General features: G+C 39.7%; 1 long non-coding RNA gene across 1 annotated transcript; it reads right to left on the bottom strand.

The window, feature by feature from the left end:
- Window positions 1-12,288: 12,288 nt before the first annotated feature.
- On the bottom strand, window positions 12,289-78,441 carry LOC140685781 (uncharacterized). The gene is made up of 3 exons (XR_012059210.1): window positions 78,113-78,441; window positions 22,242-22,444; window positions 12,289-14,808 (listed from the first exon to the last, which is right to left on the bottom strand). It is a non-coding gene; the product is annotated as an uncharacterized lncRNA (long non-coding RNA).
- Between the last annotated feature and the right edge of the window lie 65,738 nt (window positions 78,442-144,179).

Consider the following 144,179-nt stretch of genomic DNA (forward strand, 5'->3'; position numbering starts at 1 on the left):
TCCCTGAGACAGCAGGTATGAAGTGCCCCTCCTGGTGCTGGAAACACGGGAAGCCCTTAACAAACGGTGATTTCTTCTTTTCTGGAAATGAGGTCAGGCAGGAAAACTGCTGTGTTAACCTCAAAGGTCTCATAATTGTTGGTTGGTTCTTTCTTGGGTGCTTAGAGTTTCACTCCTTAATTAGCAGCCACTCCCTTGACTATTTGGAACAGCATTAAATCACAAAGGCTGCCTTTGATCACCCTGACGGGGTCACACCTGGGTTTTTAAATACAGTTATCATCTCCAGCTAATCATAGTGTAAATGCTGACTGCTTACTGCCTAGAGAGGGGTGAGAATGAACCGGGATCCTGACCCACCACTTCAGTTTCTCCATTCTTGGGTTAACGAGATAAGGAGTGTGAGAAAAAGCTCTGACTTTCCCCTGTGGGGAGGCTTCCTGGAAAACAAGTCATGCTGGTCTAGGAAGCTCTGCTGTCCTACGTAATCCATAGGCGGCGTTGGGGGGGAGGGTAGGCAGAGAACAGACAGTAAGAGTCAGCATGGAGTTGAAGAGCATGAGCCTTGGAATCAGACAGATGGGTCGAGTCAAGTCCAAGATTAGCCATTCCACTGCTGTAACCTAAGTGGTAGGTAATCTCCTCACGATCAGCCCATCTCCCTCGTCTATAGAAGGGGGGCTGTGCTGCCTACCCAGTGGTTGATGTGAACCAGAAAGAGATGGTGGGTGTGACGCACTTGTCACACGGCAAACGCGGAATTCATGTTAGTTTCCTTTTCAGACGTTCTGTACATGCACTGATGGCTGCTGCATCAGAGTGCTTTTCCCTCCCGTGCAGAGGCATCTGCCCCTTCCCAGTCCCAAAGTGGGAAAATGTCCGCTGAGGGGGTTTCACAGCTGCCTAAAAGGCTAACAAGAACATAGTCCTCATACACTTATTATTCATGTATTCAACCTACTGACTCCCAGCAAGGTCCTCAGGTATGAGACCCAGGTTAATCGGAAATTACATTTCACGCTGAAACACTAACCAGCCTCTTGCACTGGATTAGAAAATAATCGTTGAGGCGATACATGAAGTCAGTAGTAGAGCTTCGGAGATGTTTTGTATTTTAGAAATTATAGATCCTTCAGATGCTTTGATGAAACATGTTCGATTCACCTATATGGTCATACACCTCAGAAGTTTGTAGAACTGTTTTGTCTGAAAGCAATATATATCATATGTGTATACACGTGCCCACCTCTTCATCTGTATCTAATTTATCTGCGCCTTGTTTCTTTGTGAATAACATAGCTGTGTCGTATTTCCTTTAGACGGATCTCTGGAAATAAATGGTAGTCTGTTACCTACTAGCAAAATAATTCCAGGTGTATTTTATTTAAGGATTTCAGCTCTTCTCATCCAAAGTGAAACACAATGAACTGACCCTGGCGTTCTTTTGTTTAACAAACATTTATGACACAGGCTGCCTGATCCCCCAAGTCTGACTTCTTGGTCTCATTGAGCCTTAGGCAAAGCTAGAGGTTGAATATCAGTGTGGAGGGGATGTCATAGTCTAAATGGAGATGTTTAATCCAAAATTAATCGTTGGCCTAAGGAGGCAGCAAAGCCCCTGAATGGAATTGTGGAAAAAGAGAAAGGGAGGAGGAGGCAGCGGAATGCTTGCTTGTGCCCTCCCGGAGTCCGGTGCCGAAACCCTGAGCCCCTGGGTGGGTAATTAGATCTTGAAGGGGAGCCCTGCTGGTGACATTAGTGTCCTTATAAGAAAACAAACGAGAGTGCTTACTCACCCCCACCACCGCCATGTGAAGACAGAGCCGTGTGCAAACCAAGAAGAGAGCTCTCATCAGACCCAGCCAGGCTAGCATCCTGACTTCCAGCCTCCAGAACTGTGAGAAATTTCTGTCTGTCAGTCTGCGGTACTTTGTCACAGCAGCCTGGACTGATTGACTGACGGTGGGAGAAGTCGATGAGGGAGTAGTGTGTAAGATGGTGTAGATTAAGTGGTACAGATGGGTTCAAAGCATGAAGGGCCAATGCCTAAGACATAGTGTTTTTTAATTCCAACCACCAACTGGTCTTCACTGAGCACTACCGCATAGCAGGCTGGAGCTGCCATGTGAACACTGTCAAGGAATTCCTCGAGGAATTTTGTCCCTTGGCTGTGCCCATCCCGGCACTGTCCTGGACACAGCCCAAGGATTCTTCTTGCCTGGTGTACCAGGCTGGCCTACTTAATGCAATTTGATGCTAAGCTTTCACACTTACCTCCTCTGTTTCTGATTCTTCATGAGAAATAGTCTGGCTAAAATTTGATTTGCCACGTAATTCTTCTACAGGGATAAAAAGTATTTGTCAGAAAACACAGAACAGCTGTTCTCTTTGTTGGTTGTAATTGTCACTGTAAATTAAATGAGTGGGGGTGGGTTCAGCCTTGACAGACTCTCTCTTTGCATCTTGGGTTAAAAAAAAAAACCGGGGGCTGCCCCTAGACTGGTGAGGGAAATGCACATTATGGGCACACAAGACCAAATACTTTTAAATACCTGGGCCACTCTTCTCCGAGAAATGGGAGACTCAGGCTTGAGTGGGAGAGTGGGAGGGCCCTGGGGAGAAGGTGGGGTGAGGTCTGGTCAGGACTCAGGGGGTGTCCTAGATCACAGACTCATGGTATGATTCTTGGCATATGGCTTAAAAACACGGTGCAACTGTTTCTGATCCACTCAAAAACAATCTCTAGTCCTAGTCCCGGGTCTTAACTAAGGATATAAGACTAATTCATGTTAAGTAAAAAATAGTATGAAAATATGTAAAAAAAAGAATCACATTTGTGATCATTATCCCTCATAATGTATGTTAGAATCACCTGTTGTGAACTGTGAATTTTTAAAAAAATCACAAATAACCAGGTTCCAACTCAGACTTACTCAGTCATCTCCCCTTTGCCTTCACTCCGTCCAGCCCCCCATACCGAAAATGTGTAGAAGTGATCTGAAAAAGAGGAATGGTCAGAAGAGATCACCCTGGGTTGCACACATGAGGCACATTTTCAAGTGGAGGCTGCTAGATTGGGAGTCACTGGAAGGCGGCAAGCAGGGATCGTGCCCTGTCGTCTCCTTCTGTGCCCTTCAGCTGAAATGCTGCACTAGCCACTGTTAGACCCTGAGCGCAGGGTGATGGAGGAAGGTGCACTGACTGGAAGTAGCAAATGTGGTTGGGATTCCGGGGTTTTAGTCTCTACCACTGATAGCTATGTGACCTTGGGCAAGTCAGTTTCTCTCTCTGATCTTTGATTTCTTGGACTTGCAAAATGAGGCGATGTGATATAGTGAGCCTTAATGTTTTCCAAAGTACAGATTCTCAGGAGACAGATCTGGGCTTGAATTCTGGTGCCAGTATTTATTTATGATCTCATGCAAACTCAGTGGCACCTAGTCTGTTAACTTCCTTCTGTTTTCTTCTCCACACCTCCAAATTGTACTGTGCGTCTAACTGCAACATTTACTTCTAGTCTACCTCCTGCCTGTTTTGCTTTCAGTTAATTATCCAGAGGGATGATGAGTAAATATGTAATGAAAGGAGAGAAAACCTAGCTGTGTGATCAGATGCTTCTGGCTCTAAAAGATCTGAAAAATTCAACATCTTAAGACAGTGCCTATGAGGAGATATCGGCATGTTAACCACTCTGTCAAACTCAGTATAGTTTGCAAAGCACTTTCAGACATATGGTGTCATTTGAGCTTTGCAGCCGTCCTGAGAATCAGCCAGGCGCAAATTCATTTCCGCTTCTGCTGAGGGTGTATCTCAGGCCCAGAGACTGTAAATGACTAAGTCTTCCTTGCTTCTCGTTTATAACAACACTGACCATTACTAGTAGTACAACGCATATGATGTTCTTCAGTGTTCAGAACTCTTTCTGTAGAATGTCATAGTGTCTTTAAATAGCACATTGAAGTAAAATTCAACTTTGCCAGCCTACTCTACAGCTGAAGAAACCCCATCTCTGAGAGATCAAATCATTGGTCCAAGTTCATGAGAATAGTAACAGATTCAACAATTCAGTTCTCTGAACTCTTTCCATCAGCACATTGGAAAATGTATTGACAGTTTCTTTAATTACTTCTGTATTTTCATAGACTCATAATCTTTCCTGAGAGCATTATTTAATAGAACTGACAGAAAGCAGATGACAAAGCAGAGGGGCTATATTTACTCGTACTTACTTCACGCTTCTTGGAAATACCAAGACCTACCAAGAGAAAGATCATCTCATCAACCCAAAAGCTTCTTGTAATCAGTTCCATTCAATAACAAAGAATAGTTCCTGAACTTGGAGGTCACCAGCTGAAGTCTTTAGACGCAGGTCATTTCTGAGTTACACGTCAGTATTACCCCACGTAGAGTGTCAGATTACTTCAACCTGATATTTTGACTTGCATATGAACTCTGCATGTTGTGTAAGTTATTGATCTGAATTGTGTGATGGCTACTAAATTCCAGTGTGACTTATAAAATTAAACCAAACATGCAAATTAGAGATTTCTATCCCAGGTTCAACCACATTTTCCCCTTGTCTCTAATAGAAGTAAGCTCGTTCATTGTAACATTTTCAGTTGCTCTTTTGTTGTTTCCCAACATATGTTATGATTAAAGTTTCTAAATTAATTTGGTATAGTCTTGCATCAAAATGTGTTAATGATCTGTCATATTTGTATTATACCTTGTCATTAAACATGGCCATGTGCATTAATTTACTTAACTCCTATATATCTTGTGATATAGGGTAAAGTATAGTATGATTCTCCCTTTGCACGTGAGAAAAAGTAAATTTAATATCATTGCTAATAGTAACTTGAGAAATGATGAACTCAGTTCTAACTATAGGAATCATGCATTTTTTTTTCACTCTACATATATGATATCTACTTTAAGATACCACTTTTTGGCTGCTTTTTATAATCAGTGGCCTTATCTTCAAGCCATTTGAGAATTATTAGGCATGTAGTATTTACCCAGAATGCCCAGTGGCTTAGAATAACTAGCTTTTGGTACAACTAAAAGAAACAATGAGGATTTTTAAATGGTTTAGCAACTCTGAAAAGAAAAAATTATCTCAGTTCAACAGTGTTCCCTTGTGTTTGTGCATTTAATCCAGGTTCCTCTTTGAGTTTCTGTTGCTCAGAGAATTCTTTCTAATGCTCTTTGTCCTGCTTAAAGATGTATTTTGTTGAGTCTCCAAATAAGAAAAAAAATTTACAAAGAAGAAAAACCTATTTACATGTTATGATTTATTGTCAAAATGGTTATACTGGTGAGTAGGGATTCATTCTAGTTTATGAATAATATATTTACACTATTATGTCTCCTGGTAAATTTATAAGATTGATGTTCAAAAAAGAGACTCTAAGCATGATAAATTGCTACCACATAAAGGTAGTCAGTCTGTATCAGCTTCTGTTCAAAATGAGCTAGAATGGTTGCAGGAATGCTGTGCGAGGCTTCCACTGTGCTTTCTGCTACACTCTTTCAGATCTTTCGGGAAAGAGATATTGAGCATCAGACCCACATTTTGTGATAACTTGGGTGGGCTCAGCAGCAGCATATGCTGGGACTTAATACAGAAGGAGAGGCAAAATCTATAATTCAGTTAGAACTGGGGCTTTTGGAGAAGCTGAAGGTTTGAAATGTCAGCCCTTGAACATGCATTGGATTCAAATCAGCAGTTAATTTCATCTAGATTCAAGCTGGTGTTAGAGACATGGACGTAGGTGGAGCCAGGCAGCATCGATTTTCTGTAGAGTGATGGACAAAAGGTTTCTTTTTGTAGCTAAAAGTAGTGTAGCATTCTGGTTTCTTCATTAAGCGTATGTTCATTTAGTGCCTACAGCGAGTCAAACATTGCCATAGGCATTTGGATACATCAGAGCTCAAAATGGACGGGTCCTTGCCCCCAGGAAACTTAACATGCTTCCAGGTAAGAGACAGAAATAAATTAATAAATTAGTAAATATGTAGGGAGTCAGATGATGAAAATGACTGTGCTGAGAAGTAAAGCAGCGTCAGAGAGATGGAGAGAGAAGGTGAACAGAGAGATGATTTGCTTTTTTCATTTTAATATTTGGGAAGACCTTGCTGATAAAGGAGTTTTTGAGGAAAAACATGGAGGAAGCGAGGGAGCAAGCCAGGAGGACACCTGCTGGGGGCATCCCAGGCAATGGAACCACGATCAGAAAGGCACTGGGTAGAAGAAGTGTGCTCAGCAGGTGTCAGATGACTGGAGAGGAAGAAGCATCAGAAATGGAGGCAAAGGTGGACAGCAGTGCCTGCGTCTGCGGGGAGCTCTGGTGGATAATGGCAGGAAGGAGCTGAGGACATCTGTGCACTGAATGTCCTGGAGCCCATTCTGAAGACCTCTACTTCTGAGGCTGTGCTTCCATTTCTTTGATTAGTTGCCTGCTTCTGAGCCTGCTATTTCCAAGAATCCTTCCTGAATCTGTCCCAGCCAGCTGGGCTCCACAGGGATTCAGAGTGATCACATCCTTCTGCATCACTTAAATATTTGTCTTGCTCCTGCTCTACCTGAGCTAAATGTCTCAGAAACATCCAAGAAATCCCACCAAATGTTCATCTTCTGTGTTTCGATCCTGGGTCACGTGGCCTCACCAGCCCCCCAGCTTATCCAGGTCAGTCTTCCTCAGCCTGCCCTTCTGCTCAAAAACTGGGTAAGCCTTTGAGCCTCCGGGCAGCTGAAACAAGATCTACTGTTTTTCAGCTTCTCACTTGGTCCCAACGTCTCTCTTCTTTCCTCAGTTTGGTCAGTTGATTAAAGATTTTATGAATATCCCTTCCGCTCCACCATGTCTTCAGAGACGTCTCCTTCCCACTGCCTCCGGGGTCATCTCATGTCCTACCTCCTCCTGACCTTGCAGGTGATCACAGGGTGTGAATCACACAGAATCTCTGCCCTCAAGAATCCTTCAGAGAGAGAACACCTGCTCAACTCACTGATGTAAGTTGAGCGAGACCAAGATGCATGCTCTGCTGTTGGAGCAAATAAAGTGAGACTGGAGAAGACCTTTCTGCCACGGAAAGGTAATAGAGGCTCATGAAGACAGTGGCCTTTGGTTTGGACGTGAATGATATTTCAGTAGGCAGAAGGTTGGGAAAAGCTGGGAAAATACATTCCATGCAGAAAGAGCTGCTCGTACAGATATATTTTCATGCCTTCCAATTTCTGCCATTCCCCTTATGACACTGTGTTATGGCCAAACTTACTTATATGTCTAGTCCTGTGTGGTATTTACTGATGATTTATTAAGCACACACCAGCCTCTGCTTCTAAGGCTGTGCTTCCATTTCGTTGGTTGCTTGCTTGCTTGCTTCTGAGCCTGCTACTTGCAAGAATCCTCCCTGAATGCACCCCAGCCAGCTCTAAGCACACCTTGATGCTGTGATTTCTTCACTGTTTGGCACTGGGTGATACAGTTGCTGTAATTCTTTGCAAACCGTTCCCTCTGTGTGTGCTGCTGAGGAGAGCCAAGGGAGGTCATGGAAACCTGGATTCTGGTTCTGGTTCCTTCCTTCACTAACCTATGCTAAGTGCCGGGTTCCTCTTTGGTGAGGCAGCTCATGTGCCAAGACATGGGAGATTATGTATCCAGTGTCCCCTTCAAATCTGAAAAGCAAGAGCCAATGCTTTTGATAAACTGCAATCATTTTGGAGTCGGAGAACGAGTTCTCTATTCCTCTTGGAGTTTGTGCATTAGAGGCAAATGGTGCTCTAGTCAGAGGTTTATACAGGTTTCGGATCTACTGTTAAATTTCTACGTGACCTTGCTTAAGTCTTTTCCACTTGCCTGTCTTTGGTTTCCTCATGTACAAATTAGTGACAAGAAAAGCTACCTCATATACTGAGGGGAGGATTAAATGAGATAAAGTGTAAAGATGCAGCGCACTGTGATAACTTTAAAAAATGTTTGAGTTACAGTCACACAAAGGCTGTTCAGCACTTGTTACAACTGAGGTTTCCATCTGGTTGGATTTGACTTAATTGTAACTATCAGCTGCTTCTCCATTGTCCGAAATGAAGGGTTCTTCTGTTGCAGAGACAGATTGTAATACATTTTAACTCCGTGGCAAGGCTGCTGCTGAGCTTGCAATCAAGGACATCCTGGAGAATCCATAATTAACTCAGCATTTAGTAGAATCTCATTCATACTTAGCGATATTTAGCACAGGGACATGGAGAGCTGGACTTGCAGTTGCAACATTAAAAAAAAAAATTGACTCCATAAACATATCTAGAATCATTAGAAGAAGTTTTCAATAAATCATAATGAAATTTATTATTATTTCGCCATTAAGGCTAAATGGATTTGCAGATGGCTAAGGATCAGCTCGGCTCAACTCCTCCTGTGAAATTGTCCCTTCAGATCTGCCCACTGCGCTATACTCAGGAGTGATTTGCAGCAAATTAGGTCAAGTGACTTCACATCACAACCTTCTGCCAGAGACACTTTCCCGATGGGTCCTGTTTCTTCCTGGGTCTTCAAAGTCTTCTGTTTTTGTTCTGAATTTCAGAAGAGCTTAGGACAGTTTAGAGTAGTCCAATCAAATGTAATAAAGTTGATTAAGAAATGTAAACAAAATGAGCTTCTAGTCCAGAAAATTAAAACGCGAGTAGCTTAGCAGTGAACATGCTGAAAGACACATTCATCAACATACATTAACCTACATTTATTTACGGAGTATCTGCTCTGCCTAGGAGATCAGAATATGAGTAAAACCTGACCCTGGCCTTTAAGATATTCCTGGTCCAGCCACAGTGACAGGAGCTGGCCTTGTGCAGGGAGTGGATGTGAAGAACTTGAACCCTGGGAAGTGTATTAGGTTGCCGTGGCTGCTGTAACCAATTACTACCATTAGGGACTTAAAACCACACAGATTTACTATCATGATGGTATATAGATCAGAAGTCCAACTCGGGTCTCAACTGGGCTAAAATCAAAGTGCAGGTAGGGCTGCGTTGCTTTCTGGAGGCTCCCAGTGTCCAGAGGCTGCCCTCCTTCCTTGGCACACGGTCCCTTTCCTTCATCTTCAAAGTTCTGACCATTCTTCTACCTCTGCGTCACTCTCCCCTCCTCTCCTGCCTCCCTCTTTCACCTTTAAGAGTCTGTATTCATTTGCTGGGGTCACAGTAACAGAGTGCAAAGCTACAACCAACAGAAATTTATTGTCTTACAATCCTGGAGGCTAGAAGTGTGGGGTCAGGGTGTTGGCAGGGTTGGTTTCTTCTGAGGGCTGTGAGGGAGCATCTGTTCCAGGAGTTTTGCCTGGTTTCTGGTGGTCTGTTGGCCTTTTATAAGGGCGCCAGTTATATCTGGTTAAAGGGCCACTATATTTCAGTATGACCACATCTTAGCCTCTTCAATCACCCTACTTCCAAATAAGATCATTTTCTGAGGTCCTTGGGGTTAGGATTTCGATATACGGAACCTGAGGAACGCAATTCAGCCATCGGACCGAGGTAGCCCAGGATAATTTCCCCATCACAAGATCCTTAATTCAGTCATACCCACAAGGTAACAGGGAACATCCCTGCAGGTTCCGTGGCTCAGGATGTAGAGATTTTGGGGCGGCTGTTATTCTGTCTGCTGCAGAAAGCTTCTAGGGTCAAGGTATGATTGAAAATCAAAAAGAATGAGTGGGAATTCATGAAACAGATTTTTGGTGGAGCACACTGCAGGCAGAAAGAGCTACAGCTCCGGGATATTGTGGAAAACAATGGCGCATTCAGCAGACCACAAAGACACTTGCAGCTGGAAAGCGTTCCTGCTCAGGCTTCTTTTTACTCAGTCTGACCTGATCGACTCCTCTTTCCATCTTAAAGCGCCTTCTCCAGGTTTCTATGACACCACGGTGGCTGGTTTTCTTTCAATCACCATCGCTGTTCCTTCACATCCACTCCAGAGGTGGCAGATCACAGCTGCTGGCCAAATTCTGCTTCCTGCCTCCTTTTGTAAATCAGGTTTTCTTGGAACACAGCCATGCCCATTTGTTTTTATTTTGTCTGTGGCTGCTTTCAAAATACAATAGCAGAGCTGAAGCGGGAACAGACAAGACAGTCCAGCCTTTTTCAGAAAAAGTTTCCCAATCTCTGGTTTACTTTGCTGGATTCTTCCCCCACCCCTCGCTTTAGAGGGCCCAGAATTCAGTCACGTTCAACTTCTCTCTTCCACTCCCATTCCTGAAGCGATTGTAGTCCTTCTATCTTTACTACCTTCCTGTTGGTGACAGATTCATGTGACCAGTTCTGAGCCCTCCGCGGTGAGTTCCGTACACAAATATCAAATAGCCTTCTCAACGCTTTCACTTGGATAGTTAATGTGTATCCAAAATTTAAGGCTTCCAGAAAACCCTTGGAGTCTCCCAGACACCCTAATCTGCTCCTCCCCTAGTCACCGCAGTTCAGCACTTCAAGTCAAACAGCCTTGATTCTTCTCTTTCCTTCAACTCCACCCCCAATCCACGAGCATCCCGGTGAGCACTACGTCTAAGATGTTCCCCGAATCTGAACCCTTCTCACCACCTTACTGCGTCTGGCGCTGCCAGCCCCGCGCACATCAGCGTCCCTTACCTGTGCCACTGTGATGACACCTCCGGTTCTCCTCGCTTCTGCTCTGCAGTAAATTCACTAACCAGCAGCCTAGTGATCTTTTTTAAAGTAAATCTGTTTCTTTTTTTTTTTCTCTGCCATGGATTCCTATCTCAAAAATAAAAAAATCAAGTTTCTATGCCATGGCTGATAGGACCTACGTGGGTCTGTGGGGTTTGGTCTCAGTCTGCCTTTCCTACCTGCCCTCCCTGGCTCATTGTGTCCCTGCTCCCTTGGCCTTCATTCTGTGGCTTGAACACACCAACTGCACCTCCATCACTGGATCTTTGTGTAGGTGTCCTTCCGACTGCAGGAACTCTTTGCCCTGTATTTTCACATATCTCGCTCACTCTTATCACTGTGACCTCAACTTAAATGTCACCTCCTCAGAGAGTTCTCCCCTGACCATCCTTGCTAAACAGCACCTTCCCCGCACCCTCAAAGCCTTCTCTCTCATCTCATTTTTATAAATTTTATTCATAGAACTTTTCATTTTTCTGAATTCGTCATATTTTATTATTGCTTACCCATTCCACCAAACTCATTCCTCCCCCTCCTCTTCCCACAACACTGGGAATCAAGCTCCATGATGGCGAAGGACTTGGTCTTGATTAGCAAAGACATCTTGGAAGAGGTGACACTGGAGCCTCCCAGGGGATGTTTCCTTATTCATGCACAGATGTGCATATGAATGAATACTTTTACTTTTTTTTTTTTCACTATATGTTGTTAAGTCATCTTTTCATTCAGTGATTCAGTGTTGCTGATACTTCTGCATGTTAACAAGTATATTTTCAAATTGTATGTAATGGCCCCAGACATTTTCTGGATATACCACAATTTTCTTAACCAGTCTCCTACAGATGAACACTTACTCTTCTGGTCTTATAAACACACGTGATGATGTTCACTGAATGCATTTTCAGTGCTTGTGGTTTTTTATAGGGCCAACTTTTGGTCAGTATTCACAGTAAGACAAGGCTTGAAATAACAGAAAATTTGTACCAAATTGTACACAACTGACCAATTTGTACTACTCAGTAAGGACCAGGATGCGCCTCAAGTCTCAGCCTCCTTGGCTGTCCAGGGCTCTCTGTCAGGACCCTTCAGATCTTCCTCACAGCCCGAAACTTGCAAAGGTCCGTCCTGGACTCAGCAGGGTCCCTCCCAGTCACATGCTGTGACAGGTCACTTCCACACCATCCACTGTTGTGACAGTTCTGAATGTCTGACTATAAAACGTGTGCTACTGTGGCCTTAAAATTAGATAGAAAGCTATGCACATTACTTATTTGGATTCATACTACAGAAGTTCTTTCTAGAAAGTGTGTTTCAGTTGAGCCTTTATGAGTCCTGAGGCTGGAAAGGCTATTTAATTATAACTTCAATAACATGAGGCATTGCCAGTCTTTAATTTTTGTGAATCTTATTGGGGAAATGCAGTTAATTTTCGTTTTACTTGCATTAGTTTGGCAATTGGTCAATTGAGCATCCTTTTGTATGGTTATTGGTTATTAATACTCCTTTTTAAAGAGAAACTTTCTGCTTGTGTGATTTGCCTTCTTTGGACTTTGGAAATTTGAAATTCTTTCTCTTTTGAGTCAGGATTTTTGAGGTATAGTTATTTTAACAGCTTTATTGATATATAATTCATATACCGTACAACTCACCATTTAAAGCATGCAATTGACTTTTGTACATTCACAGATTTGTGCAATTATCACCACCAATTTAAACACATTTTCATCACTGCAAAAAGAAACTCTGTACCTGCAAGTAATCACCCCTTATTAAACTCCCCCACCCCATTTCTTGACAAGCACTAATCTGCTTTCTGTCTCTTTAAATTTGCCAACTATGAATATTTATATGAATAGAATCATAAATATGTGGTCTTTTGTGGCTGGCTACTTTAACTTAGCGTAATGTTTTCAAGGTTTATCCATGTTGTAGAGTGTATGTGTAATTCCTTTTTATTGTGGAGTAATAGTCCATTGTGTGGATATGTCATATTTTATTTATTCATTTATCAGTTGATGGACATTTGGATTGTTTCCATTTTTGGCTAATACAGATAACACTCATTTACAAGATCCAGTAATTCTACTTCTGAATTATAGACCCCAAAGAATTAAAAGCAAGGTCCCAAAGAGATATTTGTACAACCATGTTCATAGCAAAATTATTTACACTAGCTAAAATGTGGAAGCAACCCAAGTGCCTGTAGGGATGAATGGATAAGCAAAATATGGTATATACATACAATAGAACATTGCTCAGTCTTAAAAAGGAAGGAAACTCTGACATATGGTACAACATGAATCAACTTTAAAGACACTATGCTAAGTAAAATAAGCCAGTCACAAAAAGACAGATACCATATGATTCTCCTTACATGGGATGTGTACAGTAGTCAAAATCATATTTGTACCAAAAAGTAGAATGGTGGTTGCCAGGCGCTGGGGAGACGGGGAAATGGGGAGGTACTGTTTAATAGGTACAGGATTTAGTTGTACCAGATTAAAAAGAGTTCTGGAGATGGTTATGAGTGTATTTTATACTACTGAACTGTATACTTAAAAATGATTAAGATAGTAAATTTTATATTATATATATATTTTACCTCAGTAAAAGTCAGAAAACAATCATGGATAATTTTTGCACATACATACATAATTCTGTTTCTCTTGGGTCTACAACCAGGAGTGGAATATGCCAAGTCATACGAACACTCTGTGTTTAACATTCTGAGGAACTGACAAACTGTTTTTCAAAGTAGCAGTTACAGCAGTTTACATTCCTACCACCAACGTGTGAAGGCTACAATTTCTCCATCTCCTCATCAACACGTGTTATTTTCTCTTGTTTTGAGTGTAGGCATACTAGTGGGTATGGAAGTGCTGTCTCACTGTGGTTTTGATAATGTTTAATGATGGTAATCATCTTTTTATGTGCTTACTAGCCATTTGTGTCTCTTTGGAGAAATGTCCAGTCATATATGTTTTCTATGAATTTGGCTTACTTATCTTATTCAATTGTAAGCACTCTTTACCTATTCAGGATACAGTCCATGATCATCAGACAAATGATTTACAGATATTTTCTTTTATTCTGTGGCTATGTCTTCACTTTATGGGATGGTGTCATTTGCAGGACAAAAGTTTTCATTTTGATGACATTATTATCATATATTTTCTGTAAACAAAATTGTATCATCTAACAGGTATTAATTCACCTGTAGTAGAATTCACCTTTCTTCCTTAGTGTAAAGCACTGTACATTTTGACAAATACGTATCGTCACATACCCACAGCCATAATCAAGACGTAGAACCGTTTCATCACCCCAATAAATTCACTTGGGCTATCACTGATCTGTATTTTTTTCCAAGAATATTATGTAAATAAACTCATAGAAAATAGTGTCAGATGTGTTTCTGTTTTACTGAAAAGGAATTCTACTGAGTAGTTCTTTATACTCACACCTACATCTTTTTCTTTTTTTAAAACCTCTGTTTATGTTTTTAATTTCAACGTTTCTCTGTCACTTAATGTTAGGCATGACTCCTTTTTTGTACATATATAAACACATCAAAATCTTAGTATTTTAATCAGGCATGCAAATTTCCTGGCCTTAAAAGTCTTGAGTCAAGTGTGCAAAAAGGTTGTTCAAATTAGATAAAATTGATAAGGATGAAGAAATTACAAATGGGCTAGTGTGGTAGTTTTCTAAGGTTTTTTTTTAAAATAGGAGAATACTTTCTTAAAATGAAACTGCATAGAAGCTCCATATGTAAATAGATCGAAGCAGAGTTTCTCTCTTGGATTCTGAGCAGACGACCTGCCCGTTAATCCCTCTTTTCTTCGGTGTCCTCTGAGCATCAGTGGTCTCACTCATGAGTGATCCTGAGTTGACTGGTTTACTGGGCGCAGCGTTAAGCTCTTGCTCATCAGGAGCTGTCTCAGGAGGAAGAAGAGGGAGAAACTTGAGAAACAGCCTAATTACAGGGTCTTGATCTCAGGCAATGGTTTTCCTACTCTGCTTGGAGCTCCCAAGAGGAGATGAGAAGACAGGGACAATGACAACATCGGAAGGGCCGTCACGTGGAGGCTGATAAGAAGAGTCCAAAATCATTGTAGAAGACAGATCTAGAATGAGAGTGATTAAACAAATAAGAGGGGGAAACATTCTAAAAACAAGATCGACAGTAGAAGAGAATGACTTTCAAAACCATCTGAGATAGATTATCCTGCGCCATCTGAACTGGAGTAGAGAGTGCAAGAGCCCTCGTGGCACTGAATTCTGTCTATGGGAAACACAGCCCTTCTGCGAAAGATACTCAGCTTCTGTCTTTCCACTTCCCACTGTCTGTCCTAGAGGCACAGAGGGGAGCATCACCGTGGCCAGTGATGGGGATCCTTCAAGTAAATTTGTCTTTAACTGTTCAATTCCAACCTTACAAAAACTAACAGAGCCCAAGCTCAGAGATTCTACTGTACTGTACTGAAATAGCATACATTTACTCAATTCCAGCCTCTCTTCTATAGCATGAGAAATCTTTGCGAAAGAACAAAGAGGGACTCTGTAAATACTGTGATGTGTGAGTGTGTTTCTCTGTGTGCAGAGGCAGAGAGGGCCTGTCTGTGATCATTCCCCATTGTCTCTGCCTTTTTAGAAGCATTCCTGTTCTTGACTCTGCTTAGAGGTATACAGCTGCCCGGCTCTCCTGACCATCACCGTGGGATGCTGCCCACTTATCCTTGCAGTCTATGCATCCTATTGGATTCTCACGTGCCCGTTGGTTTACATACCATCCGCCTGTCAATGCGGGGCTCCTCCAGCTTGTCTTTAATAAGGCTGCACATAGTCATGCATTTGGAGACGGAATTTGGGGACTGACTCAAAATAGTAAATTTTCCAAACCTCAAGTTAAATTCAGTATGATTTTATTGAACTGGCCATTCTACGTCTAGTTTGGATTTTTTTTTTTAAACTGAAGTACAGTCAGTTACAGTGTGTCAATTTCTGGTGTACAGCACAGTGTCCCAGTCATGCTATACATGTGTATATTCACTTTCATAGCTGTCTTCAGTAAAGGTTATTACAAATATTTTTTTCTCCCTAAGGCTTATCATTCTGGTTGTTTCAATTGGATATAATTTTGTAGTTTTTCTAAACAAGGGTGATGTGGTTTGATCAGCTGATGCGACTGTGGCCATTTCTGTGGGTCAGGAGTCCAGGCACGACTTAGCTGAATCCTTGGCTCAGGTTCCTGCAAGCCTTCATTCAAGGTATGGGCTAGGCTGTGTTCTCAACTGGAGAGGAATACTTTTCGAGTTCATTTAGGTTGTTGACAGAACTGATTTCCTGGTGGCTGTATGAGTGAGGGCCTGAGCGTTTTGCTGGCTGGAGGCACCCACAGTTCCTGGTCATGTGGGCTTCCTCATGGAAGGTCAGGGGATGGTTTTATATGGGGCATGGACACTAGAGGGTGGTGATCTTTGGCAGGGGGCACCTTTGGGTCTACCCACCACAGGTGTAAACAAAATTCACAATGTGGGAGGAAGAGGAGGCTCTCACGCTGAGACAGTTGTGAGGTAAGAAGTCGAAGAGGGTGAGGTAGAAGTAGGGCCCGAAGGAGGCTCACGTCCAGTCTGGGAATGTTCCAGAATGGAGTCTGCTGAACTGAGAGTCAGAAAAGCAAGAACTGAATCTGTAGTCAAAAATCATCAGTCAAGGTGGGGGAGGGTACAGCTCAGCGGGAGAGCATGTGCTTAGCATGTATGAGGCCCTGGGTTCAATCCCCAGTACCTCCATTTAAACAAACAAACCACCTAATTCCACCCCCTCTAAAAAAAAAATCATCATTGGAGAAAGTTATAGGGTGTAAAGTCACCAGCAAGGGCATGAGCAAAAGTGCAAAAAGCTACAGTTTTTTGCTTGTTTGTTTTGAATCACCCTTGAACCTCAATTCATGGGCATGCCAGCCACTTTCAGAGCGTTTGCGTCTGCTAAAATTGTACCAAGCACTGTCCTAGTCGTCCAGACACATCCTGTCCTGTCATTGTGTTTCTGTGAGGACAAAATGAGAGAACCTATTACTGTGTAAAATGAAAAGCTCTGAGAAGTAACAAAGGTGAACTGCTCCTTTGACAGAGTCTTCAGGCAGCTTTCTTGGCTTTCTCTTGTCTTTGCCCCAGACCTTCACCTGCGACCTGTCTGTAGATCTGTCACTGCATCCCTGCTCCTAGGGCGCTGCTTACAGAACGAGGGAATTAGGTGCATTTAGGACCCAGTGGAGTTGGGCCCTAGTGCACCAGGTAAGGATGGATGCGTCCTATTGCAGGAAAGCCCTCATTTCTACACCTGAATGAATAAGTGTCAGAAGGAAGTTCGTTCATGGGAGGGTCAGGGCAGGCCAGGGCCCCGCAAGGATTAAAGACTGTAAAATAGAACTGGGGGATAATTTCATGATGCCTCCGATGACATGACTTCTGGTAGGGAAACACGTGGCATTTAAGCAGAGACGTTAGGAGAAAGTAGGTCAGAAAAGCAGAATTCTGTGGCTGCAGAGGCTTCCAGGACGGCCGGTTAACAGTACCAGCGATATCTGGCACAGGTGTGGGGGTAGCAGAGACCAAAAAAAAAGAAAAAAAATACAGCCACAGCCAGCATTTCTGAGTGCTTACTATGAGTCAGGCATTGTTCCAAATGCTTTCTACAAAGGAATTCATTTCTTGCTCATAACTGGCTTATAAATTATTTTTAAGCTCATTTTACAGATGAAAATGCCAAGCCATAGGCAGTGAATATCCCAGCCAGGTGCAGACAGGACTAAAGCCGCACATCTGTTATCTCTGTTCTTGAACAATGCACCGTGTGTCCGCTCAGCCCAGAGTCTCAGTCTCCTTGTCTACCACCTCCTCCACGAGTGACGGCACAATCCGGCACCAGAGTGGGCAGAGGTAGAGGCGGGCAGGTGACTGACAGCCAGAGGACGTGGGGAGCTAGATTCATGGGAAAAAAAAAAAAAACACAAACGCCTGTCTCTAGAAAGATCAGTTTTAGGGCTCCTTTTCCTGGCCTGGGGGCTCAGAATGGGGGAGACAGGTTACCTGCAGCGGAGAGTAGGTTGTGCATCTAGGCTGACTCGATCCTGAGCTGCAGGATTTCAGCCTTGGGACTGCTTCACTGCATCCTAAACTTAGGGGCAGGGCTGAGCCCGTGGGAACATTCCAGCTGTGAGTTCTGGAGGGCGGCGTGCCAAGCAAGGCATAGCAATTAACTAGCAAGCACTTACCTGTCATGTGTTAGGACCTGTTCGGGGTGCCAGGAATTCACAGGGGAGCAAGATTGTTCCTGCCTTGGGATTGTTCCCAAATGAGGCACTGCTTACTATTTTGTCTGCACCTGGGCTGGCACCACGCCTAATGTTGCCTCTTTTTCAATCACAAGAATAGAAATCATCATTGATATCATCATTTTCCGAGACAAACTTTCCTATGATAATTTCCATGGCAGTTTTAATAAAGCCCAAATGGAAATTCAATTTATTAAAAACACATCCTTTCTTCATTTCCTCATTTTCTATTTAATTGGAACATTAATATGAGCCTGAGAATAGAAAAAAAATTAGATTAACAGCTTAAAACAAATCTCTTCAGTGCGAGTGAAATTTGTGCGAAGAGTTAAACGCCACGTATTTCTCATCCTTGGTCCACGGAGAGCTGAATCCAGCAGCGCACGGTGCCTCCAGGGAACTCACCCAGCACCATGGGAGCCCAGCTTTCATGCTGATCAGAATCGAATTCTGGTGTATGCAGACCCCTTTAAAGGGAAATGTTTTCACAGACCCTGTGATACAGAATTAGACTATTATATCCTCATCAAGACACACAGAAAAGAACTAGGTCTAAACTCCTTATGCTTTTAATTCATACTGCTTGGAAGTCAAAACAAATTAACGAGCTAAAACCAAACAAATTACAAAAGCAACAATAATTCAAATCGCCAAGAGTAATTTTGCTGAAACTAAATTGCCACTTGCATTAGGGCTGTGGTGTGGACTGGTCCTTTCCTATTCTGTTGGACTGAAGTCAATTTTTTCACTACTTTTTGCACTGCTTCTGAACCTTCATCCTCACAGTTCACACTGATGTCATTTAGAGTTCACACGGCAGGAGCTGATCATTTGCCTACTAAATCTGCCTTTGTTCTTTTCTCAACTGCCTGGGACAGTTAAAGTAGCCCTATTTGACTGGTGACAACTCATTTGTAAATATAATTGCAAACTTGGACACTGGAACCGTGAGAAAGGATCTGAAAATAAAGCAACTGTGCCGATAACTCAGAACATGATATTTTAAATTTTTAAATGATTATCGATGATATTAAAATTTTTTCTGAAGCCTTACAGGGAACTTCAAGTCCTCTGAGAACCTTCCGCTGAACTTCTGTTCATAAAAATTAATCCTAAAATGACCACAACAGGAAGGTTTGGGACAGGACAGGTTGAAGGTCCCATCTACACTGGCACTTGATCCCACTGTTAGCCTCAAATTTGTGAGGATTTACCCCCAGTTTCTTAGCTGTCCCTTCGCAACCAGCTCTTTATAACGGTGCTTTAAGAAGGAAGTCCACTGAAGGAAAACATCACTGAACGTTATGTGATCTGCATGGAGTGCGGTAATGGCCATGTGCCTAACAATTTATGGTTTACAAAGCACATTCATGTGCGTTTCTTCTTCGTATCCACAGTTAAGACTGAGAATGCAGTATTTTAATTTGAATTTTAGGAAAGGGAGAACTGATGCAAAGAGAAGGTGATTCACCCAGTGGTAGCCACCTAGAAAGTGGCTGAGCAAGGACTCCATCGTCCGTGACACATTCCACGTACCTTCACTGTGCTGGGCTCATGTCTGGGGTGGGAACTGTGAGTCCCAGAGGACTTGGAGACTCACAGTCTTGTAGTGTCTGCTGTGAGAGTATTTTAATTTCCAAGATCTTTCTTTCTCTTCTCTCCCCTCCTCTTGTAGAGGACTGTTTTAGCTTCTGAAATAATTTAAGCCAGTTTTTGGTTTGCTATATTCAGTGAAGAAAACCAGCTGAGTTTAGATTTCTTCCTCTTTCTTGGTCACTGAACTTTTTTTCGTATAAATAAGTGTTTTATGTATTATAAGATGTATTTCATAGAAAATGCCTATCTTATACGGAAATTGAGGGTTACGGTTTTGTAGTTTGAACTTGATAATATCAGACCTGGGTTTGAGATTACACCAATTCCACGGACCTGAATTCTGGCGTATTTTCTATCACCATAACTGCATAGCTTAAAGACTTAAAAAGAGTCACTCTCTCCGGCCTCGCTTTTCTCCTCTGTAACAAACTGGATTTGAATTAGTTAATGGCCAACAGCCTTTTCAAGTCTAATAGTCTCTTTTATATTAGCCCCAAACTGCTAATCTAAAAATGTCAGGTATAAAACTTGCAAAACACAATGATTTAGTGTAAATATCTTGTATATCTTATATTTTTGTGCTTATTAAAAAGGACTACAATTTTAAATGAATTAAAGGATCCCTAACTAGGTAAATGATGGTTTGTTAGACAAGGTCATAGTTTTTCATTTAATTTTTAAAATTATAAATTACATTTGTTTAATAATGACTCGTGATTAAATATATATTATATATGGATCATACAGATGATTTATATTGCACAGGCCTTGTGTGATTTTAGGTCCATTAATTCCTTTTAAAGCCTCGTTGTGTTTTTAGATCCTTAGTTATTCCAATATCTAAGGACGCTGTACTTACTCCCAAATATAGGCCCAAGAACCTCTGAAACAGGATTCAAACCCATTCACATCTGAAAGTTTCTTCAGAAACTGTCACTTTATTTTTAGCAGATAGCTCTGTGATTCTTCAAAGCCTGTGATTCCACTCAGCCGAGGGCAGCTCAGTGGGAAGCGCTTGCTGTCTCGATGGTGGTCTCTCTCACCACACTGCCTTGAATCTGAATACCTGCATTTCATTAGAGCAATCAGCCCTGCCCTTGGGTACGCCTGGTGGTTTAGCGTGCGGAGGGTGAGATGCCTGAGCACTCAGCGAGAACTTACGATCTTGTGAGTCATGGGGGTTTCTCAGAACTTCTAATTCTCCAAAGTCCTTAATTTGAAGAGACGGTTCACTAAGGCTTTAAATAGGTTCCCATGACCTCGCCATCTGCTTGCATTAAAACAAGGCAAATCGCTCACTCTGCCTCCACTTTCTCCAAATACGCCTCCATCACCTGGAAGACACACGATTCTGACCCCCCTCCAGCTCTTCCTAAAGAATCCATCGCACACGAGGATTGATGCAGGGGGCGTGGGGCCGTACCAACTAGCTACACTGAGTTGAAAGAGGTTTCCCTGCGTGTTTGCATTTCTCCTAAAGCAGGTACCCAGCCTATGGCCAGTGAACTCAGACTTTCCATTGTTTATCCAGACATTCCTCACTGCTCAATGTGTGGATCTGTCTTATTATTAAGGTAAATATTTTTGCTGAAAATACCTGGCACGCTCGTCGGTCCTTCCAGATCATGATGTACCCAGAACTCAATGGTATTATTGTTGGTTTAATTACCTGTCTCTCCTAGAAGACGCTGATCTTTCTGAGGACAGTAGCTTTGTCATATTCATTTTTATGTCCTGCAGCTTCTAGTATAGCTCACGTGGTTGGCTGACTCACCGACTGCTCTGTTGATGAGATCCCGCGAGGGACCGTCCTTACCCTCCCATCTTACATGAGGGAGGCCAAGTGCTTTGAACCAAGGATTCTGAACTAGTAAATTGCCCCAATGGGATTAACCCCAGATATCCTGGCAACCGAGTTATTTATACTACAACATTTATTTATACTATACTATGCAATCCCGAAAAGAGAAGCATAGGTGGGAGGAAATAAACTTGAAGCTGGGACTTAACAAACTGGTAAAACTGAGAACATTTCCAGCAGCTTGGAAAGATGGAAGAAAATCCCAGAGAGTGAAAACTGTGAGGGGTAGGGAGCTGGGGTGGAACTTGGATGTGGACCGGGTACATGTAGGAGTGAATGATTCACTTTGCTTAATTGGAGTTAAAGTCTAAGCTGGGAAAGAGTGCAAATAAAAATAGTTGGGTAGATTTGGGTCTGATTTTGAAGGGTCTTGAATGCAAGCTGGTAGTGCCTAAAGTCGGTATAAAACAATTATAAATTATAATCTTTTGTGACGATCTTTTATATTTGGATTATACTCATTGACATTTAAAATGCTCTTAACAGATATTGTATGTTTTCATCTTTTTAATTACCTTAGGAGGTAGGAAAGTGCTAGATGGCTTCCTGAAGCTGGAGCCTCAATGTGATGTCAAGTTGTACCATCCTGCATGGTGCCTGTCCTTCATCTGACTAGAAGGAACTAGAATCTCTTGGAACAGGTTATGTAGTTTTGAACGTTTGACCCTAAAATTGACATACTTTTCCCAAAGTGTCCATAGAAGAAAAAGAATCTACATTAAGGGATATACTTTCAGACAATATGATAATATGTTCGTGTTTACCTTTTAGTCCCGAAGCTAATTGTTGAACATGGCTTTTTCCATTATGACTCATTCGTGACCCATGGCTGGATTTTGTGATCTTTGTCCCTTCAGGTGCCAAGTGGGGCTTTGCTGGGCTCACCTTCCTTCATGCTTGGTGGTCAGCTAGTCACTCAGTGAGCATGGAGACTGCTCAGAGTACACAGAAGCATCAGACACAGTCCCTGCAGGAAACAGACAAGTTACGAAAGGACACAGCATTTTTCTGTAGTTTCTAGAAAAACATACTAAGTTACTCAAACTAATAGTCTCGGGCAGAGAAACTGTAAACAAAAATATGAGAGTTTGTTAACTTTAGTTTTCTGCTCAAATATGTGTTCTGTGTTTTAGCATATTTCCTAGACATGTATTAGATTTGTACACACAAACACATATAAACCCACACCTCCTACACCACGTATACATGTGTTTCGAAACACAGAATAGACACGCAGAACATTCTTAAACTCAGTGAACTCCACTCTTGCCAGAGGGCAAAATGTTTGCCTTGACAACTAATACACACACACGCACTCACACATAATGCACACCCATACAGACATATGTTAACACCTGGGCTATAGAAATTCCCACCTTAAAAGATGAAACAATATTGAAATACTTAGAACTTTCTATCAACCGGGTGGATATCAGAACTATAAACAAACATCTTTACTTTTAGGAAAGTCAGAGGGAAAATAACCAGATACTTTTTTCTTCATAGCAACTCAAATAACTACTAAAATAATTAGAACGAACATTTCCTTTGTCTGACTTGCATTCGTTTGGGAGGAGTAATGTACATCCCACGCTTCCTAATCATTAGTGTTAATAAAACATGCATCTTCTACTTTGCCCCCTTGGACAAACAACTGACTGATAGCTGAAGGTTAGAAAGAGAAGTATGTGGGCTCAAATATTTAGTATCAGTCAGTGTTAACAGAACTCAGAAATCATTAATTCATCTATTCAACGAACATTTACTGAGCTCAAGTCCAGGCAAAAAGAACCAATGTTAGGGAATAAGGATAAAATACGCATGATACAAACTGCATGTTCCAAACATAGCCATGACACTCTTTCCCATCTCCAGTGCTTTTCCAGAATGTTCCCTCTCCCCTCTCAAGAGACAGAATGTACACCCTTCCTTCTTGCACTTAGGCCTTTGTGACTGAATTAACTAACAGAATGGAGCAGCTCTGACTTCTCAGACGAGGGTCATAAAAGCAACACAGCTCCCAGGTCCCTTAGGACACTTGCCTTGGGAATGCTGACCTGCCATTTAAGAAGACTGCAGCTGCCATCTTGTGAGGAAGCCCACGCTAGCTCATGGGGAGGAAACAGAGCTTCTGAGAGAACATGAAGAGAAGAGATGCCCGGTTAGTCCTCAGCTGCCTTAGCACCACTCCCAGCTCCAGCCACTGTCCACCTAGGACTACATGAAACGCCATGCCAAAACTGCCCAGCCGAGCAATCCCCAAATTCCTGAGCCCCAGAAATCATGAGAGATAAATGACTCTTGTTGTTTTAAGACATTTTGAAGGAGGGGTGGTGGTTACACAGTAGTAGATCTCCATCCAGAACAGAGCACAGAGAATACTGCCCGTAGCAACTTTTAATTTAGTGAGAAATATCGCTCAATAATTTTCATAAGTTACATAATAAATTACACAATTATACAGGAGAGAGTTATAAGGGTTAACATCAAAAACCTCACAAAGGAACTGGTGGATGGGCTTAAGGGTGAAATTTGGATATGCAGAGGTGAGAGAATTCCAGGTAAAAGGAACAAGTTACCCACACATGTGTAACTAGTTCAGGACATAAACTTGCACATTTCTCAGTTACAGTGACCAGTTCAAACTGTATGGGACAAGATTAGCATTTCTATGACATCTTTTGTCATTTCGTCTTATGGCAAAATCAACCCTGTACTTTCGCATCCAGTTTAGAATTCCTATCTGTTTGACCTGATACACATTATTTTGAGAGTTGCTGGGATTTGTGGCATTCCCTGTCGTCATCAAAACCACACAGTCAGAGCACCTTCTGTGATCCGGTCCCTCTGGCAGGCTTTGGGGGAAAAAAGAGAAATGAGACATTGTCCTAGTCCTAACACTCACAGTGGCAGTGTAGGGTATGGGGCATCATAAGAAAGGTGAGTTGAGAGACAACTCAGGGCGTGACTCGGGGGAGTTGGCAACCGTGCCTGAGGGCATCGGGGGGAAGGCTTGCAGAGAAAGCAATGTTTTTAACTAAAACATTAAGGATTCATTTGTGCCAGGCAGAAAGAAAGAAAGAATTCCAGGCACAGGAGACAAAGAAAAATGGCCCCCAAACATGAAACATGGTGTGTTTAGGGGAACTGCAAAGAGTTCTGTATGCCCAGAGTGCATTGTTGTAAGTGGGGAGACTGAGAGATAAGACTGGAGAAGGAGGCTGGAGCCAGCTTGCTGTGGAGTTTGGACTCCATCCCAAAGGTGACAGGGAGAATCTTTGAAAGGTCACACGTTATTGAGTCTACATGTTCAATTTGTAATTATTCCTCACACAGCCTTTTTCTCTGTGTTTGGTTTCTGGGGCTAGAATACACTCTTTGATGAAACACCATCTCACTTTTTCCTACTTTAAAATTGTCATCCATCTCTCCAGTGGCTAGTGTTGACCCTAATGTTTGTAGCCTGAAAGGAAGGCCATCTTACAGGAATCAAAGGCAATCTACCCCAAAGTGTTTTCCACTCCCTGTTCTTCCTGGAAATGTGGTTTCTCGTGCCATGAAACTTGCATTATGCCATAAAGACACTAATTGTAGTCATTTATGGACTGTGGCTCTGTCAGACCCATTCGATCTCCTAGAGATGGATTAATTACAACTTGAGGACCCCCCAACCCCCATATTAAGACCACATTATTAACCTATTCCCACTGTCTGGAAATCTAGTAGTAAATAATTCAAAATAAATACGATCCCAGCGGGGAACTGGCAAGTGTCTACATTTCATGACCCGTGACATCCCTTGTGACAGATGAGGCTGTGCCGTTGAAACCATGGGTTCCTTAATGAGCCCTCACATTGGCATTGCCCCCTCTGGTTCAGCTTATCTGATCTGCCGGAAGCCTTGTCATTCATCATCCTCGTGATGAAGGACAATTCCTCCAGAAAACCCATTCCCATATTTCTTTACTTCTGTAAGGCAGACGGTACTCTAAATGCTTCATGATTTTTTTTTTCCATTTAGGTCTTTTAGAGTTCCCAGAAGACACTTTAAATTTAGCCATCATTGTTGAGTGAAGATTTTTGGTTTTCGGTTTTATTCAGTTAGAAAAAGATCTTTCCTGGGTAGTTAATAATTCTGGCTATCTATTGTACAGTGAACAGTGAAGCTATGGCTGTGGTCTCAAGGAATTTATAGTATTGCTCTGAAAAGAGCAACATTAAAAATTACTTATAAAGTAGATAAGTAAGTTCATAACTGTACAGAACAGGGAACTATATTCAATATCACATAGTCACTTATGGTGAAAAAGAAGATGAAAATGAACATGTCATGGCTTCATGTATGACTGAAGCCTTATGCTATACACCAGAAATCGACATATTGTAAACTGACTATACTTCAATAAAAAAAAAATACACACAAAGGTTACAGTATTTTTTTCATTTAAGTATAGTCAGTTATAATGTGTTAATCTCTGGTGTACGGCATAATGTCCCAGTTGTGCATATACATACATATATTCATTTCCATATTCTAAAAATTACAGTATGGTAGCACTGACAACACGTTTTCCCACACATGTCCTTTGAACACTTTTGGATGAAAGTGTTACTTGGACACACCAGCTGGCTTGGGGTATATTCTGTTCTGAGGGCTGATGGTTTGGTTTTCCCAAATTTCTGCACCAGACTTTGCCCCGATGCCTTTCTCCAGGGCGAGTACCTTCAATATATTTGGTTCTCTGTGAAGTACTGGTAACCTGATTTCACCAATGAAAAAATTGAAGTTTAGAGACATCTGGTGACTTGCCCCCAGGTGACAGGTCTGGCCGGTGGAACTGCTCAGCCCACAATCCTGGGCTGTCTGACTTGAAAGCTCTGTCTCTTATTCACTTATTTCTCTTGTTCACTGCTCTAAGTTACCTTAGCTACCTGCTTAAAATAATTTCTGCAAGTTTCCTTCTGCTTAGGATCTTAACAATATGACAAACGGATTGCTTGGCGCTTACAAAGTTATATCATGTAGTTCAGTTATTTCAGTGTAAGTAGAACAGAGGACTGATGATAGCTACAGTCATCTGTCCTTTGAGACCCTGATAACATTGATCCAATTTTCTGCTTGCACTCATCTCTCATGTCCCATGTCTGCTTTCTCCCTACCCATCCAGGGGTGGAATTCTCTTAGAGATGGTTGTGTGTATAAAACAGACTATAAACATAAAAATTTGGGGGGCAGTGATTGGGTTCGAATTTGTAGCAGTGCAGACAACATAAAAAAATGCATACCATAAAATTAAATATATAAATTTCATTACAGGAAGAATATAGTAGCTAGAGTTCATCATTAACAATACAGAAGGAGACTAAAGCTCAGAGTTGCCTTTCACTCTGTATCATGTACTTTACCTTTAATATGGCCTCTGTCAGATGCCTGTCTTTCTGACATCTTGGCACTTGAAGATACTTTCTCTTTCTGCCTCTCTCAGAGCACAAGGGCCCAGCCATTCTCAGGCCCACTACTCCTCTTGTAGCTCAGTCCCCCTCATTTTGTTCCGAGGACTTGGTTTTCCATTTCCTCTAAGTGGCTCACGCATGTTCTCCAAAGCCAAAGGCCACCTGCCTCTTTACTCCTCTTTCGGCAGCCTGGCGAACCCGCAAGTACTTAAGTTTTATCTTTTCTTCCCCTCGGAATCCTCATCAGTATAAAGATAGAAAATTGGCCATTTTCTTTCCTTGCTGTTCATACGCTGACCCCGAAAACATTCAAAAGGGGAAGCTTCTACAGCTGGATCTGGGTTCATACATCTACTTGAAATGTTCTTCCCACCACACACTCGCATAGTACACAGACCCACAACATCCATCTGTTTTCAAATAGCTCCTCACTAAGGAGTGGAGGGGAACACGAAGAACCCTTTTTCACTTCCTCTCGGTCACTGTCCAACTCCACTGACTCTCTTCCATACTGCCCCTGCTCTGCGTTGGCTTGTGTACACTTATTTTCACTTTTTTTTGGATCATCTGAAGAAAATTTTTAGTCTTTTTAGCTTAGTCGAGGGTGTGACTGAGGTTCTGCATCACAGGGTTGGGTGAGCATCAGACTCTGGACGGGGCTGGACAGCTGAGCGCCAGCTTGACTCATGTTAAGTGCAACTCTGGATGAGCATGTACTCTACACTTCAATTTTCTCATGGTAAAACAGGGAAACAAGCAATAATTACTGTGAAGACGGGAACTGAAATTCTTCTAAGAGAAGACTTGAACATGGTGCCTGGCACGTGGAAAGCTCTCAATGTATGCAAGTCCCTAATCTCATTACTATTTCTGTTCTTTCCAAAAAGAATTGTGAATATTGGTTTCTGATTATTTTTTTAACTGAAATACAGTCAGTTGCGACATGTCGGTTTCTGGTGTACAGAATAATGTCTCTAATTTTTCTTACTTTAGGAGTCAAGTCTCCGCTTTGGAAAGACCCATACATAGCGCCGTTTCTTCTTTGCAAGTTCTGTGCTCCAACCTGCTGCTTGCATGTTCTGTGCTGAAAGAGGGATTTATTCTCCTTTAGACAGAAGTGAACTCTCTTTGGGCATAAAATGGATGCCCTGGCCCTTCTTGTACAATAATAGTTAAATCAAACATTCTCTTCCAAACTTCACCTGCCCAGTGTTGTAGCTTTAGGTTTAATCTCAGGTTAATTATTTTTGCCTGGCATTGTGTTTGCCACCTTAGTTCGTATGACCCTGTTGTATAGAGGATGAACTGAAGACTGGAGAGGCTGAGTCGCATGTGTGGTGCAGCCGTGTAACTAATAAATACCTCCCTAGAGTTTGAGCCACAGAAGGGTCCAAGACACGCTTGTTCCTTGAATAAGTCACTCAGCAATACTCACTGTGCAACGAGATAGTGATTAAATAAATGCACGTTCAAAGAAGTTTTTAAATGGTAGGTCAGCACCATTATTAGGCTGAAGACTAAACCTTGTCCTTTTGTTTCCAGTAAAATCTTTATCCACCTGCAAAGCACTGTCCAGCCATTAGCAAGGAAGCATGAAAATGTACTTAAGTTGATCTCTGTGTGCCTTCGCCACCCCTCCTCCTGACAGGGAGGTCCAAGGATGTTTTTCCCCCTGAACAGACAGGTGAAAACACAATGAATCATGTGCAACCCAAGGGAGAGAATGAGAACACTGCCAAGAGTTTCCAATATGGACTTGACGTAAAAACCAAAAACAACTCTTACTGATTTCAACTGGAAAACAGATTCTTCTTCCAGAAAGGCTGAGGGCTACTGCATGCAAAGGCTGTGCCAGGCTCTAAATTACCCCTCTTCAGAGCAGCTTTGGCACTTCAAAGCAATTCAGTTCGGGTCTCAGAGAAAAGGGCACCTGTGCGGTCACCTCAGTGTGCCTCACCACAAGTACCAAACTGCTCAAAGGAGCTGCCACTCACTGAGGGACAAGAGCCGCCCAACTGTCCCAGGAGGAGGGCAGCTTGATTCAGCAGCTGAGATTCTAAAGTTCCATGAATGGTCCCTTCTATCCATCACTACTAACTGATTTTACTCGAGCCTCAATTTTTCTTTTTAATATTTCTTCTTTCTGCTCTTGCATCAGGCGAACAAGTCTCAGTCTGGGGTCTAGCCCTCATTCCATCACAACTGCCCAGCATTCTTGGTAACTATACATCTGGTCATGTTAATTCTCTGCTCAGAATCCTTCAACTCATTGTATGGCATTCAAAGACCTCAATGTTTTTGGTCTCTTGTCTCCCTTTCCTATTGCATTGTCTTTCTCACGTTTTGTTTTCCATCAGTAGTGGCATATCTGTGCCTTTACACGTGCTGTTTTCTGTTTGGCACCCTTGTCCTCCCTCCTCCTGGTTGTTTAGTCATCAGCTCTTCCCAAATAAATACCTCTCCCCCTCTGCTGGGCTAAGGGTTGTTTTTCCCTGGTGAACACCCTATGCTTACCTTTCCAAAGGAGTGTTTTCTCCTTCTGTGAAATCATCACTGGAGGCTAAACACAGATTCTGATATGGCTTAAATAAGCTCTTTTAAATTCAGATCCTTTCAGGCTTTAATCTTCAATAGATGCCCTGTGACCCAACATGTGAGAGTTTGTATTGTGGCTTAACACATGGTGATTCTTTTTTTTTTTTAATTGAGGTACAGTTGACTTATAATATTACATTATTTTTAGTTATACAATATAGACTTGATATTTTTAAAGATTACAAACCATACAAAGTTGTTATAAAATACTGACTATATTCCTTGTGCTGTACATCACATCCCTGTGACTTATTTATTTTATAGCTGGCAGTTTGTATTTCATAATCCCTTTCCCCTATTTCGTCTCTCCTCCTACTCCTCTCCCTTCTGGCAACCACTAGTTTGTTCTATATTTGCTTCTGTTTTGTTATATTTGTTCTTTTTTTTGGATTCTGTATATAAGTGAAAACATACAGTGTTTGTCTTTCTCTGACTTTTTCATGAAGCATTATACTCTGCAAGTCTATAGGTGTTGTCACATATGGTTAAGGTTTCATTTTTTATGGCTGAGTAATATTCCACTATATATATATATATATATATATATATATATATATATATATATATATATATATATCTCCTACATCATCTTTATCCATTCATTTACTGATGGGCACTTAGGTTGCTTCCATATCTTGGCTATTGTAAATAATGCTGCAGTAAACACTGTGTTGAATATATCTTTTCAAATTAGTATTTTTATTTTCTTTACATATATACCCAGGAATGTAAATGCTGGATCACATGGTAGTTTATTTTTGATTTTTGAGGAATCTCCGTGCTGTTTTCCATAGCAGCTGCACCAATTTACATTCCCATCAACAGTGTACTAGGGTTTCCTTTTCTCCACGTCCTCCCCAACATTTGTTATTTTCTGTCTTTCTGGCTACTGTAATTCTGACAAGAGTGAGGTGTTATCTCACTGTGGTTTATATTTGAATTTCCCTGATGATTGGTAATGTTGAGGTATTTTGATAGGGCGTGCACAGAATTTGTAGATTGCTTTGGTTAGTATGGACATTGCAGTGCTATTAATTCTTGTGATCCAAGAGCATGGCATATCTTTCCACTTATTTGTGACATCTTCAGTTTCTTTTATGAGTGTCTTCTAGTTTTCAGAGTTTAAGTCTTTCACCTCCTTGATTAAATTTATTCCTCAGTATTTTATTCTTTTTGATTTGATTCTAAGTGAGGTTGTTTTCTTGATTTTGCTTTCTTATACTTCATTATTAATGTATAGAAACATGACAGATTTCTGTATATTAATTTTGTATCCTGCAAATTTACTGAATTCATTTATTCTAATAGTTTTTTGATGGAGTCTTTAGGTGGACTCTTTCTATATATAGTATAAAATCTTCAAATAGTGAAGAGGTTTACTTGTAGCCTTCCAATTTGGATGGCTTTTATTCTTTTTCGTTGTCTGACTGTTGTGGCTAGGACTTCCGATATATATTAGCTAGGAGTTTGTCACAAATGGCCTTTATTATGTTGAGATATTTTCTATCTATACTTTTAGAGTTTTATCATGGTAGGGTGCTGAATTTTGTCAGATGCTTTTTCTGCATCTATTGAGAGGATCACTTTCATTTTTATCTTTTGTTTAATGTAGCATGTTGATTGATTTGTAGATATTGAACCATCCCTTCATCCCTGAGATAAATCCCACTTAATCATGATGTATGAGCTTTTTAATGTATCGTTGAATTCAGTTTGCTAATATTTGTTAAGGATTTTAGCATTTATGTTCATCATCTGTGTCACCTGTAATTTTCATTTTTTTATGGTGTCTTTTCTGGCTTTGGTATTAGGGTAATGCTGGCCTTGCAGGATGAGTTTTAAAGTGTTGCCTCTTCATTTTTTGGAATAGTTTGAGGAGGATAGGTATTGACTCAAGTGTTTTGTAGAATTTTCTTGTGAAGCTGTCTGGTCCTGGGCTATTGCTTGTTGGGAGTTTTATGTTTAGTGATTAAATATCATTACTAGTAACTGGTCTGTTCATGTTTTCTACTTCTTCCTGATTCAGTCTTGGATGATCATTTCTAGTTTTTTATCCATTCCTCCTATGTTGTCCAATTTGTTGACGTATAACTGTTCATAGTATTCTCTGATCATTGTATTTCTGCCATATTGATTGTAACTTTTCCTCTTTCATTTCTCATTTTATTTATTTGGGCCCTCTCTTTTCTTGAGAAGTCTGGCTAAAGATTATCAATTTTGTTTATTCAAGAAACTAGCTCTTAGTTTCATTAATCTTTTCTAATTTTTTGTCTCTATTTTATTGATTTCTGCTCTGATCTTTATTATTTCCTTTATTAGGCTAATTTTTGCTTTTGTTCTTCTTTTTCTAATTCCTTTCGGTGGAAAGTTGTGTTTCTATTTCCACTCCTCTCAAGGTTTTTTTTTTTTTTTTAATATCCTATTTCTTCATTGACCCATAAGTTTTTTGGTAGCATGTTGTTTAGTCTCCATGTGTTTGTGGGGTTTCTTTTTTCCCCCTAGTTTTATTCCTATGATTGATTTTTGGTTTCTTACTGTTGTGGTCAGAAAATTTGCTTGATATGATTTCAGTCTTCTTAAATTCACTGAGACTTGTTCTGTGGCCTGCCATGGAATCTATCTTGGAGAAAGTTCCATGTGCACTTAAAGAGAATGTATATTCTGTTGTTTTTGAATGGATGGTCTGTATCTATTAAATCCATCTGATCTAGTGTGTCATTTGAGGTCACTATTGATTTTCTGTCTGGATGATCTATCCATTGATATCAATGGGGAGTTAAAGTTTCCTACTATTTTTGTCAATTTCTCCTTTATGTCTGTTAATACTTGTTTTATATATTTAGCTGCTCCTGTATTAGGTCATATATGTTTGCAAATGTGTGTTCTCTTCTTGAATGAACTCTTTTATCATTATATAATGTCCTTCTTGGTCTTTTGTTACAAATTTTGCTTTTAAAGTCTACTTTATCTGATATGAATACTGCTACCCCAATTTTCTTTTTATTTCTATTTGCGTGGAAAGATTTTTCCATCTCTTTACCTTTAGCTCTGAAGTGAGTCTCTTGTTGAACTATTCAGCCATCCTATATATTTTGATTGGGTCATTTAGTCCACTTACATTTGGAGTGATTGTTGATTGCTATGTACTCATTGCTATTTGTTACCTGTTTTCTGGATTTTTTTTTTTTAAGTTAGTCTCTGTTCTCTTACTCTCTTGCCTTGCGGTTTGCTGATCTTTAGTGTTAGGTTTGGAGTCCTTTCTCTTTGTTTTTGTGCAGTTATTATATGCTTTTGGTTTGTGGTCACCATGAGGTTAATTTGTATCAGTATCTCTATATATTTTTTAAAACTGATGATTGTTTAAGTTCAAATACATTCTGAAAGCCTTACATCTTTTACTTTCCCCCATGCTTTATATTTTTGATGATATGTTTTACATCTTTATGTGTATTCCTTAACTGTTTATTGTAGTTATAGTTGATATTACAACTGTCTTTTAACTTTTGTACTCATCTTTTTAAGAGGTTGACCTACTGCCTATACTAAATATTTGCTTTTATCAGAGAGATTATTTTCCCTCATATATTTTTTGATTTTGTAACTGGCCCTTTCTTTTTCATGTAACATTTTTTATAATGCTGATGAGGAACTCTTACTTTTTGCTTATCTCAGAAACTTTATCTCTCCTTCAGTTCTGAATGATAACCCTGCTGGGGAGAGTATTTTTGGTTGTATTTTTTTTCCCTTTCAGCACTTTAAATATATTATGCTACTCCCTTCTGGCCGAAGTTTCTGCTGAAAAATCTGCTAATAGTCCTATGGGAGCTCCCTAGTATGTGACTCTGTTTTGCTCTTGCTGCCTTTAAATTTTTCTCTTTTAAGCTTTACCGTTTAAATTATGATGTGTCTTGGTGTGGGGTCTCTTTGGGTTTGTCCTTTTTCAAGAATGTGATTCCTGAATATCTGTTTCCTCCTTCAGATAAGAGGATGTTTTCAGCTATTATTTCATCCAGTGCATTTTCTTCCCCTTTCTCTCTTTCTGGGAGCAAATGTTAGTATGCTTGATGTTCCATTAAATATTTTTGTTGTCGTCGTTCTGTGTGATTTGCACTATTCTGTCTTCCAGGTCACTTATGCATCCTTTTGTATCACCTAATTTGCTGTTGATTCCCTCTAATGTGTTTTTCATCTCAGTTATTATATTCTTCAGCTTTGGTTCTTTTTTCACATTTTCTAATTCCTTGTTGAAGTTCTCACTGTGTTCCTCTGTTCTTTTCTGAGTTAGGTGAGCATTCTTATGACAGTTACTCTGAACTTTTTGTCAGGTAGTTATCTCAGTTTTATTAGTTTTTTTCTTGGATTTTATATTGTTCTTTGGTTTGGAACATATTCCTCTGTCTCCTCATTTTGTTTGACTTTGTTTCTCTCTTTGAAATTAGGCAAAATTGGTCTTGGAGTGTCCTTATGTACGCGGTCCACATGTGCCTAGTGGTTTTACTGGGGGGGGCTGGATCTAACATGAGCACAGACTGGGACTTTTTCTGGGGCATGCCGGGGTGGTTGCCCTGGAGAATGTGGGTTGGATCCAGGGAAGGGTGGGGGGCTGAAAATGGAGCCCAGGTTGGACTGGGGCTTCTCCCAGGGCTTGCTGGTGGCCACTGCCTTGACAGAGGGTGGGGCTAGAGCTGCAGCCTCATGCAAGCCATGGCTCCTCCCAGGGCATGCTGGCTGCCACTGCCTTGGTGGGGTACGGGGCTGGAGCTACAGCCTGATACAGGCAGGGAGGTGCACTGGGGTGGTCTTCACAGGCCAGCCAGGACACCAGGCACTTTTCAATCTGCTGTTTCTGCACTGGGACTGCAAGAGCAGCTCTATGAGTGTCTCAGTTTCCTACAGCTCTCCAGTAAACCCCACAGGTTTTCAAAACCAGCCAAGGGATCTCTCTGGTGCTAGACCCAAGGGGTGGGGTGCCCAACAAAGGACTTGAACCCCTCACTCTTTCAAGAGGATCCCTGAGCTTATGATATCCTCTTCCTCCTCGGAGGTGCCCACTGGGGGAGTGGGTTCCAAGGTGGTCATTTCTCTTCCCCTCCTACCAGTCTCATATTTTTTTGCTTTAATGTCCTTGGTTGCAGAAGAGCTGTTCTGGTAGTCTTCAGGTCATTCTCAGAGAAAGAGTCATTCTCTGCATAGTTGGCATTAGAATTCTGGTGTGTTTGTGGGAGGAGGTGAGCTCAGGGTCTCCCTCTCTGCCATCCTGATCTCTCTCCACATGCACTGTCAAGTCAGACAAACTGGGTTCAAAGTATAATTCTGCCAATTACCACTATATGTCCTTGAACAATTTTCCTAACTGTGGAAATCATTTTTTTCTTTCTATAACAGAGATAATACTGCCAATTAGGGTTTTGGTAATAATTAAGTAAGATCAGGCATAAGTAAGAAGTATTTAGAACAGAATGGTAAATATACGTTGAGCAGTAAATACTGTAAGCGATATATCAAATTTAAAAATATTTTTTGACCTTTCTGTCACAAATTGATTTCTGTTTTTTTCATAGAATTTTCCTTTTTTCCTAGGGTCTCAGAATGTATATGTGTACAATGAACGTCCATGCTAGGGTTACAGAGATGAGGTAGGAGAGGCAAGCAGGTCCTTCTAGGCCACTTAAGGGTGTTGTCCTGAGGTTTAAATGAGTTAGTAAATGTAAAGTGACTGACACATAACTGGTGCTTAAGAAATGTTTAGATTGCCTTCTCTCCCTGTGTGTGAGGTGGGATGGCAAAATTTGGTTCTTTGAGGTTGTTTCTTTTCTTGGAAAAAGATGTAAAGACAAACTGAGTTAGGCAGAATAGTGACTATCCTAATACTTGGAACCTGTGAAATATGGAAGGTTACAAAAGGCAGGTTAAGGTACCAGGTACGATGAAAGTTGTTAACTAGCTGATCTTAAGACAGAGTGGTGCTCCTGGATTATCCAGGTGGGCTCAGCGTCATCACAAGGGTCCTGAAAAGTGGAAGAGGAGGCAGAAGAGGGTCAGAGAAAGACATGTGACAATAGAAGTAGGGCCAGAGAGAGGTAACGTGGCTAGTTTTGAGGGTGGAGGAAGGGAGCCACGAGCCAAGGGGTGTGGGTGGCTTCCAGAGACTTAAAAATTCAAGAAAATGGATTTACCCTTAGAAGGACTACAGCCCTGCAGACACCTTATGACTGAGCCACATGACAGTAAGTTTGTGTTGTTGTGAGTCACTAGTCATTTGTTACAGCAGCAATAGAAAATTAATGCATTTCTGATGGAGAGGAGTCCAGCGTTTTGGTTACAGGGCACTATGTTCGTAGTTAAAACTGCCTCTAAAGTAAGGAACTGGATTTCTTGGGGAGACCATGAAGGCTCACAGCACATAAATGTAAAAGAATGAGAAACACGTAAGCTGTGAGGATTTCTCTTATTGGCAGACCTTAGGGAAAGCCGGGGTGCATTCAGGACAATGCTAGGGGCCTCTTATGGTCTTGCTCTCCCTGTGTCTAAGGGGAGATGACTGCATGTTGGTGAGGAAGAGATGCTGGGGCAGCAGTTCTTGTACGATGCTGCACACCCATTAGTCATTTCATCCTGATAATGACAAGAACAATAAATGACCATGAACTTGTTTAGCACATTTCAGGAGCTGTACATTATTACTAATGCTCAACATAAAAAGAAAAATCATGTACCTATTATACCTATTTTTAAAATTAGGAAACGAAAATACAGAGATGCCCAATGACTCACCCAAAGGTATAAAGTGCAATCATGGTGCCTCTACCGATGCTTAGGTCTTTGTGACCCAAGTCTCTGCTTTGTACGCTGTATGGTACTGTCTCCCTAACAAGCTGCACCTCGATTTTTCATTTTGGAAGTACAAAAGCAGCTGGCATTGTGCTAAAACTTGTATCACACCTTAGTTTGTGAAATCCGCCTCCCCACCATGAAACAATCCTGTAAGCAGAGCTAGCTGATGGATTAGATATTCAGTGCTCACTATTTCTAATAGATATTGCACGTCAGTCTGCTGCTTATGATACAGAAGAGCTATTATTTTGCTACAATATCATCATATGAAATGTCATTGTATTTTCCCAGGCCCAGTGCTGTGATATGCAGTAACAATGAAATCGGAGGCTGTTAGGACATTTTCTCAGAACAAAATGTGTCCCTGAAGAAACAGTGTGATGTGGCTTATCCTGGTGTGTTATTTTCTCCAGAGCACTTGTCTCCTCCCCCTGCAAGCGCACATATTTTAAGTTGCACAAAGAACACTTTCAAGAGGACTGTGAAACGAAAGGCCCACACAGTGATGGAGGACTCCGGGGGGCATGTGTGCGTGTTTGCTTTCCTTAGGCGGATTCTGAAAAGGCACAGGATGTGGGAGGTGTTATGGTAGGTTTCATGAGGCCTGGGGAGCATGAAAGAATCCCTCCATGAACCTTATTTTTGCAGAACTTCAAAGAGAGGCCACGAAAGAACAGGTCTATGAGCAGTCAGGCTAGTAATTCACCATCTACTGTTTGTTTCAGTTGTGTTTCAAGTCCGTTGCGCAGGTGACCTCACGCGGTGGTGAGCACTCCTGCTTGTCAAGACTTGACTCAAGTGGATTGCCACCTGGGTTTTTTGGTTTTTTTTTTCCTCTCCGAGGATATGCATGCTCATCTGGAAGGCCTGATAGTGAATAAGGAACCAGCAAATTAAGACAGACACATGATGACTGACCTGTAGGTTTTATCCCCAAGAAGTTTCTTATTTATTCCTTTATATTAATGATTTTAATTACTCAAAACCCAAGTGCCAATTGTTTCCAAGAGAATACTGTTTTTATTTCTCTCTAGATGAGGCCACTTCATGCATCCTGTGGATGTGACAACGGGTATGATCCTGCCTTTGAGAAACTTGTCACCTAATTGGGGGGAAGAGACCACACATGTGGAAAAATCAGAGGTATTTAAGGCACCTACTACAGTGGGCTTTACACATTAAGGAACTGAGAATTATTTGGTTATAAAAGGGTGCTACTGCTCTGAGCCACAATTACCAACATGTTCTAGAAAGCAGTGAGTGTATAAGCTGGACTGTAAGGGAACTGGTAGAATTTGAAGGGGTAGCAGAGGAAAACGAGGGCATTCTAGGCAACAAGCTGATGCATGCCCATGTGCCTGGGTAGGTCTGCAGGAAGTTGAGGCTTCTAAGAGGAGGAATGAGAAAGGGGCTGGAAAGGCAGGTTAGGCAGGGTGTTGTGTGCTCCCGTAGATGTTTACACCTGACGCTGCAGGTAAAGGCAGCATCTGACAAACTGCCTTTTCTTTTTTAAAATCAAGGTCCTAGCAGGTTCAGAGCGCGGGCTGAGGAGCACCGGTTGTGGTGGACGTGACGTTCTGGGCCATGGAGAGACGGGATAGGTGCCCAGCAGTGAGAGCAGGGAGCATGAGGACCTTTGATGAGAAGTTTGCTAAGTGCCTTCCCCACATGACCCTGATGAGCACAAAGTCACTACATGTCCTGATTCAACCCTCACGTCACAAGTGCCCGTAACAGGGCTCACAGCCTCCTCCCAGACACACAAACACGGTGGAATCACCCACCTCCTCTCTTCCCCAAAGGCTGGGAAAGGGAATCAAAACAGAGAGGCTAATAAATTCCCTCGGGAAGAAGATTAACTGAAAAGTCATCACCTTAGTGAATTCCACCGTGGTGGTGCCATGATCTAACACACCTGTGAGCCTTTTCTCCTTTTTTGGGTGCTCTGGGGAAGATAGGCTTCATACCATTTTCCTTTTGGAGTTCTGAAAGGCAGGTTGTAATTAAATTCCTTTTTTCCCCCACCGGATGTCATCGGTTCTCACACGCACACCCGAGCTATTTGTGTCCTAGCTCCTGTACGCAGGAGTGACCGCCTTACACGGGAACCATCTTGTTTTAGGTCTTTTCTCAGTCTGGCATCGGAGAGAGGTTTGAGACCACGATGATTTTTTTTTTTAAATCTGCTATCCTAAGTTCCAGATCCTGATAAAATATCTTGATAACTGATGTATAGGTTAATAACTGACTACAGCCGAGTGCATCTATGGCACAATAAACAACTAGGCAGTTCAACAATTCCTGCAAGAAAAGGAAAGCGGTGGATTCAATTATTCACAATGATTAAACTGGACACACAGAATTAATGCAGATAATTTCCTCTTGTGAAGGCTTAGTGTTTACTTACTGTATAAGCTGAGCATCTACAAATACTAACAGGAAAGCAAGATTGCTACCAGATCTTCTCAGCCATAGGAATTTTGCTATATATTTTCTTATCTTTGCAATGAATCTTCATTATTTTAAATAAATTTATTATATATTATATATTTTTATATATTTTATCATTATTTATTTTGATTTCTTCCATGGTGATATTTTAAAAACTCCTGTTTCAACCCATCATCGTGCTGCTTAACAGAAACAAATAAGGAAACAGGTGACCTTCCTGTTCGTTCCTCCACCATAAACTGACACTGACAAGTCACTTCTCCCTCCCGTGCATCAAATTCCTCATCTGTAAAGTGACTGAGTTACTTTAAATGTTACAGTTTGACCAGCTCCCAAATTTCCAGGCAAGGGAAAGTGGGATGCTTGCATCTGAGGGTCCGTGTGTTGACCATCAACCTTGGAGGTTTTCAGAAGGCATAAACCAGCCAGGCACGTCTGACCTGATTGATAGCTCTCCTGGCCCAGAATCTCAGCTCGGCCGCCCGCTGGGCTCTTGCCCAAACTTCCTGGCAGCCCTTCTAATGTTCAAGCCTTTTGCCCAGGTGGTCTTGGCATAGGTAAATACGCTGAAATTGAAGTTTCTGGTTTCCAAATTTTCACCATTAAAAGCCTTTTCTGTTAAGCTGTTCCCCTAAGAATTTCTTTGTTTTTAAAGTTTTGCCAAGCAAACTTCATTACCTATGTGATGATTCAAATTCCTGTATTTGTGTTAGCAAAGGGACATTGCATTGCTAATCGGAGCTTCCAGTAAAACAGTGATGACCAGTGTGACCCTCCAGTGAAAAGCAACTAAACTTCCATTGTTATTTCATGTGATCTGTTTGGAGGTAACTATGATTTCCAGTTGCAACAGGACTTTACATAAGGATAAATAAAAGCGATCAGGTGCAGTATGGGGTGAGGGAAGGACGCTGACTTCATAGTCCTTTGTTGGAGCTACAGGGGAAGGGGAATTCTCAGGGCCAAGTTGTGTTTAGATCCGAGGAAACACACAGTAAATATTACATCTGTAGGAAAGCTTGTTCACCAGGAGAATGCAGATTTGAGTGAAAGAGCAGAAAGAACGGGGTTTAGGGAAGTACAGAACTGTGTAAAGAGGGAGTAGTTGATTTTAAGAACCAACAGTGTGTGGAGTAAGCTAGAATGACCGTCCTGGGGGGACAGTAATCCCAAGGTTTGAAACAACCTTTTGGTGTAAAGTTACTTTGGTATAATATTAAGTATGTGATGAGGGAATTCCACCTGTGCAGGGTTGTCTGGTCAGCTGGGGCCAAAGTTCATGCAGAGCAGACTCAGTAAACTGATATGGGTTCTGTTTTTCCCAAGGCCAGCATGAGGACAGACCTCAAGTCTTTAGAAGCTGGTCTAATAGCTATTGAGACAAAAGTTGGTTAAATTGTACTGCAAAATATCAGATTGAATAAGTGAATGAAAAAGAAGGAATGGCCAGGGGTTGAGCCACGATGGCGGAGTAGAGCGACTCCCTCTCCCACACATACACCAAGAATTACTCCAACAAACAAGGTCAGACTGTACAGGACAGGGAACTATATTCAATATCTTGTAGTAACTTATGGTGGAAAGAAATATGAAAACAAATCTATGTACGTTCCTACGTGACTGAAGCATTGTGCTATACACAAGAAATTGACACAACATTGCCTCAAATTAAAAAAATGAATGGTCAACCCTATGTTTAATGTCTGTAGTAGAATTCAGGAAAAGTCTAAACAGAGTGGATGTGGAGGCCAGCTTGTTGAAGAAATACCGCGACGCTGATATGTGGATAGAATCCTTGGTTCATAGTGACCACCAGGTAGAGCTCAGAGCTGGCCTGAGGCCAGAGAAAGACAGGACTCGGGTCCTGGTTTACTATGAGGTCCAAGGAAGGTCTCAGAACAGTGCTGCATCTGTGAGACAAGGAACCTAAGAGTCCAGATAATGTTATGGTATTTCCACCCACCCAGTAAAGTGACTCACTCACATTCACACAGACAGGAAGGAGAGTGGGGCTTGGTGCTTCTCTGACCTTCTTTCCACTGCCTCAGGCTGGCTCACCCACAAACGGACAAAGATCTCAGAAACACCCTCTGTCTGTGGCAGTCTCAAAACTTCCCACAGTGCTCTCTGCTAGACTGCCTTCTCCTGAAATACCCTCCAAATGGTACCATCACACGATGTTCTTTTCCCTCTTGAAATTGATAGGCATCTTCTGGTCACAGCTGAGAAGTGGAGCGGAACTCAGTCTTGGCAAAGGCCTTCCATTAGCCAAATACAAGAAAACCTCATTAATTTGAGCGACTCAGTGAAGGCCTAGCAAGATAAGATATTTAAGCCAAATTAAACCCTGACCCCAAATCCAGGATGGGCCTCTTTAGTGTAAAGAAGCACAAATAGCCATCTATGGAACTATATCACCAAAGTATTTTCATATATTTTAAGGGCTCAAATCCCTTGCTAAGTCCTAAATTAGTCTGCAATATTTAAATATAAATAAAATTCTTAATTTTTTTCCAATTGTATACAGTCACTAGCCTTCAGCATTCTTCCCAAATAAAGGTTCTAGCAGACCTACACCAAAGACTCAATTTGGTTGTACCTGGTAACGTTCACACTGAGAATGAATACTCCTAATTATCTCCCTTTTGTTTTCCAGTCTAAGATTCAATGAGCTTTATGCTGAGAAAATTCAACTTTAGACAATTCAGTGGCCTTTCACATCATTCCTGAAGTTCTGTTCGGCAATCACTCAACTAACTAGTTCAAATGATTTTTGAGAAAAATTATGTGAAATTTCACTTTTTATGGAAAATGAAAGGACAGGCACGAAGTTGTCTATGGAAATTCTTCTACCTCTTGGCATCGTTCTAATGATCACAGAGGTTGGCAGACTTTTTCTGTAAAGGTCAGAATAAATATTTAGGTTTTGCAGGCCTCATGTGGTCTCCGTCTCATCTCTTTTTCTTCCTTATCCTTCCCCTGACCCCTTGCTCATAACTCTTTACAAATATTTTTAAAAAATTAGTTTATGGGCCATACAAAAACAACAAGCATGGCCAGGTTTGGTCTGTGGGCAACAGATTACCCAAGTCTTATATGAATCTTTGAGTGACATGCCTGTAGATTTGATATCATATTTTGTCTTACCTTGATACATGGGTCTATAGCTAATCTACTCAAAGTAGCATAAATCTGGACTTAGAGATGGTCCCAAACACTGGTGCCTACCTTGTTGAGGAGATCACAGACACAGAAATAAAACTTGCTACACATCATAGACACTACCCATATAAATAGACTTTTGCATAAAATGCAGAAGGTTCATAGAATGTCTGGATCTGTTCACAGATCCCAGGTCAAGCAAAACATGTTCTAGATGTGAGTTTCCTACCCCCTCCTCAGGAACTTGGCAATCATTCCTACATACTGATGCACAAAGCTCTCTTAGAAGAAGATACTTGTAACATAGCCAACATCCTTAGCATATGACATTTTAGAAGTCTGGCTAATCCTTTCATGGAATGTTTGCCAATTTGTTTATTCATTTTGCTCTGTACAGGTGTGTAGCTAATTCAGAATTTTGTTGCTATTGTAAATAACATGGTGAACATCTTTGTGTGTAAAGCTTTTTGTTGGACTGTATTTTATCTCCTAAGTGGAATAACTGGATTAAAGAAAGAGTAAGAATTTTTGCTAATAGTGCTAAATGAATACTATATATATATATACATACACATATATGTTCTAAGTGCTCTATACAGGGTCTGAAGAATATGAATCCTAATCACCCTGCATCTTGAGTATCAAGAACTGTAATCTACTGTGAATGAAAAATATTGCCAGCCATATCGGTAAACAAAGGATGCTGTGGCCATCAAGTCATCAGCCACTACCTCCACCCCTGACAGGGAGTGGGGGCAACTCAGGATGCAGACAAGCAGGCATCCTGGCCTCTGCTGCCACCCACAACGGTGCCCCCTAAGGGAACTTAGGATGGGAAAGAACAGGATACTGGTCCTAGAAAGCTAAGGTGCATATCAAAGATATGATTTCACTGAGCCCAGACCTTTGTACCTTCCCGTATATAGAAAAGTGCTAAATTCCTTAACCTGAAACATCTGGCTTTCTTTAATTAACAGTACTGTCTTAATGTGCCAACTACCTGGTCTTGGTTGCCAAAAACGCCTGTATATCCTGGCTCCTTCCTTGGCTCGGCAGAAGAGCCTCCTAGAGTGTGACCTGAGAGGCTGCCTCCCAGGTTCAAGTCGTCAGAAAGTCTGCCAAGTGAAACGCAACCCTCAACGTAGAGGTCGTACATTTCATCTCAGTGGACAACGCTGAATGCTTAGCTTTGCCTCGGTGAGCAGTCACTCCTGAGAGCTTCATGGTTTGCTGTTGCTTTGATAAAAACTAAATTTCTCATAGAAATTAGACTTTGGTAGAATTTTCATTAATCTTTCCATTAGCCCGAAGATCATTTAGGACCTATTTTCGATAGCAGGGTTCTAGGCACTGAGACTACATCATTATTATTAATGGCAATAATATTAAAATAGTAGCAAATATTTTTATTATACAGTGATACTACCTGCCAGCCACTGTTTCAAGTGCTTTTGCGTATATTAACCTGTCTAATTCTACTCTGTGAGGTAGTTTTAGCATTCCATTTTACAGATGAGAAAACTGAAGACTACAGAAGTTTACGAATAAGCCCCAAATCGTCCCAGAACTAAGTATGAGAGCCAACATTTGAACTCAGGCAATCCCAACAGAGAGTTCCTGGTCTCATGACTGTGTAACGAGAGTCATCTACGTAGATGAAATTTTGTTTGGAGGAAAGAGGAACGAGATGAGAAAGATATGGTACTGAATCCTGAGTTCTTCATGGCTGAGTGTCCAAGTAAACTTCCTTCTCCCACGTCTATTAACTCTTCCCTGCACAGACGCACTCAGATGTTGTTAGCAGAAGACCTCAGGCCTCAGACTCAAGTAACATCAAATGTTTTTTTCAAAACATTCACCAATTAGGGTGCCAGGCTCCGGGCATGTTTCCCAGAGGTTCTTTTGTTTTTCTCCCCCAGCCTCCCCTGACTTGAGCTCCATTTACTGGGCTTGATACCCTCAGGGCCTTGCGCAAGTGCCCAGGTCTTAATGCAACCTCACAGAAGGATCTGAAGGGTGTGAATCTTCAGTGACTAGCACTGTTGGGAATTCTCTGTGAAAGAAACATTTTCCTTATGAAGAGAAAAATCTGTGCCCTGCCCCCAGCTTCCAGACACGACTCGAGACAGTTGTGATTCTGCTGAAGTCTGTTCTAGAAACTCACAGAGCGCAGAAGCACACATTCTCGAGTCTACAGACCTGAGTCAGACTCTCACCTTTATACCTTCCACTAACTGTGTGTCCTGGACAAGGTATTTAATCACTGGTTTCCATATCTGAAAACCACATTGAGAGATCATAGATATGAAGAATGAATAATATTTATTAGGTAATAAGTACTCAATAAATAGTAGTATTTTTCTCTTCTCCCCAGACTTTAAAAAAAGCATGCTTAGTGATTAGCTGGAAGAGAGAGCAGGAACTGTGGACTACTGAGAATTTAACTCTTTAGGAGAGATGCATTAAAATAAGATAAACAGAGTCATCAAAGGTATTTCGGGGTTGTTAAATGCAGATTTTGCTCCTAATTAGCATCAGAACATTCACAGCTCTAAATACGTCCTTCAGGCCCTGATGGTCCCTCAGTGGCTGTTCACTGCCTGCCAGGATCAAGTCCAAGCATCTTGGCCAGGCCTTTGAGACCCTACGTAACACTGAACAAAGCTAAAATAAAATTCTTGGGCCCCGCCACTTCTCCTTGTGTAATTATGGTCCAGCAAACTTGAAATAGTCATTATTCCTAGAAGATGCTCTCCTGATCCTATGCTTCTGTGCCTCTGGCGTGTTCTCTCTGTAGTTCCGCCTGGTGATTATTCCATTCTTTCAAGGCTCTCTTTAGAAGCAATTACTCTTGGCCTCCTGCAACTTCATGTTCTAACAAACACAGATTACTCCTCTTTTCACTCCTCCACGGTATTTTATGCCCCTTCTCTCAGAATGTGTTTGTATTTCACCTTGAACTTCTTTGGGGGTGTCCTCACCTGCTTCCCCTTCAGTTCACCTGCCCCAGGACAGAGTGGAGACCTTATCACCTTTAACTACTATAAAACTTGGGGCAACGCCTAGTGGCACAGTGGTCTTTTCTCAGTCATGTTTATTGAATGAATGAAATAAGCTAAACGTAAAAACTTTGGCCCTAGAGTTGCCCTGAACTAATCCTAGTTGGTGTTGATGTGATCTCGGGAAAGTCTTCTGTCTACACTAGAAAATGTGGTTAGCAGCTTTCAAACTAGGCTTCAAGGAGTCCAGTGAAGCTCACGTGAGGTCCTTCTGGCTCAAATCTGGGGAATGGGGGGATCGAATTCCAGTTTCAACTAGCAAAGCTCATCTTTCATCTCTTCATATCAGGGATGTTAAATGATATTTTATTTCAAGAAAGTATTTTGTACATTAAACAAATAAAACCGTGAGATTAGCTCATCTCTGAGGATCCATTTCTCGCTGTCTGGTTTTGTGGCGTAAATACACACTGAGACATGTTTAAAGGCTGCTCCATTATAAATAGGTCTGACTTGAAGCTTATTCAAATTTAGAAATGAAATTATTCACTACCATTTAGTGAATAATTAATATGTTTTGAGTACCTACTAAGTACTAGAAATTTTACTTAGTTTGTATCTAATTCCAAAATCTAGAACAGACATAAATTTTCCCACCTTACATGTGACAAAGAAGATAGGGTACGAATGTCTCATGTCAGCCAGCCAAGAGGAGGTCGAACCTTGACAGAAAGCAGGTGTGACCAGCCTGAAAGCTCGTGCTCTTTCTCTAGGATGACACTTAAATCAATAAAAATGGATTCTGGACGTTAAAGCGCACATACCCAAAACAATGGAGTGGCTTTGGAAAAACCCCTCTCTTCTCATCTGTAAGATGGATCTGTTATTTGGAGAGTAACGGTGACTCACACAGTCTCATTACAATTTCCCATCAGAGGGCCAGCTCAGACCAGTGAATGGAATGATTACCGAGCCTGTTCCTGTGCTGTGCAACTCACATATGCTCAACCAGGAGCAATTTTTACCAGGCTGCCTTGCCCATATTGGAATTGTGTCTGCTGCCCAGAAAACATGCAGGGAGGCTTTAGCTAGAGCACCCAGCAGGAAATAAAAGCCCAGCTTGGTTGCAGAGAGAGGGAGGTGGCAGAGCCTTAAGGGGGGAGTCTGAGAAGTTCAGTTGCTTCGTGATGGGTTGTGTGACGGCCATGCTGCATTAAATTTCTTAAGGGAACTTTGGATCCAAATTAGGAGACTGAGGCAGGGAGTAAAAGCAGGATTTTGTGGGTTTTAGTTTGAGACTATTTGGAGAATGCTATTTTAGTATCTCATCCAGAACAGAGGGCCCTGAGCAACATCCCTGAAGAAGAGAACCACAGGAATTTGGACAAGATTTAATGCTCAAGTGTCAAAATGTTTTGACTGTATCTCACTTTGATGAGAAAAACTCCCTGGACATGACTTTCACCATCCTTTTCGTTTTCCAATTTAAAAAGAACTCAGGTATATAAATGAAGTCAAAATAAAAGCAAAACTTAGAGGAATTGCTATACATTTGCTTTCGCAATAGGGTGTGGGTGAGTCGTGTATGACCTACGTGAACAATGACTTGGCCCACTTCCTCAGTGCTGTGTTCCCACCATCAGGACAGGGCTGACCCAAAACAAGTTCTCTGGAAATATTTTATGATGGACTGAACCACAATGAAAATACTGCTTTAAAATCTAGTCAATTAATCTCCCTACAAACAAAAGTCCAGGCCCAGATGCCTTCAATGGGGAATTCTACCAAACATATAAAGAATTCATACAGGTCCTTCTCGAACTCTTCAAAAAGACTGAAAAGGAGGGAGTACTCCCAAACTCATTCTATGAAGCCACTATCACCCTGATACCAAAACCAGAGACACTACCAAATAAGAAAGTTACAGGCCAATATCACATATGAACATAGATGCAAAAATCCCCAACAAAATATTAGCAAACAGAATCCAACAGCACATAAAAAGATCATACACCATCAAGCTAGATTCATCCCAGGGACACAAGGATGGTTCAACATACGCAAATCAATGTTATATACCACATCAACAAAAGAAAGGACAAAAATCACATGATCATCTCAATAGATGCAGAAAAAGCAGTTGATAAAATTCAGCACCCATTTATGATAAAAATTCTTACCAAAGTGGATATAGAGGGAACGTATCTCAACATAGTAGAAGCTATTTATGACAAACCCACAGCCAGCATCATACTAAGTGGTGAAAAACTGAAAGCCTTCCCACTAAAGTCTGGAAGAAGACAAGGATGCCTACTCTCACCACTATTCAACAGTCTTAGAAGTCCTAGCCACAGTAGTCAGGCATGAAAGAGATAAAAGGGATCTAAATGGGAAGAGAAGAGGTAAAATTGTCACTATATACAGATGACATGATACTATATATAGAAAACCCCAAAAGCTCCAGACAAAACTACTAGAGCTGATAAAAGAATTCAGCAAGGTAGCAGATACAAGATTAACATACAAAAATCAGCTGTATTTCTTTATACTAACAATGACTTAGCAGGAAAAGAAAATAAAGAAACAATCCCTTTTAAAATCACATCCAAAACAATAAAATACTTAGGAATAAATCTGACCAAGGAGGTGAAAGGCTTATACATGAAGAACTACAAAACATTGATAAAGGAAATTAAAGATGACTTAAAAGAAATGGAAAGATATCCCATGCTCTTGGATTGGAAGAATCAATATCATTAAAATGACCATACTGCCCAAAACAATCTACAGATTTAATGCGATCCCTATCAAATTATCCAGGACATTTTTCACAGAACTAGAACAAATAACCCTGAAATTTATATGGAATCACAAAGACCCAGAATTGCCAAAGCAATATTGAAGAAAAAGAAAGAAGCTGGAGGAATAACCCTCCCAGACTTCAGACAATACTACAGAGCTACAGTCATCAAAACAGCATGGTATTGGCATAAAAACAAACATATGGATCAATGGAACAGATTAGAGAGCCCAGAAATAAACCCACAGACCTATGGTCAGTTAGTATTCAACAAAGGAGGCAAGAATATACAATGGAGGAAAGACAGTCTCTTCAGCAAGTGGTATTGGGAAAACTGGACAGAAGCATGTAAATCAATGAACTTAGAACACTCCCTCACACCATACACAAAAATAAACTCAAAATGGCTTAAAGACTTAAATATAAAACAAGACATGATAAATCTCCTAGAGGAAAACATAGGCAAAACATTCTTTGACATAAATCTTAACAATGTCCTCCTAGGGCAATCTAGCCAGGCAATAGAAATAAAAGCACAAATAAACAAATGGGACCTAATTAAACATATAAGCTTTTGCACAGCAAAGGAAACCAGAAGCAAAACAAAAAGACAACTTATTGAATGGGAGAAAATATTTGTAAATGATGCGACTGACAAAGGCTTAATTTCCAGAGTATATAAACAGCTCGTACAACTTAACAAATAAACAAACAAACCAATCCAAAAATGGGCAGAAGACCTAAATAAGCAATTCTCCAATAAAGAGATACAAATAGCCAATAGGCACATGAAAAAGTGATCAATAACGCTAATTATCAGAGAAATGAAAATCCAAACTACAATGAGATATCACCTCACACCAGTCAGAATGGCCATCATTCGAAAGTCTACAAATGATAAATGTTGGAGAGGGTGTGGAGAAAAGGAAGCCCTCCTACACTGCTGATGGGAATGTAGTTTGGTGCAGCCATATGGAAAACAGTATGGAGAGTCCTCAAAATACTAAAAATAGACTTAACCATATGAGCCAGCAATCCCACTCCTGGGCATGTATCCAAAGAGAACTCTGATTTGAAAAGATACATGCATCCCAATGTTTCCAGAAACACTATATACAATAGCCAATACATGGAAACAACTTACATGTCCATTGACAGATGACTGGATAAAGAAGTTGTGGTATATTTATATAATGGACTATTACTGAGCCATAAAAAATAATAATGCCATTTGCAGCAACATGGATGGAAGTAGAGATTGTCATTCTAAGTGAGGTAAGCCAGAAAGAGAAAGAAAAATACCATATGATACCACTCATATGTAGAATCTAGAAAAAAAAAAGCACACTATGAACTTACCTAAAAAACAGTAATAGACTTGCAGACATAGTAAACAATCTTATGGTTACTGAGGAAAGGGGGTGGGAAGGGACAAATTTGGGAGTTTGAGATTTGCAAATGTTAGTTACTATCTATAAAAATAGATTAAAAAACAAAAACAAAAACAATTTTCTCCTACATAGCACAGAGAACTATATCCAATATCTTGTAATAACCTTTGGTGAAAAAGAATATGAAAATGAATATATGTATATGCCTAACTGGAACATTTTGCTGTACACTAGAAATTGACATATTGTAACTGACTCTACTTCAATTAAAAAAAATTAAAAATATATCTAGTGAATTAGACAAATGGAAACCCTTATTGTTGTTTTAAATGTGTATCTCCGTACCTTATACAGTTAATCAAATGACCTGCAACAAACATTCACAACAATAGAGGACAATAATAGCAATTTTTCATGTAAAAGCAAGAAGAGCGGTAATTGAAAAGACAACTCGTAATAGTCTTGGTTCTTTGTATCTGACCACACGTAGGGACTTCAATGATCTGGTAAGCTACAAGAACTATCCAACTCTGCCAGGCCTGGGGGCCAGATTTCTTGGTAGAATACCAAATTGACAGTCCTCATAAAACTCTTAAAGTTATTACTTTTGATATGAAAATAGCATTTCCATATTACTTGCTTAATAGATTTATACTTACTTATTTTTAAATAAAATGAATGGCCACTGATGTGGACTGTCAATTCTTCATTAAAGGGTTTATGTTTTTAGATGGGATAGCAGACCTAGGAGACTTGGCAAGGATCCTCTCAGCCACTGTTGGTGGCCTTAGAACCAAAATACGGCCATGTCCTTGTGAGGGCAGTAGTTTCAGAGAGTAACTGAGGGGAGTGGGGAGCAAGTGAGAAGCCACAAGAGAAGATCTGGATTCAGCCAAATTGCTCTAAATTAAAAACCTATTCACTAAAGATTTGTTTTGTTTTATGGTGAAATTTCTTGTGGGGGCCTATTTATAAAACAATGAGCCACGCTTTCTCAGTATGGTTTCTGGAAAAGAATGTTCACTGGTGAGAGTTTACTCTCTTAAGAAAGCAGCAGCAGGAAGGAACATTTAGATGATGCTGTGGGGAAAGTGGGTGACAGGACCCTCCCAACTCATCCTATCAATGCAGTTTTGTTTTGTTTTTCCAATAAGCAGTCATGCTTAGGGTAGACAAAGAGGTCAGAACACACAGATGAGGCTGGCACAAGTACAAGAGATCCTCAGTGTGTCCTAGAGGGGCACTGAATTGAAGATGGAAGGGTACAGCGTCCTACAGCTTTCCCAGGAAGGCACTTCCAAAGACCTGCAAGGATGTGGGATTTTCACTTAATCAGTATCCAAGCACCCAAGGTAAACCAGGTATCGTGCTAAGGTAGGTATGGAGCAGAACCTTGTGGACCCTTGGTCAGGAACCTGGATGTACTGAAGAACAATGGAAAGTCATTGGTCGAGGATGTTCTGCATGGGGATGATGGGATATATATGAAAGGTCATTCCTACAGCATATGCATATGAGAGGCAAAGCCAGGAGTCTAATTAATTTTCATACATAACTTCACATACAGATTTGAACTTCCATGTAATACCCATAACATTATATATATGAAATATTAATAGATTATCAATTATTTCTCACACACACACACACATATATGTGTATAATATTCTCCCCATAAAAGGGAGAGGGTGAGAGGGTTATTTTCTTTTTCTTTGAAGGGTAATACTAAGGGGGTTGGGGTAAGACAGTAACCCAACATACACACACACAGTATCTTGTCCATTTGGTGATCAGGAGCCTTGCAGTAGATGCCCTGAGGTGAGCAGTGACATGAAAACAAAATCTTCACACTTCGTGCCCATTCTAAGAATCCATGCGTAGGCTACATAGCACCAATAAACATCCTTCTGCACCCCTGGACATTTCATGAAACAGTAACACTATCATGCTTTCACTTAACAGCATGCAACTACCTTACAGAGTTCCTCAGAACTAGAGAAGAAAGCAAGCTATTTATTATTGCAGAATAACCCAAAAACTGACAAGAGAATTTAGAAGTATTAACTGAAGTCAAGACCAAAATTCAAAGATAAATGTCAATCCTGTATACCAACAGCAACTTAAATTGTAAGGCATATGGAAATAAACCTAACAGAATATGTATAATATCCACATTAAGAAAGTTACAAAATACAGTTAAGAGAGAGAAAAGATTTATGCAGACGAGCATACGAGCATTTACAATTTGTTTATGGATAGGAAGTCCCACTACCCTACAGTGGTCAGTTCTTCCCCCCAATAATCCACATATTCAAGCCTATTTAAATCAAACTCTCCACGTGATTTTTCATGTAACTAATTAAATTCTAAAATTCTTAGGAAAAGCAATTATCTAATATTTTCCAAAACATAAAAAATGAAAAACCAAGATAACTCGTCCTATTAGACGTAAGACTTTTGTAAAACTATGGTAATTAAAACATTAAGGCAGAAGCTTAGAAGTCAATAGATAAAAGGAATCAATTAGAGAGACAAGAAATAGATTCAGGCATATGTGGAATTTAGTACCTGGTGTGCATAGCATACAAATCCTGTGCAATGATGGACTGTTCAATAAAAGGTGTAGCAACTCAGCTTTCTTTATGGAAGATAAAATCTAAAGCACTAATTCACATCATACAAAAAAGATCTTGCAAATGCATAAAATATCCAATTTATAAAATCAAACTTGTAATACACTTAAAAGAAAATGTAGAACATCTTTGAGACCTCTAAAAATGTAAACATTTCTTATATATGACAGATTGAAAAACAGAAAAGATCAATAATTCTGATTGTATCCTGATTTTAAGTATCTGTAATATAAAGACATATACAAAACTTGAAAAGGGCCGAATTGGGAGAAGATATTTCCATTCAACATAACCAAATCAACATTTAAAAGAAAAATAATTCAATAGAAAAAGAACAAAAGAGTTATCACATTGAACAGCCAACCCCAAAGGCTGGAAATAGCCTATAAATATGAAAATACATGCAACCTTGCAGAAAATCAGCAAAGGTGGAACTGAAGCAAGGAGAGGTTTATGTCCATGAATTGGATGATTGGCAAAATGCAGTAAGTTTGACATTACAAAGTGTTAGGAAAGATGAGGGCAAACCAAAGTCTTTATACTCTCTGTAGTATGAATGTTAATTTATAAAACTAATTTAGAGAGCAATTAGAAACCTAGTGACACTGAAATGAAAATATTCTGATATACAGCAATCCTACTCCTTGGTTGACACTATAGAAAAACCTCACATGCGAAGAGTAGAACTTTAGCATTCTTGCCACCAAGAAAAAAAGGTAATTGGGTGAGATGATTGGTGTGTTAAATCAAATAATTAATTGCGGAGTGACATACACAACATGATAGCATTAAGGCAAATTAAGAGGGGAAATAAAAGCACACCTAAAAAGTGATGTGGAAAGATACACCCAAATCAAGATAGAATTTTACTTTAGAGAAAGAGACTTATAATGCAAGTGGGTAACAAAGGAATTTTTGCTGCCATGTGTTGTATGACTGGCACTTACATAAGAAAATGGTTTTTATTAATTCTGGTTGTTGGGTATTGTCATTACCTTCAGAAATTTTTTTTTAACTTTTCAAAATTAAAACACAGAGCACGTAGTCACTGCTAAAGTAAAGAATGGAAGAATAATGGATAGAATGGCTCTTGAAATGATTGGTAACAGAGAACCAAAAAAACAGGACCATTAATGGAATAAAACTTTGGGACATACACAGTCAAGGGATTTTTTTTTTTTCAGATGGGAAAGGTTATAAAGGATGTTCATGAGACAAAGGGAAAGATTCACTAGAAAAGCTAAGATTAAGGATGTAGTAGAGAGTGTAGTCAAAGACTGCTGAAAAGCAAGAGGAAAAGAGAACAATATAACTGTGGAGTCATTGAAAGGCAGAGATGCCTTCTCCACTGAAAATAGAAAGACGGAAAAGATGGAATGAATTTATCTAGGGTTGGTGGCGTGAAGAACATTAGCCTTCCCCAATCGGGGTGGCTGTTTCTCCTGGAACATTTGGGAAGTCAGCAAAGGTAGTGTCTTGTCATCACCAGTGGAAGCGAGAAGCTGCTGTCATCATGACTGAAGGCCAGTCTTGGTAGGAGAAAGGAGTCCGCAAAGATGCTAAGTTGGTGCGTAATGTATTGTAGTGGCTAGAGAAAAAAGCTTCACACAAAGCTCGTATGGACTTTAAACCACATCTTACCCCAAAGGTCAGGTTTCATACGTGCATGCAGGTGCTTTTTGGCTTCTTGTGTTGTAATTACTCCCATGTCCAAATCTGTTCCTCTGGCAAAACATTTCTAAACACAGAGGGTGGAACATTTGCAGCAACCATTGGGACACTGAAAGTTAAACTTCCTTTTCCCCCTTCTCAGAAACTTATTTCAAAAAGAATGTTGAATGGGACACACAAGCAGCTTGGAAGCAGTGAAGGGAGGCATGCCTTAGTTTAAAAATTTATGACCCTAGACAGCTACACCTGAGAGATGAATACTGGCTGTCACATAGTGTATATTAAGAGGGCACCCATGCCAAAAAAGATAAAGCAATTCACATCTGATGACTTCAATTTTCGGTTTGAAATATGAAGCTAGGTCATCAGCTGAGAGTGATGAAGGGATGGTCTGAGAAGAGAATTAGCTTGGAGACAGTCATCTTGGACCATGACAAAGAGAGATGTTAGACGCACATGGAAGGACTCATAAGCAATTCTCCTTTCAAATTAATGATTGTGTAGGGAAAACAAAACTTGTTAGCATGCTTGTGTGATTTTCCTCAGCCAGAGTCAGCTGCTCAGGTGCGGATCCCAAAATCCTGGATCATAATTTTCATCTGGGATGAGTAAAAGAGAGGAAGATAAAGCCAAAGAAAATGACAGAATTTTAAGAAATTGATAATGATGATGAATCAAACAATTCGTGACCAAACAGCTGAAAAGTGAGGGGTTCACTGGCAATGAGAAAGTGATGGGAAATTCACTTTCTCACTGGCTCGAATTCTTGACAAGGTTAAAAAAAGCACAAGAAGAAATGAGATTCATTAAAGCAAGAAAAATAGGAAATTATGGCTATAAATTAGGATGTTTATTGTTGTAACTTCAGAAGTTAGGTGATGATGAATTCTAGAAAGTAATTTCTGACTGGCTTGCAAATAAATGACTGGAGTTGAAGGGATAAAGAACTGAGAGACTGCTGGACAATTAATTCATGTGATGTTGAGGTCCCTGACAGCAGGAATTGAGATAGAAAGACTATGGTCCTAAAGGTAAAAAGTAATGAAGACAAGTTCATCATATAAGACAGTGTGACCAGAGGGAAAGAAGAGATCCCACCTTGATGATAGGAGCTTCAAAAGAGCAGATCTGTCCACACTCCCCCAGAGAACAAAGGATGTAAATGATTTAAAACTATCAAAAAGGAGCAAATGGACACCTAACCAAACTTTTGGTCCTTAAATGAAAGCAAAACAAACAAACAAACCCTACGAACAGCTTAATTTGAAAGGGCAGCAAGGGAAGTGGTATCCTCATGGACAGCCTTATTTCACTTCAGTCAAGGTAGTAAAAGGACTATTTGGAAAAAGAGGCTCAGAGTATATGAACACTGAAAGGTAACAGTCCAGAAGTTCGAGAGTTCCCAATGGACGGTTTGGAGATGGGGAAGAGTGGAAAATTATATCACATAAAGGGATGTATACAATGCATTTGGGGAGGAGAGCAAAGGTGGTAATTGCTACCTCAGGACAAGGACTTCAACGCAAACCCAATCAAAATCCCAAAGAGTTATTTTCTGGATATCGACAAATTGATTCTAAAGTCTTTACGGAGAGGCAAGAGACCCAGCATAACCAACACAAGATTGAAGGTGAAGAACAAAGTTGGAAGACTGACACGACCCAACTGCTATAGCCTTATTGTAGAGCAACAGGAATCAAGAGTGTGGTCTTGGCGAAAGAACACACAAATAGATCAATGAACAAAACAGAGAGCCCAGAAATAGATATACACGAATACAGTCAACTGATCTTTGACAGAGGAGCAAAGAGAGTCAATGGAGAAAGGACAGCCTCCAAAGTACTTTGAAAATGGACATCCACATGCAAAAAAGTGAATCTAGACACAGATCTTAGATCTTTCACAAAAATTTACTCAAACCAGAGCACAAAGTTCCATGGACAATGGAAAACTGTAAAACTCCTAGAAGATAACACAGGAGAAAAATCTAGATGACCTTGGGCTTGGCAATGACTTCTTAGGTACAAAGAAAACATGATAAATAAAAGAAAAAACTGGTAAGTTAAATTGTATAAAAATTAAAAACTGCTCTGCAAAACAAACAAACACTGTTGTTCGAATGAAAAGACAAGTTTCCTGCGGGAATAAAATTAACCTAAACTTGACTGTCAGTTGTATCCATGTGACAGATAACCACAACTGGTTACCACACTAGGTGATAATATACATACCTATGCAAAGCACCTTAAAATGTTTGGAGACTGGGGAGAAACAAGACCACCACCACCACCAAAACAGCATGCAAATGCAAACAAAGAAGGAGCAGCGGTTTCGATACTCATATTAGGAATCATAAAAAAATAAAGCTTTGCCTTATAATTATCAATGGGATAATGAACAGAGAAATTATGACTCCATGTTTGCATATGTGAAGCAATAAAGAGTATTAATACGTTAAACAGAAAATAAATATTATAAAAAGAAATGACAAAAATACAACACGAATGGGAATTTTTAACACACTTTTTCATTGTTTACAGATTAAATAGACCAATTATGCATAGATGTAGAGCTGGGGTTGACAAATATTTTCTGTAAAGGGCCAGACAGTAAACATTTTAGACTTTGCAGCTCTGTGGTCTCTACTAAAACGCTCAACTCCGCTGCTGTTGTGTGAAAGCAGCCATAAACAATGTGTAAACAAATTGGCTTGACTGTGATCTAATAAAACTTTATTTATAAGACAGTTACCAGCTGGGTTTGGCCAGCAGACAGTGCTTCGCCAAGCACTGATCTAGAGTATCTGAATAGTATCAATAAAAGTACCCAACTTAAGTATGTATATTTGTTTTCATACACATATGCACACATATAAAACTCTATACCCTTTACATGGAGATTGCATCTTCTTTTCAAACACTATGGTTCATATATTTCATTTTAAACAATGATACTTAGAAATGGAAAGGATCGGATTTGCTCAGCACAATTAATAACCATACAAAGAGCAAACGTAGAAATTTTTAAAAGCAACGAATTATTTTCTTAAAAAATAACCAGATGTAAAAGCTCTTTTTAAAAAGCTCTCTCTTTACCACCCTTGGAACACACAAGTTCAAGTATCTAGTGCAACATGTCTACTAAATGATGTCAATGGTATCACTGTAGTTCAATTTGTGTAGCTCAAACTAGCAGTGTCTAAGCTATGAGATCTAAGCTATGAGATCTCAGCTAAGAATGTTCTAAGAAAAAAAAAAACAAAGCTTAAATGGTTTCATTTTTAATAAAGAGAAAGTAAAATTGCAACAATTTTACTGGGTTAATTTCTATATACAAATAGCTCGCCTGGGCAGATTCTACCTACTAGTTGCAGAATAGGCAAGCCAAGGAAGCAGCTCTATGACCAAATTATTTTAGTTTGTATGAAGAAACCTATTTCTGCAAGAGCATGCTGTTTCTCATGACTGTGCGCTAAAAGGCAGTGCAGGACTTCACCTCATTACAACAGAACTCCCATCCTGAGACACCTGCTGAGGGGATTCAACAATGATTTATGGATGTGCTGAGAGGTACCACAGGAGCTAACTGTCAATATGATCAACGTAGATTTCTATTTGTAAAAGTGAGCAGACAAGCAAAAATCACCAGATACATGAAGAAAACAAGCAGCTCTAAAGAAGACTGCCTGAGAAGTCACAGTAAATACTGCCTAATAAAAAAGAATTTATTTGAGACATAGGGAAATCACAACAGGAAATAAATTAAATATTTGTCTATATAGATTTGAGCTGCTATCAGAGTACTAATAAAATAAGAAATGGCTTCTTTTGGCAAAAGAGAAATTAAAAATACATCAAAAATTAAAATAAAAACAATTAAGTAGTAAATATCATGGCCAGAATTGTACACTGAATTAATGAAAAGATGGTAAATTCTCCCCAAATTCAGAGAACAAGATAGAGGAATAAAAAATATGAGAGATGTGTGTAATATAACCAGGAAAATATTTAAAAACTACTCTGGATTCTGGGGGGAGAGGAGGGGAAAGAATTGTGAGTCAAAAATTTTATTGTAAACTGTATTATTATTATTATTAAGGAAAAAAGAAAAGACTTTTTAAGACATGTAAAACATCAGAAAAAATATTCATAAATCTTTCTGAAAAAAAGGTTATTTCATGTTAGTACTTGAGTAGAAAATTCAGTAACGTGTATAGTCGTAGTCCAGTTTGGCAGTCTTTGGGAAGACTGCAAGGGCAGAGGGGACAGGGAAGGTAAGGTCATGCTACCCCTCAACCTGATAGCTCCATGGGATTGAAGTCACCCTCATGGTGACTAGTTTAAGGCAGTAACTGGCAGAAGAGAAGGGTAGCACCCATGGAGCTGCAGACAGAATGAAGAAAGGTTCCAAAAATGGCAGCAAATTCAAAGAGCTCAAGAGAGAAAGCAAAATCATAACGTGTTTACTCCAGTGAAAAAGAAGCATACTTTTATGAAGAAAGGGAAAACCAGACACCTTAAAGATGATGAATGGATGAGTAGATGAGTAAGTGGGTGGATAGATAATCAAATAGGTACACATACTTGCAAACTAATAGAAAACATTCTAAATCCAACAATTAGATATGATTCAGAGATTTTATTTATTTTAGTTTTACTTTACTTCTATTGCTGTAAAGTGGTATAATAAGCATCTGTTTATTTCATTATAAGATAAAATGTCTTTATATCTTGAAAATAGAACATTAGAATACTTCCTTTATCTAAACCTGTCATATTTTAAGAATTACATTAAAAGTCCTCCTCCTCATTAACTTGATAAAGAACGTCTATGGAAAACCTTTGGTAACATCATACTTAGTGGTGAGAAACTAAGGTTTCCCACTAAGATCAATGACAAGGAAAGGATATTCCTCATGACCTCTCCTTTTCCACATCATACATTATACAGATGTCCTAGGTGATGCGATAAGACAAAAGAAAAATGAAGTGCACAAACTGGGCAGGAATAAAACTGTCTTTGTTCACGGATGACATAATTGTCTATGTAGAAAATTCAAAAGAATCAGGAAAAACACAACAACAACAAAAACAAGACCCTCCTGGACTGATAAGCAATTATAAAAAGGTTACAGGATACAAGGTTAATGTACAAAAGTCAGTTGCTTTTCTACATTCCAGCAGTGAGCAAGTGGAATTTGAAATTAAAAACGTAATAGACCATTTCCATTAGCACACCAAAAAATGAAATATTTAGGTATAAATCTAACAAAATGTGTACAAGATCTATATGAGGAAAACTGCAGATCTCTGATGAACCAACAAAGAACTGGATGAATGGAAAGAGATTCCATTTTCATAGACAGGAAGACAACAGTCTAAGATGTTATTTTTTTTTAACTTGATCTAAATTCAACACAATGCCAGTCAAAAACCTAGTAAGTTATTTTGTGGATATTGACAAACTGATTCTAAAGTTTATATGTAAAGGTAAAAACCCCAGAATAGCCAACACAATATTGAAGAACAAAGTCAGAGGACTGATACCACCGAACTTTGAGCCTTACGACAAAGGAACAGTAATCAAGAGAGTGTGGTACTGGCTAAACAATAAACAAATTAATGAAACAGAAAAAAGGGCAGAAATAGACATACAAATGCAGTTAACTGAAATTTGACAAAGGAGCAAAGGCAACACAATAGAGCAAAGATAATCTTTTCAATTAATAGTGCTGGAATAAATTGACATCAACATGCAAACAAAGAAAAAATAATCTGAATATAGACATACACCCTTCATAAAAATTAACTCAAGATGGAACACAGACCGAAACATATAGTGCAAAAATATAAAACTCCTAGAAGATATAACATAGGTAAAAACCTAGATGGCCTTGGATATGGCAATGCCTTTTTAGATACAACACAGATGGTATAACCCATGAATGAAATAACTGGTAAGATGGACTCTATTGAAATTAAAATCTTCTCAATGCAAAAGTACTATCAAAAGAATGAGAATACAAACCACAGACGGGGAGCAAATATTTCCAAAGGACAAGTGAGAAAGTACTACTATCTAAAATATACAAAGAACACTTAAAACTCAACAATATGAAAACAAACAGCCCAATTAAAAAAGCATCCAATGATCTTAAATACCTCACACACACACACACACACACACACACAAATGTAGATGACAAATAAGCATAAGAAAAGATGCCCCACATCTCTGCCATCAGAGAAATGCAGATTAAAACAAGGTACCGCTACATAATTAGAATGGCCAAAATCTGAAACACTGACAACATCAAATGTGGGCAAAGGTGTGGAGCAGGAAGTCTATCTCATTACTGGTGGGGATGCAAAATAGTACAGCCACTTTGGGAGACGGTTTTGCAATTTTTTTTTAATACAAAACCAAGCATACTCCTACCACAATCCAGCAATTGCTCTCCTTGGTATTTACTGAAATGGACTGAAAACTAAAGTCTACACAAAACTGGCACACTAAGGTTTATAGCAGCTTTGTTCATAATTGCAAAAACTTGGAAGCAACCACGATGTCTTCCAGTAGTTCAATGGATAAATAAAACTGTGGTACACCCAGACAGTGGAATATTATTCAACACTAAAAAGAAATGAGCAATCAACCTATGAAAAAACACGGAGGAAACTTAGATGCATATTACTAAGTGAAAGAAGCCAATCTGCAAAGGATCCTGTGTGATTCCAACTTTATGACAATCTGGAAAACAGAACAACAGAGACAATAAAAGGATCAGAGATTGTCAGAAGCTGGGAGGGGAGAGAGGAATGTACAGGTGGAACACAGAGGACTTTCAGGACAGTGAAACTAGTTTGTATGATATTATAATGGTAAATACATGCTGTTATGTATTTGTCCAGCCCACAGAATGTACAAAACCAATAGCGAACCCTAATGTAAACTATGGAATTTGGATGATTATGATGTGTCACGTAGTTTCATCAAATGGATCACTCTGGTGGGGATGCTGATGATGAGAGAGGCTGTGCATTTGTGGGAACAGGAGGTAAAATGAGAAATCTCTGTACCTCTACTCAATCCTGCTGTGAACTTAAAATTGTTTTAAAAAATAAAGTTTATTAAGCAAAAATCCTCCTCATCAGATAAATCAGTCATGACACAAAAAAGTTAATCACACAAAAGTACGGTTAAAAGAATAAAGTTCTTGTTTACCATCTGATTCAAAATAGTCATATGGCCAGACCAGTATGTACCAAATCCCTAAATCCAAAGCACCTGAATTGGGAAAAATCTTCTATCACTTCATGCCTATTCTCCAACTATCTCATTTGTATTTATTTATTTAATTCTTGGAGAGAACTGGCAAGCAAAACTCTCCTTACCACTTTAAAGATTTATTTAAAAGGTTTGGAGCAATTTACTCCTTGCCAACTCAAGCAAACAATTACTCTAAAATTGATAGAAAATCCATTTTTTTCTGAATGTGAAACTTTTTCTCTATTTACAAGTTCAAATATTTAGAAAAGCAATTCAGAATTGAATCGATCAAATTCAAAGTACAAAAAGCAAATTGAGTATTCTCTGATTTCAGGTTACATTTCAGGTTTTTTTTCATAGTTTTTAAATTATAAATAAAGTGCTACAATTACAAAGAGAATCAAAGGAGAATCAGTTTCAATTATAGTGCAAGGTATTATTTTTGTAATTTCTTTAATATAATAAACACCATATCGCTTAGAAAACTGTGCTCAGGAAACCCAACTGAAGGTCAGGTCAAAGTCAATGGAAATGAGTTTGGTCCTATTTTCATTTTCCCTCTTCCTAATGATAGTAACTCACATGCAGTCTTCAAAATGAACACCTGTCTCCCTCACAGCCCTCCCACCGCTGCTCTGTAGGGACACTCAGCATCTCAGGCTCTCCTATCACAGCATGAAGAACCTGGTCCATGTGCAGGGCCATGTGTAATTTTCAAAGTTTGGATGGAGAGTAAGAAATATATGTCTATACTGGAAATAAGACATCATTGAAAACAAATCTATAGGAATAGTCTAAAGCAACCAACGTAATAGTCTCCACAAACTGAGAATACAAATAAAGTCATGATACTTTTACTTTTCCCTACAAATCACTGGACCCCTAGTTCCTTATGAGCAGGAAGTCCAATAATCCCCTCTAAATATTAATACTTGTACCCTATCTCTTTCGTTGTTCAAGAACCCCAGTTTCATGCTTGATCCAAAGAGCTAACCCCTCTGCTAATGCCAAGCATGGACTAAACTGGACTCCAGCTTGTCTCTTACCGTCATAGATCCCTCTGGTCACACCGTGTCTTTACTGGAGTTTCCCCTACACAATCTGACTGGCGGTGTTCATCTACTGTGGTAATACTTCTGCTTGTGAAATCCCAGGTTCATCATGGAAGGATGACCCCATTTTTTGGAATGTGGGACCCAGCTGACAGCACTTAGCAATCTCAGCATCCATGTCCTGGAATGAAGGCAGCCCAGGAGCCTCAAATCAAGAAAAAAGAATCACCATGCCTTCTGCCTCTCTGGCTATCAACTCTCCAAAAACACTGGGTCGCCTTCTTTTCAAATTTTCTCTGAAATTGAGCCTCATTAAACCTTATTCCTGGACAATTAAAGATAATTTTCTCCATCCAACTTTGTAAGGGAGCCTACACACTCAATAATGCGAACATGACTGGCTATTCGGAGAAAGTATTCTTAGGAATTTCAGGGTGACTCTGGCTGATACCAAGAAGAAAGGCACTTTGTTGCTAAAGAAAGAAAAAGAAAATGCTGATCACCTCCAGGGAAACTCTTTGATAAAGCATTTGGTAACACTAAGAATAGAACCTGTTTTCCGTCTTCTGAAAGGATAGTAATTTATCAAAATGGTACTCTCCCCTTACTGTTTTGTGCTGTGCTCTCGCCCACCACGTAATTTATCAATCCATGATGTCACTGTATAATGGAGGGAAAACCTGATGGTTACTGATGCATTTATTTAGTGCCATTTAAAACTTGATCTCACTTGATCCTCCCTAAGAATACCGTGATGTACCTTTTTGGACAAGCGATGACTCACCAAGCCTGCTTCCAAACTCCAGCTGTATGGACTGTGGGCAGGAACCAGACCTGCTCCCTACTCGAGGCCAAGGCTCATATTCTGCCTCTTACCCTAAACTGTGTAATTACCCTCATTCAAGAGGAAAGGACAATGCATTTCAAAGATATTAAACCATATGCCTATGCTAAGATCTCACAGCCGCCAAGAATCAGACCTGAGAATCACACCCTCCAAATGCTGGGCCTGTTTTTCACAGCACTTTTCTCCTTTGTAAGAAGAACAAAGTCACACTGCATTAGTGGCCAGGTCTGGCTCTAAGACATTCCCTTTCTTTCTGTCAGCATCAGAATGGAGAGAGGCAGATGCCAGAGAAGGCCATCAGTCATCTGGAAGAAACCCTGAATGCGGCCCATTAGCCATAAAAACAGGATGTTTTGGGACACCTTTCAGAAATTCTCTTTCAGGGAACTTTTCAATACAATTATGACCCTGTCTCTGTTATCAAAGGACTGTCAGCAAGCACTTAAGGAACTCACCTGGCTGCTGAAATGCCCCAACGGCCAATGGAAAATGTCCCTCAATCAGGAGCAGAAAGTCAGACGCTCTTCCTGATTACCTCCGGATCTGGAGACAGCCTCTCCCAGTCAGCCAGGGGCCGGCTGCCTGTCCCTCTGACCTTTGCTAAGCGTGGACGTGACCAGCTGTGGATGAAGAATTTAAGAGGGCAACCTCTGAGGTCCTTCCCTCCATTGCCTCTGAGAATATTTAACATTTTCACTTCTAGTTACAAAAACAAAACAGAAGACAAGCAAACAGAAACCTCCCTTATTTTAAGAGCAAGTCGTTCCTCCAAAGGAGACGGAGATGAAGTTGAAAACCTTCAGTCAAACAACAAATGTTGGCATCTGCCATTATCAGACCTTATCCCATATGCCGCATGTAAATTACTGCATTTAAGCCTTGCAGAAAACCACAGGTGCGGATCCTGGGTTTCAGCCCGGGTACATCGTTTAAATGGCTTGTCCTGACGTCAGCAGCTAGCTGGGGGCAGAGCTCTCTTTCTGTGGTACAAAGTCCCATCCTGGAAACCACCCTATAGAGAATGTAAGAATGAATCCCAGACAAGTACCGCAGGGGACGCTAGGCAAACTGAGAAGTGTAGGACTTGCCTTCCAGTCCCTAAGGAAGTGCAGGTGTAAACTCACGCCCGCCGCAGCTGTCCTCTCCCCCTTTCTAAAACCACAGTGGACACAGGTCTGGTGAGCTGTGAGGCAGAAGGAGCTGTGAAGAGGCCTGAGCATTGGTGCCCTGGTTCAACCGAGAGCAGGCTGGTGACTCCAAGCAACTGCTCACCCTCTCTGGGCTTCAACCAACACATCCATAAGGAAGGCTTTGAACATGGTATCTGCAAGACACCTTAGTTCTCATACTCTGAGTATAATCCCCAAATACAGATGGGGCTAACAACACTGCAGGTTAACATAAAATATGAAATTGTCTGATTCCATCATCAGTGAATGGAAATGAACTGTTGTGATGTGTTATTTTCTCAAGAACCTTTGACCCAGTTCACGGAGGATGAGGGAAGTATCAAACTCAAAACACAGATTTTTACACCACAAATCGCTCCCGCTTTGGGAAGGGCAAAGGTAAATATTACCTAAATATTTTTATAGTATTTTACAGATTACACATTCCACATATATTATGTTATAAAATCTTAACAAGTCTTTGAAACAGACATAATGGGCCCAGTTCACATCATTAAGACCCAGGGAATATAAATGAGTTTACCCGGAGGGACAAGGCTAGTAGGTGGCAAAGCCAGGAGCAAAATCCTTGTCTTGATTCTAAATCTCATGTTCTTCACATATGCACATTTTTTAAGATCAACAATCAGTAAAATCCAATTTTTACCCTACAATGAATTAAAATTCAGCATTTACCCCCAAAGGCATCACTATTTGGAATATGACAACATTTCTGAATAGTTTGAGGTTAATTATTATGGAGCCCTAAAGTTGCAGCTTTTCATTTTATAAAAGCCAAGATGAGAAGGGAAAAAAAAAAATGTTGGAATAGTTCCACATTTTGCCATTGAAAAGTGAATCTTTTTTTTTTTTTTGAACTGGAGGTTCAGTGCATACTCAAATGCAGGTCTGACTCAGTTCTGAACTGTCAAAACATGTTTTCCTGCCCAGAGCTAAAACCGTTTCTAATATACCTTTCAAACGTTGCAACCAAACTGAGGAACTTTTCAAGTTCCTCTGTTGTTTGAATGAAGCAAAATTATTACTTGTTGAAAAACAAAAAAGCATTAGAATGCCTGAAGCCCATTTCTTCCCCTGAGGGAAGGAGAATTAGCCCCTGGGGAGTTTTAAATGGGTACCATTTCCTCCAGTGCAGAGAATGCTTAGCTCCAGTTTTTCCAACCTGCCCAGGTGTCCTCTGTGGGAGGGTCAGAAGTTGCAGAGACCCAGTGTGACAGTAACAGGGGCATGGGGCCTGCCTCAGGTCTTGGAGCTGACTGGAGATGCTCGCCCTGTGGACTGGCAGCCCAGAAGAAGGAGCAGACTAAAACCTGGAGTTGTGAGGGAGGCAAAGCCGAAGCAGGTGGAGACAGCCCTTTTCTACCTTGTGCTCCTAAGCTTCCCGATGTCATCCTGCAAGTTGGAGGCCACTCAAGGCTGAGAGACCTGAACCACCTTTACTGACAAGCGGGGATAAACAGGCCTCAACCCCAGTCACCAATGCAAGAGAAGAGAACCGGCTGGCTGGGTCTCCTGCAGAGGCAGAGAGGAAGCAGGACGTGAACTCGAGGCTGGGCCTTGGGAGGGCATCTACTTTGAAGCTCCTCTCGTCCCCACTGCGAACCACCTCTCCAACCACAGCCATGTCTCTGAGGATCAAGACAACCAGCTTCTAGTCCCAGCTAGTGACATTAAACTGTGACATTCAGCAAAGATTGAAAAAGCAGGGCCCTATGGGGCCCTTCTGTGTACAAAAGTTCCTCTGTGTCCCTGTTTCTTGTTTGTAGAAAACGGCTTTAGTCTCTTAGACCTTTCCTGGGTTCCAAAGAGCAAACTCCAGCAGTTACTAATTGGAGAAATGAGGGAACACAGGAACAAAGGAAAAGCAGTCAAGCAAGAAAAGAAACGACAGCTTAAACAATAATTCAGCCATAGAACAGAGCCCTAGTTCCTCCTCAGGGGCTGTGCATAACAATCTGATGTGTGTCTCTGAGCTGTTCTGCAGAAACCAAGACCCACATCCAGGTGGAGAATGATGACTACGCGTTTGACCACCAGCACCTAGACCCCAGGCTGGTTGGAACCAGAAGGCTGGTGATTCCTGAAACATCGCCCTGTTACCTCACCACCAACCAATCAGAAGAAAGTCCATGAGCTGCAGCTCTCATCTCAAATGTTGCCTTTAAAAATCCTTCCCTGAAAGCCAGCAGGGAGTTCAGGTCTTCTGAGCATGAGCTGCCCATTCTCCTTGCTTGGCGCCCTGCAATAAACACTCTACTTTCCTTCACCACAACCTGGTGTCAGTAGAGTGGCTTTGCTGCACGGTGGGTGAGGAGAGCAAGTTGGGTTGGGTAAGAGTAGCATCTCCTTCTAAGGGCCTCCAGCTCCTTAACTGTGTAATGGAGAAGAGATCATGTGCCACCTCTCCCTTTCTGAATTACTGTGGAAGTGCCCTAGAAATAAACTCTTGAAAAATGTTTGGAAAGATACAGATAAGTACAGCACCATCAGTCTGAAACTTCAAAATAAAAATACAGCATGCAGCACAAGGATGTGGTCAAAGTTTATGTAAATAAGCACACTCTTTGGCGAAAAAAAAAACCCACAGAAACTTTGAAATTAGTGCTTATTCTTCTTTCACTTGGGGATAGACTTTCAAAATGCTGGCCTGTGAACCACATCGTTATCAATTCAGAGCATAAGCAGCTTTCATAAAAGTGCCTCTTTGAGTGCAGCAGGCTCTAAAGCCCCCATGAAATGCTCTTTAAAAGTTTAACAGACTGTGAGTAGGTCCCTGGGGGAGGATTAACTGGTCCCCTCTTACAAAACAAAACAAAACAAACAGAATACAAAAAAACCCACGTGCATTTAAAATAGTCTTGTATCTAGCCCTGATCTCAAAGAACCATTTTGAAATTTCCCTGAGACAATGACCAGACGATCAATGTTTAAAAATAAAACCTTTTCCTCATGTTCTTAATTTTATTCTCCGCTATTATGTCCCCATAGTTATTGGCACTCTAACCTTCTTGTCACATTCTTCTGATGACAGAGGTCAGAGATCCTTACACCAATTGAACAAAAGTTGTCTGAAGCCCCTTCGATGTATGTACATTTTTCCCAAAAGAAGAGGAGCACATATGGGGTTGTTAAAATATTGCTCTTCTTGCATGTTGGTTAATTAACAGCAAGTGCACCGGGCTCCCAGAGCTAAAATGAGAGCCAGTGTCCAAACTAAGTACCAACAACCATGTTGAATCTCTTACTTCGCCAAAGCCCTTTTTATGTCTGAACAAGGGGAATCTCTCAAAGCAGTCTGGGTTGTATTCTTGGTGTCTGTCCCAAGCCTTCTGCAAACGAGAATGAGAAAGAGGCAGAGAGGGAGAGGGGAGAGAGAAGGTTATCGCTAATCATCTGCATTATATATAAATTTATATATTTAGTTATAAACATATGTTTATCTATATTTATGTTTCACATCCATTCCACAAAAGGCCTCAATCCAAGAGAATGAGAAGTTCATTCAGTGTTTTATAATTGACAGTATTTAAATCTGCTTTATCTCCTGTGATCCTCACAGCAATCCTTGCAGGTGACCCTCCTCTCTGCTACAGATGAAGAAGCCAGTACTCAGAGATTCAGAGAGGTAACTGATATTCACAACCTCACACACAAGTGACTCTGAGCCAGGAAACAAACTAACGCAGGAAACTCAGTGTTTCTCCAAGTGTGGCCCGTGGGCCATCTACATCAGAAGGCTCTTGGGTGCTTATTAGCATTCAGCTCCTGGGCACATTCCTCACCACCTGAGTCTGACCCTCCTTCCTGTCTCACTATTTCATCCGTAAATAAAGAAGGCAGCAATGATCATGGAGCCACTGTAAAAACGAAATGAGATCATTCACAAAGGCTCCTTGATATTAAAAAGAACCTTATCAAGTGTTTGTTGAGTTGGCTGAATATCGCATTTTCAGCCACAGGCTAACATTTAGAGAAATGCCAATCCCCTCAGCCAGGCTGTCTGGCCCATCCCGCATGCGCTGCCAAGAAATGGTTTTCACTCTTCCCCTCCTTCCCACCTCATCTTTACTCTGCTGTACTTCTTTAAGAAGCCCTCATGGCTCTTTGCATCAGGGCTGACCTATTCCTTACACACAGTGGTCCCAGTGCATAGAGTCCACAGTACATTTAGGGGCCATGAAAACGTTTTCATTTCTTTTAACATCAGAGAAGAAGTCAGTGTAATAAGCCTGGATTATAGTCATCTTTATACCATCATATATATATATACACACACACACACACACATATATATATATATATATCACATTATATGTGTGTGTGTATCTCTCACTCTCCCTCTGGGGTAAGGGGAGAGGGGGAGGAGAAAGGCTGATGGAGGAAGCTGCCTATGAAGACAAAAATGCCGAGGGCCCACAAAGTCAGCCCAGCCCCTACTTCTCCACACCTTTCCCTGGTCATCCCCAACCCATCATTTAAGACTCATCTGAGTGGTCAACTGCTACAGCTAAGACTTCTTTGAACCAGGAGAGAGAAAGCAAGAGAAACTTAGAAACGAGAGAAAGTTGTGAGAGGAAGACCGAGCTCCAGGCAGAACCACCTGCGCCGGGACCGTGAGGAGAGACTGGGGAGCTTCTGCCCTTGCAGAGCTGTCAGGCGAGAAAAATGCAAACGGAGCAAAGTTGTGCGCCCAGGCAGGAGTCAAACCCAAATTACTTTACACACATAATGAGGAATGAGAGAAATCTATAGAATCTCATTTCCTTCCCTCGGTTATAGAGAGCACTTATTTACCAATCAATTCTAATAACTGATTAGCTAATAAGAGGCTGCTTTTATAGCTGTGGGCAACGGCGGGCCCACTGCCACGAGGAAACAGCTGTTTTTGGTGGGAGAGGAAGAGGTCGGCAAGGAGTGAGGCCGCGGGAACATCCTTCCATCAGGAGACTCACTTGCCGAAACAAATTCTCCCTATTTTGCTATGAAAATGCTTTTGGCTTGTCAAGAATTCAGACTGATCTCCTTGCAACTCATCCACATTAAGAGTATTTTCCTCGAAGTGCAGAAGTAGCACTACCTTTATAAGTTCAGAATAGATTAATTACTTCTACATTCAAATTTCATTCTCTCATCGTCTTTTACTAGAAAAGAACAGAAGATATAAAGGAATACATATACATATATATATATATATACACACACACACACACACACATAATTTTTTTAAATTATCAAATCAGGTCCCTCTCTATTGAGAGTATTCATGAAATTCTTTAACTGACAATTATTCCTTGTTTTCAAAATTTACTACAGGAGCTTAGGAGCAGCTCCTACTCACTCTTCACTCTCCTATGTATTATGCTATTAATTTGTTAATAAAAACAGAATCTCCCTAAGTGTAATCTGCATGGATTTTGACTAAGTGGAGTAGAGATACAGATGGTTTCAGAGTGTTTGTGGTTACTTTTAAGGTAAACGTTCAAAGATTTCAAATGGCAATTTGCCATCACTCATAATTTTGGTAAACGGTCAGCATCCGCTGAACATCAGGACCAGCAGTGGTTTAGGAAATCTAAATGATGTAACCGTAAATAAGTAGTGAAACTATTTTAAAGAGCAAAGTTTCATTCTATTGCTATGCTTTTTTATGACTGTAAACTCAAGTAAATTGTCTATCTTTTCTAAATTCCTCTCCCCATGTTGAAAAAGAGACTCACAGCTACTCATTTAGATGGTTGTCACTAGTTGTAAAGAGGTGGTTATTATTCATTATCTCAGCAAGTGTTCATTGACTTTCTGCTATTCCAGGACCAGTTCCATATATTAAACACATATCAGTACCTGGGACATAGTAGATAATATCATTGTTACTTTTTTTTTAGTGGGATAAAGAACGTGACTACAGTCCTTTTAGGAAGAAGTCATTTTCTCCTACCTAAACCAAGAAGCTTTATAAATTTCTTTTCATCAAAAACTGGTACTGAAAGGTTGACTCTTTGCAGCAAGCACAGATCATCCACACAGAAAGAGATACATTCAGTTATTTTCCATATTTCCATCAATGTGAAGCAGGGTGAGGAAATCAACTAGTAGTCAACAGGCAGTTGAGAAAAACTATTGCATTTTTTTGGCTCTTTTTTTCCCCCCAGCTTTATTGAGATAACTGACATATAACATTGTGTAAGTTTAAGGTAACAATGTGATGACATGACACACCTATGTACTGTAGAGTTATGATCACAATGAGGTTGGTTAACACATCCATCACATGTATCTTTTTTATGTAGGGAGAACATTCAAGATCTATTCTCTAATTTTATTTCTAATCTTCAAGTATATAAGGCAGTATTGTTAACTATAGTCACCGTGCTGTACATTAGCTCCCCAGAACTTACTCATCTTATAACTGGACGTTTGTACCTTTTGACCAGTATCTCCCATGTTTCTCCTGCCTCTCAGCCCCTGACTAGTACCATTCTACGATGTTTCTATGAGCTTGGCGTTTTCAGACGCCACATACAAGCAAGATGTTATAGGAAAACTCTATTTTAAAGTCTGAGCCCGGGATAAAGGTAGTCAAAAGGTACAAACTTTTCGTTACAAGATAAATAAGTAGCGGGGCTGTAATGTACAACACGAGAAATATAATGAACACTACTGTATGTTATAAATGAAAGTTGTTAAGAGTAAGTCCTATAGAGTCTCATCCCAAGGAAAAAGATTGTTTTCCCTATTTAATTTTTGTATCTATACGAGATGATGGGTGTTCACTAAACTTACTGTGATTATCACTTCCTGACGTAAGTCAAATCATTATGCTGTACACCTCAAACATATACAGTGCTGGATGCCAATTTTATCTCATTCAAGCTGGAAGAAAAACATTCTACTAATGAAATTAAAATAAATAAAAAGCAACAAAGTCTGAGGCTTTGCACTGGAGAGACAAAAGCTTTTACAGTCCATCTTGATATCATGAACCAGGTCCAACATGGGCTAATGTAGGACATAGAAATAGACCAGTCAGCCACAAAGTCCAAATGAAAACAGAAGAAAAGTAAAACCGGAACAGAGGAAGACTCACCAACGGCTCAGCTAATGTTTCACTGAAACCCTAATTTGGAGGATGTGAAGACACGCATCAGAGATATTCTTTTGTATTTTGCGAATATCACATGTCCGTGTTAACAGACTACAGAGAGCTCATTTTCAAACATGAGGTCCTTCTACACTAATGTTTATTTGACCTTAAAGCCTTGAGCTAAAAAAAGCATCCACATACTGTAGGATCACCGGCTCTCAGTGACACCAAAATAAGTTCACCTGTAAGAAATTCCTCTTATAAAATTGGAGAATAAGGCCAATCCTTGCTCTCTTTGGAACATCCCCCAAATATATACGACATGAGTTCAAACACTGAATACTAAAGAAGGAAACCTTCAGGCATGCTCTTCTCTGTTGGTCCTTTTTTTTTTTTTTAAACATGTGACTCATTGAGGAATGCATTTTATCTAGCTGGTCTGCTTTTTTCTTTACTTTTCCTTTTGTTTTTAATAACTCTATATTATATTTATATAAACTTGTTTGGTAATTGCTTTGCTTCTTATAATTTCATTTTATAAGATCAAGTTCTATCTTGGGGAAGGGGGTGAGAAGGGATAAATTGTGAGTTCAAGATTTGCAGATACTAACCACTATACATAAAATAGATAAACAAGTTTCTTCTGTATAGCACAGGGAACTATATAAAAAGAAAAAAAAATCAAGTTCTAAAGCGCTTTTACTTGCCACCATTAAATTGGTTCAGCTTGTTTTAGAGAACATTCTGATAACCACAGCTTAATTTCTGTTGGAATTATCCATCAGATTATAGTTCAATTCATTTCATTAAAGGTTACTACTGGTTTAAACTGCTTCACTGGAGGCATGCTTTAGAAATATTTTTAAATCATCAGCACGTTTCTTAAAAATCAAGCGTTTGTGTAATTGCAAAAATCTAGGTAGGGTTGCATTTACTTTCTGTACCCAGTTCAGTTTGATCCTCATTGCTATTTCTAAAAGAAATACCATTCAACAGAGCTCTCAAATCAATGCAACCCACACCAGGAAAAGCTCTGTATTCAGGCTTTATCCCTTGCTTCTCGTGACTAAGTAAAGCTCCATATTTCTACACTAATCACACTACTGCTGAACAATTATATCAACAGTGCTATAGATATAATTGGGTAGTTTCCATTTCAAACTGAACATTACAATTTTCACTAAGAACTAATAAAGACTAAGAGAACGATTGTTCCAAAATATGAAACTATGGTGTTTTAACTAAAATAGCATCTTTTTAGTTATTACTCCCCCCCCCCCCGGGGCTGCCAAACAAGGGGAGCCCATGCCAGAGCAAGTGAGGCAGAGAAAGTCGCGATGATCTGGTGAGCAGCTCCTCCCTCCTCAGCTCCATCACTCTTGTGCAGCCTTGTGTAAAGGACAGAAGTCTCTGAGCCGCTCTGCATCATGATGGGTTGGCTCCAGGCGACGCCCCAGATTTCTGATGCGCGTAGCATTTTATGCAATTAATGCCATTCTACACTTTTTATCTTTAAAATAAAATTTAAGTCCATTTCAGGAGATTTAGATGTCCCAGGGTGAAAATACCTTAGTCACATGCATTTTCATTGCTAGGCATAAACAGTATGCCACGTTTTGCATTCTGAAGCTGTGAGTTGAGAACATGATGGAAATTTAGAATAGATTAGGAGGTTTATTAAATAAAATACATCAGCCTGTTATGGGAAGCCTGTCTCTGAAAATACTAGGGCTCCACGCAATTATTTGATGGCACACTCCCTACCCACATGCAGGATGGAGCTTCCAGAATTTCCATCTAATGCAGGGAGACCAGGGAGCTCAATTAACACAGCCCCGAGAAGGGGAAAGGTACTGGCTGCCAGTATCTTCACTCCGGGTCTGACCTCCATCAGCTGGATGCTAAAAGCTACAAGGAAAACAGTGCCCCGTTGGTAATTTAGTCTTCCCCAGGGGCAGTTCATTCCATGTGTTGGATCTTTGTCACAAGTGTTTTTCATTTGAAAATCGCATACATGTTGCCCAGCGGACTAGCAAGTCTCTAGGTCGCCTCACCCACTCCCTCAAGACCTCACTCTTGGCTGTCGCTGCTGAAAGACGCCTGCCTTGTCTTCAGCCCGCTCCTGCCACCCCGGGGGATTTTTCTGAAAGCCCCAGTCCTGACAAGGCTCATTTCCCCACTGCCAGGTCTGGGCTCCCCAGATCCTCCCTCCCCTTGCAACCCTGCACAATTTGTAAATAGTCCTCCCTTTATCTCCTTTGCCCAGAGCGGCATGTAACAGATTAAATTCCTGTAATCTCTTCTCCTGTGTCATTCCTCTAATCCTGTTATTGCTCTCCTTTGCCTTTGTGGTATTTCTTTCTACCATTAGCAACAAATGACAACAGAAGCCACATTCAGGCAGAGCAGAAGGAGCCGCACACAAAAGTGCACAGAAAGAAACGCAGAAGGAAAGTGAGGAAGCCTGGGATAAGGTCCCGGCTCCCATCAGCTTCCTGTGTGACCTTGGACAACTCGATGGGTACCATCAGCCACGGTTTCCTGTAAAACCTCTCCTTGTCTTTGGAGCAGCATGAGAGAGAACTCCCACTCACTAGAGAGTTTCACGTAACCCTGGGAGAACACAAATGCATAAAAACCAATCTTGGGGATGTATTCCAGCCGTAATCATTTATCTTCAATATTTAATTTCCTTTTCAGAAATAACCTCATCATAGACTTCTCAACCTCACAGTTTGCTTGTTTATTTAGCCTGATAATTAATGTACATTTTGGTATCATATCAGCATGTTGCTTCCTCAAGGGACTGAATCAAAGGCACCTCATTAAATACGGAATCATTCTCACCATCCTGCTCAGCCCCTTCAGACTGAAGGAGGGAAACAAAAAGCCAGTCAGCTTCAGTGTCCCAAACAAAAACAGAAAAACCTAAAGAAAAACGAGAGAGAAGGAAAGCATATGGCCTTACGGATAATTCAAGGTTGCTAACCAAAGGCTTCAGACCTGCCTCTCGTTGCTGCCTCCCCACAAGCCCTCCACATCCCGGGCGTCAGAGGAGGGCAGATTAGATCATATATTTGAAGTACTTGGTCTCCTTGGAGGAGAGGGGTCCTATAAATCCTCAGTGTTGTCACTTTCTGTTCTTCCCCTGCCTTTGACCTTAGCTCAGTGAAAGTAATTTATAACAGGTTTGTAAGGGCACCTGAGAACCGCTCCATCCACCTCACAGGTAAAGACGCCAGAGGCAGGGAGCACTTGGCAGTCACACCCACTTGACCACTTGAGTAAACGTAATTATAAAGACAACAGCAGCTGTGACACACCACTGGCCATAGCTGGTGAGTTACTGCCGGACTAAGCCGGGAGGTAAAATCAGACGGCTGCCTCCCACGTTACCAGGCACCCTCCCCTCACCGGCCCGAGGTCTCCAAGTGAAAGAAGGCAGTTTCGTTAGAGGGATGTGTGCACACTTAGAAGTTCTGCCCTGTATCTAACCAGATCGATCGGAAAGTGGATGTAATTTTTTTCCCCATTCACCGGGTTCAAGGACTTAAGGGAAAGCAGATGAGGACAATTCTCTTGAGAAGGCTGAAAAATAAATAACAATTAAGACAAATGCATCAGGTATAGCCATTCCCTGTCTTAGTCTCATCATTTTCACCCAAGCGTACGAGTCATGTATTTCCACCTTCCTTGCAACCCACATCCAGTTACCACTTTCTATCGGTTGTGTCTCCTGAATGTTCTCCAATTCACCCCCTTCATCTGTTGCCCAATGCTGCTGCCTTCATTAGAACCTCAGCAACCTGTTTCCTACAGCTCTTCAGAAAACTTCTGTGTCGTGGGGTTTCTTTCAGCGCGTCCCTCTGATCCGTCCCTCGCGCATTTCAGGAGCCAGAGAAATTCTAAACGGTGAGGTTCCAACAGAGTGGTAGGGAGGTCTGCTCACAAGTTAGGCATAGTTATGAAGAGGAGGGCAAAGTCAGAGAGCTTCCTGTTGGCACAGGCCTCTGGCCTCAGGCTGAGAAAGATGTTAAGTGTTAATCACTAACCGGACACCTGCCTAAAGGGTTTCCCTAGCCCCCAGGTGTGTCTCATACTCAGCCATAAAAGAGAATAAAATAATGCCATTTGCAGCAACTTGGATGGATCTGGACATTGTCATTCTAAGTGAAGTAAGCCAGAAAGAGAAAGAAAAATACCATATGATATCACTCATATGCAGAATCTAAAAAAAAAAACATGGAAGACACTAATCAATTGACCTACAAAACAGAAACAGATTCACAGACATAGTAAACAAACTTATGGTTACGAGGTGAGGGAAGGGGTTGGGAAGGGATAAACTGGAAGTTCAAGACTTGCAAATACTAACTACCATATGTAAAATAGATTAAAAAAAACAAATTTCTTCCGTATAGCACAGGGAACTATATTCAATATCTTGTAGTAACATGTAATGAAAAAGAATATAAAAATATATGTATGTATATGTATGACTGAAACATTATGCTGCACACCAGAAATTGACACATTATAACTGACTATACTTCAATTTAAAAAAAGACAACAGGAACACACAAAAGCTAATGCAAAATACATTTTCAGCCTCACCCTTTATTTCAACCAGTCACCCAGTGCTCTTAACAAAATTCAAAGCTTACCATCTTCAAGCCTTTTTTGCCCACATCATAATCATTCCCAGGAATACTTGTACACTCATCCAACTGGCAAATTCTACTTGGTCTTTACCATGTGATTAAAAGACAGCTTCTTCTTTTGAAGTCTTTTTTTAATCCATAAGCACCTGCCACTATACATCTTGTGCTTTTTCATCTAAATGTTTCTGTACGTGACTATATTTTAATTATTTCTTTATGTTTGTTTCCTCCACTAGACTGAGTCTTTTTTCCTCCAGAAAATCCTAGGTTTATTAATCATTTTACTCCTAGCATTCAGCACCATGCTGGAATACAGCTGCGTAAGACATACTTTTAAAGCAGATTAAACTGCATGCGATGAAGGATTAAGAAGTGGAGGCAAGTGAGAGAGAGAAAGCACGCATGAACACTTTAAGAACTAAGAATAATTTTCCCCATCATTCCATGCTGTGAGCTTATGCTGCACACTGAGAAGAGGGACACATTCTGCTGGAGGGGAGGGACACATTTGCCACCCCCAAATGTTTCTTTGGCATGCAGATTACTTTGAGCTGAAAACAGTCAAGGTCCAAAAGACCCAGGAAGAAACTCTGGCCTTCCCCCTAACTGCAGGTGGGGGATCAGTTCTGGGGGGGGGAGCCATCATCATAGATAACTATAGAGTATGAATTAGGTGTGTAGACAGGGAAAAACCTAGCAAAGCCTGTTGGTTAAAATTCCTCTCTGTGTCCCATTGTTTCTGCCTGGCCCAGTAAACAACCATTTACCAAACATTTGCTTTTCCGTCTCCGTGTCAGTTGCCTTCCGCCCTTTTCAAGTTTCAACCCACTCCCCTCAACATCCTCTTTTGTCTTTGGCTGAAGATGGTATTTAACGTGAGGGTTTCAGACATTTGGGAAAGTTACTCAGTTTTCCTGGAGTCCCTCCCATGTATATATGTTATTAAACTTGTGTTTGATTTTCTCCTGTGAATCTGTCTCATGTCAGTTTAACTCTTAGACCAGCCAGAAGAACCTAGAGGGACAGAGGAAAATTTCTTCCTCCCTGACAATATTGATGTTGTTTGGGGAAGATAAGCCTAATATAGTCAATATGCCAAATCAATACACCAAAGTCCTCATGCCCTCCCCGTGCCTTTCATTGTCCCTCACCAAAAGACGTTATTTGAGCATCCATTGATTCAAATCAGGCAATGTCAAAACAAAAGTGGTTAGGAATGCTTCATTAACAGGGGCTGGGGGCCAGGTTTATTGGATAAGTTATAGCTTAAGTAGCTGTCTTAACTGGGGACGCCTAGTTGGCTATTTGTGATTTCTTGTTCTTAAGTTTCTTTATCAGATTCAAGTGGGTGGACTCTGGCGTAGGTTTTGGCTCATTTATATAAGCGACCAAGGCATGAGAGCCACGCCAACATCATGGCCCCTCGTTTAAAGATTAACACTGCCTGCAGCCAATATTCAATCTAGAATTAGCCTTCCCTTTACCCCCATTTAATGAATTCACCGCAATAGAGTACCTTATAATTTGCCAGAATTTGAGAGATCGGGGAAATTAAAATTTCCCACAGCCAATATTTAAGCTGGATAGCTTTAGTTGGTTTTGCCACCCAATCAGATTTTTTTGAGCTTAACTCCATGATTTATAGTATCTGCAACATGTTGAAGGTATTATGGCAGTTTATATGAGATATTTAACACAAGACTTTTAAATGGTGACAGTATCAACTGTTCCATAAGAAAACCAAAGTGCAGGACGATGAAATCACTCACCCAGTTTCACACAACCAGCCAGTAGCAAAAACAAAAATTAAACTCAGATTGTTCCCAGCCCAAACCATGTGTTTTTCCCCTCGCCTTCTGCCATCTTCCTATAACCAATGTCAACACCAGCCTTTCTGTCCTCACTCTTACAAAATCACAATCACTATCATGACTCACTTCAACTTCATTGTTCTTAAAAAATGCAGTTTCCATGGAAAAACTTCTCTCCCGCCCACTCCAGGATTTATAATCCAGCTTTCAAGACCAAAGCACATTTTTCTTCTTAGGCAAATTGATTATAAGCTTTGATTAAAAGCACCTGCACATCTCCTACTCAGCTCTGCTTAGCAGGAGTTTGCTATGTGGACGACCAGACCAAGCAAATAGTACAGAGGTTTTGAGCCATTTATCCCTTCGTCGACGCCACTAAAAAGATGGTGAAATTTGGGCTTAGGCACATTTCTAAGTACTTTTCAGGTCTGAATGTATTTTATTCACTTAGCATGTATTTTGAGCGATATGAGCATATTTTCATTGACAGCGTCAGGGAAATCCCCCTTCCCCTTTCTATCTCCCGTGCTACGGACCTGGTCCAGGGCCAGCCTTTCGCAGGGGCGACCCCATTTGTCACTGGTTAACTCACGCAACACCCACAACGGAGAGCCTGCTCCGTGCGCGGCTTTTTCACGCGCGCTCTTTCATTTTGGTCCTCCGAACCGTTCTGAGAGATGCTCCCTGCTCCCGCCTCCATTTTATAAGTATATTGAAGCCAGAAAGTAACTTACCGGGTGGATGCAGCCAGGTTTGAACACGAGCGTCCTTCTGTTTTTCCTCCAAGTCCTGCAGCAGGGGGACGCCGAGCTCCTGTCCGGGAAGACCTCACGCGGGGTCCGCGCCGAGCTGCAATCAGCCGGAGGTGGGCGGAGCCTGCGGGGAGGTGGGCGGAGCCTGCGGGGAGGTGGGTGGCGCCTCCGGTGAAGGCGCTGACGCAAACCGAGAGCTTCCGCGATCGCTTGGTTTGCAAGGTGCATCGCACTGAAAACATCTTAGAACTGCGTATTCTCAGGCTCCACGGATATGCTGAGTCTGGTACTCAGCGAGCAGGCCCACTCACCTCTCTGGTCATGCCCTCAAGGTCATGTGGGTGACTGGAAGGCTGGAAAAGCACTGAACTACAAGGATCTGGAACTAGATTCTCGCAGATCTCCTTCCTCCGGCAATCAGACAATTTCCTACGCCTGTAGCTCCTTACAGAAGAAGAGCTGAGCCCGTGGCCTGACACCGCAGGAAAGGGAAGTAGAGGAAAGGAAGTGCCACTGTAACATGGAGTGTATTCAACGTTTGTGAGTTTCTGGATTTCCTCCATAACAACTGTTGTTATAGAATTCAGCCAGATTTAAGAACCTAAACGTTATTGGTAGCAGAGAATGAATTTATTCTGTACAGCCTAGGAAACAGAATGAAGGCTAGGGGAGAAAACGTAGACTCTCTGTAAGAAAGACTTTAAAAATTGAGGTGACAATGTAACAAAATCACTGAAGCTATCATTTACTGATCACGTACTATGTGCCAAACACAACTCAGATGATGCATCAAAATCAGGGCCTCGGTGGATCAGAGAAAATCGTGAATTTGCCTATTTTTAGGTAGGTTTCAGATTCTAGTATCAAATTAAAAAAAAAACCCACTGGATTTGTATGAGCAGAGAAATTTGCAAAGAATATGCACTGTATCATGTTTAGAGGGGAGAAATTTATGTGCATGTCTTCAGTCTCAGAAGAAGGTCCTATGATACTGAACCGTGGGGCTGATGTGCACCACCTCTGAGGAGAAGTGAACTGTGGAGTAGAAGTAACCCGGCCCCTTTAGCAAAGCTCAGTACCCAGAACTGAGTGCTGAGGGGAAGTAATGCTTTCAGCTCTAGAACGTATCTCATCCTGCTCCTTGGCAGAAGAGAAGGAGAGCATGGTCACTCTGAGACTAAGGAGAACTACAATTCTTGGAGCCAAAGCAAAATTCGGCATAGGACCCCCCCAAAAGACAGAACAATGGAAATGAGAAAGGGATGTTCTACCTAGAGGAGCAGCCTGGAAACATCCAGGGAGGGAAGACTTAGATTCCAACAAGTGGCAGTGATGGACAGCCGCTCGGAGGCAAAGTCCAGAACTAAAACTGGGCCAGGAGAGCCCGGGGCTGGGAGCCGTGGCCAGGAGAGGGCAGCCCCTGGGGGGTAAGTATCCGTAGTCCAGGAGCATCTTCATGGCAGAGTCAGTGGTGAGAACAGCTGCCCAAGTGACATCGGGGGTTCACATTAGAAAAGGACCACCGGGTGGGCCGGAGGCTGATTCCTGCAGCCAGCCTGATGGCATCAGTAGGGGTTTCCGCCCAAACCAAGTGACAGCAAACAGTGATGCGGCTGCTGACATTGTTAGAGAGCAGAAGCAGTATTGCAGACGTTCCCACGGTAGCCTTGGTTACATGGAAAATGGCCCCGGGGTTCCCAGAGAGACTTGAGGAGGAAGGAGGGCACCTCTGAAGGAGGAAGGGCAAGATATTTTCCCCACAACATGGAGAGGCTGGAGGATTATCTGGGCTCTGCTGACGTCTCTCTAATTCTTAAAATGCTTCCATATATTATGTGTGGTTAACCGCTTTTCTGGATTAAGAAAGAAGCCAAAGCTTAGACAGCCTTCTTACTAGCCAGACACACAGCTAATCAGCACTTCACCTCAAATTCAAGTTCAGTTTACTCAGAGTCTTCGTGCAAGTGTTTCCCAAAATGTAGCCACTTGAACACCTGCAACCGAATGACCTACAGCATCTCTAGGGCTTGAGTCCCGAAGATGGGAATTTGCAGGTCGCCCTCTGAGCAGCTCTGCATCCCGTGCAGTGAACTTCTGAGGACCGCTCATCTACTCCGTGCTGCTGCCCTAACTCAGACGACAAAACTGGGAGCCTGCAGAAGCATGTGCACCTTTGGGAAGATGCATGCCCACGCTCCTCGGATGTCAGGAGAGGTGGGGAGGAGGAGGTGCTTGATTTGATGACTTCGTAAGGCCCAAGCCACATATTTCTTTGATTTTATGAGCCAAATCTCTCAAATGTACTGGGTAGCTAATATGGGTTGAACTGGGGTGGGGGGGGTGTCCCAAAATGGTATGTTCCAAAATGGTATGTTGGATTCTAACCATCAGAACCTCAGATAGTAAGTAACCTTATTTGGAAATAAGGTCATTGAAGGAGTAATTAGTTAAGATGAAGTCACTGGAATAGAGTGGCCCTTAACCCGACCTGACCCCTGTCCTTATAGAAAGAAGGAGGATGATAGAAGACAGGCACTCAGGGACAGCATCATATGAGGACAGAAACAGAGCTCGCAGTGATGCAGCTGCAAGGCCGGGACCGCGTGGATGGCTGGCCACCCTCAGCAGCTGGGAAGAAGCCAGGAACGGTTCTAGCCAGAGTCCCCGAGGGCCAGCCAGTTTGTGGTAATATCTTAGAAGAACCCTAGGAAATGAATACAACAGCTAATGATGGAGGAATTTAGTACTTCCTCTCCTCCTTCTCTGGAGCTTAAGCTGTTCTTGTTTCTTCGTAAAGAGAGCCAGGGTTTGAAGTCCCTAGGACTGAACACATGCTATCAAGTCAAAACAGCGTCTGTCTTCACAGAATGTTGATGGAAGCTCTCTGAATCCTCCATCTTCCCCTCCTCCGCTGTCACCCTGTGGCCCTCTTTTGGGGATTATCTGTCCCTCTCCTGCTACTTTTCCTGTGAAGAGAACTTCCAAGGCACGCTCCCCGCCGCTGCAGTCCCCCTCCAAGGGTGCTGCAGCCTACGTACCAAATGGCTCCCAAACCCAGCAAGTTCTGGTGCAGGAAAGGTTATCAGTCTTCTGGGGGTGGGGTGGCAGGGACTATATCTGTGTCTCTATATGAATATAGAAATGGCATTTTAAAAACACTGCCTCTGAGTAGTTGCCGCCAGTTGGAAGGACCAAATACCCTGAAGTCTTCTGATGCTGAAACGCTGGTGTTGCCTGACAGGACCCAAACATTTGTACATCAGGGACTGATGCTAATACTGATCGCGGGAGGAAAGGCAGGGCCCAGTCCCCACTTCCGTCAGCTCAGAATAACTGTCAGCTCTTCTAAAGGCATATTTAGAGCCTGGATCCCGGGATGAATCAGACCGAGTGTTCTTATTTAGATAATAGGGAAATCAGGCCTTAGAGAATCGTTCGTCAGCAAAACTCAATCTGGGCAAGGCTGTGCCCTGGGAAAGGAAGCGAAGGACACGTGAGCCACACGCAGACCCGCCAGAGACGCCGCACAGCAAGGCGCAGAGGACAAAGAGCCACGCTGGGCTCTTCCGGACGGACGTGAAGAGGCTTCACTCGCTTTGCAAAGTTCTGTGAGCCACTTCCAACTGTAAGATCAGCATCCAAGCATAGCCCTAAAGGGGTTTCCCTCGGTCACAGTCTACTTCCACTTCCCCCTCCAGCGACCTTCCTTTTTCTCTTAGCCACAGGCCTTCCTGCAGCAAGCCGTCTGGCCCACCCGTGGGGCAGCCAGCACCTCACTCCGGGGCTCGGAAGCCGCTGCCCATCTTGTCTTGCCTAGCGTCTGGGTCCTTGGATGCAGAGGTGACTTTCCGACGGAGCCCCTGGAAGATGGAGGCTGTAACTTCTCTTCCTGAATCTTCTTCAGTATGAGGGTGGATTTAAAACAGGCTTTGGAGGAAGAGACGCCGCTGTGCATACTTGTCCTTGCCTGTTACCCAAGATGGGACAAAAGAAAGTCGTGGCAAGAGGTCAGCTCTGTTGTCTTCCTCTCTCAACATTTCTCCCAGCCCTGCCAGAGCAACGCCAGTAACGAACGACAGGCCAGAAATAGCCTGTAGACAGGAGAACTGACTTGTATTTTTAAAAGCACTTTATTTAAATTCTTTCTAGTCTTCAGATTTCCTTGGATCTGGCCTTATTTCATCTGGTGTTTTCCTTCCCTTTAAAACTCTGACAGAACTCACTAAGCAAACCACAGTGGCTCAAAATGTTTAAGAACCTCCAAACTGAAGTGCCTGCATTGTGGAAGGAGGTATCACAGCCTCATTCTTTCGAGTAATTACGGTAGGCCAGATCCTGCTTTGCTGAATAGATCTGGAACAAGATAGGAACGGTCAAAGGACTAAAGCTGCTTTCCTTCTGTGATTTTCCAGTCAGCTGTACCCTCCACTGTCTTCCTGGCACTGTGCCCAATTGTGAGACTGAAGTCATGAGGAAGACCCTGCATTTGCCCTTAATGTGCAAATCTTAGGGGAACAGAAATCCACAGAGAGGTAAGACTATTGCCCAGAGCATCGTGGTGGAAGGGAGGAGAGAGCCCAGGGGCAGGAGCTTAGAAAACTCTGCTTAAAGATTTGTAAAGCGTGGTCTTGAAGGAGGACTGAAAGTCCTCCAGGCATCGACACACAGGAGGGGGAAAGTGGAGGGGCGTGTGTGTGTTTTGGAGGTGAGGGTGGAGACCAGGAATGGCAAGGGAGAGAGGTTAGGGCCTCGGTTAAGAGAGGGAGCAAAATCTATGACAGTTTCAGAAAAGAAGAAGTTCACCAGAAATTGACACAGCTTTGTAAACTGACTATAACTTAAAAAAAAAAAAAGTTCAATGCGGATGAAGAAAGATATAAATGAGAATAAAGAGGTTAGACAAGTGCTTGGATATGAAGATGATTTTAAATTAGAAAGTTTACGTTTCACCTTGCGATGGAAAGCTGCTGACGAGCTTTACACATAAGAGTCAAGGATCTGACAATTTCTGAAAATTTCTCTGGCAGCCATGAGGGGAATGTCTTAGAGGGAACGGATGCAGGAGTGGGGTGGGGGAGCTTGTGAAATTACCTGCAGTTATAGAGGGGGCAAAGGATAAATGTCTGGGATTAGGGTAGTGTCTGAAGAGGCAGGGACATTAAACCAGGCTCTTGGCAAAAACTCTGTACAAGGCGAATTAATCTGGAATCCATTTGCTAGTTGGATAAAAAATAAAATAAAAAAGAATAACCAAAGACAAAGATGTCTCAAGAAAAATAAATGCTTCTCTCAACCCTGTCTAAGCAAGTGGCAGCAAAGAACAGAATTCTAGAATTAAAGGAAGAAATCCTAGCTAGCATCTAGACCAGTTTTCCCATTTAGAGGGAAAATAGTGCTAAATTTGAACTGATATTTTTTCCTGCTTTGTAGTTTTCTCTTACTTGCCACCATTCCACCATTAAATTCTTTGTGAAGCTGAGACTTAAGCGGCTATAAAACAGAGAGGTCACGAAAGATTCCCGTCAGGACTTCTAGTTAAATCCTTGACTTTTCTTCCTAAACAGGTCTTGAAAGCCTGTGTCACAGAGGCAGTAATTAACTCATTGTGGCCCGGTCTGTAGTAAAAAGTTCTATTCTTTCCCAGATAAATTTCCAGCTCTCTAATGACAATTCAAGCAGATCCATGACTTTACGGCTGATCTTGGTTTTAAGAGCAAGTGCTGTATAAGTAACCCAGACTCCTGTTTCGGGACTACAAATGTCCATCTGAGAATAAGTCAAAAGTTTCTTTCTTTCATCCAAATGAAAGCTGTGTTTTCTGCCCATTCCTAACCCAGCTCAGGACCTAAAGTGGGGCAAGGAAGGAACTCCTTCCTCCCCTCCTCAAGGTTCTTATGAAAGGAGGGTAGGGATACAGGAAAGGGACCGAATTTTTTCTTTGTCATTTCTTGGGTCCTGCTCTCATGGTCCTCTTTGGCTGGTACTGACTAGCCAGTGATGTCCGCCACATGGTAGATGTCACATGCGTGTTCTTCCAAGGGGCCCATTTATGGGTTTTCCAGAATTCCTCATGAGAACCTCACCACTGCACAAATTCCTACCATTGACAACTGGACCATTAGTCAGTCATTCCCTCCTCAATTTCTGCCTCTGAGAATGCATCCCACAGACTCTGCTGGCTTCCCCTTGTCCTTGAAGAACACCCTATTGGATATCTCAGAGCTGGCTCAAGTCTTGCTGCCTTTCACAGTATCCACTGGGAGCCATTCTCAAATACCCTGCTGCACCAAGCAGCGAGAGGGTGGCTGCCCTCAGCTTCCCTGTTTTCTTGCTCTGATTTCAGATGGCTCCAACCACTTCCTGCTTCTGAGCAAGCACCCGTTTCTATGGTCACCAGTCCACCTGTATTAAGCTCCACTTCAGAGCACTATATGCTGATGGGTTTCCCTGAGTGACTGGTGAATTTTGTAGCTCAGTAATAGCTACCTGGGGAGGTGGTCCCAGTCCCTTTTTTGCTGACCCCCTAAGGCTCTCTGAGCGATTCTCTTGGAGAACTCTACCTTGGGCAAGGAAAATAAAAAGTCTCAGATGTGACTACTACTGAAAATTTTTCTTGTCCTCTAACCAATTCCCTTGGAATTTCTAGTCTCCTGTTTGCATAGGTTGTTTGGGGAGGGGAGGATGGGGGATCACAAGACTGGTCTGGCAACCTCTTCCCGAGCACTGGAAGGGCTAACTGGCAATGACTCGGTGCTGTAGTTAGAATGTCACAGTACTTACTGTTCCAAGTTTGGGGCTTTAGCCCAAATTCCAAGACAATAGGAAAAGCCTCATTCAATATCTTACGTTAACATCTTTGAAAACTGAAAAGAACTTTTGTCATTGTCACTGTTGTTGAGCTCTTCAAGAGTATAAGCTCTCAGAATATAGTTTAGCTATCAGTCATGGAGTAGGGAACAGGGAATGCTGACCCCAGTGCTGTGTAGGAACTCTGCGTGGACATGGGAAGGCAAAGTTCCGTATTGGACATGGGTGATGGGGAAAGCTTAGGGACGAGATGTGTGTCTGTATGTGTGCGGGTTGGCCTAGGGGACTACTTCATTCTCTGTTTCTGGGGTCAAAACCTTGGGAGTCAAGGATGGCAAAAAAAACTCACATAACTATGAAGGATCAGAAAGCTGAGAAGGTCTATCTCAGGCTAGCACAAACCACTGAGGGGATCCCTGTGCTTTGCAAAGACCCAGAGGATGGTGCAGCAACAGCTCCAAGAAGACCCAGAGAAAGTCCCTTGGAGACTCCTGCAGCCCTGACTGTCACAGGAGAGCATTCAAAGGTGTCTGAAGTGCTAGAAGATAGAAAGAACCCTCCAAGGAGGAGACAGAATGTGTATAATTGGAGACCATGCTGAGTCAGCAAGCAGATGATACAGAGCCAGTAGGGACAGGGTTGTGACCAAGACCTGGAAGGACGAAATACACCTCAGTGGTGGCCCATTTGAACACATAATGGGCTGGGACACAACACCCACTCCCCCCATCCCCCACCCCCACCTGGGCAGGGGGCTCACGTAGACATCTGCACCCTGATGCTGCCCCAGGGTCAGAGAAGGAAAGGAGAGCGACTAGGAGAAATGGAATTGATAGAGTACTTACCTAAATGAGCTTGGATTTTAAGTGAAAATGACTGACTTACCTTAATTTGCAAGATTTAGATTTTTGCATCAGAAAAATGTAGGTGGCTCATGAGCTTAGTTGAATTCAGATACTGAGAAACATAAAGTCGTGCTTGGTGTTAAAGTTAGGTCCACTGAAAACTGGGGCAGGGGAGGCAGGAGAGGGGGACTGCCTTAGAATCCAAACAGTTTGTGCTGAAGCCGGATCCCTGTCCTGATTCTAATCATTGCCTTGCACCAAAACGGATAGTTTCCAGAACCACCAAGGGTTGATGTGGAGCATTTAAAGAAGGAAGCATTTTGCCAGCACATTTCTTTTGGATGTGATGAATCCTGCCCTGTCACAGCCAAGCCCAGCAAACAAAGCCAAAACCTAAATCTCTAAATAATGTGTTCCTTTCTTTAATCTCCATCTATTTGGACACGTATCCATGTGCATTAAAATTGGCCTCAGAATACTTGGAAGGTTTCTAACCATCATTTGTGGCAATGGAGATATACCATTTAGGTCTGGAGGCAGCATAATATGTCATTTAGCAAGAAGGCTCTCAAGTCAGCCCACTTGGGGTCAAAGCTGGAGTCTATAATTTACAAAACATGTAACCTTGAGCAAATTGCTTAAAGTTTGCATGCCTCAGTTTCTTCTCTTATAAAGTAAGGATGATTATAGTAGTTTTATCATAGTTGTCATAAATCTTAAGCCACCATATCTACAGACAGGAGAATGGGTACAGGGGTGAGTTCTCCGTCAGTGCAGACATTCAAGTTTAGGCTGGACAGCCACATGGTGGGGATGTTGCATTGGACTGAATAACTGCTGAGATCCTTTCCAACTCTGATTATCCTTTGAAAAAGAAGGCTCACAGCCAAAGAAAAAGAATCCACTTTGAGATAAACCCAATTGGCTCTCCTTTGGAAAAGGAGGCCAAATGCATACAATCTATTTAAAACTAAGATGAAATAGGCCACACCACCCTTGTTGTTGACTCAGCAGCTGGAGAGTCGTGGCCAGTGCCCTGGATGTCGAGTCAGGAGACCTGGGCTGGAATTCCAGCCCTGCTCTCAGCTGTGCGGTCTTGGGCCCCTCAAGTGCTGGATACAGTTTGCAGTTTCTTCACTGGCAAAATGGGTGTAATTTTTTTTTTCCTCAAAAGGTACTCATGAAGATTAAATGAGCCAACCTGAAACTGCTTTGAAAATGGTAAATCATAGAATGAACAGAGGTGTTATCATTTCCAGAGCTCAAATTACACTCTACGTCATTAGTTCTGAAAATAACATATGTAACCTCAGACACTGGCTGAGACTAAGCCATTATTTTAAACATCATGATAGGCGTAGAAGCTGGAAAAACTGCCATTTCAAAAGTTTTTGAATATTTTTCTACCACTCAAGAGTGGAGACTCCAATTTGCCTTTGAGGCAGGCAGTGGCTTTGTTCTGAAAAAAAGAAAATAAAAGCAAACGAAAAAACATAGCACTGGGTCATATTTGTTTATGCAAATATAAATCAGCTCTCACCTATGATTTTTAGGAACAGTGAGGTCAACCTCAACTTGAATGCTGATCACCTTAGACTCAATACTTGACTGCTTTTTTTCCCCTAAATGAGCCAGATGCATCTTCTATCAGAGCTTTTGTCTGCAAATTTTCACTCAAATATTTATTGACAGTAACTCTTTGCCAGGTGAGTTAGTGTTGACAAGTCATATATGTTCCTAACAGGGTTCATGGGCTATATAATAGGAAACAGAAAAAAAAATAAGCACAAATTACACAAATAATTTATAAAGATAAATGTCCCAAAGGCAATGAGGAATTAAAGTACTCTGACAGTCTATAGCAGAGGACCATTAAATGTGGAGTTGGCAAGGTTTTCCTAGGAAAGGAATATTGAAGCTGAACCTTCAAAGAGGAAGAGGAGCTACCCAAGTGGGAGAGGCCAGGTGAGGGCAGAAAGCTCAGGAAATGTTTCTTTGTTGTTTCCTTGAAGATAAATGGTTTTTTTTTGTTCCCCTCTCTGGGTGAGTTTAGATTACAGTGTCTATAAATAATTGCTCATTCTTAGCAACTTCTGTGTGTTCTTCTCTGGATAAATGTTATCAAGAGAAGCAAGCTGAGATGAAAAGGACTCTGTACCAGCAAGGAGATGCAGCAATTTTTACGTCTCGTCCTGGAGGAGGTGGCGTGCAGGGAACAAGACTGGGCTCAGTACTGAGCGGTTGAAACTGGACATCATGGACTGCAGTCTTGTTGGTCTGATTATCTTACTAGCTTCACTGGCGCCCAAAGGCAAGGTCACTGTCTGAGTGACACTGGATTTACACCTTATTTAAGTGGATAATCCCACTGTATCATCCCGTGCGAAGCTTAATCCTGGGACAGGAAATGAAGACTCACTTTCTGTACCTATAATTGAAGGGTACTCTTGAACCCAAACCTAAAAATAACCATGACCAGACGTGGTTGTTATGAGGTGTTCTGTGATGTGCTTTCCTTCTTTCTACCTCCATCTCTTTCTACATTTTTTAAATTGAAATACAGTTTATTTACAATGTTGTGTTGGTTTCTGGTGTACAGCATAGTGATTCAGTCATACATATTTATGTATGCATTCTTTTTCATATTCTTGTTATAGGTTATTACAAAATATTGAGTGGAGGTCCCTGTGCTATACAATAGGACCTTGCTGTTTATCTATTTTATATATAATAGTTTGTATCTGCTAATCCCAAACTTCCAATTTATCCCTCCCTACCCTTTCCCTTTTGGTAAACACAGTTTGTTTTCTATGTCTGGGAGTCTATTTCTGTTTTGTAAATAAGTTCATTTTTCTCATTATGTTAGATTCCACATATAAGTGATATGTGATATTTGTCTTTTTCTGTCTGACTTCATTTAAAAGATTATCTCTAGGTCCATCCATGGAAGTAACCTAAATGTCCACTGGCAGATGATTGGATAAAGAAGATGCGATAAACACACACACACACACACACACACACACAATGGATAATACTCAGCCATAAAAAAATAATGAAATAATGCCATTTGTGCCCCATCTTTTAATCACTTCCCACTGGAAGCCAAAGCTGATCTCAGCTGTGCTCTGCTGACTCAGCAGAACCTTCTCCTCCATACTTGGGAAGGTGTGGCCGAGAGGGGAGTCCCCTTCTGGAGTGAGAACAGTGGCACCAGCAGCATCGTGCATAGAAGACAGTTGTGTCCAGCAACATAGTGACCACACAGCGGTCAGAAATACAGTGAAAATGTTGAATTTTACCCTGGCTTTGTGACCCTGTAAAAACAGCGGTGGCTAAGAGACCTCCCACCCATTCTTTAGTGTTCTGGGAAATGGATTACTGCAAAGAAACATCCTTCCCCAAATGATGTAAGTAAGATTCACAGATACAAGACCCTTGTATCCATATGATGAACCCAGACACAAACACCTCAGTTCTCATTCTTTGACTCATGATTGGTGATGATGCTTTCCTCTGCCATCGATCAGAACAAAATGCATATTAACCCAATTTTGATTAAGTTTATTTCCGCCCCGTAAGACCCTGAATTCTGACCTCAGCCTGAGCCGGCATCCAGATACCCACTCCCTCAAAAATAGGCTGGTGGCAGCATTCTATGATCTGCTATCTGATCGAGCCATCCTTTCATGCCACCTGGTTATTTCTAGCCTTGTTTATTTCCCAAGAAAGAAAAACTCTCTTTGGCTAACCTTGATCATAAACCTTGCTGATCATATGGTCAGAGAGTCCTACTTACTGTAACAGTATAATTCTGACCATATAATCAGAGAAATAATCCTTGAATAATCCTTAAAATACTCCTTTCAAATAAAGCCTCTCTTTACTAAGCCTGGATTCATTTTTGATTTGACAGCAGCGACATGAAAATAAGTCCTGAGCAGAAACGCATGTTGGATCGCTTTCTGAACACACTTGAGTTAGAATTCTTGGGAACCCTTGGAAAGAGAAAGTAGGACAGTCCAAAAAGAAGAATTAGGTCAGAGGTTACCATGTTGTCATCATTTTGGGGTTTAATATGAAATGTGCTCTTACTTTGTGGACAATTTTGGGAACAGAGCAGTTGGGCTACATATAAAATAACTTTTAATGGGAAAAACACCACAGGTAGTAGAATCCAGCTAGTTTAGAGTAAAGAATTCTTTCTCAGATAGTGGAAATTGCTCCAGCATGTAAATCTTGCTTATCGTAAAGAATGTGCAGTTCACAAGAAAAAAAAATCCTTATCTCCACAGGCAAAGATTCTGTCTTTGGCAAAACATAGCTAAGAAAAACTCCTCTTTCCCTACTTGCGAGGAAAGACGGTCCCTAAATCTTTTCTCAAAGATGACCCCAAACATGCTTGAGACACTTAAAAACTCAACACATTCTCTCAGCACCACTTCCTATGTTCTGACATTCTCTAGACATTGAGGCTTGTCGATCTTCAATAAAAGCAGAATTATTAGCGCTTCAACTCTTATCTATACTTATCATTTAAACGTGCAATCCTTTAGAGTAAGAAATGGTCAGAATAGGGAGGAAAGGCCAGTCTTTGAAGTCAGACAAGCCTCGGTTCAAATCCAGGCTGTGTCACACAGTTGCTGTGTGATCTTAAGGGCAGGTAATTGAGCTCAGTGTGCCCATCACTCATAAAAATAACGCGAGCTGCATTAGAGTATTACTATCAGGTTAGTTAATCCCTGAAAACATCATAAGAAAGTAGTTGGTGTTGAGTAGACAGCCACTAAATATTACTTCCCTTCCCTTCACTCATGCTGAGCACATTATCAACCAGGTCTTCCATTTTCTCTGCCTCAAGTCCAGCACAATGATTAGTATCCATCACTTATTAAAGCTGATTATTTAGCCAATCTTAAAATTATTGTGGTTAGAGGCTATATAAGAAAGAACAAAATTAAGCTCAAATGATAGAGAAAATTGTCTTCTTCTTTCAATTTTACTTTCTATTACTTTAGAAATTATATGTCAGTTCCCATGCTTCCCTTCCTGTGAGTCAACCAGGGATGCCAAGCTGATGATGGAGACCAAGGGAGTGACCAGCAATGGGGAAAATCAGTATCGTGCACCTTCTGAGATGATGCACAGAGAACGATGCAACGTCATTTTTGTGGAATCCTTGCCCCAAATGTACAACTTCCATATAATTATAAGGAAATATCACACAAATACAAAGGGAGAGTTAGTCTACAAAATGATTGGTCTCTATTCTTCAAATTATCATCATGAAAGACAAGAAAAAATTGAAGAACTAACCTGGATCGAAGGAGATGAAAACTATGACAAAATGCAGCCAGTCATCCTGACTTGCATCTTGGGCTAGAGAAAAAATGAGGTTTGTTTATTTGCTAGTTTGGCTGAAAATGTCTCATTATTGGGACAATTGATAAAATTTTAATGGGGTCTGTATACTGGATAGTAATATCATACCAAATTATTGATTTAGATGGTTTTAATGTGGTTATGTAGGAATGTACCCTCATATTTTAGAAAATACACATTGAAGTAGACATACATGAAGAGAGAGGACAAATGTGGTAGAATGTTAACAATTAGAAACTGGGTAAGGGGGAGAGTACAGCTCAGTGGTAGAGTGCGTGCTTAGCATGCACAAGGTCCTGGATTCAATCCCCAGTACCTCCATTTAAATAAATAAACTGAATAAAATTACCCTCTCCTTTTCGTAAGTTATATTTATTTCAAATTTAAAAGCTTAACATCTATTAAATAGTAAGTTAGACTCATCAGAATTCCCAATTTCCAGACAGTGTATCTTTATTCACCCAACAGAAGACCATGTTAAGCAAAGATTTCTTAAATAGGACCCCAAAAGCATTAATTATAAAATGAAAAACATAAACATGACTTTTTAAAATTAAGAAATTGTCCATCAAAAGACATCAAGAAAGTGACTAGTCAGTGTGTTGATAAGGATAAGAGTCACAATATATACGCAACGCAAAACTCGTATCCAGAATATATAAAGCAGTCCTATAAAACAACAACAAAAAGAAAGACAATCCAATTTTTTTTAAAAAATTGAGAATAGTTTGAGCAAGTATTTCACAAAACAGAATATCCAAATGGCCAGAGCTCATTAGTCATCAGGGAAACATAAATTAAAAGCACAACTGCAGTACATCACTACACACCCACGAGACTGGATAAATACCAAAGACTGACAATATCAAATGCTACTGAAGGTGGAAAGCATTGGAACTTGCACACATTTCTGGTGGGAGTGTAAATTTGTCCATCTCTCTTAGAAATACTTTTGCATTGTTTAATAAAGCTATAAACACATCTCTCTCCTATGAGCTAGCAATTCTATTCTTAGGAATATACTCAGGGTGGATGGCTGCACATATCCCTATATACCACCTCAAAAGGTCATATGAATAAAATCTAGTCCCCATAAAAGGGGAAAATGCAGTCACATCTGGTTGGCACAATCTATCGTCTGTGTTGGATAATTTACATTTATATGTGTCATGTGTGACAACAAAGAAACTGAGAAAGCTAGATTATTGATAACTCTAGAGTCAGAATGTGTCTACTTAAAAAGGTAGCAGAAACAAAGATGAACTGAAACCTCATAAAGGTTGGATTTCTGTAAAAATTGATATCTCAAGAGATGGAGAATTCAAGGCACCTTTTATCTGCAAGTTCTTTCCTGCTAATATCTCTAGTCAATCCTGCCCCAAACAGGGTGTGCATTAAGAGCCTCCAGCAACATTTGGGTTAGGAGGGCATGGGGTGAAGCTTAGATGTCCCATGAACCTCCTGGTCCAGGGCACCCCACTGGAATAATCCTTCCTTCTCATCTCTGATGAGAGTCTCCTTGGTTGGATCCCTGAAACCTGACCATCATCTGCCAGTTCCTTCCCTTGGGGGGAAAAAAAATCCCTCTCCCATCTTCCTGGATACCAGTGTCATATTTTAAATTGATTTATTATTCCCTAAAATGATGACGCTTCCTCCCTGCTCACACATCTAGAAAGCCCAGTTACCTGCACTGCTGCTCTGATCACGCAATAGGTTGGAACTTCTTGGACAATAACCCTGGTCTAAAAAAACTCATGCTCCTGCATAACACATATTAGAACATGCCAGGACCTGGCTTTTGAGGATAGATTCCATAGGCAAATCATTTCTCTAAAGTCCAGTGCACTGAGACAGTTTCTTCCTATTCCTCGTCATCTTAGTGTTCCTTGCAGGTGTGTCCACCCCAGTTAACACTAATCATACTCAAAACATCAGGAAATCTCAGAAGACCATCCTTTACTGCTCAGAATCCCATGCATCTATTATTTGAATAGGTCAGATATTTAGATAAAGAAGTGCCAAAACCCTTGTTAGGATGGAAGGACTCCTAAAGGGGATGAAATGCTTATAACACCAGAATATCTACTGCCCAATAATCTGTAGCCTTAGGAACCTTAGAACAAGGTCTAGAACAGCATTCAATAGCTTCTTATGCTTGAGGTCAATGTTCTCTGACTGTTATTTATTCTGTTATAAGCCGTAGGGGGAGAGAGAGAGAGAAAGAGAAAGGGAGAAAGAAAGGAACTTGATCACCCACATATTTGCTAGTGGGAAAGAACAGCTGAGTTGTGGATGGATTTTTAAATATATTTTTATTGCAGTATAGTCAGTTTACAATGTTGTGTCAGCTTTCTGGTGTACAGCATAATGAGTCAGTCATACATGAACATACGTATATTATTTTTTACCATAAGTTACTGCAAGACATTGAATATAGTTCCCTGTGCTATACAGTATGAACTTGTTTATCTATTTTATATATATTAGTTAGTATCTGCAAATCTCTAACACCCAATTTATCCCTTCCCACCCCCTTCTTTCCTCTCCCCCTGCTGATAACCATAAGTTTGTTCTCTATGTCTGTGAGTCTGTTTCTGTTTTGTAAATAAGTTTATTTGTCTTTTTTTTTTAAGATTTCACATGTAAGTGATATCATATGGTATTTTTCTTTCTCTTTCTGGCCTACTTCACTTAGAATGACAATCTCCAGGTCTACCCATGTTGCTGCAAACGGCATTATTTTATTAGTTTTTATGGCTGAATAGAAGTTGGAAAAAGAATGAAGATGGAGGAATAACCCTCTCAGACTTCAGACACTACTACAGAGCTACAGTAATCAAAACAGCATGGTACTGGTACAAAAGTAAACGTATGGATCAATGGAACACAATAGAGAGCCCAGAAATAAGCCCACAAGCTTTTGGTCAATTAATCTTTGACAGAGAAGGCAAGAACATACAATGGAATGGATGATTACTGATGGTTGACATGTGCAGGAGTGTGAACAGGAAGGCACAGCATTGCAGAGTGGGTGGCAGTAAGGATGGCTCCATATTCAGAAAGTCCCCCTCCCATTTTGACTACGCAACTTAGATTGCCAAACTCTGGTCAAGAATTAAGTACGCATTAGAGGCATTATTACAACTAGAGTCCTTTAGAATGGGTCCAACAGGACAATGGCCCCAGAAGGTTATCAGGTCCTGAACTGGCCATCCAGCAACAAATCCTATTGTCTCTATTTCTCAGTTCCCCCCTCTCTATTCCTATTGTTTCTGTCTACTTTAGAAAAGTTATGATCTCTTACCTGGAATATTGCAACAGCCTCCTAATTTTCCCTCCTTCTAAGCTTTCTGCCCCCAATCTCATATTCAATGTGGTAGTCATGATCTGTCAAAAACTAAAATATGACCCTGTCACTCCTCCAGTTAACATCCTCCAGTGGCTTCCCATGCTCTCCAGTCATGAAAAACCCTCTATGATCTGGTTCTTCCCAGCCATAGGCCTATATGGAAACAACTCACTAATCAGAGCCTGACATTAAGTAGGTATACTCTGTTGATATTTGTTGAATGAATAACTAAAGAATAAGTAAATCTATAGACGTCATCAATGCAAGGCCAGTTGAATATCTTAGCTAAATATATTGGTGGGCGGGGCAGAGAAAGGTTTATTATAAGGCCAAACAAGGAGAACAGGTGGCTCATGCTTGAAAAACCCAACTTCTAGATATGTTTTGTGTCAATTCTAGTTTGCAGCAGAGAGTTTGGAGGAGGAGGAACCCCTCTGACTATACGTCAGTATTCACAGGGTTGGGAGCTAAAGACTCTTCTTCTGATATATAAGTTTCCATCCAGATGCTGGCTCCATAGAAGCTTTAATAATAGAAAAACCCGAGTCTAAGCCTGTTGCCTAAGTTTCCCTTTGTTCATATCTACATCTGGACAGAGATAAATATGCTTTTTATCCCATGTAGACATAAAAAATATGCCTTCTTCCTACATGGAGCAAATGTCCACCTCAATTGATTTCAAACCATCGCCATGGAGAAACTATACAGTGCTTCATTAATGTAGTTTCCATCTCTCCCTTACTCCTAATACATCTTACAGACAGTAAAATTTATCTTCCTATAACACTGATCTCCCCACCTCCTCCCTCCTCTTGCTTTAATATTCTCTCTCTCCACTGTGTGTTAGCATTTTAATAGGAAAAAGCTGGTGTGTAACAGGAACCTTTAATTTTTAGTCTACATTAGCAATGAACAATGGTGAAATTTTAGGGACTGTGGTTATAAACTTCAGTAAGAAATCACTAGAGACAAGATGGTCAGAAAAGGGAATTTTTGCCTCATATTATCTTGATCTTCATGAGTTTCTCTTAGAACAATTAGCTGTTTTTGTGCAGCCAGTGTTCTCTGAAAACTGTAGAGCAGTATGCCTTTAATGGTATGAGTGGTGTTAACTTGGGCACCCATGTACAATCGATTCTTCCCCACTAGAATATGGGCCTGGTAATAAAAATCCTATGTTCATGGCTATTCAGATTCTCTCGGAATGTTGGCATTTGTTTTGAAACCCATCGTTCTGAACGTATCCAGAGCTGCTATGTTTATGTATGACAGGAGTGAGAGAGGTGATAAAGCCAAGATCGATTGCTTAGTAATAGACAAGATTCCATAGACATTAAAGGGTATTTGTAATTTAGGCCCCATAATATGGCCTAATGCCCTATCTTATGTAGCTATTGATTTTTCAATAATAGGACAGCCCCAGAAAATCTTTCAGGACTGAGTTCTCCCTGCTACATCCAGCAAAGAAAACAGGTCTCTTTGACAGGAGCCTGGCCTGGAGAAGCATCTTCTATTCTGAAAGCTGCAAGGACTCTCTGGTTTTTGAGCTCCCTTGTTAACATGGCTTCTGCGTCCCTCCCTTTTTTCATCTCCTCAAAAATAAAAAATAAATAATAAATAACTTAAAAAAAAAAAACAATGTTAAGAGGGGTCTTACTTAGCAGCTCACCATTAACCACTGTGATTGGAAGTGACGCCTTGAAAAGACCTATCACTTAAAAAAAATTATTCCAAAGACATATATTAAGTGCCTTTAATATGCCAGGATCTATGTGAGAACGGAGATTAGAACAATGAATAAGACGCTAAAACATGGTTCTATCCCTTAGGAACTAACAGTCTAGTAGGAATAACAGGCAATTAAATAAGTACAATGTGATAATAATACAAGCGTCCAGAAGACACAGATGGAACATAGAGGTGAGGACCAATCCCCTTTAACACAAGCCTAAGATCTGGCTGGAACGGCCCAGAGACTGCCAAAACCCCAGAAAACGTGAAGACAGACTGTGGCTTTATTACAGGTTAAATGTCACCAAGGGGCAGCCTCTAAGACAAATGCATACTTCATCCACTTGGCTATTCCCAGGGAGTTCTAGGAGAGCATGCCTCGTGCTGTCATTGCAGGGTCCCAGGTCAAATCCTTCTTCTGAAAACATTTTACCTACCCCTGGAAGGCCCAGTTAGCTCTTTTCTCCTATAGCACTATATTCACACAACTCAAGCTTTTTGGCTTGCATTTTAGATTGTTTGGATAAATAATATGTTATGAGCTCAAGGTCAATGACTCTGTTAATAAGTTGCTCTTGCTGCTACATCCATGCTGGCCTTGTTCTGTGTTTCTCTAAATGTACTCTTGTTTTATTTTTGTATGACTAAACGTCTACTTTTTCCTAAGCCATACAAAAAATATAAAACACAGGGAAACATCATAAATCCACATTCTGACACTACTTCTGGTTACATTCTATGATCATGGTCCTTGGGCATGTCCTTTTAACTTTGATGAACATACTTTCCTCATCTGTAATGTATCTTTCTTTGCATAATCCAAAAGGCCAAAGCAGCGGTTCTCAAATACTTGCTTTCAGGAACCCTTTAAAATCTTAACAACTATTGGTGACCTCAGAGAACTTTTTTCCCCTCTAAATGTGGATTTTATCTATTAATGTTTAGTTAGAAGTCAAAACTGGAGAAATCAAAAAAATATATATTAATTCATTTAAAAATAAGAAGCTCTAAACATGTTAATGTAAACATTTCAATGAAAATGACTGTTTTTCAAAAAATAATGAGAAAAGTGGCATTATGTTACATCTTGTAATATCTTTTTAATGCCTGGTTTAATAAAAGACAATTAATTCTCATATCTGCTTCTACATTTGATCTTCTTCTTTGGTTGAAATATATGAAGAAAACTTGGTCTCTCCAGACACACAATTGGAAAAAACCTGAATTATTTGAACAGCCTTTTCAGATAATTATGGACATTCTGCTTTGGTACTATACTAAAACTGAAGAAATAGTAGCTTCTTAAAAATTGGTTGCAATGTGGAATCTAAAACCACGTCCATGAACTTTTTATAATCTGGTGAATTAAAATCTGCTTCCTTATTTACATCTGGAATGGATTTTTTAATTCATAAATCTTTTTGTTGTATTGGTCATTTGGAAAATACCAGTTCACTGAGTTATTCAGATTTTCAAAATATGTACATTTTAAAAGGTATTTTAAAACACAATATTAAAAAATCACATTTGTTGACATCACTACAGATCTCATTAGAGAAGTCTCTAAATATTGAAAAACTGTCCAACCCATGGTAGTCTATGCAAGTTTTAAAATTTATATTATATTATATATTAATTATATTTATCTGAAAACTTGAATGTTACCATTGGTCAAGAATGCAATCAGTTGCCGTCCTTGATGTAACAAGCTCACTTCACTCATTTTGGAGAAAACGTGTTAAATATTCAAGCCTGACAAGCTATTCTCTGCCAGCTGTTCTTTCAAGAAAAAAATGGTGCTCTGTGAAAAAAGTGTCTAGTTCAACCAGCATCTCAAGCCATTGTGCAAGTGCTCTTCTTTGAGACAAGTATTGTAGCTGGATAGTCAGCAGAAATATTTTTATGTCTGTATTTCCCAAATTGCAGGCTGAAGCACCTCTAAAACACCTCTAAAACACCACCGCTCCAAACGGTATTTAAAGTTTTAAGGGAGACACCACAACATCTGTTGGACATTGGGCAAAAATCAACCTGCAAATGGAAAGGAGAGTGGCATCCAATCTGATTCCAAGGTTTGAAAAATTGATTCAGTGACCAATAGGCACATCCCTTTGGTAAGTATTTGTCATCTATGAATGCCATAATGATATTAATGTTTATATATGTGTGTGTGTGTGTGTATAAATAAATATGTATATTACTACATATATATGTATAATTTTTCAAATGTGTACTAAATTGTTTTGGACCTACTTAAAAAGTGGAACTGGTAGTTTTCTTTTTTGTTTGCTTGTCTGTTTTGATCTAGGGGTTACCATAAAAAAAATCATCGAGGAACTAATGGGAAGCTTAGAAACCTGAGCTTTATGTGTATTTCCCATTTGATCATACAGGATATTAAACAGCTACATACTTAAAGGTTAGATATTTAATAAAAGCGATATTTTTTTTACCACTTCATCAAAGAAAGTCTTAGGTGAAATTGTCTTTTTTCTTTTTTCCTGAGAGTGCATTGTGGTAAAAACTGTAATAACTACTCGAATAGTTTGGTGCCACTGCCAAGATTCATACTAAGGTGTCAGTACTTTTACCTACAATTGCTTTTGCTCCACCAGTAAATGCCAATATGGTGAAAAAGGCAAATAATTTCTAAATGTTGTTATAAAAATAGTCTTGACCTTACATGTCCATTGAAAATGGATCCCCAGGGACCATGCTTTGAAAACCACTAAATTAAAGGAATGATCAAATGTAATCAATGTGAAGATCTTCATGTAACATAATGGCAGACACCTTCTAGTTATTCATGTCTTGCTCTCTCCTCTCTTACTGTATAATCCTTGGCCTGGAAACCAGTGGCCTCATTCTGAGTTTATTAAGCTGTTCTTTGTTCTTAAGTTCTAAGAATAAATCATCTACTCTTGAACTCTAGACCCAGGCTTTTTGCAAGCTACTGACAGTGACCCTGGTTTTCTATACATTTGTCACTCTCAAGACTTTCGCCAACCAGATCCATTGACGAGGCAGAAAACTTGGTGTCAAATAATAGAATTTGATGGCTAACAAGCAAAAAAGGAATTTACTGAAAAGAAACCAGGTGGCTCACAAAACTGACTAGAAGGCTGGTGTCTCAGTTTCAAGCTTGAAATGAGGGAGGAAAAGCAGAGCCAAGATCACGCCCCAGATCACAGCATTTGGAATGCACTCGCTGCCTCTGGATACTCACTGTCCCATCACTGAGTTCTTGACTCCACCAGAGCTGCTGAAGATAACCTCTGACAGACTCCACACCTCTGTGTCATTTTCTCAAAATTCAGCTCTTGGGTGGGAGCAAGTGATTGACTGTGGTTGAGCCATGGACCCCTGCTCTGTCAGGAAGAAGGGAGAGTAAATATCTTTCCTCTTTCAGCTTCTCACTCCCATCTATTTAGAGCTTCAACTGAGATAGGAAGGCTGTTTGACACTGAGAGGTTAAACTGACAAATGTCAATACTGTTCCCTCCTTTAGTGAAAAAGATTCAAACACATGCTTCTTTCCAATCTACAATTAAGAAAAATGCTTACCCCTGATAAAATGGCTCCACAAGGAAAGACATCTCAAAATTGACATCTGAGTTAGAACAATATCTGCAAGTTCAGCATATCCTGGCAATATCTATTTCTCCTATAGGTAGTTCTTTGTGATTTTACCACAATATCTGGTAAGTATCACCCTCATATATTTTTATCAAATAGTTAGAGGGAGGTGAACGAAAAACAAGACATCAGTTAAATTATATAGCTATGTAATTAACCCATAACAGAAGGAAATATAGATAATGCCATAGTACTTAAGTCTGCAACTGTTCACTATATTGTAATTGATATTCATGACTTTTCTCTTCATATATCTTCCTCCTGTATTTTTCAAGTTCAGCCAATACTTTGGTTCTTCAGAGACAACCTGCAGTTTAATGACTAAAATCTTTATGCCCAATGGGTCTGGAAACTTGGGGTCCTAACAAAATATGACTGAAGTTGTTTACCACTAACTCTTAATGCCAGTAATACTAGAAAGTGTTCTGTGTTCCAGGAGATTCTTTGTATATCATTCATACTCTTTGTTACCCCCATAAATTAGCAACAACTCTATTTCCCCTGGAAAGCTGGACCCAACCACCCTAGGCAATATCCTAATCCCTGTTTTAGCTTGCTTGCTTTGTCTTAGGAGGAGTCTGACATAATCAGGACCAATCAAACTGTTCCTGGATCCCCTGGTGTGTGCAACCAATCCAAAAATGGGCAGAAGACCTAAACAAGAAATTCTCCAAGGAAGAGATACAAATGGCCAATAGGCACATGAAAAAATGCTCAATATTGCTAATTACCAGAGAAATGCAAATCAAAACTACAATGAGGTATCACCTCACACCAGTCAGAATGGCAATCATTCAAGAGTCCACAAACGATAAATGCTGGAGAAGGTGTGGAGAAAAGGGAACCCTCCTAAACTGTTGGTGAGAATGTAGTTTGGTGCAACCGTTATGGAAAACAGTATGGAGATTCCTCAAAAGCCTAAAAATAGACTTATCACATAATCCAGCAATCCCACTCCTGGGCATACATCCAGAGGGAGCTCTAATTCAAAAAGATACATGCACCCAAGTGTTCATAGCAGCACTGTTTACAATAGCCAAGACATGGAAACAACCTAAATGTCCATCAACGGATGACTGGATAAAGAAGCAGTAGTATATTTATACAATGGAATACTACTCAGCCATAAAAATGAATAAAATAATGCCATTTGCCGCAACATGGATGGACCTGGAGATTGTCATTCTAAGTGAAGTAAGCCAGAAAGAGAAAGAAAAATACCATATGACATCACTCATATGTGGAATCTAAAAAAAAAGGCAAATAAACTTGTTTACAAAACAGAAATAGACTCATAGATGTAGAAAACAAACTTATGGTTACTGGTGGGGAAGGGGGTGGGAAGGAATAAATTGGGAATCTGAGATTTGCAGGTACTAACTAATATATATAAAATAGATAAGAAGTTCATACTGTATTGCACAGGGAACTATATTCAGTATCTTATAGTAACTCATGGTGGAAAAGAATATGAAAACAAATATATGTATGTTCATGTATGATGGAAGCATTGTGCTGTATACCAGAAATTGACACAATATTATAAACTGACTATACTTCAATAAAAAATATGTATATAAAAAAAATGTAGTTAGCTCCAGGCTTCTCTTCCTAAACATGAGACAAGGAGAAAAAACATTTACAGAGTTCTTAAGAAAAAAATGTTTGTACACTAAAAATTCTATAGTGAGGAAAAGAAATAGAACAAAATGCCACAGATATGGAAATGCTCAGTTATTATATCTCTAAGAATCAAGTCACAAAGTATTAAATCAAAATGAAATTAGTTAACTGGATGTTGAATAAAAAATAAATAAATAAAGAATGGAAAACCAGAGTTCAAAGACAAGAAACAAAAAAGACTGGTGGAAAGATACTACAGAAACTGACTGAGCAGAGTTAACTACAAACAATTATTGGAAATATGGTTTAAAAATATTGGTACCTAATATTAATGTTAACAATATGGGTCTCAAATCCTAGGTTATATCAACAAAATTCTGGGTAATGGTGAAAGAGTTAAAATGGGTGAAAAATGAAAGAAGTGAAAGTAAAAGTTAATTCCTCAACTAACATATGAAAACCAACTGATATTATCTCAAACTGGGTATAGAGTACAATAAGTTCGATTAAAAAACCATTTAGAACAAAAGTTAACTAGTTAATTAAAAAAGAGAATATATCCGGAGAAAAATAGAATTCGAAAAGGCACTTGCACTTCAACGTTCACAACAGCACTATTTACAATAGCCAAGACATAGAAACAACCCAAATGTCCATCAACAGGTGACTGGATAAAGAAGATGTGGTACACATATACAATGGAACACTACTTGGCCATAAAAAAGAATAAAATAATGCCATTTGCAGCAATATGGATGGACCTGAAGATTGTCATTCTAAGTGAAGTGGGCTGGAAAGAAAAAGAAAAATGCCATATGACATCATTTATATGAGGAACCTAAAAAATAATAACAATGATAATAATGACACAAATGAACTAATTATTATTTTGATTTCTTGAGTATATGTAAGCACATTTGACTGTCCTTTATGATTGGATTACTGCATTCTGTTGATTCTTATTTTGTAGTTGGCTTTATTCCCCTGATAACTATGTAAGTTTAAAAAGCTAAAGATCTAATCTGTTCTTAGAAACAATAATTAGTACATATATGTAAATTAAAAAAAAGTGCAGTATACTGTACATATGTATTGACATGCAATATAATGCATACGTAGAGTCGAACTGTAATAATTCTACCTAATAAAACTGAAAAAGGAGAAAAAACAAAACAAAACAAAAAGCAGAATAATTTGCCCAGACTAATCTGTGTGGTGAGCTTTCTATGTCGGTACATACAGAACTACTTTATTTTTCTCAACCTCTGCAGAGTAAGGATATATTACAATTAAGTTAAACAACTTCCATTGGGGGACATATGGATTGTTTCCAAAGTTTGTTATAATACATGATGCTGTAGCAAAAAACAAAATGTATGTAACAATATTTTTTAAAATACGCATTATTTTAAATTATTGTACATAACAACTGAACTTCCAAATAGGATTCACTCATTTAGATTATCACAAAAGTTTGGAAATAAATCACATTTTTCATACCTTTATCTACACTTGATTTTTTAAGCTTTTTTTCCTTAGGAATCAAGTTGACAGAATATGATATCCCATGAAATTTTCCCTGTCATTTAACTTGAATTTTTTTTTAACCACAGAAATGGACTATTTTTCATGTTTGTATTTTTGTCTTCTTAGAATTGCCTGTTCATATTTTTTGCCCATTTTTCTGTTAGTTTTAACATATCAATTTGTTTAAACTTTTTATTCCAGATATTATTTCTTTGTTAAATATTTTTGTACAATTTTTCACTTGTCTTTTAACATTTATTATCATGACTTTTGCTGTATAAAAGCTTTTATGTTTTTCTAACTTCAGGTCAGTATTTTTCTTTAGAGATAACAGACTTAGGTCCTGCATAGGAAAATCTTCCCCATTCCAAAATTATAAAAATATTATTATATATTTTCTTTTTATAATTCCAAGGGATCTGTTTTCTTATTTATTTTCACATACAGTTATTCAATCTATCTGATATTATTAATTTTTGGTATGAAGTTAGGATATATATTTATGGTATTCTAAGTGATAGCAAATATCTAGAAGTAATTTATCAAATAGATCATCTTTCCCCCTAGATTTGGAATGCCAACTTTATCTTACATATTTAATTATTTATCATCTTTCTATTCTTACATACATAATATTATATACATAAGAGAAAGAAACAGTATGTATTTTTAGTTTTAATTAGCCTAATTTTTGTTGCATTAAAATCTGAAAAGCAAATTCCTTTTATTTGTTTCTCAAAAATTTTCTTTGCATTTATGATATATTGATTTTTCAGATAATCTTTTTATCAGCTTATCAAAATTTATTAGAAAATCATTTGATTTTAATTGGGATTATATTAAGAGTTTGTAGGATAATTTGAGAACTTATTTAATATATCAAGTATTCTCATTCAGGAACATATCATGTTTCCCCTTTTACTTATTGTTCTTTGACCTCCCAAAGTAAAGATTTATAAGTAATTTAAAACCCTTCTTTATTTTTTATTAGGTTTATTCCTAGGTATTTTACAGCTTTTGCTGTTATTATGCCCATAACCATCTTTCATTTATATTTTTGAACTGGATGTTGCTGTGTTAAAGGAAGACTATTGATTTGTGTATACTGATTTGTGTCCTGTCAAACAAGTAAACCAGGTTATTAGTTTTAAAAGTTTTTGATTTTTTTGAATTTCTGGTGTAGAAAATCACATTGCCTGCAATTCACAGCAAGGTCTCAAATCCTTTCCATTATTTATAGTTCATATTTATTTTTTTTACCTGTACTTTAATTAGATCCTCCAGTGCAATACTGAGTAAATGGTAGCAAACACAGCAGTTGAGTTTTATTGTTAATTATAAATCCCTCTAGTATTATTATAGATATTCTTTACCAGGTGAGGCAGTTTCTCTTATTTTAGTTTGCCAATGGTTTTTTAAAATATTTTTTAAATCAGTGTTGAATCTTATCAGATGCCTTTTTACATATATGACTATCATTTAATTACAATTTTCAGATTTTTCAAATAGAGCATTACATCAACAGTTTTCCTGATTCGTATCCTCTTGAACAAATTGACTTAATCATGGTGCACTTTAAACATGTAATTCTTGATAATATTTTTTGGATCTTTGTATCTATATTCTTGAATAAAATTTATTTTTATTTTTCTATATGTGATTGATTTGCTTTTTTAAGAATAATGATCTTGCCAGTTTCCTAGAATAAATGAAAAATCTCCATTGAAAAATAGATTCATGTCTCCTTTGCTGGTTAACAATTAAGACAGCTTATAAGTTATCTGTTAACAAATAAATTGATAAACCTTGCTAGTGAAATAATTTGAGCCTAGTTTTCTTTTGTGTGTCAAGTCTTTGCCTGCCTTTATTTTTTCATTTTCTAAATGGTTATTGGTCTGTTTAGTTTTTTACCTCTTCTTGAATTAAATTTTATATTTTTTATGGCAATGTTACCTTTTATTATGATTTTTAAAAGTATTTATGCATATGGCACAAAATGTTCTGTCACAAATTTTTAAATACATTATATTCCTGTGATTACATTCATTATTTGTTACTAATAATTTTTACTGTTTTCCTCTTTTTTCCCTTTTATCAGACTGAAAAAGACTTGTCTATTTAATGACTCTTTGTAAATACCTAGCCCTTGATTTTTATTTATAAGCCTATATTTTACATGGAACTATAATTGTAAGAGTGTAAAAGTTAATCTTACACCAGAAAGTAAAAAGTGGACAAACATTTCATTCTATTAGCTTTCCAATCCCCCTCTTCTCCCTAGTGAAAACTATGATTAACATTTTGGATTGGAGTCTTCTGGAAGTTTCTAAACATTTAATTGCATTTTTAAAATGTGAATGGCTCCATGTTTTATTGTGACTAAATTTTTGTTTAACATAAAATCTCAACTTTCAAGGAAATACAATCATTACAATTAGCAATAATCACTATAATTAACACAACAATCAAATGAAATTTTATGGCCTTATATTAGTAATGGCTTTATCTGTGATCAACTTTATAGACTCCTTGATAATATAGAGAATAATCTATAATCTATTGAAATAAAATTCAAATACACATAGGTCAATGGTAATTTTATTCATTTACTTATGTTTGATGTATATGCAAACATTTTATAATGAAAATCTTGCTTTTGTAATTATAAAAATATACTTTTGCATTTATACTTCAGCACTTCAAATGTTATTCACTTATTAAGTTATCCAACAAATATTTATTAAGTGCTTACTTTGTTATAGGCATTATTCTAAGAACAGAAGATATATCTAAGGAAATTATAAAAAATACTACTTACATATAGCTAAATAGTCCACACTCTACACACTCTTCATTATTTTTCATATTCAAGTGAAAATGGACTTCATTATTACTAAGCCTACTCCTTTCTTACTGACCACTTCTAATAACTTTGGATGTTGCTGTTCATAAATACAATTCTCTTAATTTTTTATCTGGTTTTTCTCCTGTCTGATTGGTCTTTTGGTATTAAAATAATTATCCTGCTTTTTTCCCAAGCCTATAGCATAGCACAAATTAGGAAGGAAAATTATTTCATAACAATTGTTTAGAAGACTGCACACAAATAGAATCAATGGACATAATAAAGGACAATTATATACTCAAAGGTGTTTTAACTACCCTAAGAGTATGCTAGAGGATAAAATTCCTCAAAAAGAGAGATGAGAATTCATAAAAGATTTCACACTTTCCTATCTAGAGATCTTACAATGGGACCATTTAAAAAGTAGAACAAAATATGTCAAGTTCCCACTATCACATCAAAGGCCATTGGTTTTTTCATGTACTTTATTTAATGGGTACAAGAAATAATTGAGAATCAGACCTATTTTTAATTTTAGAAAACTGAGACTGAAGACTTGTACTCAAAAGAAGGCAAGAATGCTAAGAGGTCAACTACATCTTCTGATTCCAAAGGCAGTCCTTCCTACTTCTACTTCACCATAGTTAAACCTTCACTACTTTTGATCTTTATGGTCCTCGAATTTCAACAGGTGTTTTTTGTTTGTTTTTGTTTTCTTTTCTTGCTTTTGTGTTTCTTTGGGTTTTTTATTTTGTGGAGATGAGGTGCTGGTGGTGCTTTTAAATTAATATTTAGCTGGTATTAACATTCCAAATGACAGCAAATCATATTAAATGTTGTCATCTTCCACTTTGGCTATCATACCTGCTCAACCTTATGCAGCATTCCAAGAATTGCACTGTCTGAGAACAAACAATTCAGGAAAGGGGGAAAGAAATCTTAAGTTTTATTTAGAAAAGTAAAGGAAGGGAGAAAAAGCAAAATCAAGTTCCAGTTTGAAGCCTAGGGATTTGGAGAAATAGACCATATATACCTTCAAGCAGATTTAGGCTACTCACACAAATCCCCCATCAATATGGGCTTGCTCTGACTAATAGAATGATGAGAGCCACAGAAAATACAGGGATCACTTTCTTTGACGTAAATAATAGCCTTGGTGTTCTTTCTAAATAGGAGGATGTATCATGTAAAATATATAAAATTGAGTCCATTCAGTTATAAAATAGAGCACTGTGAACTATGAATTACTTCACTCTAAGATCCCTTGGGAAGACCACTGGAATCTAGACCAAGAAACTCACAGATTTTTACATTAGTATGGGGTTTCCCACTCGTTGAGTGGCTATGTTGAGCCTTTTGCGCCATCCTGTATACAGCAACCCAAAGGAAAGGATGAAGTCTTGCTTTCGTTAAGATCTCAGAGATATTCATGACCAGGGAAACTACAATGATGACATTTCGTAGTATAAGGAAGCCATGTAGAACAGCAATGCTTGTGGTGAAGAATGTGTGGTTCCCAAATTCCTCTTGAAAGTTTTATAAATGACTTGAGATAGCTTTTAATCATTACAAATTCATAAAGTTGCCAAGTTCCCAAAAGAAAGGATCACTTAAATTTTTAGTTATATGTATTATGGCGGGAGGGATGAGGATAATTTGGGAATTTAATTATATCATCTGAACTTAGGACAGATATTCTCAAGTCTCCATATTTTTTTTTTATTATGATTCTCCTTTCCCTGGATAGCTCTCCCTCTGTTCACCTACTTATAAAGTTCTTGCATATCTCTCAAGAGTCATATTATGTCACTTTCTCTATGATGTCTTTCCTAACCTCATTTACTTTCCCTCGCTCTCAGCTCACACCCAGGTCAAATTGATCATGCCTTTCTTCATGGCTCACTCTACCTTAGGTCTTATCTATTTTCTCCTCTGAATCCCTCTCGAACTCTTGGCTCTTTCAATAGGCAGATTATTTTACCACTCTATAATCAACTCCAGTATCTAGCACAGAGTGTTAGCCTAACAATATTTGTCAAATAAAAGAGAAGCTGATGAACTTTCAGTCTCCCCTGAGCCTGCTGCCTGATTGTTCTTGGGTTCTCATTATGTGTTCAGTTCCAAACTGACGGTGTAATCTCTTCAATTGCAAGAGCAAAAGAATCGAGCTCTGAATACCCTCTCAAATCACACTCATGCTCACTTCCATCATTAAGAACGGTATTTTGTTTTACATTGTCACGTAGGTTAAATGCACACAAGTAACATGCATGCAGGACTCTATTTGATTCATTCACTTATGGACTGCTTTGAACTTCAGGATGAGTCTACGATGCAATGAAAATGAAATGGAATATAAAAGTGATCGTTTTCTTAATTGCTTCTTCATCTTGTTGCTCAAAGTTGACATTTAAAAGGAGAATCTTAATAAAAGTGTAAAGATATTGAGAAAGATAGTTATGCGTATCTGTAAGAAGAGCTTTCCAGACAGAGAGAACAGCCAGTGCCAAGGCCTTAAAGGAGAAGGAAGCATGCTTGGTGTTCAAAGAACAGCAGAGCCCAGGAGGGCAGCAAAGAGAGTAGTGAACAACGGTGAGAGTAACAGATGAGATGAAGTTGGAAAGGGAGTTGGAAGATTATCATTTCATACAAGGTCTTGTAGATGATTTTAAGGACCTCAGCTTTTATTCTGAGAGATATAACAAACCCCTGGAGACTTTTGAATTGAAAAATGTCATATTTAAACATATATTTTTAAAAAATTTCTGTGGTGGCTAAGTTGAGAATACAGTGTAGGGCTAGATGGGTGGAAAGAGGAGACTACTATGGTTCTGCTATGTTTTCAGGTAAGAAATGATGCTGGAGGATCAGATGAGAACAGTGGGGATGGGGAGAGGTGGCTGGGTTCTGAATATGCTTTCAGGGAAGACTTTACTAAAATCATGGACTTTATTTTGGGTATGAAAGAAAGAAGAGTAAGAATTGACTGCAAGGGTTTTATCATGGCCAAACAGAAGGATGAAGTTGCCACCAGTTTAAGTGGAGAAGACTGTGAGTAGCTTTAAAGGAAGCAAAGTCAGAAGTTCAGCTTTAGGTATGTGAAGTTTCTGTACTTTATCTCTTTAGGACACCCAACTAGAGATGCCAAATGAGTAACTGGATAAACGCATAGGTAGCTCAAGAGATAGGTCTGGGCTAAAGATATGAATTTGGAAGTTGTTGTTTAGATTGTACTGAAAACCAAGACAGAGGTTAAGATCACTAATAAGAGGATATAAAAAAGAAGGGAAAAGAGTGAGAAGTTCCAAGGACTAAGCCCTTGAGGATCAAAAAGACCTAAATTTAAATCATAGACCCGTGAATCTACAGCTGCATGAAGTTTAGAAATTCATTAGTTTCTTGATCTTTAAAATATAAAGTTGTTGCAAGGATTTCTGATCATTCTCTTTAGGCACTGAGGATATCTGTCTCATGGTAAATGCCCATTAAGTCATAGCTATTTGTTTTATTATTACCATAATTATTAGTATACATTATTAACAATAACCCAAAAAGTAGTTTCCAGGGCATCGCCTGATTATTTAATTTATATTTGGAGAGGATCAGATTATAAAACCAATCTGGCAAGAGCAGTCCATCTTTAAATATTCCCACAAAGCCAGGAGAAAGAGAAACAGGAGGAGACATGAAATAATCAAGGTCTTTTTTGTTATATCTGAAGTTTCTCAATCCTGACCTTTTACCTCTTGGTGAATGTGACCCTGTTGACAACTCCCTTCTGCTGGAAACAGACCTTTCCTTAGAATTCTTCAGATCAGAGTTTTGTGAATTTCTACATTTTTGGTTTTTTTGACTATCCTTTACATTTTGGTGTTCTCAGAATTCCACTCCAAATCCTCTTCATTTCACCTTAGCTTAGATTACTCTGCAAATACGATGAACCCAGAATATTTATATGTAACCAAGATTTATCTCGTGATGTTTGGACTCATATGTTTGAGCCTCTTACTACTTACTGGACGTGCTCCTTTTCACCCAGGACCTCTGTGTGTGTTATTTCTGCCGCCCGGACCACCATTCCTTACTCTCCTTATCTGTTGAATACTACCTACCACTCAGTGTGGAAGTCATTTACTCCCCAAACCCTCTCTGAGGCCTCCGCTACACCCTCACGGGTGCACGCGCCCACCAGTACACCCTGTTCAGGACCAGGGCCCATTCCCACCTTCAGTATTCACACAGCTGACCAAGGTCTTGAATGGGGGAGAAAATGCTACTTTATGCATGTGAAGAGAAATTTTGCATTCTCTGCAATTACTACATGAGCTTTAGAGAAAGAAGAACCATTTCGTGTGGACCAGAGGGGATCTGAAACAAAAAGGAAGATGGTACGGAAACCCACAAAACCAAACAAGCAAGAAAGCAAACAAAAACAGTATCTAGGCCACAAGATTTATTAGCCCAGTTACTACTACGCATCAGAAGTACTCTGTGGAGCTGAAACTGGTAATTAAACGTTGCAGGCACATAGTCATATCTGTTTGCACCTCTAGGTGCATGTCCACACAAAAAGATAACCTAGTGAGCTATGTTTAATTTCTGCTACAGTTTGGACACTGATTTTCAAAATAAACCTTTCATTATCTTTCTAAATTCTTTAATTAAAAGAATACATCACGGTACATTTTCTAAATCCTCAAATAAAAGTATAAAAAGGCTTATGGGACCCTTATGAAATAGGGTATAGAAGCACTTACATTTAAAAGGTTCTATTCATATAGTTTTATAGATAGACATAGACATGGATGATATTAGATAGAGGGGTGTGTGTGTGTGTGTGTATGTATCACCCATTATACAATGCCAGTTCTAGGGTTATTTGGTCTTTAAGGTCAGAGGATAAAAATCTTCTGAGGTCTTGCTAAAAATGAAAGAACACTGAATTCCATTACCCTTACGGGCCACGCTGAGTACCAATGTACAAATAACTCGGTGAGTTTAACCACTATAAGAGTTCACAGAGTAATTACAGGAGTATAAGCTTTTAATCACTGCCAACTGGTGCCAACTAAGGAAATCACATTTGCCAAAGCTTGAGAGATGTCTATGGTTCTCTGTCTCCAACACCGCCTCCCTTCTCCAAGGGCAGAATGGTCCTACTGGGAACTGTCCTTTCCTCCACTATATCCAGCGTAAGCTATTGTGATGCTACGCAGCCCCATGCTAGCCACAACTGAATGATCCAAGGCTTGGCTCTTGACCCAAGATGTTCTTTCAGATGTTGTGTCCAGGACATCAAGTAGCCACTTTCAGGGCTAAAATTACGTGTTAACACTCCAAAGCAATTGGTGACCAGCTGAACACAACAGAAACCTAAATTTATTTGACCTTGTATACTTTATAATTTCTATCTAGGCTTTGATTTTCCAGTCAAAATAAATTAGGAGTTGGGGAAGGCAACATCTAAGATCCTTTCAGACTTAATATTCTATGAGACAAGGGCACTCATACCACTAATTTTATTTTATTTTATTTTTTATTGAAGTATAGTTGATTTACAATGTTGTGTTAGTTTCAGGTGTATAGCAAAGTGATCCTTTTCAGATACTTTTCCATTATAGGCTATTACAAGATATTGAATATAGTTCCCTGTGCTATACAGTAGGACCTTGTTGTTTATCTATTTTATATATAATACTGTGTATCTGCTAATCCCAAACTCCTAATTTATTCCTCCCCCTCTTCCCCTTTGGTAATTATAAGTTTGTTTTTTATTATCTGTGAGTCTATTTCTGTTTTGTAACCAAGTTCGTTTGTATCCTTTTTTAGATTTCATTCCACTAATTTAAATTTTTCTCTAGAAAATGTCCACTCTGGGCTCTACTTTTATGTACACCATGTTCACTGACGGCAATAATCACATGGAACTAAAAAGAATAAACACCTACTTCTAACCTAAAAATCCTTTGAGATATACCCCATTGAGCATCAGACAGATTCATAAGCTTTTAAATCAGAAAATAAAGTAGGAACAATTCTGAGGAACACAGAAAGGAATGAGGCAGCTTTTATGACACTTCTCAGTCAGAGTTCTAAGGATCTAAAAATTTCAAGCCTACTCAAAATGCCAAATATTTAATCACCAGTGATTTAAATACATTGGGGTACAGCTGACTCCTGAAACACAGGGGTTTGAGCTTCGTGGGTCAACTTGTAGGTGAATTTCTTAACAATAGTAATAATATGGTACTACATGATCCACAGTCAGTTGAATCCATGGATGTGGACCTGCAGATACAGAGAGCTGACTACAAGTTATACTTGGATTTTCAGCTGGATGGAAGGTCAGAGCCCAGAATCCCTGTGCAGTTCAAGGGTCAGCTGTATATGCTTCTTTTCTGAGAATCTACGTGAGGATTTCTCCTAATTATTATACAATTACCTATACACTTATTTGTATAATATCCACCAGTCATGATCTCAAAGAATATAGTCTAATAATAAGTGTGAGACAATTGTTTTTAAAGAAAAAAGGAAAGGAAAGGAGAATGGAAAAGAGGTAAAGAAGGAAAAAAGAAAGAAATGAGAAGAAAAAGAAGACGTATATCACAGAATAGAACTGGAAATTCAAAATTCTGTGGGATAGAAGCTGTGAAAACTGAAAATAAGGCAGTACAGAAATAAACAAAGATGAGATGCAATGTGAAAACAGCTGTGATTTCCTGAGCAGTGTTGCCTCGGTTCCAGTTTCACTGGGCAGTGTTACAATTTACTCAGAGTCTGTAACGTGCTATTCATTTAGCTTATATTTTCAGTTTCTGAGATCCTCATAATGTACCCAATTAGGTAGGTTTACTGATTCGGTTTTTAAAAGAAGAGGATTCTAAAGTTTAGTGAGTTTTGACCAAGACCATGAATAATGAGAGGGACAGAATTTCAAGTCACTTCTGCTTATGTTCTTTGAACTATTGTTTTTACAAATGTATGTAATGGTCCAAAAGCATACAAATAACTCCATCATTTCTGAAAGGAAAGAATGCGGTCAGCCAGGACCTGTGGCCCTTCTGGATGGAAGATCTTCTAGAACAGTGGTTCTCAAAATGTGGTTGGGGGTCCAGGACCATCAACATCAGGTGGGAACTTGCTAGAAATGCTAATGCACATCCCCTACCCACAAATCTACTAAACCCAAAAATAGGGGATGGACTCCAGCAAATCTGTTTTAATAAGACCTGAATGTAATTCTGATGTATGCTCAAGTCTGAATACCAATACCAAAACCTTATATTTCAACTTTTTTTTTTTTTTTTGCCATTTAGGGTATGGCTTACAACCATTCTTCCAATTCTCCTCCAAACTATGAAACGTGTGATACTTTACACAGGACCATTTTGATAATCTTTAAAAGTCCAGTGCTAAGTATTGTGAGAGATTCCAACAGATGCAAAAGTAATTAAGTCTCTGGTTTTTAACAACTTAAAATCTAGTGAAGGAAAACAAACACATAATTAACTTTAAGACAAGATAAACTGTGATAAATACCCAAACAGGAAAACATAATGGATTCAAAATACAGGGCACAGGAAATAGTTCTAAGTAGGGGCAACGTGGAATGTCTTTCCAACAAAGGTGCAAGTTTAGCATGGTCTTTAAATAATCAACAGGATCTGAGCATAACCATAGTGAGGGGAGCCAGGTTGGTAATAAGTAGGGAACAAAGGTGATTAGCATGGAAGAAATGATGTTAGAGGGTGTCCACCCAATCTCCATACATTCTACTCTGTGTTCTCTTCCCTCCACGCCTCCCCTAACTTTGTCGCCCGTTCTGGGCAGCTACTCTGGCTGTTCAACAGGAAATAGATTCCCCATCTAATTTCACTTTCTGCAACCTCAACTTCCCCTTCACTACATTGATTACAATTGAAATCGCTCTACTTAAAAATCTCTTCCCATGTCCTTCCATGATACTGTAAATTCATTAGGACAAGGACCACCAAGTCTATCTTGTCTACCCATACGTATCTATCACTGAGTGCAGTACCTATTCCATAGCACGCATACAATGAATATTTGCTTATGAAAACTACTAGATATCAATGTGGGTTGAATTATTATCATGAAGGGGAAAAAGATGGTCTTTGGAATCAGACAGACCTAGGTTCAAATTCCGGATCTTGTCTCTCTTAAGCTGAGTGATGTTTGGTAATCTTCTTAACTCCTCTGTTCTCAAGGTTTTTCATTTTAAAATAGAGGTAAACTGACTTTACTGGAATGTTATGAGAAAATTTATTGAAACTACTTGGCACATCAACAACATTTTGTAAAATGATAACAATATTTAATGCCATATACAGGCATTATCTAGAAGACAGATAAGATCTAATAAAGGTTATTGAACATGGAGAGGAAAAAAAGACACTTAGGGGAATGAAGATGCTATAAAGCCTTTACTGGCTCTATCCAAATGACTATCATGACCCTTCAGTGATAGCTCAGTGAGGGAGGGAGTAAAGGACCCATGTGGAGAAGCAAAGGGATGAGGAAGAGATGCAGAAAGAGAGAGAGGAGACATTGAGAGAGAAAAACAAGAGCGGGAGAGCAAGGGATCCTCCTCCGTGGCCTCTGCCCCCAGGTTAGTGGGGGGTTTCTCATTGTCTCACGATACGTAGAATCATCCCCATAAAGCACTGGACACCTCTGTTCCTACCTGTTCTTTGTTCACCCACTTGTACTCTGCCCATCTGTAAGTAGCAGACATCTAGTTCCAGATAAGTGACTAAAGGTAGATGCTTACATTGACACACAAAATTTAAAAGGAAAAAAAGCCACTAACAACAGAAGTAACAGAGTGTATGTAAGAAATGGAAGATAATTTTTCTTGGAAATTTAAAGTAGCATCTCACTTTTTAAAGTATAAAAAATATTAACTAATTAGCAAAAGAGTCATGGCAAGATATTGAATTTCTGAGTTATAAAATCCCCCATAAAGACAAAAATAAATGATAAGAGAAAAAAAAATATATAAAGGCCATAAAAGAAAAATCCAGGGATTTCAATAACTATCTAAAAGAAAATTTTAAAGAAGAAAGACTGGAAGGGATTAATTAAATAAATTGTAAAAGAGTTACATGATCAGATTGAAAAGTTCTAACTTGTTCCAAGTGGGAATAATAAAAATGTAACCACAGTTAAGACACATGCTAATCTACTTTTTGAAATCTAAGGATAAGTCCTTTTTAAATGTTTTTCAAACCCAAAATTTTCTGGGAAAGAATAAAATTTATGTAGAAAATGAAGAATATCATGCCGACATCAGATTTTTTATTTGCAAAATGCATACAAAAGACTGCAGTATTTGAACTTCTGAGAAAAAAAGTTTGTTTTCAACCTGAAATTCTAAACCCAGAAAAATGATCATCCTTCTATTTATCATTTCCTACAAGTGTGAAGGCAAAATTACAGCAGTAAAGTCATAAGTAATTATTAAAAAATTTTATGTGATTTTAAAAAATGGCTCCTAATAAAAGAATGACAAAATATTAAAGATTTTCTAATAATTTGAAACTATTACTGAAAGCTGTACCTCTAAAATCCCACTAATATTTGGAAGGCAGCTTGAGATAGCTACCATTACATAGTATTTACTGATATTCTAAGCAACTGGAATTTATTTAATTCTAAAAGTGACCAGTTGAGATAAGTATCTTATTATCCATATTTTACAGAAGAGAAACCTGAGGCACCGAGAGTCCAGGTGAATTGCCTAAGGTCACATAGCTAGTAAGCATTATGGTTGCAATTCTGATTCAAGCTGGTCTCCAGCATCTGCACTCTTCACCATTTTTCTGTATATCACTTAGAGACAGGGATTAATTTATAAGATTTACATAAACTTCTAAGTTGAAACCTCCTGTTAAGAATTCAAGGGAAATCAATGAAGAACAGATTTAGTCTACCTTAGAAATTACTTGACATAAAAATAGGAACAAAGATTAATCTAGTAAAAATAATGACAGCTGAAAGGAGAGGTCAGATAATAAAAAAAATTTACCATATATAAAAATAATCAAATGGCAAAGTAATTTTCAACATATCAGTGATCATAAGAGGTATGAATGGTTAAATTCCTGTATGAAAAGTCCAAGATTTTTACTCAGAGTAAAAAATAAAAAAATAAAAAAATAAATAAAATGCAGTATTATGGAATGTACAGATGACATACCTAAAAATATAAAGGGAGAGTTTGAAAGTAGACAAATATATATGAAGTGCATACACAAAGAAAACTCCAGGCCTAAGTGGTTTCACTGATTAATTTTACCAAGAACTTAATAAAGATATTACCAAAATAATTCACAGAATCTCCCAGAGTGTTGAAAAGCAGAAAACAATTTATTCACAATTACTTGTGAATGTCACATAATCTTGATTAAAACCTAAGAGCTTACAAAAATAGAACACGGTCCTCCAAGCCCCCAAAGTCTCTTAAAAATATAGATGCAAAAAATCCTACACTACGCATTAGCAAACAGAATCCAGTCATATACAACAGTAACAATACACCACAGCCGATATTATAAATATGTTTCATTTAAAACTAGAAAATTGATGGAATGCACTACATAAAAAAGAAAGAAAAATCATATGATTAATCAATGGCTACAGAGAAAGCATAAAATAAAATCCAACATCCATCATAATAAAAGCCCTTCGTAAACTAGGAATAGAAAGGATTGTCATTATTCTGATAAAGAGTCTCTACAAAAACTGTACAGTTACCATCAGACTTATTAGTAAAATGTTCAATGCCTTCTTCCAGAGACTGGCAAAGAGATAATCATGATTTCTATAATCATTTCTATTCAACAATCTACCCAAAGTTATAGCCATTGCAATAAGTCAAGAAAAAGAAGTACAGTTGATAAGAATTGGAAAAGGGAAATAATGTAACAATGGATATTCACAGATGACATAATTGTGTTTGCAGAAAATTCAAAACAATTTAAAGGAAAACCATGAAAATTCATAATTGAATTTAACAAAGTCTCTAACACAAGGTCAAAAAAAAAAAATCAGGATGCCAATCTTTCCAAGATAACTTTTACACAGTGCTTACCAAGCAAATTAATATATCTGGATCCTACTTCTGAAACTCACTTTTAAGTCAATACTTTATAAATTAGGATATATTTTCTCACAAACAGATGTTAACAGTAAATGAAACAGTTGCATTTATGGACTGGATATAATCCAGAGGTTAACAAGGTAGGGGATTCCTTTGTTTACCTACATTGGTATCATTCTGATGATTATTAATTATTTTTAAAATCAGGCTGAGAAATCATACCTAGGGTATGCATAAATAAAACTGAGTCTTAGCACTCTCCATTTTCTAAATCCCCGTTGAAGACAGCTAGCTGGTTTGCATAGTTTTGGAACCTGAATCTGAAATATAGCACCTCATCTTAAAATCCAACCATGGTCTGATCTCTTAGCAGGAGGATTTGCCATGTTATAGAACAGGCAGTGACTTAGCAGATGGAGAACTGGTTTCTAGACTTAGCAAATCCCTCATAAGATTTTATAAAATTCACCTAAATTTCCAAGTCCTCAATTTCCTTCTGGTTCCTGATGGGGGAAATATATCTGAGGTCTCTATTTAGAAGACATTGCTTTTCCCATGGCATGAATTCAACATAACTGAAAATATTCAATTCCAGACCACAACTATAAGCTCATCTCCTTGAAATCAGTGTTAATCACATTACAGGGAAAAATTCAAAGAAACAAAATAGCAAATATTCTATTTTAAAATGCATATACATGAAAAGATGTTCAACATTGCTAATTATCAGAGAAATGCAAATCAAAACTACAATGAAGTATCACCTCCACACCAGTCAGAGTGGCCATCATCAAAAAGTCCACAAAAAACAAATGCTGGAGAGAGTGTGGAGAAAAGAGAACCCTCCTACACTGTTGGTGGGAATGTAATTTGGGGCAGCCACTATGGAAAACAGTAAGGAGATTCCTTAAAAAGTTAAAAATAGACTTACCAAAGGTTTAGCAATCCCACTCCTGGACATATATCCAGAGAAAACTCCAATTCAAGTGGATACATGCACCCCAATCATAGCACTATTTATAATAGCCAAGACATGGAAACAACCTAAATGCCCATCGACAGATGATTTGATAAAGAAGATGTATATATATCTCACATATACATACATATATACACACACACACAATGGCATACTACTCAGACATAAAAAATAATAATGCTATTTACAGCAACAGAGATGGACCTATAGATTATTATGCTAAGTGGAGTCAGATAGAGAAAGACAAATATATGATATCACTTATGTGTAGAATTCAAAAAATGATACAAATGAACTTATTTACAAAACAGAAACAGACTCATAGAAAACAAACTTATGGTTATCAAAGGGGAAGAGGGGGGTGGGATAAGATAAAAGTTTGGGATTAGCAGATACTAATTACTATATTAATAATAGATAAATAGCAAGGACCTACTGTATAGAACAGGAGACTATATTTAATATCTTGTAATAACCTACAATGAGAAATACTATGAAAAAGAATATATGTATATATAACTGAATCACTATGCTGTATACCAGAAACTAACAACATTGTAAATCAACTATATTTCAATAAAAAATATACAAAAATGCACATAAATACTAAAATTCCTTTCGAAATCTAATCCTTATTCTTTTATTTATTCACCGGATACCAATAATGTGCCATTTTTAAGGATAAGACTCAGTCCTTGCCTTCAGAGAGTGCACAGTGGGAAATGAGAAAGCAATATTTGAAGTACTCAGGGACACTCTTCCTTGCAGTCTTTTCTGCTTATGGCCATTGGAGAGCAGGGAATTCAGACTCTGAGTCCCTCAAAGTCATGGACTGCACTTCACCCTCAGTAACTCATTCATGCTATTTCCAATCTCACTAGCCTTCTTTTAGTTCTCAACATGCCCATTTCTTTACTGCTTTAGACATTTCTCATCCTTTCCCTCTGAAATTACGAGAATTTAAATCACACAAAAAGTTGGAAATACATTACACAGCTGTATTTTGCATTCCTGTGCTCACATTCCTGCATAAATTTCACTTCCTCTGATAGTATTTCCTGATAAGCTTATTCAAAATAGTGCCCTCTCTGCAGTCTTTCTTAACTCAACCCTTTGTCTTCCTTTGACCTTTGTTCCTATTATGACATCAGTTTATTAGGACAAATCATTTATTAATTTTTGAACTTACTATTTCAAAATAAACCAAAAGAAATTAGAGGTCTTCCCTATATATCATTGCACCTCAGATCTCAGCACAATTTATTGGATAAATGTTTATCCAAATTTTATTTAGTCTATATTTTTAATATCTGAAAGATCCAATAAGAACTGACTACAATTACATCCTAGTTTCATTTTAGATGGAAATCCCTTCTCTATTTTACATCTTTTTTTTTAAATTAATGGCTTTGAAAACGGAAATTGTGTAAAAAAGTATTCGTTCCCTTTTATCATAGAAAATCATTGTGCATTTTATTATTGGCTAGATTTCCACCTATCTGAATTTTTCCACCAATAAATACAACTCATCTCTCAAGGCCCTGTGGGAAGCCCCAAGCACCTTAACCAAGGAGCTTCTTGTCTTTCTTTGGCCTCGTGCCCTCTGGTATCCTTGCTACTCACTGGGTACCACTCCCATGATGTGTTGGATGGTTGTCTAAATTCCAAGGTGTGAGCTACACAGTAGCTTCCTACAACAGCTTTGCCATAGATTCACTAACTGTTTTCATATTAGTGCGCTTGGGTTGCTAGCAAATATTTCATGATTATAAAAAGGTTGTGACGAACACCTTTGAACATGAAGCTTTTATTCATTTTCAGATTTTTACACAGTACTGGAATTACTTGGTCAAAGCACACCATATCTTATCTGATGCACTGACTGACTCTAGAAACTTTATCATCCTTAACACTGGCTTTTTAATAACAGAAGAGCTAACCTGATATTTTATCTCCAACACTTGAAAAATGGTATCGTCCAATTGCAAAGAGCTTTGATGTTATGTGGGGCCATGGTATGGCTTCAAAGAGATAACCCTGTTAAACCCCACGCAGACAACTTGAACATTAACCTTTCATCACTTCCTCCGTGGAGCCTTGCTTGCCAGACACAATTCGAATAGCCTTTTCTCTGGGTGTTCAGGTACACAAATGCCAACTACTGGATGTTTCTTTCATGGGTTTGTTTGAGATCTCCTCGCAGAAGCTCTTCCAGAGAAACACTCCAGAGTATCGATGATACGGTCCATAGACTAGATTGCCTATTGCCTCCTTCCATTCCTCAGCTTCATTATCTAATGGTACAACTCCAACTTCTGTCTGCTATCGCTGATTCACTCCTGCCAGGAAGCCCACTTGGATACAATTTTTTCAATATGACTACAACCTGGCTCCCTTCATCAGGGTCCACTTGACTCTCATGAAAACTCACAAATACGTGTCCAGTTGTGAGATGAAGTCTAGGACTCCCACTGCATTTACCTCTGCTCACCCTACTGTCAGGGCAGCTCTGGTCAGCTTCTCATTGCCAGACTTTTTCAAGTAAAATTATGCACCAGTCCCCCAATATCTGTCTTCTCAAATACAGCTCTGGGCCTTTGGTAACAATGGGCCTATGGGTTCTGCCCAAAGGAGGTGGTAGAGAGCTGATGCTAGTGGACTTGGATGCTGACGTGGAACCGTACTGTTGACAGAAGTGTGGGCTTGCAGCCAGGAGACCTGAGTTTCAGTCTGATTTCTGCCGCTTTTAGATTTTATGACTTTAGGAATATTAATCATCCAAGTTTCCGTTTTCTCAAGAGTCTATAATATTATGCAGATTAAGAAGGAAAATGAGTGTGACAGTGCTGCAGGCCACAGAGCTTACACAGACATGCTCTAAATTTTGCTTTTATTTTTATACTTTTCTCTTAAATTCATAAGAACCGTACCACCAAGAAGGGAACTCTCTTTTTACAAAGACATCAGGCCTCCCCTTCCCCTACGGATAATCTGGTTCTCATGGGAGTCCTTTGTGAAGATTTGCACAGTGGATTTGTGCATTCTCACCTGAGAATGAAATTCTTCACTCTCCAAGTCAGTGATCTCCCTTTTTAAGGGTCCAAAGGCCCATGATTTGAAAGAAAGAGTGAAGGGATGGAGACTTGAGACTAAGCCTGAGGACTTCTTTACCTGACACTTGACCTCTTCTTATCGCTTTTATATTTTTCTCACTTGACACACCTGCTGCAGCTGAGACAGGCAGGTAACTGTAAATTATTTTCTCATCCTTATTCCTCCTAAATATGTTCAGAATTAGTTTCAAGGAGGCATAGGAAAGTATGTTCCTTTCAATATTTCACCCACCATACAGTGCTGAAATCAGATCTTGAGTTTGATCAAGTCATTGGCCGTGAAAATAATGAATTAATCCGGCATTGATTCAAATTACGTACGTGAAAAACAGATGAGCTGCTCCACACTCTTTGGAAACAGAATAGTTTCCTTTGTGTAAGCTTTAATTACGAAGGACACTTTCTCTAACCTCTCTGGGTTAATAGAGAGTCTTTGTTATCTTTAGGCATATTTTCCACTAGTGCCTTGGTCTTCCTTTTCTTCTCAAAGTTCTCCTAGACTGACTAATATTGGGTACCATGAGGGGCACTTAACAAGATAAAACAAAAAAATCAAATGTAGGCTATACATTCATGTCGCCATACTTTGTGTTTGCATGGCTGTGTTCCGAGAATGTTTGTCCTATTATTTATTTATTCATTCAACACACATTTACTAAGAATCTGCTCTGTGCCTAGAATTCTGTTATCAAGATTCAACCTATCCTTTAAGAGCCAGTTATAGTGTCACCTCTTCTATAAGTAAGTCCTGTTTTGTTCAATTGGAATTATTTTTTCTCATGTTATTGGCCAATAGTAGTTTCTAAAAATACTTGTAAGATTATATCCTATAACAATTGCCTCATAATGCATTGTGTCCATTCCTATCTCCTTCCACTTGACATTGAGTGTAATTCAGAGTCTGCACAGACAGAATAAAACTTGACCACTGCCTCTCCTTTCTGCTGGCGTATAAACCCCATTAGAACAGGGACCATATCCTGACGTTCACTGAGGTTTTTCCCAGGGCCTGTCCCCATCTCTAGTACATAGAAGTCACAGAATAAATTCTTGTATAATGAATGTGGGAATGAATACTCTCCTGAATTGGAATTTTGGCATATACCAATATGGGGCAAGAGTAATATGGTGTACAGTTTGAAGACTTTCCTTGGGATTTGCAAACTGGATGAAGAGGAATTCAGAATGTATCAGGAGAGACTTGATTAATGCTGTTGTTGCTGTTATTCTTATTTTTGCTAAACCCTTGGTGAATACATACTGGAAGATACCCTGTTTTATATCCATAAGAGCTTTCAGTATGGATTGATGTTAATTTTACGATCAACTTCACATAGAACAGAAAGTCCTAAATTATTTCTAATATTTTATGAACACAACTTCTTGCTTTAATATGGCTGTTGCATTAATGTGTCTAATTTCCTGATTCCTTGCATACCTTCTGCCCTCGTCATGGGGTAGGAGCTATTTGAGATGATTGGGGTTTGTGAACCATCTTTCTTAGAACTATGTGGCTAGCTCAGCTCCTGGTATGAAAAGACATCAATACATGTCACTTCTATTTCCTTTCTCTTAATCTGGGTGAACAAGACCAGAGCTTTGTTTTTTATATAAGGACCCAAAAGCTCCCTGAAGTGCTGTGATCACCCCAAGTACATGCTCAGTGGGCTGGCCGAGCTCAGTCCAGCTCCCGTGATTTTGGTTCTTGCCATCCTTCTCTCAATGTCAGCACAGGCCAAGGGCACTTCCCGTTCATCATTCCTTAACACTGTACCTGACAGATATTTTTCTCTTCCTTTTTAATAACTTGCATGTTGGCTGGCATTCACATAGGCAAAGAAGATTTTGCACTGGGCACTCAGGGACGCCGTTGTACAGTTCTGCCTGCATAGTCCCCTTAGAAGGCTTCACTCAGAGGTTGACCCGAAACCTCAGATAGTTGTGCATTGTTTTCACTTTCAGTTGATGACTATTATTTCAGGCATGCAATCGATGTAAATAGGAGAGACCAGTGCATGGGGAGGATAGCAAGTTGTGTCGCCAGCATCGCAATGCTAAAGCAGTAATCTCGGTGTTTGCGAGGGTGGAGGAACAAGAGTGTTAAGAGGAAACTCACTCTTTTATGTTTGCCATTGTCACATGTGCTCACTTTTCATTTGTTGATACCACAGAGTAGTTCCCACTTCAAACTCTTTCTTGATAGCTTGCCTATACCAGAAATGCTGGGAAGCAAACATCTACATTTTCTTGACTCTCTTACTGTTAAGCTTAAGTTTGTGACTGTGATTTTCTCAAGGATTTGTTTTCTTTAAGGATTTTCTCAAGATTTCATTATCCACAAAAATTTTGGAGGTAGAAATAAAGGATCCATGTGTGATGACAGCAGTACTCCAGCTGATCCCAGCTTCTGAAAGCATGACGACAGAGACTTACATTCTTCCAGATCAGAAGTCTCTGCGGTACCAAGAAGCATCATCGGTACCACAAGAGGTTATGGCAAAAATGATGTGTTCTGCTAAACAGTCCAGTGGTGTGACTGACATTTCTCTGAATGTACTGTTTCTGCCTGCATTATTCTGATTATGTAGTGTACAAGCCTAGCTCCTGGGCCCTCCTGGAAATTTAATGATTAATACTCTTTATTATTTTTATTTGAAATAGATAGAGTGAATTTTGTTATCTACATTTAAGAACTCAATAATGCAGTTACATGTCATAGAGGAAATCTCTTTGCTAATATAACTGAAATTATTCTTTTTTCAAATAAGTATCTCATGCAGGAAAAAGCTGGAGAATTTTATGACTGAAAATTCCTTTGAAAATAACTGACAGGCATCATGGGCATTTGGAAATCATTTTTCATTTTATAAAATAATTTCGTGCACTTAATCTTCTTGCCTTTCCTGATAAATACATTAAGTGACAGCCCTATCAAGTTGCAGAAAATTTTGCAACGGATCAAACTTAAATCAATTATTTAAAATGGAATATCCACAAATGGGAGGGGGAGTTTAAATGTTCGTCTTTTGACTCCAAACGTTTGCTCACATTCAGCAAATGATACCAGGTTCTGATGAACAGTTTTCAGCCCATGTTATGTGTAAGCCACGACGGTAAGTGCCACATGGATGCTCAGGGCTCTCAGATGAGAGCTTCAACCTCAAAGAGCTCTTACTACAGTAGGGGTGGCACTTGTACCCATGAATATTCATAACCCAGAACAGAACGGATTATGTTTTATGGGCACCAGAGGAGGGAGAGGGTTATTTCAACTAAGGTGCCAGGGAGAGTTCCTGGAAGAAGAGGAATTTGAATTGAGCCTTGAAGTAGGATCAGTAGTCACGGGTGCAGGACCTGTCCAGTCACACAGGGCTCCATGCTTAGAAGGCCTGCACTTCTGAGTTAATGCTCTGCTGTCTTGAAGTACCTAACAATTTCTAACAAGGACCTCTGTATTTTTATTTGTACTGGATATCACAAATTTCAAAGCTGATCCTAAGACAGAATTCCATGGGCAGATGTGTTAAAAATAAATATTTAATATAAATAAATATACATATATAAAATAAATAAATATAAAAATAAACATTTATTCAAACCACCCATTGTATAATTACATGTATAAATGCATGTATAATAATTCATATGAGGTTAAAGAGTGAGAAAGCAACCCAGTTCTGGGGCTGTGAACATTTCTGTGGTCTGATCTGCTTTCTATATAAAGCTGACTGCAGCCAAATTACTTCTCAGCATGTGGGACTAGTCTTCTTTAAGTCCAGGGTGAAATGTGGCTTTGCCTTTGCCGCTCAGAATCTGCTCAAAGGATAGAAAAGTACGAAGTGCTAGAAATCAGCCTGATTCAGGATATCTCATACAAGTACATTGGGATTATATCTCAGATAAGTACCTTGGTATTTTCCACATATTTTATCTATTTCTTCTTGTTCAATATTGGCTTCTTTCACACTGCTCTGTGCTTCCATTTTTAACAACCCCAAATATTGGCTTCCTTGATCTTTGAATGTTTCCTCTTTGTTTACAATCTTGTACCCATAACACACAGCTTGGATAGACCCCATTTCTTGTTATTAACCTTCTTCAGTTTATTCTTCCTATGAATAGCACACTAGTTTCTTGAATTCTTAGCTCCCTTGGCCATTGTGGCTATGCTCTCCTACAGAGGTCACAGCAGGTATGGGCCAGTGTTGGAAGCCTAAGCATGGCAACATGGAGGGCTTTGTTTTATGGTCAGCATCTTCTGCAGTGGGCATGCCTTTGGAACAACTGATCTTAACTCTACCCCCAAATTAGCATAAGCCCCGCCCTACAGAGCTCATCTTAAAAGGAAAGCTCTGACAAAGAGCTGAGAGTAGAGTCTCTTTCAAGTTAATTTTTATATCTCCATTTCAACCATTGTCCTGACCAACGGAAATATGTGTGGGTTTATAAACCAGAGCCTTGGGTCATAAGAACAGTTTTCTCTTCGATGTTCTTGAGACTTGAACAGAGCTTCAGAATAATCTTTTACTGCGTCTGCAACCCTGAGGTGTTACTTTTGAAATCTCTGAACTTATTTTTAGCACTCAATGCTAGTTTCAAATAAACACGGAATAGCAGATAACTATCCCCTCTTCCTTTTGAAAGAGGTATTCTAAAAATGCATTGCTTAAAAGTCCTTTCGAAAATGGACTATGAATGGATGAATCAACGGGAATATGAGCTCCCCATTCCTACAGGAAAAAGTTCCCATCACTTCTGGGATCGGGTCCTACAAACCTCTTTAGTTATGTCTTCCACTGCTTCTCCATGCACAGCTGTTTCTGGACACGTGCTCACTTCATTGCAATGAATATACCGTGCATCTTCATATCTCTGCGTGTGTGCGTGTCATCCTGCTGTGCCACAGTGAAAAGTGCCTTGAACTCAAATAGATTATATTCAGATACCAATGACACCATTTGCTAAGTGTGTGATCTTGGGCAATGCTGGTAAAATCTATAAACCACATTTGTTTTTGCCATCTATAAAATGGGGGAAATCATAGCAAACTTTTGATGTTATTAAATTTTAATGAGATCACATTCATTTGAACATTTAGTACTTGTCTGTACATATACAGGTTGTTTATATAAGTGTCCATATCTTCATCTAGGTAACTCTTATTTACCTTTCAGGGATTAATGGAGGCTTCCCTCTTTCCAAAAGCAAATCATTATGTCTTAGGTTTCTCCCCGCTCCCAGCCAGAGCAAATGGCTACTTACGTGTATTTAATTCCATCATAACTGTTATGTCACCATACTATAACTGTCATTCTTGCCTAGCGGGATTGTGTCTTTCTTATCCTAAAATCCACAGGGAATGTCCCTATTCCTGACTTGTATTTGTCACTCAAATATTTATTAAAATAATGGATAGAAATTCTATTAGCCCATTTAATTAAATAAGTTTATATTTTGACTTACGGTCATATCTAAGTCTAATTAAATGTGAGCATAGACCAAATGTCCTTGTCTAAGCTCTCTGTCCCCCCACGTCTGTCCTAGTCTGTTTCTATTTCCCAGACCAGCTTTCAAACTTAGAATGAAGGTGGGGTTTCCTGCTTCATCAGAGGCATTGCACACATGTCAGCATAATACCGTGGGGGGTCTTTTGGAAATTTTTTTCTCAGATTTAAATTCTTATTGCTTTGGGATCTTCTTGAGTTTGAAACAAATGCAATTAAAATATCTGCATAATTGATGCATGTGGGACTTCAATCACATTTTTCTTTTAGGAACCTCATTCTCAATCTCATTATAAGCTCTGATTTTCTAGAAATAGACCAATGGGCCCATCAAAGTCCTCAGCTTCATAGGAAACAGCAGTCTTGACCTCCACCTCATTGTGCCTGTGAGATACAGTCAACCCGCAGCTGACTGACCCCAGGTGATTCTCATGCCATGTTACTATCTTAAGCTGATGAACTGTTAAAACAGCAAAGCGATGTGATTTGAACTGTGCTAGTTATTGGTTAGCAATTATGTCATCATCATCTCAAATAGATGCATGCACTTTAGTGAACACAGTAATACAAGGCATGTAACCCACTGAATTCACCGTCTCTCTACCTCACAGCTCTGTGCTGGTTTATGTTAAACGGCTCAGGCTCAAACCCTGGGTTAGAAATTGATTAGTTGTTTGATCTCCATCAAGTCACTCAGTCTCTCTCAGATGGATCCAGCAGTCCTTAGAGTAAGGTCTGGGGTTCCCGAAGTCCTTGGTTCCCTTCCGAGGATATACAAGTAAAGCCAAGACTACAGCCACTAACATGGACACGATTTGCCATTTTACAATATTGCTGTAATGGAAATCAGTGTTTTACAAAACAAAAGTGTAGTGGAAATACCACCGTTATTTTGCATTTGGGTAAATTGCTTTAATGCCTGGCTTCATAGGAGACAGCTGGATTCTTACATTGGCCTCTGCATTCAATCTTTTTGCAGTGTCACGTCTTGTAGACTCTGGGAACCACCACTGTACACTCATGCAAGGCTTGTAACCTCCTCCAAAACCAAGCTATTTGGATTGACTAAAACGTAAAGGATGGGGCAGCCAAGGGTAGGGAAACAGACTGGAGACATAGGCTAGACTGTAAAGAACTCTACGTATAAAGCAGCTTCATTAGAGGGCTTAAAGAGAGGGCATGGATGGTAAGACTAGGAATTTAGAAAGCTTACTATGTGCTCGAATGTTCTGTGAGAAAAACTGTCTGACTGTAGTTATGGGGAGAGTTGGCTGTAGTTTTGCTCAGTCCTATTAAAAATCACATCTTATTTCCCAGTCTTATAACCTGGTTTCTTAGACATGAAGACACACACACACACACACACACACACACACACACACAGAGCAATTAATGATACCAATTAACATGAAACTGGACGGAGGCAGTTCAAGAACCTCACTGTCTTTCCCCCGTGGAACTGCCGTCCGGGGCAGGTCGGAGGTCCCCCCTCTGGTCTACACGACGCAGGCTGTAAATCTAAGCGTTGGAGTCTCACACATCAGAGCCTAAAGCAGGAACAGCATCTTGTCCTCACGTGTCTCTCTGTTATCACAAAGGACAATGACTTCTGGAAGTCACCTAGCGGACTCTTTATGTCTCTCCGGCTTGAACTCAGCTACATTTTTACCGCTTCAACAATCGCTGACTTGGACAAACCGTGACTGATGCCTGGAGGCCGGGCACCCTCCCACCAGAACAGAGTCGGGGACCTGGTAGCCGGGCAAAGGGGCGGACTCGCTGTTAGGTAAATACCAACAGTCTCTGCCACGCCCTGCCAGTTCAGCTCCAGAATAGAACTATTGCCACTTGACCCATCAGGAGACCTACCTGATTCTTGCAACTGCTTTTGAGTCTGATTCCAGAATCCTGGTTGTCCTGAGTTACTCCTGGAAGCTCCCTGGACCTTCCCTGGCTCCCTGACTATGTCGTAACCCCCGCCTCCTTGACTTCCTCCACCCCCCCCCCACCGCCGTGTGCGCATGCCCGGGCCCTCAGCTGCCTCCTCCCCAGGCCCCGCTCCTCACCTCTAATTTCTCTGCCTCTGATTTCCCATTTGTATCAGCTCTTTGAATGCCTCCTTCTTTGTCTTCTCAGTCTCTTCTGAGCCATAAAGAGAGGCACATACATTTTAGTGCAAGCTGTTTAAGATACTTCACAGTGTATGCATAAGACTTGCCAACACCCGCCAGCATTTTTTTCCTGAGATGAATCAGCCCTGATTCCAGTCTGTTCCTCTGCTGACTAGCTGGATCTGGGGTAGAACAAGCGCCCATGACTAAGCAGTGAACCTTAGTCTTTTACAGCATCTCATAGTGGTTCTCAAAGTGTGGTTCCCGAACCAGCAGCAGTCACAGCATCCCCTCGGAAAGGGTGAGAAACCTAAACTCTCAGCGCCCCACTCCAGACCTGCTGAACCAGAAACCCTGGGGACGGGGCCCGGCAAGCTGTGTTTCTGATCCAGGTGATTTGGATGCATGTTCAAGTTTGAGAACCACAGCAATTGAAATACGAGAAACCTGGAGTTAAGCAGTGTGACCTTGGTGGAGTTAAGAGCTCCTTTGTAAGTTAAGAAAAACAGATATTGATGACAAAATACTTATGGGATGAAGATTAAACGGGCTCCTATTTGTAAGACACTTAGCTTGATTCTTGTCACTTATTAAGGATATAATTTTGTCCTCCTTTTTTCCTCCTCCCTACCTTTCAGAATGTTATTTATAATGATTATTTTTTTGAATCACGGTCTCTGTTAATCCTAGCCTGGAAGGCAGATTTATTCCAATTTTCCATCTGCAATGGTTTTATACATTAAGCCGCCTCCTTGGAAAGGAAGGATATGTATTAAGCACTGAAGCTTTCCTTTCCTCTCCCAGCGTTTTAACTTCGCCCTCTTGCCGCTCCTGTGTTCTGACTCACCAGGACCCAGATAGCGAGTCTTTAACAGGCGCCACCTGTGCTCTGAGGCGGGGGCTACCGTGATTCTCCAAGCCATGCACCCACTCTCTCTCCTTTCTCGCTCTCTTTTATCTCCTGGTTGGAATTCATACAACTGGTATTTCATTTCCTTAAAAGTCACTTTTCTTCAGGGTGAAAATGATGCTGGCATATGCCAAGTTTCCTAGCCATGGGATTGTAATTGAGAAATATCACCGTCTGTTCATATTCTGCCTGAGAAATGTGCTCAAATGGATGCTGATGGCGGCTGCAAATGGTCTCAGTTAGCAGGACCGGGTGGCTTCACTATTTGGTGCGTGATGTCACAACACAAAGTAGGCATCGATTCTGCTGCTGCACACATGCTTCCAAGTGGTTCCCGGCTCTGGCTCTCAGCAGCAGGATGTTGGCTCGCCTTAGTGTGGGCCAAGGGTGATTCTGTTTCCAAATGCTTCTGGGAGGAAAGACTGGCTATTCTTTTTCCTGAAAAAGCCTATTCTAAGAACTGTAGCAGTTAAGAACCCACATTTCCTGAGCTCCTAATATAGGTATAACTGTGTTAGTTTCTTTAAAAATATTGTCTTGATTCTTTAAAAAAATTTTTTTATTGAAGTGTAGTTGATTTACAGTGTTAGTTTCAGGTGTACAACAAAGTGATTCATTTATACATATACATACATCTATATTTTCTTTTCTGATTCTTTTCCATTATATGTTATTACGAGAAATTGAATATAGGTCCCTGTGCTATTCAGTAGGTCCTTCTTTTTTCTCTGTTTTATATATAGTAATGTGTGTCTGTCAATCCCCCACCCCTAATTTATCCTTTCCCACCCTTTCCCCTTTGGTAACCATAGTTTATTTTCTATGTCCATGAGTCTGTCTTTGGTTTGTACATAGAATTTGCATCATTTATTTTTAGAATCCACATAAAAGTGATATTATATGGTATTTGTCTTTCTCTGTCTGGTTGTCTTGATTCTTTACGATAATCCTTCAAAATAGAAACTAAGCACCATTTTACAGGCGAGAAAAGTAATGTTCAGAGAGTATAACTGATATTTTCAAAGTCACACAACTGTTAAATAGGAGCATTTTGTTATTACCCCGATCTCTGGGCTTCCAGTTCCTCTGCTGTTTTCAGAGTGACAGGATGAATAGGAAGGTAAGTTATCAGGAACGTCCAGTGAGCCTTTATGTGCTGGAGAATTTGATCACTGTAGAAGTTGGTGTAAAGTAACCTGATTATGTGGGTGTGTGTTTGCATGCATGTGCATGCATGCTGTGTATGTTTTAAATACTGGATTTGCTACCAGCTAAGAGCTACTAATTATGAACAGACTTTGGATTGCTGACTTTTAGCCTACCCTCCTACTGGATGTCATAGAATCATTTTGTATCTAATTAAACGAAAGAGTGGAGAATGCCTTTATTCATTTTTCCATTGTTTACTACCCAGTCACTTATTAGTCATTAACAAAGATTAGGCACCCGCTTGACATTGCATTGTGTGCTGGGAATAAACAGGTAACAGGATAATCCTCGCCTTTGTGAGTCTTTGACCTGTTTATGTCTTAAAGAAGTTATGTGTTTTACATTCAAGATTTTCATGCATTAGTCATTTCAGTGGCTTAGGAAGCATGGTGCTTCCATCTTAGCTCGGCCATAATAACTGGATATGTGACTCTAAATTACTTTACCTTCTGAATTTGTTTATTCATCTGTCAAATGTGAAGTATAAGTGCCCACACTGACAGCTTCTCAAAATGAAGATCAAATGGATAATGTATATAATGGCAACTTGCGATCTCCGAAGTATGATGACGTTATCTTATGTTAATATATGAGTTAACAATATATTACTATGACTATAATTATTATGAATATTTTAAAAATATTATGTGAATTAGTTAGTGAGGTTATCAGTACTCAATAACCATAAACTCCTTAAAATTTACAACTTCACTTTCTTCACTCAGAAACTAAGGGTGATTGCATTTTCACTTCTGTTTCAGAAGGCTTGAAAGTTTAAACAGTTCTCATCGGTAATTCTGAGGATGCTCCAATGGAAACTGGTTGAGAAGCCTTGTGGAAGACTGGAGAGACAGCACAGGCTGGAGAATAAAGCAGACCTGCCTTCAAAACCTGCTTCTATTTTTTGCTGAAAGACAGATGGCTAGAATAAAAAATTATTTAATAAGGGAAGAGTAACATCTAACTTACAGAATTCTTGTGATGATTAAATGAGATAAAATACGTGGAAATTATCAAGGCCATAAATAGTTTATTTATGGTTATTAGAAGTTGGCAAAACATAGTCCTTGGAGGTACTGATGGTAGATTCGTTTTTCATTTTTAACCAATAATTTTCTGTTTCAAGAAATTTCAAATAAATCCAAGAAATACAATTTAAATATTATTATCCTTCATTTATAGACAAATCTGTTGTTATTTATTGTATATGTAGCCAAGGAAGGGATTTTTAGTGCCTGGCCTCCAGATCACTCTTGTTTCAGACTAAAACTAAAACTAAAAAGGCACAGTTTACAAAGTAAAGAGGAAGCAACAGAGGAAACAGCTCTTTTCCTCAAAGACTTAGCTTGCAGCCCGGCCTCATACCCATTGTTAGGGAAACACTGGGTGAATTGTTTTACACACACACACACACACACACACACACACACACACACACTATTATCTCGAATATCTTTCCTTCAGGAAGTCTTCTCTGACAGAACCAGGCTACACTGATTTCTTCCTAATCTGAGTTCTTCGAACATAAACTATTCTTTTGAGACTGACCAATTGCTAGCAGGATATGGCATGAATCCCACGGAGAACACTGCTTCTCAGCCAGATGTGATGGGCTGTGATCTCCCTGAGGACAGACACCCCATTGTACGCGTTGCTGTCTCTCCCGAGCTGCGTGTAATGTGACGCCCTGCGTATGGAAGGGAATAGACACGGCTTTATTTTCACCACGCTTTTCAGCCTCCTCCCCAAACACTGTGACCTCAGGTGATTTCTTTCCAAGTGCTTATTTAATCTTCTTCTGCAGAAAACAAAAGCTCATTTAACAAATTATGAATTTCCATCTCATTTTTTAAAAACCTGGCATATTGCAGAAGAATTCCTAATTAAATAGGCAGATATTCCACCCTTAAGGAGGTGGAACATAGCTCCCTACTGAGTGTGGGTGGTGCATAGTGACGTCTGTCCAACGAATACAGTTTAGAAAGGGAAGAAATGACTTGAGAGTGGAGAAACCTGAGAAATGCTGCCTCAACTTGATCAAGCTCAGTATCAGCAGTGAAAAGTCATGTAGATGGTCGGTACCTTCCATATGATGTGGTAAGAATGACAATTGACCACTGGAATTTTCTTCTCAAAACAACAACGACTCATAGCCCCAGTCTTATCATGAAAAAAAAAAACTGAGGGACATTCTACCAAATACCTGACCACACTCCTGGAATCGCCAAGGTCACCAAAAACAAGGAAAGCCTGAGAAACGCGTAGCTAAAAGGAGCCTAAGGAGACATGATGACTAAATGTAATGTGATTTCCTAGACGGGATTCTGGAAAAAGAAAAAAAAAAAAAAAAACCATTAAGTAAAAACTAATGAAATCGGAACTTTAGTTAATGAAAATAAGCCAAGACAATAAATTGGATATCTTGATAATTTAGAACAGTATTTTGAAGTCAAAATGAAATTTGGTAAAATCTGAAGAACATCTGTATTTTAGTTCATAGAAACTCACCGATGTTCATTTATTAGTTTTGGTAATAGGTAACCATGGTTACAAAGCATGTTAACATCAAGGGAAACTGAGTAAAGAGGAGATGAGAACTCATTGTTCTAACTTTGCAATTTTTCCGCAAATCTAAAATCATTCCGAATTTAAAAAGTTTATTTAAAAACAAAACAAAAACCAACAGCACATCTGTTTCACTCCTAGCACAGCTGGAAAACCCTTGGGAAAGATTAAATGGTTGTGAATGTAACAACTACCTGTGGTTTTTCCATAAAGATTAAGAATGATACTCGAGCCACCTGGTAGCCTGTGAACTCCAGAGTGCCTGGGTCTAAACTATGCCTATTTATGGTTTATGTCAAAGAGCACTCTGCCAAGTACTCATCTCGGAGTTGTGTGGTTTCAAGACTTCAAGGTCATTAAGGTCTTCAATCCACTTTGAGTTTAGTTTAGTGTGTGGTATGAGGAAATGTTCTAATCTTGTTTTACATGTAGCTGTGCAGATTTCCCAGCATCATTTGTTGAAGAGACTGTCTTCTCCATTGTGTATTCTTGCCTCCTTTGTTGTAGATTAATTGACAATAGGTGTGTGGGCTCTTCATTCTGACCCATTGATCTATGTCTCTGGTTTTAAGCCAATGCCATGCAATATTTTTTTTTTTTTGGATCTGTCTCCTAAGGCCAAAGGAATAAAAGCAATAATAAACAAATGGGACCTAATTAAACTTAAAAAGTTTTGCACAGCAAAGGAAACCATGGACAAACCAAAAGATAACCTACAGAATGGGATGAAATATTTGCAAATGGTATGACTGACAATGGGTTAACATCCAAAATATATAAACAGTTCATACAACTCGATATCAAAAACAAACAACCCAATCCAAAAAATGGGCAGAAGACCTGAACAGACAGTTTCCCAAAGAAGACATGCAGATGGCTAACAGGCCCATGAAAAGATGCTCAGCAACGCTAATTACTAGAGAAATGCAAATCCAAACAATGATCTGTCACCTCACACCTGTCAGAATGGCCATCATCAAAAAGTCTGCAAATAACAAATGTTGGACAGAATGTGGAGAAAAGGGAACCCTTGTACGTTATTGGTGGGATTGTAAATTGGTGCAGCTGCTACGGAAAACAGTGTGGAGGGTCCCTCAAAAAGCTGAAAATAGAAGTACCATATGATCCAGGAATCCCACTCCTGGGTCTATATCTAGAATAAATGAAAACACTAATTCAAAAAGATTCTTGCAACCCAGTGATCACAGCAGTACTATTCATAATGGCCAAGACATGGAAGCAACTCAGGTGTCCAACACAGACAGATAAAGATGTGGTATACACACACACATACACACACACACACACACACACATATATGTAATGGAGTATTAGTCATAAAAATGAATGAAATTCTGCTGTTTGCAGCAACGTGGATAGACCTAGAGAATATTACGCTTAGTGAATAAGTCAGACAGAAAAAGACAAATACTGTATGATATCACTTATATGTAGAATCCTAAAAATAATACAAATGAATGCATATACAAAGTAGAAACAGACTCACAGATACAGAAAACAAACTATTGGTTACCAGAGGGGAGAGGATGGGGGAGGAACAAATTGGGGTATGGGGTTAAGAGATACATAGTACTGTGAATTAAACAGATAAGCAACAAGAATATATCGTATAGCACAGGAAATTAAAGCCATTATCTTGTAAATCTTATAATAACTTTTAATGGAATATAATCTGTAAAAATATGAAACCAGTACATTGCACACCTGAAACTAATATAATATTGTAAATTAACAGTTTAGGAAATAGGCATAGTTTATTTTTTTAGATAATAGAAATGTACCAATCTTGTACACAGGGACAGAAACAGGAAACAATTTAGTATGTCAACAAGCCATTTGGCATTTCTGGGTCAAAAATTATGAAGACAGTGAGCAATGGTGAGAGATGAGGCTAGGAAACTAGACAGAGTGAGTCAAGGTCATGAATGATCTTTTAAAACATGCTAAAATGATTGATTTGTAAGTCACAAACCAGTATCTGAAATGACCAGATGGCATCTTGCTATGGTATTTGATGTAGTCTGCTCAGGTGCCATGAGAGACTACCGCAGGCTGGGCGTCTTAACAAAAATGTATTTTCTCACATTTCTGGAGGCAAGAAGTTCAAGATCAAGGTGTTAGAAAATCTGGTTTCTGGTGAGACCTCTCTTTCTCGCTCGCAGACTGCCGCCTTTCTCTGTGTCCTCGCGTGACCCTTTCTCTGTGCACGTGTGGAGAGAGAGAAGTAGCATCTGATGTCTCTTCCCGCTTTTCTTATAAGAACACCAGTCCTGTTGGATTAGGGCCTCCCCCTTATGACCTCATTTGACTTGAATGACCTTCTGAAGGCCCTATTTCCAAATACAGTCACTCTGGGAGTTAGGGCTTCAACACAGGAATTTTGTCCCTGTAGTACTCAAGGCCAGAAAAAATGTATAGTTGATGTATTTGGGGACTTTAAATGGTCTGTGTGCTGATCTATATTAGGTGTTCTAAATCGAGACTGATAACAAAAACATGGATACATAATCTCCTCTCTGTTTTTATTCTATACCAATCATTCCAGTATATAGACCAATAAACGAGGAGAAGCTATGCCAAGGTCACAGGGGTGGTTCATGCCAAATAAAGACTGAATAGCCGTCTTCTGACTCCCACTGGGTTCCTGCTATAGGAACCATCCTGGTGTAGGAGAAGGAACTTGTTTGCACTTAAGATTCCTGCCAAGTGTTGACTCTTTCAACACCCAGATTCCTTCCCTTGACTTTTCAATTACCTGCTTTGTTTTCTTAGGTAACTAGCTTCTTGGATTCCTAAATCTGCACAACACACACTTTATGCCATCAGTCTCTGCTGTCACAGTTCCATCCGGTTTCCTGCCCTAGGTGATGTTGCTTCCAAAGGGAGTGAAAGAGCCACTGTGTGCACCCAAGAAGCTAACCCAGTAAGTCACTGAAGCGTGGGAAGAAGAGAGGGCTAGAAAACACGAATACAGAGTTCTCCTAATGATACATCAGCTTTTTATTTTCCCTTTCATTCAAGTATCACGTGTTTTGCAATGATGCCAACATAGGGACAGACATTAATCCTTTGAAACTGTTCAGGTTAAACAAAAGGACAAACCTGTTTCCAAACAGAAATGACTATGAAGGCGTTAGCTGTGAACGTGGCAGACAGATGGCGTCTACCCAAACAGATACCTTTCACACACGTGGAATTTCCCTACGAGGGGGTCCGCATATTTGATCAATGATACAATTTCATCTGTAGATAAACCTTACAACTGCAGAGCTGCTGTGGCTACAAAAATTACAGTAGAGCTGCCATCAAAGAAACTAATATGAGAATGGGGGGCTTTCTAAAAATTGTAGATATAGTTCCTTACCTCATTCAGTAAAGTAACAGGAATATAAAGCAATTATCTTTATTAATTAAAACATCTCAGAGTCTTTTTTACACTTACATTTTAGTATAATTCTCATGAAATGTTCAATTCTCATTGAATATTCTCTGAATGCATACTGTGGGCTTAGAAGTTCCTGATAACCGAAGGTAAAAAGAGTTGAATGATTCTGCTTCCAAAATCTTAAAATCCAGTGTGACAATAAGACATGGACAGTATTGACGGGAACAGCTACTTTAGATTGGATTCCTTTGGAACGCTGATGGACCCGACTTAGTAGATATCTCTCCCTTACTTTAAACTCTGCCTATTGGCTGGCTCCTTACTTGCGGACTATGAAAAATCACAAATCTGTCTTAAAAGATCCCTTAACATTCTATTCTCTCTAAGACACTATTCCATCCTATTTCTTCCCTTTACCTACAGGCTGCTCCACCAAACTGTTACCCCAGAAGGTAAAGACCCCGGTTCATGTCATACTTGAAAGATAATTTCACAGTCTGGAGACGGTGCATTGTGCAGTGAAAGATTTTAAGATTTATTTAGAAAAGAAAAAGTGCGCCTCCAAGAGTGGGAGGCAGGCTGGTCCAAGGGAGGAAAGCGGTGGGTTTTGTCTCCCCTTTCTCTTATGTCCTCACTTAGAGGGGTTCTCTTGATTGATTGACGGCTCTTGTCCCTGGAATGCTTAGTCTATTTGGCTGCTTTGTGCATGTCCTCACCCATGGTGTACACAGAAAACCCGTGGGGGAGGGTGCTGCTGAACCGCAGTGTTACTATAATACAATGAGCGTTGCGTTATGTTCGGTTAAGTCCTTTCTGCTACCGCGCAGCCGTGGCTGTCAGGGTCTAACCTGTTTCTTGCTAGCACTCATTTAGAAGGAATATAAAGCAAAGTCCCTTAATGCTGGAGGTGGGCATAACGCCGTCTTCTGGATCATCCTCCCTCTCCTCCACCTACCTGCCCAGCCCCCCTATTGCCGAAAATTCGGCCCCCGTCCCTGACGAGCCAAAGAATTCAGAGACCGGGTCTTGGAGCTTAGAGAAAAGAGGCAGCTTTATGACTTTGCCGGGCAAAGGCACGGCAGGCCTGTGCCTTCAAAACTGTGAGCCCGTCTTAGGGATGGGGCTTAGTGATTACATAGGGAACAAATTGGGGAGTAAAGGGGGATAGCAATCAACAAGAGTCTCTGGTGAAGCTTCCTCCTGAATCTTGGCGAGTCTGTCCAGCATCATGGGACCATCCGGGGTTCTGGAGGGTTATCAGCCCGCGACCTTCTTTGTCTGGTCAGACTCATTAGGCCCCAGGAGGGAATTCAGAGGGTCCGGTCACTCTCCTGAGGTTGCCGTCCGGTGACTCCCTTCCTAGGGGGATGACTCAGAATCCAAACAGGATTGTAAATTTCAGTTGCCAGAGTGAGGTGGAACAAACAGGACAAATAATAACTCTGACTTTAACTGTAACAGTGGGCCTAGGCCTGGTGGCAGTGTCGCTGAGGCAGATTTGCTGACCGTTGTAAAAGCAAATGGCAAATATAAAGCCAAGAATTAGCCTAAGTGCAGCCATTTTATTATTTCTCTTTCACCCCACTTACCTAACTGAGACAGGAAGCGGGCAGGGCACAGCCATTCAAGGAACGCTACAGCAATTAACAATTAAATGGTGAAAGATTCAACCCCCAGTAGGCCCTGAGGCTCAAGATGCTGGGAGATTTAACCTCTAGCAGATCCTGAGCTTCATCCTAAACCCATTGTAGTAGATTAACATGTGAATAACATCCCACAGGCACCACGGCGGTCCCAAGGCTAGCCACAAAAGGTCAAAGAGAGGGAAATGGCCAACTTCCTGGGAATCCCAGCCCCGTCCCCAGGCTACTTAGACTGGTCCTGCCACTTATTAGTATATGAAGCCACCAAGCCCATAAAAACTGTCCATACAGCACCTCGCGGCAGCCCCTCTCTCTCCCCCCTCAGAGACGGCCCGCACTCTGTCTATGGAGCGTGTACCTGCTTTTAATCTGAGCACCCAACCCCGACACCTCATGGCCTTCCTCTTGCCTTTCAGTGGATCTCTCTGAATAAATCTACCCTTACTCAACTGTGGCTCGCTCTTGAATTCTTTCCTGCATGAAGCCAAGGACCCACACTAGGTGGGGCACATCCCAGGGGCTCAACCGAAGCCTGGGACACGGCCCTCCTCACGCCCCACATCTGTTCCCCTGCATCATAACCACCTAACAAAACCACTGTCTCCACTTCCTGAACTCCCATCAATTTTTACTCATCTGGGGGTTGGCTTGGCCGCCACTGAAACACTTTTATAAAAATGCCATCAGTCCTTTGTAATTGCCAAATCCATAGAGTTCTTTTCCATTTTTAGCCCATTTCCTCTTCAATGGGCTCAATACCACTTGCTACTCTTCTTGATCCATTTGTTCTGTGGCTTACACGTCTCTTTTGATTGATTCTTCTCTTTTCTCTGACATTGTTTGTAAGCTCCTTTGCTGGGTCTTCTTTATATTTTGCGATGTCAGATAGGGCTCTGTCGTGGCATTTACTTCCCCCTCAGTCTCCTGACTGACTCCTCTACTGTAGCTCGAAATTCAGCCAAATGCTGATGATCCTCAGATCTGTTTCCTCAGCCCAGATGCCTTGAACTCCAGACCTGTATATACAGCTGCCTAGGAGACAGTTCATAGCACTTCAGATCTGCTTAGCCACATGGACTGTCTGCCCTTCCCATTCTGCTCTCCCACTGTGGCCGCTGTCTCTCGTGTCATCAAGAATCAATTAGGCCCCTCACTAGAGATTCAGGAGTTGTCCCAGGATCCTTCATCTCCCTCTTCTTTGAAAAAAATTAATGTATTATTAAGGTAAGGAAGTATCTTATTTCTATTTTTTTCTCTTTTTAATTTTTTTAAATTGGAGTATATCTGGCTTACAATGTTGTGTTAATTTCTGGTGTACAGCATAATGTTTTAGTTATACACACACATATATATATTCCTTTTCATATTATTTTTCATTATAGGTTATTGCAAGATATTAAATACTGTGCTATACAGTATGACCTTGTTTTTTTATCTATTTTATAACATCATAGTTAGTATCTGCAAATCCCAGACTCCCAGTTTATCCTTCCACCCCCACCCTCTTACCCCTCTAGTAACCGTAAGTTTGTTTTCTAATGTCTATGAATCTGTTTCTATTTTGCAAATAAGTTCATTTATGTCATATTAGTGTTTTTTTCTTTCTCTTTCTGGCTTACATGGCTTAGTATGACAACGTCCAAATCCATCCATATTGCTGCAAATGGTATTATTCATCTTTTTTCTATTGCTCTATAATCAGTCCAAGCAGGCAGCTATCTCTGGATAATCTTGTATACGGTATGACCCTCTCTTGCTGCCCTATTACAATAGCCTTCTAACTAGTCTCCTCTCTCTCGCTCTCTCACCGCCCCCCCCCACACACACTCACGCACATTTTTCTTGCTTTGGCATTGGTTGACCTGCTCATAACACAAATCCGATCATGCTCCTGGTTAGTTCTATTCAGGTGACTCACTGTTTGCACACATAACCTAACTCTTAAGTATGACACTCAAAGTACCCCCTCCCATACCCCTTGCTCTATTTGTAGCCTCCTCTCTTTCATCCGGTTACTGGCAGTTTCTGGTTACACGTAAATGTGTCTCATTTAACGCCTGTGCTCATGTGAATGTTTTCTATCGGAAACGCCCTACTCCATACCAACCCTTTTTGGCTAACACTCAAGTTTCAAGACATGTCATATTGCTTTTATGTCACCTCTGCTGCATCACATTTAACGATCTCTTACCACTCCAGGTGCAATTGACTTTATTTTCCTGACGTAACGTATGTGTTTATCAGTGCACTTCTAATGTTGATCGAACAAATGTGCTTTTGCCTTTATTTTCTCTTGAGTTCTGTCTTTTGTACACCCAAGCATGTGCCTAGAACATAACGGAAGATGTGCAATAAAAGTTTGTTGAGTCAGTGATCAAATAAGTGCAATTTACAAATACCTGAAAAGTAGATAAGATTGAATAGAAAAAATATTGGAGAGGGATAAGACTGTCTCGTGTTTTAGAAACAAGAGGAATAAAGAATTTTTGACATCAGGAAAGACTTCATGAAGGAAACGCAATTGCTTCAGGTCTGTAGAAGACATAGGAACCTAGAATGAGGGTGACCCGAGACCCAGAATATGGTCTAACATCCTATCTTTATCATGAAATCATTGCATAGACACAGTGTGAAGAAAAATATTTCTTGGTGATAGAAATTTCTGTTTGCGTAATCACACTTTTCCTGACCATTAACAGCAAAAACTCCACATCCTATTGCCTTAGAGAATTTACTCTATCAGACAGTTCTTCTCCAGCCTTTGCTACTAGAAAAACATTACATGTATCTGAAGCCAGAATTCCCATTGCTTTTCCCAGTGATTATTTATTGCTCAAAAATACTGCTTTTTTTTTTTTTTTTTGCGGGGCAGAAGTTGGGGGCAGGCGCTGCTCAGAAAGGTAGATAAAAAAGTTACACCACCCTTGTTCTTTTCTATACTTTATCTTTCCACTGCATCCCTGAGACAATTACAGAAAACCTCTGCATAAGCAAAAATCTGTCTATACTCTAAACGCATCGTGCCCTTAGGAGTCCAATTGTTAGCGTGATTATGAAAATTCTGATTACTTAAAATTTTTCCCTTATAAAAATGATAGCAATAATAATTCTTTATCTTAGTCTGAGACTTAATAATTTACATTTTGGGTTCTGTTACTTCATTTGAAGCCTCAGAACAAAACTGGGAAGCAGTATTGACATTTTCTTTATAGAGATGAGAAAACAGGAACTCAAGATTGATTTTCTCCCTCAAAAGTACAAAAGTGGTAAAGAATAATGCCAAAACCTGAATTCAGACCTTTTTCACATAGTATTTTCTTCAGGGTGGTGCTATCTTTATCCTCTTATTTCTCTTTCCCAAGATTTTTGCAGTAAAGCCATTACAGCTCAGCTCATTTTGTTTTGCTTTTGTTTGGTGGAGGGAGGTAATTAGGTTTATTTCTCTATTTTTGGAGGAGGTACTGGGGATTGAGCCCAAGACCTCATGCATGCTAAGAATGCGCTCTACCATTTGAGCTGCACTCTCCCCCATATCTCAGCTCATTTAGAACCAGCTCTAAAGAAAAATTAGATTGAGTAGGTATACATACATCAAGCATTTAAATTATGCATAATTCCAATTCCATTATTATATAAAATGATAAAATACAGTAAAAAAACAATGGGACCTTTTGATTAAAATTCAAAGAAAAAATGTCCTACTTACAAGGGAAGAGGAAAACATTCCTCACTTTAGCAGGAAAACTAGATCCACCATGAATACTAATTCATGCGTTCATTCATTCATTGGTTTCTGCGTTCATTCACTCACTCATTATCCAAGAAACAACTTGCACAAATAGAACAGCGAGCCAGACATGTGTTGACCCTGAATGAGCTACAAAGGTAACTTGATAATGAACTCTGTTTTGAGGTGTTAATTATATCTTGGCAGGTTGAACTTAATTTAGAATCTTCTATCATAAAAAACATTTTTATGTAGGAATGGTTATAGCAATATTTTGAGGATGTAATCCACTGTTATCACAAAACCTTGTTTTTATGAGAACTCCTAAGAGAAATTTAAAGATGGGAACCAGGAAAATGTTTGGTTCTTCTAAGAAACAAGCTTATTCTTTTCACTATATGGCTGAATTTTGCCCCTGTGTTTATACTTCCCCCTTTAATTGATAAGGCTTAGAGTCAAGTTACTTTGGTCACAAAGAATCACCAAGCAATATATATGCTCTCCTCTAGGAACTCCATGTCGTTTTATGATTTGCATTTTGGATATTAATCCGTCTCTTAGTACCATCTTGCTATTTTAATTTTGCCCTCATTCTTCTATTTTCATTATATTGTGTTTTGCTGTCAACATCTCTGTGAGCCATGTTTAAGTATTTTTCTGAAAAAAAAAAAAAAGCCCCACAGGATATAAATTTAAAACAAAGAATGAGTGAGGGGGAGAAAAAGGAAAGATGGAGAAAGAAAGGTAAGAAGGGAGGAAGAGAGATTATAAGGACCTTTCAGAATTAATTTAGCCTAAATTTGCTCCCAGTGCAGGAATCTTCTTACCAATGTTGTTAAATGATGTTCATCTGCTTTTCTTGTGCACATTTTAACAGATTAAAAAATTATAGCCCCCATTCTTCCCATGACAGCCCATATCATGGTAGGAAAGCTGATTATCTGGAAGTTCATCCTTCTGTTAGGAGACATTGGACTCTGACAACAAATTTCATGTCCAAATTCAAAGCTTTGAGTTTTATTTAGATTCATAAATGCAGGGAAGAATAAACAGCGTTTCCTTTTTTGTTTTCCTTTGAGATGACACAAAGCCCAAAAGCTGATTCTAGAAAAAGAGGTGTTAATAGGATCTGGAGGAGAGACTCGCGGTTTGATATTCAGAGACAAAGGCAGGCTTGCTGGGCTGTCTTCTCTATCAGATCTTCATCACCCACCACGCTGTGTCATTGCTCACAAGCTGTAGCATCAACGTGCTGCTCCGACATCCCTCCCTAGCCCCTCTTTCCCTCCAGAAATAAATGTTATTGATCAGCCGTGGTCACATTGAAAGCTGGCAGGAATGCGTGAGCTTATTAAGTTTCTTTATTAAAGTTGAATATAATCTGGGAAGAAGAGTTGGTTCCCCCTGGATTTATGGTCATGTATATTTTCCCCTTGTAATCCTCCATTTGTAACATTTCATTACACACTGTCTAATGAGGTTTGGGGATATTTTTGTTTGGTAAAGGCTTTTTGTCACGCTGCTGTTTCCCAATCATTAAAACCTCAATAGAGGGTCTACAGGGAAAGATGCCAAGAGCAGCTGTGGGTAACATGCACTCAATTATATTTGCTCTAATTTATAAGGTGATTGGAGACTAAATTTTAGATCCAAGGAGTTTAACCATAACATTCACCCCTTAGTGTCCTTATGTCCTGTCATCATTTTTCTTTCATATCTCTCAAATTTCTTCAAGATCGTATTTTTCCTGAAGCTTTTTTTTTTTAGGTCAGGCCTCCTCTTGAATTTTAGTAAAAGCCTTCTGACTGGTTTTTCTGCTGCCAGTCTCCTTCAGCCCTCCCATCTTTTATTTCTCTTCTGCAGCTCAAGTGATCCTTCTAGAATGCAAATCAGACAATGTCACCCCATGGCTTAAATTCTCCGATGACTTCTCATTACCTTTAAGCTGAAACCCAAGTTCATTGTTAAACTCATAAAGCCTGCCTCTTAAGGTGATGCTATGCCTGATT

Source organism: Vicugna pacos, chromosome 15 (genome assembly GCF_048564905.1).
Source record: "Vicugna pacos chromosome 15, VicPac4, whole genome shotgun sequence".
Lineage (NCBI taxonomy): Eukaryota > Metazoa > Chordata > Mammalia > Artiodactyla > Camelidae > Vicugna > Vicugna pacos.